The sequence below is a fragment of the Peromyscus leucopus genome, unplaced genomic scaffold (genome assembly GCF_004664715.2).
Source record: "Peromyscus leucopus breed LL Stock unplaced genomic scaffold, UCI_PerLeu_2.1 scaffold_150, whole genome shotgun sequence".
Lineage (NCBI taxonomy): Eukaryota > Metazoa > Chordata > Mammalia > Rodentia > Cricetidae > Peromyscus > Peromyscus leucopus.
The window spans coordinates 50,001-155,127 of record NW_023504666.1 but is presented as its reverse complement, the minus strand read 5'-3'; the positions used below and the strand labels follow the sequence as shown (position 1 = coordinate 155,127).

The 105,127-nt window shown below is 51.3% G+C and overlaps 4 protein-coding genes and 1 pseudogene across 5 annotated transcripts in view; 2 read left to right on the top strand and 3 right to left on the bottom strand.

Moving 5' to 3' along the window:
* The first annotated feature begins 742 nt into the window (after nt 1-742).
* LOC114690519 (metal transporter CNNM4-like) lies at nt 743-43,261 on the top strand. The gene is given in 11 exon segments (XM_037201816.1): nt 743-2,068; nt 2,070-2,139; nt 33,778-33,843; nt 33,846-33,920; nt 34,205-34,240; nt 34,243-34,338; nt 35,365-35,534; nt 35,821-35,842; nt 35,845-35,931; nt 41,543-41,724; nt 42,328-43,261. Coding segments are annotated over 11 exon segments (2,328 nt in total). The 3' UTR covers nt 42,526-43,261.
* A 2,387-nt stretch (nt 43,262-45,648) lies between these two features.
* Nucleotides 45,649-62,672, top strand: LOC114690573 (metal transporter CNNM3-like). Its single transcript, XM_028865411.1, is given in 15 exon segments — nt 45,649-45,723; nt 48,612-48,808; nt 48,847-49,310; nt 49,313-49,387; nt 49,390-49,464; nt 49,467-50,156; nt 56,021-56,168; nt 57,284-57,368; nt 57,370-57,430; nt 57,757-57,926; nt 58,081-58,099; nt 58,102-58,176; nt 58,519-58,652; nt 59,021-59,159; nt 62,472-62,672. Coding segments are annotated over 15 exon segments (2,472 nt in total). The 3' UTR covers nt 62,537-62,672.
* A 3,638-nt stretch (nt 62,673-66,310) lies between these two features.
* Nucleotides 66,311-80,111, bottom strand: LOC114690517 (ankyrin repeat domain-containing protein 23-like). Its single transcript, XM_037201815.1, is given in 11 exon segments — nt 66,311-67,805; nt 67,896-67,994; nt 68,102-68,200; nt 68,428-68,456; nt 68,459-68,525; nt 68,624-68,722; nt 68,898-69,026; nt 70,336-70,464; nt 70,647-70,793; nt 79,097-79,300; nt 80,005-80,111. Coding segments are annotated over 11 exon segments (1,182 nt in total). The 5' UTR covers nt 80,089-80,111; the 3' UTR covers nt 66,311-67,709.
* Nucleotides 80,112-86,760: 6,649 nt separating this feature from the next.
* On the bottom strand, nt 86,761-96,439 carry LOC114690515 (annotated as a pseudogene).
* Nucleotides 96,440-101,093: 4,654 nt separating this feature from the next.
* Nucleotides 101,094-105,127, bottom strand: part of LOC119086146 (protein FAM178B-like) — a 17,117-nt gene continuing 13,083 nt past the window's right edge. For both annotated transcript variants that reach the window (XM_037201817.1, XM_037201818.1), the window contains exons 2-4: nt 103,053-103,130; nt 102,543-102,695; nt 101,094-101,206 (exon numbers count right to left, since the gene is read on the bottom strand). In XM_037201817.1, coding sequence (XP_037057712.1) covers nt 101,174-101,206; nt 102,543-102,695; nt 103,053-103,130 — 264 coding nt within the window. In that variant the 3' untranslated portion in view covers nt 101,094-101,173. The remainder of the gene's footprint in view (nt 101,207-102,542; nt 102,696-103,052; nt 103,131-105,127) is intronic.

Sequence of the window (105,127 nt, the reverse complement as noted above, 5' to 3'; positions counted from 1 at the left end):
CGTTGCTGTATCTTCAGAGCCTGAAACAAGTGTCTGGCACACAATGAAAACCCATCCCTAAATAGAAATGACAGGTGGCAAACCCAAGTTAAAGCCTAGCCCCTCTAGGCGCTTTAGTGGTCCGATAGAGCCCCTAGGCAGAAGCGAGCAGCGGACTAGGGGGAGTTCGGGGGCAATGACAACCTACTTCTGGCCTCGGGTCAAGGTCAGCAAAAATCTCAGAAGTGAGGAGATTGTAATGCCAGCCTGAGTCCTCAGGTTCCCTTTTTTTTTTTTTTTTTTTTTTTTTCTAAATCAGGAAATGCATCTTTCTCCCTGTGCCCGCGGAGAAGCGCCGCCCGCCCCGGAGCCGAGCTACAGCGTGCAGAGGACCCGGAAGGAGCCGGGCGCGCGGGGCCTGGGAGCCGGGCTCCCCAAGGAGGAGCGCGGGGAGAAGCCGGGCGCCGCGCGGGGGCTCGACGTGGGCGCATCCCTCCCGCGCGGGCTCCCGCGTTCGCTTAGCGCCGTTCCACCTTAAGCGCGCAGACCTCCTTAAGCCGGGCGCGTGAGCGCGAGTAGGGGCGGGACCTCTCATGCAAATAAGGGCGTGGGGCGGCGGGGCGGGCGGGCGGGGCGCGGCCTGACGTCAGGCCCGCTGCTGGGGCAGTTGGCGCGGCGGCGGCGGAGCGGCAGGAGGGCAGGAGCGGCGGCGGCGCCGAGTGAGGCGCGCGGCGGGGCGCGGGCAGCGGCGGGCCGGAGCAACATGGCGCCGGGGGGCGGGGGCGGGCGGCGGGACGGCTGGCCGGCCCGAGGGCGCCTCCTCCTGGCCGCGCTGCTGCTGCTGCTATGGACGCGGGCGGCCAGCGGCCAGAGCAGCCCCCAGCAGAGCGTGATCCTGGGCATGAGGCTGGCGAGCTGCAACAAGTCGTGCGGGATGAACCCGGATGGCGTCATCTTCGTGTCCGAGGGCAGCACGGTGAACTTGAGGCTCTACGGCCACAGCCTGGGCGAGATCTCCAGCAACCTGATCTCCTTCACCGAGGTGGACGACGCCGAGACGGTCCACAACTCCACCAACTGCCTGGAGCTCACCAAGGACTTAGTGGTCCAGCGGCTGGTCAACGTGAGCCGCGGGAACACGTCGGGGATGCTAGTGGTGCTCACCAAGTTCCTGCGGAGGAGCGAGAACATGAAGCTGTACGCGCTGTGCACCCGGGCCGGGGCGGACGGGCCCTGGCTCAAATGGACGGACAAGGACTCCCTGCTCTTCATGGTGGAGGAGCATGGGAGGTTTCTGCCGCTCTGGCTGCACATCCTTCTCGTTTTGGTGCTGTTAGTGCTGTCGGGCATATTTTCTGGCCTCAACCTGGGGCTTATGGCCCTGGACCCGATGGAGCTGCGCATCGTGCAGAACTGTGGAACTGAAAAGGAGAGAAGGTACGCCCGCAAGATAGAGCCCATCCGGCGCAAGGGCAACTACTTGCTCTGTTCGCTGCTCCTGGGGAATGTGCTAGTCAACACCTCCCTCACCATCCTTCTAGACAACCTCATCGGGTCTGGCATCATGGCAGTGGCCTCCTCCACCATTGGCATTGTTATCTTTGGGGAGATCTTACCTCAAGCCCTGTGCTCCCGACACGGGCTGGCTGTGGGTGCCAACACTATTGTTCTCACCAAAATCTTTATGCTGCTCACCTTTCCTCTGAGTTTCCCCATTAGCAAACTCCTGGACTTCGCCTTGGGTCAGGAGATTCGCACTGTTTACAATCGGGAGAAGCTGATGGAGATGTTGAAGGTGACAGAACCCTACAATGACCTGGTGAAGGAGGAATTAAATATGATCCAGGGCGCCCTGGAACTAAGGACCAAAACTGTGGAGGATATCATGACCCAGCTCCACGACTGCTACATGATCCGCAGTGATGCCATCCTGGACTTCAACACCATGTCGGAGATAATGGACAGTGGCTATACGCGCATTCCCGTGTTTGAAGATGAGCAATCCAATATCGTAGATATCCTTTATATCAAAGACCTGGCTTTCGTGGACCCCGATGACTGCACTCCGCTCAAGACTATCACTCGTTTCTAACAACCACCCAGTTCATTTTGTTTTCCATGACACCAAGCTGGATGCCATGCTGGAGGAATTCAAGAAGGGTAAGGACTGGTGTAGTTGCTGGTTAAATTCCCTTTCGAATTTACACCCCCTCCCCCCCCAAGCATCCCCTGCATGTTTTTGTGCCTGCCGGTTTTACTCTTGCGTTTGTGTGATTGGGTCTGTGTCCGTCCCTCCCTCCCCCCCCCTCCCCGGACCATCTATTCCTATGCCCCTGAGGGGAATGTTATCAGGTGCAGCAGAAACCGTTTTCAAGCCTTTGCCTTCCGCCAGGTACTGTGCTTTGTGTTCAGTTGAATGGAAAAGAGACACACTTGTCTGGAGCTGGGGGAGGGATACAGAGTAAGGCTCGTGCCTGTGAAGAGGCAAACACCAGGCCTCCCCGAGATTTAGAGAGTGAGGAGAGCTGAGGATGTCCCAGGGGAGGGGACATTTGAGGGGAATCTTAAAAGATGTAGTGGCTTGGTCCTGGGTCAGACCCCTCTTGGGAGGAAGCCAAGGATGAGCTTGGGGCTCAGCAGGTGGTCCTGTCCAGTGGACCTCTCTTAGCTCTGCTGGTCAGTGACCACCAGGAGAGAGGCTGGAGTCATTTGCACACCTCCTCCCTCGAGTTTGTTCTGAGGTTGGAGCTCTGGAAGATTTGGGGCCAGGGGAGTACTGTCAGTGGCCCTCCGGCCCACAGAAGTGTAATTGGGAGGTCTCTCCTTGGCTCCCAGGCTCACAACAATGCCAAGTTGCAGTTTCCACTGTTTAGCAGAAGCCTGGAGACCAAGCTTTGGTCATTGTTACTCCTTTGCCCAACATAAACTTGCCCCACCCCACCCCCAATCTTAAGCTGGCCTTGCCCTGCCCCCCCCCCCAGTCTCTGTGTGTGTTTTCTAACGTGTGCTTGGCTAGCTCCCAGGTAGATGGTTTATTCCCCGTCTCAAAGCTCAAGGCGCACACCCCTTTCCTTATTCCCAACAAAGACTTCTTCCCTCTTCTATCCTGAAACCCTCAAAGTGGCTGTAAACAAGGTGATTATAGAGTAAAACCCTCCCAGGCTGAAGGAGGTGAGGACGCAGAAAGGGCCACTCTTTTGAGAAGAACCTGAGGCCATTTTGTAGGGACTTTTTCTTCATAATCTTGGTCCCAACCGTCTTCCCGTATGTGGAGCTGTTTCTGGCAAAGGCCCAAGCTAACCTAGGAACCCACTTTTGGACCCTACTTGTGGATAAGCCTGGGGTCATTTCTGAACTGGCAAGTGGTGGACAGTCTTGAAATGGGATCAGGAGAGAAGAGATCGTCTTGCCAGATTTGGCCTTAAAAGGTGTACTTGGGTCAAGTCAGGGTCAGGGTCAATGCCAAAGGGCAGATTGGTACCCTCTCTTTTTAAGTGTTCTAGACAGATGTCAGCATCAGAACTAAACCGAGACAGGAGATAGTCTGGGTGGCATGGAAGGAGATTTGAGGGTACAGACCCAGGAGCCTGTTTTTGCCCAGGGTCAGAGTCGGGGCACAGGGCCAGTGGGGAGTGTGTCCACCTCCGTCTTGCAGCTAGGGACCCTGACTGTTTCTCTCCGGTGATTTCACTAGGATCCTGCTAAAGACTCACATGGTGAAGACTTCCTTCTCACCTGCCTCTGTGGTCTTTGAGGTGGTTGCTGGTGACGTACATACCCACCAGTACCTCCCCATCAGTTTGCTCAGATCTGGATCCAACTAGTATGGATTGGCTCAATTTGGTGTCCAGCTCCTGATCAGCAGGGCTGAACTCTTCTGTGGGAGCATGCTGGGTCTGGGCAAGGCATCTTGGGACTCTACTCTGTCCTGTGAAGAAGTGTACTTTCATTGAGTTGGGAAAAAACAGAGCTGGCATCTCTTAGGCCGGAGCACTTCTGGGCTGAACCCTCTCCCAGAGTTTGGTCCACTAGAGGCCTGGGGCCTGAGTCCCGGCCTTGGAGTGTGGATCCCAAGCAGTTCACAGGGAGGCAGGTGCGGTCTACCCTCTGCATCAGGAGATGTCACTGTGTCACGGTGGCCACCCCTTATGAGCAGACCCTGGGCCTTGTGTGGTGCTTTCTTGATGTCTGGAGGGCTTAGGAGACCAGTCTTAGTTCATAAATTACCACAGAGGTATCCTGCCATGTCCATGCCTCCCACTGTGTGGCCTCTCCTGGGTTTTTCCATCTGGTGCCTGCTCCTATTCTGAGGCTGCCCGGGATGTGGCACACACACCTCATGTGCACTTACAACTTATAAGATTTTCTTTCCGAGTTTAGCATCTGGAAGGCTTCTTTGGTTTTGTTGGTATTAAGAAGGAACAAGCGATAAATTCAGCACTACCAGCATTATGCCAGATGGAGTGGCATATATTTTAGGGTCTTTGCTGGATCTTTCACCCCCAAATTGTGTGAAGGCATTTGACCCCGCTCTGTTGGAAGCCTTCTGCTTAGCTGTAACTTTCTGTCTGTCTGTTTGGGTTTCTGTTTTGAGTCGAGTCGGGGTCTCGCTTTGTAGCTGAGGCTGGGCATGCCTCCCAAGTGCTAGGATTGTAGGTGTGTGTCGCTCAGCCTGGGAGCTGTAAAAAAAAAAAAAAAAATTTTAAAACCAGGTTCTTCTATCCCCACTCCCCGGCTTTTTAAGTTCGTTGAGAATGGGACCCCCGCCTTGTTGGTTTTCCCCCACTGAAGGCCTGCCCAACAGATGGGGCCTCAGTGAACGTTCAGTCGGAGAAATGAATGGGTGATTGTCTGCCAGGCTCCTCAGGCTTTCCTGTTCCTTGATCACACCTCGACACTCCCACTCTGGGGCCTTTGCCCTAGCTGTTCTCCAAGAAAGTTAGAGTGGCTCCCTTCCCCTGTCCTGCCTCTTCAGCATCGCCTCCGAAAGGCCTTATGCTGTAGCCCCCACATCTCGCTTGACCTTCCCCATCCTCCACCCTGTGCTCCTCTTTCCTCTTCTCATAGCACATCTCACCGCCGGCTCTGGCGCTTCGTGGTTTGCTGTGTTGTCCATCTCCACCCAGTACCATATAAGATCCAAAGGGCAAGCTCTCTGCTCTGATTGTATCGATAGCTCTGGAATAGCCCTTGGCACATAGTAAGGCCTCAATAAAACATTCATTACCTAGTGAATGAATGACTTATCAGATTTGGGAGACAATTATTCCTAGTCTAGAAGTTTTAGAATTTTGAGAACGCTAAATGGAGGGCTGTGGCATCTCCATCTGCACCGGAAAAGCCAGGGGGTTCCTATAATAATGTCTTGATCCCAGGCATGAAGAGTTTGGGCTTGAGTTTCCATTGCTAGTTGTTTCCCTTTGCCTGCTGGTAAGCCATCTTTGGCCTTGGGAGGTTTTTTTTTTTTTTACCCAGCCTCCCTCATTAAGATGAGTCATGAAATGCCCCTGCATGGCCCAGGGTGTGGGGAGCTGAATTCCCCTAGGATTAAGGCAGAGAATCCTGCTTCCTACCTCAAGACAGTTACCATGAGATGCTTATCAGCCTTCCTGCCACGTTCAGGAGGCCACAGGTGCTTTAGGGACGGACCTCAGGAGTAAGACTTTGTGTGGCATGAAGATCTGCCAGTTAATCAAGGCCACCCAGATTCATGTCGTCTGAACCTTGGCCCTTCTCCTGGAACCTCGCCTGCCACTGTTTGCAGTACTGGGTGTTGGGAGTGGGTTTGTCCCAGCTTGGAATCCTGAAACAAGGGTGCCCAGTGACTCCTAGCCCAATTTACACTTCACTTCCCCTCAGATGCTTTTGCAAGCACTAACACAGAGTCATGAATGACGCCCCACGCATGCCTTGAGCTATCTCCCAGCTTTTGCTGTGCCCCCTCCTGGGGTAGTCCTGCCCCTCCCAAGCCCTTAGCTCATCTTTAACCATCTTATCTTTCCCCACCCACCTTATAACCCTCTGGACCACTGTAGCGCTAAGGACATAAACTCCACCCAGCCAAAGCTGGGGTTATGTTCTACCTTGGTCAGTGAACTATACGAGGTGACCTTGAACCTGTTAGTACTCCCCTCCGCAAGTCAGTGGGGTGTAATTTGGAGGCGAAAGCAAGAAGCTAGAAATATTTTCATTTTAAAAAAAAAAAAATCCCTCCCACATTTCCGTCTGTGCCACGTCAGATTTTCCCCGTCTACTTAACTTGATTCCCAGAATAACTGTAAAGCCAAGAAAAAGAACAAAAACAAACCACTGCATGAGTTTTGCGTTCCCTCTTGATTCCTGTCATCTGCCACACCTTCATAACTTCCCCCCCCTCCACCTCCCCTCCAACACCTCCTTGTTCATGCATTTGTTCAACAAACATTTAACTTTTTGCAGCCTGTGTGTCAGACACAGTGCTGGCTGTTGGGAGTCAGAGATGTGGGAAAAGCCGTCTATTCACAGAGTTCACAGTCGGCCAGGGAGACAGACAGACAGACAGACATGCCACCACGGTTTGGTCGTGCAGATGCACAGACAGGGCAGGGGGGGACCGAGCGAGTGGGGTGAATGTCCGAATGTTTGAGGTGTCCGGCTTGTGATCTGGAACGGCTAATGTGATTTACCTGTGGTAGGGAAAGGAGAAGGAGGAATCAGTTTGGCGAGAATGGAGCAGAAGGAAGTAAAAACAAGCCTCACCCTCTGCTGGCTCCTCGTTCAGCACTGTGCGCATCGGAGCTTCTCACACTTGCTCGCGTCCTTAGACCGTCCAGAGTTTGTACTGAAATTCTGCATTTCTTTTTTTTTTTTTTTTTCCTTTTTTAGGTTTTTCGAGACAGGGTTTCTCAGTGTAGCCCTGGCTGGCCTCGAACTCACAGAGATCCGCCTGCCTCTGCCTCCCAAGTGCTGGGACTAAAGGCGTGCGCCGCTGCCGCGCCCCCCCACCCTGCATTTCTTTTTTAAAGTTTGTGAGTATGTGTTGCTCTAACTTTTAAGAGTCAGTTCTTTCATTCTGCCAACGGGCTCCAGGAACCAAACGAGTGCTTTTGCCCTGGGAGTCATCTCACTGGACTGTTTTTTTTTTTTTTCCTTGAGATGGTGTCTCACATTGTAGCCGATGTTGGCCCCACTGACCTTGAACTCACAATAATCCTCCTGCCTCAGCTTTCTAGGTGCTGGGATTATAGGCATGAGTCACCCTGCCTAACAAGGAGGTCTCAGATGGTGCTTGGTCTCAGATGGTGCTTCCGTGGACAGACGTGGCCCACATACTGTGTGGACCATCTAGGCACCTGTGCAGGTGGATGTGCTCACATGGGGCTAGGGAAGAAGGTCAGGGCCGGGATGGACATTGTCATTGCCGAAAGCACGAAGAAGGTGAGAAGGTGTCAAGGATGGTTCTGGGAGCGGCAGCATGGAGAAACTTGGAACGCACAGACTGTTGGGTGGGACAGCTAAGCCCCAGAGGGCTCGGAGACACTGTGCACCCGGTGTCCATCAGCTCTTCATCAGTCAGTGACTTGATCTTGAGGAACTGTGTCTGAGAGTGACAGTTGCTGCCTGTGTGCGGATGGCACTCTGGCATGGGCATCGGTCCCGAGTGTGGCAGCTGACAGAGCCCTTCGCCAGCCAGGCTGCTGCCTCCTTTCTTTTTGGTCCTGTGCTGTGAGCAGGGAGCAGAGCTCTGTGGAGCAGGCTGGCACCATGCCACCTGCAGACCGCTTCCCTCCAAGGAGGCAGGGCTCAGAGATCTCAAAGATCTTCTATTGATAGACCTCTCTTAAAACACTTGATGGGTGTGCCGGAGGGCGCCTCCTGTGTCTCGGTCCTAATAAGCGCTTTTTTAGCGTACCAGCATTGACTTTGCAAAAGTCTCATGTTTTTTAATTAGGAGCGCCCAGCTCTGATGTTTTCCTGACAGCACAGGTCAGGATAAGGATCACCGAACAAAGTTGAACCTGCAAACAGATGAGTCCTGAGAGCACCAGATCACAGAACATCGTCCCACGGGGGCTGTGAATAAAAGGAGGGGGCCTCCGTGAGGAGGCTGGCTTGTTGCTAGAAGTCTGGAGACGCAATGAAGCGAGACGACCTTTCACTGGGTTCTTCACAGGTGCCGGGACTTAGACAATGGCTGTCAGATAGGAAGTGACCTCATTGACCTTTTGAGCCCACTTTGGGCAAAAGAACTTCTGTCTGTTGTAATTGCTTTCAGCTCTTCGGAGGAGCTTTGGAGTGCGGGTCACTGCTTTCTCCGGGTACTCCTGCCCATCCTAGTACCATCCTCTAGACAAGCTTGGCACCCTGAATACCAAGGGCAGCTTTGAGCAGAAGGAAGCATGTTGTGCCTTGGGAGTTACACTTGCCTGCCAGCTTGGGTCTCCTTAGAACGGACAGCGAGTGTGTTTAGCCTTCACTGAATGTCGGTCGCTAAAAGGCTGCACAGCCAGGGAAGTATGTATAGGAGGAGGGTGGACCAGGCTCCTCTGTCACTGTCTTTAACATGGCCTCCTGGTTCCTTTGCCTAGCCTATGAGAAGGGACAGGCTGTCCTTGCTTGTCCTCAGGCTGGCTCCCTCTTCACACTTCTTGTGGCTTAAGGACACTTTGAATTTCTGGAGGGAACTTACTCTGAGGATATAAGGGTTATCCAGGCTCCTCAAGTACCCACCATGACCCTGGGCTCTGCTGCCATTTCACCCGGCCTCGATCCAGGCACATCTGCATGGGTCACAGCTGCCGTCAAGGGCTGCCTCAATGGGCCAGTCTGCCTCACTTGTCCTGGACCATAGTTATCCTCACAGCTGAGCATGCCAAGATAGCCTGTTGCAAGAAGCTTAGAGGCTATGTAAGGGACTTCTGAAGTCTGGATTCCTTATTTCTATTCCTGTTTTATTATTTGGAATCTCCATTTATTTATTTATTTATTTATTTATTTATTTATTTATTATTTATTTATTTATATTTTTTAGAGACAGGGTTTCTCTGTGTAGCTTTGCGCCTTTCCTGGATCTCACTCTGTAGCCCAGGCTGGCCTCAAACTCACAAAGATCCGCCTGCCTCTGCCTCCCAAGTGCGGCCGCCGCCGCCGCCGCCGCCGCTGCCTCCGCTGCTTTTATTTTTATTTTTATTGCTGTTCAATGAGACACGCATCTCATTGCCAGAACTTTGTAAATGACAACAAAAATCTAAGCCAAACCAAACTGCCAGCATGTGACCAAGAGGGAACTACTTTGAATATTCTGATGTGTTGTACAACTTTTTGAGAAATTCACTTTCATGGTTGGGTGTAATGGTGCACACCTGAAATCCTAGCACTGCAGTCTGTAAGCTGAAGTAGGAAGATTGTGAGTTTCAGCCTAGGGCTGCCAGAGAGTCCGGGGAGGAGGTGGTGGGGGGGGATTGAGGAGGGAGATTGAGACTTACTTCCATCGCTTTACTTTTTAAAAATTCTTACAACAAATAGCAGTATCCAAACCGTGTTCGTGGTAACACAGGCCTGTAATCCTGACGACAAAGGAGACAGAGGTGGCAGATCTCTGAGTTTCAGACCAGCCAGGGCTGCATAATGAGACCCTGTCTGAAACAAAACAACAAAAACCATTTTTATTTCCCAGCCACGTGCTTGGCCTGGAGCCGCCCATAGTTACTTTGACATTAAAATCATTGTCTCCACAGTGTTATGTCCTGCTTTTTGGAACAGCTTAGATCAGTTCTCCTTAGGGAAGAAATGACTTACGTTACATTCCTGCACTCCCTTCTTGTCTTGTCCCAGGTGCTCTGTAGGAAGGTGAGCCGAGAGGCCAGGTGTGCGGTGCCAGCCCGTTTGGCTGAGGGTTAAACGTGGTGGCACTGGAGCATCCCCCAGAGCTTGCCCTCAGAGTGGCTTTCCTGCTGCAGGCCTGATCTACTGTGACCTGGGCAGGTTCTAGAAAGACTGGTTCCTTGGGCTCTCTGGAATGCCCACTCTTTGGCCAGTAGGCAGCCTGGAGTCTCCTTGGAAGGAGGATCCCTTCCTTATTCCAGGCAGGCGCGCACACACACACACACCACACACACACACACACACACACTCACGACCCCACATAGGCAGGGAGGCTCATTCACGTGACCACACGCATACCCCTACCCCAGATTTGTATTTGCCTAGATGTGAACACACACACACACACACACACACACACACACACACACTCCCACACCCCTCCCCACATGCACAGGCAGGGCCACACCCTGGTACTTGCAGGCTCTCATACACTTGTATACACATGCACTATAACCTACTCTCAGCTTGCCTTTCTCATCAAGCTTTCCCAAGAGTCAAAAGTAAGTCTGAAAAACAAGTAAACACGTATACACAGCCAGTTTATTTTGTGAAATGTTTAGAATGGTGACCTGACTCTTGAACTCAAAAACATTTCCTTAGTGGCCACGACTCTGCCCATCCATGCTGATGACTGTGTCCACCTCCAGGTTGATGGGAGGGCTGAAGGAGGTCAGGCATGCAAGGCATTTAGCTCTGTGCCCAGTCCTATGTCACTGGGTAGTAAACATTAGCTGTGTTAACTGTTCCTGTTCCTGTTGGCTAAAACGTGCCCCAGTTGCACTGACAGCAACTGATGACCACAGTAGCTCTTACGCACTGGCAGTCGGCCTCGCTGTTCAGCATGGTGCTTTTTTTTTTTTTTTTTAATAGTTATAAATGCACTGAGCTCAACAAAAAGCCCCCTATAGAGCTGTGGAGATGGCTCAGTGATTAAAGAGAAATTATTGTTCTTCTAGAGGACCCAAATAAGTGCCCAGCACTCATGTCTGGCGGTTCACAGTCACCTGTAATGCCAGTTCTAGGGTCTGATGCTCACTACACTCTTATGCACAGCTGCCTCCCCCTCCCCCAGTTAAAAATAAATAAAAAAAGATCTTAGTTTCTGTAAAAAGCCAGACACTCAGTTTTTAAAAGCCTATTATATAACCATATGGAAGAAGTCAGATAGTATCTTATTTGTAAGGATCACAAGCCGAGCTTAAAGAAATAGTACTGGATGAGAACTGAAAATTGGAGATAGTCTCTTTAAAAAAAAAAATTTGTACGCATGCATGCATGTGTGTTTGTGTGTGTACATACATCTGTGTGTGCTATGATGCTGGGGGAGGGTTGGTCAGTGGAAGGAAGGATGGGTCTAGGACTGTTAGCCTAGCATTAGGGAGCTGAGCAGGAGGATTACAAGTTCAAGCCTGCCTGGGCTCTAAGATGAGTGTGGAGGGTCAGAAGGCCAGTTTTCAGGGACAGGTTCTCACCTTCCACCCAGTTCTCCAGATTCGTGGTTTGTGTAATCCAGGCTGGATCCGCCTGCCTCTGCCTCCTGAGTGCTGGGTAAAGGCGTGTGCCACCATGCCCGGCGTTTTTCCCAATTCTTCTGTGGCAAAGTCTCACTAAGTACCCTTGGCTGGCCCTCAACTGATACTCCTACCTCAGTTTCTCCAAGTGCTAGGATTATAGGTGTGTGCCATCATGCCCATATTAATCTTTTGATATGTGTACACATTGTACATCAGTGACTACTACATCAAGCCAATTAATGTATGGATTCCCTCGTGTAATTAACATTTTTCTTGTGTGTGTGGTGAGAACACTTAGTCTCACGTTGTTAGTAAATGCACTCACCATGTGTACAATAGAGCTGTTCAGCTCATTTCCCAGAGCAATATCTGCCCATTCCCCAGGCAGTCCCTCTTTTGCTTTTTAAGACTTTGATGACTTGAGCATCTTGTATATGCATGCTTGTGCAAGTGTGTGTGTGTGTGTGTGTGTGTGTGTGTGTGTGTGTGTGTGTGTTTGAACCTGGAGCCCCATGCATGCTGGGCAGATGCTTTAACACTGAACTGCTTCCCAGCTGCTTGGCCCTTCTTTGTTCTGGTACAGTGGTTCAATTAGTCAGCCTTTTCCTTTGGTTAAGAAAGCTCCTGCTATTCTGTTTAAAATTCATTGCCTGTGCATGAGTCAGGAAGTTTGTCTATGCTGTCTTCTAGAATCTGGAGTTTGTCTTTCTCTTTTAGATCTGTAGCCCTGCTAGAATTTATCTTTGTTGTACTCTGGGCAGTTCAATCTTTATTATTATTTTTAAAATTTTAATTATCTATTCTTGGGGAATTATATACATACAGGTATACAAAGTAACTCTTTTTTCCTTTCTTCCTTCCTTCCTTTCTTTCTTTCTCTCTTTCTTTCTTTTTGAGACAGTGACTCTGTATGTAGCTCTGGAACTCACACTATGTAGAACAAGTTAGGTTTGAGCTGCTCCCAGTGCTAGGATTAAAGGTGTGCACCACTTTAAAAAAAAAAAAGACCGTTAAGAAAACTCCATATTACCCAAAACAACAACAACGACAAAAACATATAGTTGCCCACATGGTCTAGTATTAACTATTGAATAAAAAGACTCCTTTCTGTTGGCACACGCCTTTAATCCCAGCACCCGGGAAGCAGAGGGCAAATTGATCTCTGTGAGTTCAGGGCCAGCCTGGTCTACAGAGTGAGTTCCAGGCAGCCATAGCTGTTGCACAGAGAAATCTTGTTTCGAGTGGGGGAAAGAAAAGGTGCAGGTTTTCTCACTGACCTGTGGCATATGTGTGAGGCTATCTCTGGGCTCTGTAGTCCAGTGGTTTACTTATTATTCCTTATCCCAATACTACCTTGACATAGTGCAGTAGCTTTTCAAATAAATTGATATCTGGTAATAGTGAGTCCTTTGTTTTTAAGGGCATCTTGGCTGTCCTTAGCTTTTCACCTGTGGATTTTTATGAACTGTAGCATACCTATAGATAGCCGCAGGTGGGGGTCCTTATTCCCTCTGCACTTCCGAACAAGTTGTTATAAGTTTTGGGCTTCCCACAGGCCCCCTCGGGTTAACTCATTTTGTTTTATTTTTTGGTGTTAGGGATTGGAGGTTGAACCTAGAGTCTAATGTATGCAAGACAGATGCTCTAGTCATTCCCTAGAACAATTCAAAAGAGTTGGGGAAGCGCAGCATTCAGGATTGCAGTATCGTGTTGAAGGGCGCCTACTGACGCGTGCTGGGAGAGCTGGAGTTTCAGGGTCCATGCCTGTGGAGTCTAGGCACCTTCCCTCCTGGGACAGCAGTATCATCGCCAGCCAGGGAGCCCCGCCCAGCTTGTGCCAGGGCTTCATTATGTAGGCATGATTGATTAAAGTCATTGCCCTCAGAACTGAACGCAGACTCCCAGTGCCCCCCCTTCCCCTCCCCCCCGCCCCCATCCAGGAGCCCAGCAGTGCAAAAGCCCCACGCTTGTATTACAGTTACTGAGTTTGGTCTTCTGGTGACCAGCTCCTGGAGCTATCTGTAGCCTACCCTGAGTTGCCTCCCTACTGTAGCAAAGACATTTGGGCTCCTGAAGCCCTGGCTAAGAACCAGGGTTAAACACCAGGTCTGCTCTTTTGTCATGCATACACGTATAGAGAAATGGAATTAACTTGTATTGTCGACCTTGCTATAAACTCACTCCTCTAATAATGCTTATTCTATATTCTTTGGATTTTGTGCGACTATATCCTCTGTGAGTGATGGCAATTTTGATTTATTTGATTTATCCATTGCCAAGCCTTTCATGTTCTCCATCTTGTTTTTGCCTTATTTCAGTGGTTGGGACATTATAGGTCATAACATCCTCACCTCACTCTTGTTTAGGGGAAATTTTCAAAACCAATCATCAAGGGCTAGTATCTTAGTTAGGGTTTCTACTGCTGTGAAGAGACACCATGACCACGGCAGCTCTTATAAAGGAAAACATTGAATTGGGGTGCTTACAGTTTCAGAGTTTAGTCCATTATCATCATGGCGGGACATGGCAGCGTGCAGGCAGACATGGTGCTGGAGAAGGAGCTGAGAGTTCTACATCTGGATCTGCAGACAACAGGAAGTGAACTGTCTCACTAGGTGTGGCTTGAGCATATAAGAGATCTTGAAGCCTTCCTCCTCAGTGACACAGTTCATTCAACTAGACCACACCTCCTAATAGTGCCACTCCCTATGACCAGCATTAACACATGAGTCTCTGGGGGGCCATACCTATTCAGACCACCGCAGCTGGGGAGTACAATGTTCACCGGGCATGCTGGACACCAGTTCCCTTAGCATGAGGGTGGGAATGAGGATGAGTGAAATAATAAACATGATTCACATGTAATATTGTCTCCTTTAATTTTTATAGACCTCTTTTATCAGTGAAATTCTCCCCTTAGCAGTTAAGTGTACACACACACACACACACACACACACACACACACACACACACACACACACACATACAGAGGCACGCACGTTAGTGGACAGCTGTGGAGCCAGGCTGCTAGGTTTGCATGGCAATCCCCTTTACCTGATGATACGACTGAATGATTAACCCCCTCGGTTCTGAAACCTACTGATTTTCTTTCCCATGTTGAAACGTTTCACGACTGGAGCCAACCTGTCTTCCTCATGATTTATTACCCGCTTTAACATCACTAAATTTAATTTGCTAATATCTTTACTGGAATGTTGGCACCTGTATTCATGAGAGATGGAGCTATAATTGTTTTTCCTGCTATTATAAGATGCCATCAGCTTTTTTAATAGCAGGAAAAATAATTGTTTAATAATTAAGTCTTTCCCCTCTTGTAATTAATATCTCACTTTAGGTGAACAAGTTTAAGCGTATCAGAGAATCCTCTTGTCCTCTTCTCCCATCCCATCCATGGTCTAGTTCCGGCTTCTTACATCACCTCTGCCGTTGCTGTAGTTTTTCTCCCTCTTCAGGTTTGACTATCAAGATCAAGAATAATTTTAATAGTTTGTAAACAATTTGGAAATGGCATATGACGACCAGGAACCAACTGGGGTTCACCAAAGGGAAAAAAACACTTTCTTTTCATTAATGTGTAATGGGTAGAATTACTAGGTTCATTCATCGGAAAACCCGTCCCAGGCTAGGATGGGCTTGGATTTCAGCGAAGCCTTTAGCAGCATTTCCTATCAGATATTTATGGCTAACGTGCACATGTGTGCTGATTGGCTATGGTCTGACTTTTCGGCAGATATGGTAGTCAATTGTTGGCTAATTGCCCACAGGTTTGAAGAATAGGAACCTCCCAAGGCGGCGAGCTTCGAGCAAAGGCCTGGTGGAGAAAGGGTTCTTTCTGGCTGGGAACTCTGGAAGAGGAGGCCAGCACGCCCTGCTTCCGGCTCCGTGAGCCCACTAGACAAAGCCGAGGGGGCTCCTGAAACGAGAACTGGGTGGAAGGGGAGAAGTCCAGGAGGCTGGCAGTGCTGGTGTACTCCTGGGATCCCTGGGACCTCCAGGCTACGTGGCCCCTGCCCTCTCTTTGGAGGGACACCGGATTATCAGCCAGGTCAGCATCTGGGCTGGACATGCTCACACTCCTCTCTCATTTCCGTCCATTGCAGCCAGTGGAGCAAGCTCTGTGTTTTAGTCCTTGCTACCTTGCTTTGGATCCCTGGTATCTCGTGAGTCCTAACTGTCCCTAACCATCCCACCAGGATACCTGAGATCTGAGCTGAATCTATGTTAGATAATTTCAGAAACCTTTAAAGAAACCTATCCTCGACGCTATCTCAAATACGTGGAGATATCGTCACAAGAGTTTCCAGATGATACCAAAGGGGACAGCACAATTGAAGAGGCTAGCCTTAAATCCACATCTGGCTTAAAAAACCTTAATGACACAGGAAATAAAAAGAATGTGAAGTACTTTTTTGCAAAAAACAAGCCTCCACATGTGGCGATCTAATTCAGATAGTGGAAGTACTGTGTATTGTTACCTGTAGAGATAGAGGTTTTGTTTTTGAGGCAGTCATGTGATGCTCTTCAGTCCCATTTGTCCTGGACCTCATGATTCTCCTGCATCTGCCTCCCCAGTGCTGGGATTGTAGGTCCATGATACCATGCTAGGCATTCTGTATATTCATCATTCAATACCGCACTTCCCAAAGAATTACCGTTAGCTATAGTTGTCTTGGAAAGGTAGGCATATTTTTGAGTGCTGGGGATTAAGTCCAAGCTACTCAAGCACTCAGCACTGTGGCTCACTGTTAAACTACCCTGCCAGCAAGACGAGATTCTGAATGCTCTTCACTCCCTTACTTCCTCTTTTGTACAATGCCAGGCGGGAAATGGTAAACTTTTGTGGAGGTATAGATATCCAGGAGTGGGGGCACATGCCTTTAAGCCCAGCTTTCAGGAGGCAGAGGCAGGTGGATCTCTTGTGAGTTCAAGGTCAGTCTGGTCTACATAGTGAGTTCCAGGACAGCCAGGGCTATGTGGCGAGACTTTGTCTCAAAAAAAAGAATGTGTGTAATACACACACACACACACACACACACACACACACACACACACACACACACACACGCACGCACACGCGCACACGCGCACCTTTCCAAGATAACTGCAGCTAACTGTAATTTGGGGGAGGGGAGTGAGGTATTTTAAAATTAATATGTATGGTAATATTTTTACTCCTAACAGAACATTTGGGGGCTGGAAATGCAGTTTAGTTGGTAGAGTACTTGTTTACAGTTTAGTTGGTGGAGTGCTCTTTTGCAGTTTACTTGGTGGAGTACTTGTTTGCAGTTTTAGTTGGTGGAGTACTTGTTTTGCAGTTTAGTTGGTGGAGTGCTCTTTTGCAGTTTACTTGGTGGAGTACTTGTTTGCAGTTTAGTTGGTGGAGTACTTGTTTGCAGTTTAGTTGATGGAGTACTTGCTTGCAGTTTAGTTGGTGGAGTACTTGTTTGCAGTTTAGTTGATAGAGTACTTGCTTGCAGTTTAGTTGGTAGAGTACTTGCTTGCAGTTTAGTTGGTGGAGTACTCGTTTGCAAGTTTAGCTGGTGGAGTACTTTGCTTGCAGTTAGTTGTAGTAGTCTTGTTTGCAGTTTAGTTGTAGAGTACTTGTTTGCAGTTTAGTTGGTAGAGTACTTGCTTGCAGTTTAGTTGGTGGAGTACTTGTTTGCAGTTTAGTTGGTGGGGTACCTGAAGTCCCGGCAGGCCATCCGTTGAGTGTGGTGGTCCATGCCTGTAATCCCAGTGCTTGAGAGGGAGAGGCAGGAGGGTCAGAAATTTCAAGTTATCTTCAGCTACATAGTGAATTTGAGGTCAGCCTGGCTACATGAAACATGTCTCAGAAAAGAAAAAGTCCATTTATACAAGTATTTGTACAAATGCTGGCTGTGTTTTGTCAACTTGACTCCAGCTAGAGTCATCTGAGAAAGGGAACTTGAGGTGAGACAATGCCTCCATCTCATTTGGCCCATAGGCACGCCTGTGGGACATTTTCTTGATTAATGACTGATGAGGGAGGGCCTAGCCCTTTGTGGGTGGTGCCACCCCTGGGCAGGTGGTCCTGGGTATATAAGAAAGTTAACTGGCAAGCCATGAAGAGCAAGCCTGTCCTCAGCGTTTCCCATGGCCTCCACCACAGTTCCAGCTTCAGGTCTGCCCCGCATTCCTGTCTTTCCTCAGTGGACCAGTGCCTCAGGTTAGTTAATGTAAGCCAAGAATCCCTTTCCTTCCCAGTTCGCCTTTTTTGGGGGCTGGGGCAGGGCATAGTCTTCATCACAGTAATAGAAAACCCAAGTGTGAGGCCAGCTGAGCAAAACTCTGTCTCTGAAAAAGTCCTCTTGAGATACAAATTGAAATATTAGATATCTGTGGGTACAATTTTATAGATGTTTACAGATAAAACCTGGGCTTTACTTCAAAAAAAAAAGGCCAGTAAAATGAGTGGGGGTGAAGAGGAAGAGGAAGCAAGATTGGCCAGGAGTCGTTAAGTATTTAAAGTAGATGAGGCTGCAATTATGTTATTACCTCTACTTTTGTATGTGTTTAATATTTCCCATAATAAAGAGGTTTCAAACCTAGAGATTACTAATGGAATGAAAAATCAAAAGCATGAGCATGTCCCTGGGGTGGGAGACCAGTCTTAGGGTCCCTGTCTCTCTATCAGCAGCTCCACCCCAGGGTGCTGAGGTTAGCAGACTGTTTGGAGCAGGCCACAGCCAGTCACCCCCTTGCATAATGATGCTGGATGTGGCTTCTCTAGTGAAATTCAAGGTCGAGGTGTATAGTAGGAGTCTTAGTGGCACTTCCTGGGATCCTTCTCGGGTACATGACTGTGGGACACATAGACTTTCTGGAAAGAAGCTCACCCTAAGCTGTGATGGTGACATCATGTAGGCATTTACTATACAAAGAGGCAACTGCGGCATGGCCATCTTTATGGGGCTATTATTTCTTTTAATTAAATTTTATTTATTTAGATATATAGGTAGGTAGATAAGATAAGATAAGGTAAGATCTAGTGTGTGTACACATACTGCAGCATAGATTATTAAAGGGTCAGGGTACAGCTTGCTTAAGTGGGTCCTTTCTTCTCACCATGTGGATCCTGGGCTGGGGATTGAACTCGGGTCATCAGGCTTGGTGGCAAGTGCCCTTAATCCACTAAGCCATCCTACTGGCCCTGGTCTTGTTCCTTTTCTGGCAGTGGGGCCCCACTGTGTTGTTCGCCCTGATCTTATGTCAACTTCCCAAGCAGTCAGCCTCCTAAACGTCTGAGACTACAGGGCCGTCCTGACTTTTTATTGTACGCCCATTTGCAAGAGGTGTCTTTTTGTTTGTACCTCTGTTCTTCCAGATATTATGTATGTGTAGGTATTACCTTGATGGTATATTTCATAAAACAAACAACTAAAAGCAGTTTTCCGTTTGTTTGTTTGATTGATTGATTGATTGATTGTGTGTATATACACGTGCAAGATTGTGCCCTGGTGAGTGTGTGAGGTCAAGGGACAGCTTGCAGGAGTTGGGTCTCTCCTTCTGCCTGTGGACAAGAGATCAGACCCAGTGCAGGGACCTTTCCCCACTGACTGAGCCGTCTTGCCAACCCAACATAGTGTTTAAAGAAGTAACGATGAAGTCACCATGTTTGAATTTGCTTTCCTAGTAGTTATTACTGTATATTACTAGCTCTAGAACAACGTCTGATCTCTCTCAAGACACAGAATACACCCAGGGTGGGATCCATGGATAATGACGGTAGCTAGAAGGCTGCTTTTAAAATGGCGTTCTTAGTGAACAATTTTGAGTCGTTGTGGCCAGCTCCCATCAGCCCCAACCCAGTCACTGCACTTCCCCGTGCCGTGGTCAACAAAGGCTGGCCTTTCTAGCTCCTACCTTTCCTCTCTCCGTGTTCCCTCCAGCCTGCCATTGCTGCCAGGAGTCCCAGCACACCAAGCCTCTATCTGCTTGGTGGGGACTGATCTGGCTTAGAGTGCAAGGAACCCCTCATGTGTCCCCCATCTCAGCTGCTAGAGAGGGAGGAGAGTGCACAGCCCCTTCCCACGAACAGGCGGGTCTGGACAGGGCCCACGGTCAGTGTGTGTGCAAACAAAAGGGAAATTTACTTATTTTGGATTCGGACCTAAGTGTAAACAGAGCTGGCACTGACAGGTCCCAGGTCGGCCTGGCTCTGCAGTCTGTGTGGTGTCCGGTGTGTTGTGCTGTCTCCAGGGACCCCTCTCATCTCCTGGCTCTCCTCCTGGTTTTGGCCACAGTTGCTACATCACTTTCTTTCTTTTCCTTGAGGTTGTCATCTATGAACTTCTCTCTTTCTGCTTTACTCCATTGTTTTTCCCTCTGTCATTTCTTTTCTTAAAAAAAAAAAATTACTTGTAACTGAAGAGATGGACTGGAGAGATGAAATGGAGAGGGCAGTTACGAGCCCTTGCTCTTGCATAGGACCTGGGTTTGGATTCCAGCACCCAAAAAAAGCTCAACTTATCTGTAATTCCAGTTCAGAGGATCTGATGCCCTCTCTGGCATTCAAGGGCACTGCATGCACCCAGTCCATGGACATGCATACAGGTACATGCACAGATATACATGCAAACAAAACACCCACACACCTAGAATAAATATAAGTAAATAAATATTTTTTTTAAAGATTTATTTATTTATTATGTATACAGTGAGTGTTCTGTCTGCAGGCCAGAAGAGGGAGCCAGATCTCATTGTAGATGGTTGTGAGCCACCATGTGGTTGCTGGGAATTGAACTCAGGACCTCTGGAAGAACAGCCATCTTAACCCCTGAGCCATCTCTCCAGCCCCCCCTTTTCTTTTAAAGATTTATTTATTTATTATAAGTAAATAAATATTTTTAAAAGATTAAAAACAGGGCTGGAGGGATGGCTCAGAGGTTAAGAGCACTGGCTGTTCTTCCAGAGGTCCTCAGTTCAATTCCCAGCAAGCACATGGTGGCTCACAACCATCTACAATGAGATCTGGTGCCCTCTTCTGGCCTGCAGGAATACATGGAATACATGCAGGCAGAACACTGTATACATAATAAATATTAAACAAAATTAAAAACATATCTAAGCCAGACATAGTGGCACACACCTTTAATCCCATCACTTGGGGGTGGGGTAGAGGTAGGAGGATCTCTTGAGTTCCAGGCCAGCTAGGCCTACATAGTGAGACCCTGTCTCAAAAAAAAAAAAAAAAATTAAGTTTTAAAACAACAATGTACGGGGCTGGAGAGACGGCTCAGACGTTAAGAGCACTGACTGTTCTTCCAGAGGTCCTGAGTTCATGAGTTCAATTCCCAGCAACCACATGGTGGCTCACAACCATCTGTAATGAGATCTAGTGCCCTCTTCTGGCTTGCAGGAATATATGCAAGCAGAACACTGTAAACATAATAAAATAAATAAATATTAAAAACAACAACAACAATGTACTTAGCTATGATGCGGTATTCTCATCGGTGGTGTCTGCTGAGTTGCTGGTTTATTGAGCACCCGCTGTCTATTTACCCTTATGCAAGATGTGGAGGAATGAACAAGAACTACCAACTGTGACATCTGCTGGGGGGAGTACGAACCTGAACTCCTGCCGAGAAGGGAGTGTAGCAGTCACATTAAGTTTGCCTTTGCAGGAGCCCTTTGGCCTGGCAACTCTGTTTTTACAAATGTATGGACTCGTTCCTATGAGTCATGCAATAGATGTTTATGCAGAGGTTTTTTAACTATAGTATTCACACAAAAGAAAAAAGTGTATAGACAAAAGAGCTTGGCCATACTTTGTCTGTCTCTTGGGAGGAAGGAGGCTGGTATATCTGTAGCACACCTGGTGGCCCAAGTGGGTGCAATTCTGGGGTCCAGGTGAACTGGCTGAGGACAAAAGTCAAGGCTCAGGAAGGGCATGCTTTATTTCTGTCTTTTCTTTTTTTAGATTCTTTTTGTGTGTTTGAATGTTTTGCCTATCTACATTAATGTGCACCATGTGCATGCTTGTTGGAATCCTTGGAAATGGGGTTATGGATGGTCATGAGCCACCATGTGGGTGCTGGGAATTGAACTCAGATCCTCTACAAGAGCAACAAGTACTCTTAACCACTGAGCCAGCTCTCCAGTCCTTTTTTTTTTTTTTTTTTTTTTTTTTGAGACAGGGTCTCCCATGCCACCTTGGCTGGCCTAGAATTAGATATGTAGATGAGGCTGACCTTGAACTCACAGAAATCCTCTGCTTCTGCCTTTTAGTTTTGAGCTGGACTTTGTTATATGGCCTGAGTTAGTTGGAAAGAAACTGCCTGCCTTTCTCTCCGTGGCTGCTCATGAAGGTGGCATTCTCATCCTTTTTTACTGTAAAGGGAGAAGAGAAGTAGCAGTTAGTATCCAGTGCCATTTCTGCACGGTGAAGCGCGCTGAGCACTCTTCCTACGCTGGTCTTCATGGCTGCCTTGGTGTTTGCTGCCCTTGTTGGTTGTCTGAGCCGGTTTCACTGTGTGGTCCATCCTGACACCACGTTCACTCTGTAGTCCCAGCCGGTCTTGAACTAGTGATCCTCCTGCCCCAGCCTAAAGTGCTCAAATTACAGGCACGCACCACCACACCCAGCTCCTTTAGTGTTTATAACTTTTTTGTTTGTTTTGTGCATACATGAATCACTAACTCCTTCAATAAATTTAGGTCTGAGTTCATCCCTTTTAACTGCTACCATTCTGCATTGTAAATATTGGATGGACCTTCCTGCACACACCTTACACACTCTGGTATTTCCTTAGTAGTAAGTCACTTCCTAGGAGTGGAGGAAAGGACTGAGTCCACGTTGTGCCTTTTGACATATGCTGCCATGTTCCTGAAGGAAATATTTAAACTCCCGTCAGAAGTGACTAGTTCTTCTACTAATTCGGAATACCGATCTGAAAAATCAAAACACCTCAACATCACTGGGTTGGGTCCCTAGCCAACTACCAAAACACTGACAGGCCCTTTTTAAAGTTTTGCATCTCTTGGGTCAATTTGTAGTCATTGTATTTGTATTTAAAAGTAAGTGTGGGCAGGAAGATTGCAGTGAATTTCAGGTCAGCCTAGGCTACAACGTTTCAGGCCACCCTGAGGTACAAATGGAGACCCCTGTCAAAAAACAAACAAACAAACAAACAAACAAACAAACCACAAGAGACCAAAGAGATGGCTCAGTGGCTAAAAACACAGTATAAACTTGTGATTTTTCTTTCTTTTTTTTATTTTTATGTTATTAACTTTTTTTCATTTATTTTACATATAGACCACCTTCCATCCCAGTCCCCCCTCCCCACCTCCCATCTACTCCTCCTCTGTCTCCATTCAGAAAGGGGCAGGCTTCCCATGGGCTTGAACAAAGCCTGGCACATCAAAACTTGTGGTTTTTCTATTTGCCTTATTAAAAGGCTGGCAATGATAACTGGCCCAGTTAGTCCAGTACCTTTCAGTGAATAGTCTCTTTTTCTTTTGATTCAAAATATCAGATTTGTAATATGATCACACACACACACACACACACACACACACACACACACACACACACACACACACACACGCGCGGGATGGAGGGGGGGTGCCAACTGGAGGTTTTGTTTTGTTTGTTTTAAAAACTAGTTGGGCTTGGTTGGCCTGAAGCTCCCTATGTAGCCCAGGCTGGCTTTGAACTTGTAGCAATCTTCCTGCTTCTGCCTTCCAAGTGCTGGACTTTATTTCTGAACTCTTCCATTGCTTTGCCCAGCAGAGCACTGCTGTGGTCACTGTATCTTACTGCTAGGCACGGCGGCATGTGCCTCTAAGACAGGCCAAGGTCAGAGGGTTACCTGAACCCAAGAGTTGGAGAGAAGCACCGTGCTGAGACAATATTGAAAATATTGAGATTAAATAAAATCTGGACCTGTGAGCTGTCTCAGAGGGTGAAGGTTCTTATTTCACAATAAGCTGACCTACCTGAGGTAGAGCCCTAGACACACATAAATGTGGAAAAGAGAGAACCAACCCCACAGATTCTCCTCCGACCTCCGTACGCGCACTGTGGCATGACCTCCCCACACCACCACACACACAATTAATAATAATAATAATAATAATAATAATAATAATAATAATAAATGAAATTATTGAAGTATATAAGTAAAATGAACTTGAATTAAATTAAGGCCTTCCTTAGCATCCTTTCTGTTGTGACTGACCAGTCTGTCCAGGCAGCCCCCGCCCCAGCTGTGGATAAAGTGATCTCTAATGTTTGAAATGGTCCAAGTGGAGGGTTGTAGACAGAAGACCTTTCTGTGAGACCACTGCTTGCTCTGGCCCCTGTGGTCCTGTGGTCCAGCCTCTCTATGACACTCCTTGGCAGTTGGGCAGACTGGTTCTCTTGTCTGTTTTCAGGGGACAAGGGGGCCATGCCCCTCCCTAGCCTGTCCACTCACATGGTTCCAGTGGGTCAGTGGTATTGACCCTCCTCTCAGTGCTCAGGCGACCCCACTTTTTTTTTTTTTTATTATGTATTAGTATCAGTTATAATTATTTTACGTGGGGTCTGGGGATCAAACTTGGGTCCTTGTGTTTGCAAGGCAAGTCCTTGACCACCTGTGCCATCTCCTCAGCCTCCCACTGTTTTTTTGCAGCCTTGGAAACCCAGCATGACTGAGCACAGTGTGGGCAAGGACAGCCTGCTGGGCAACCACAGCCTCTTGGTCTCCTAGCGTCTGCCAGGTCACTGGCCCAGCCCGGGAGATGAGCCTCAGATGATGGATGAATATCCCAGTCTTCCCAGGCTGGAAGGCTAGGTGCTTTTCCCTCTCTGGCTGACTTCTCTCTCACCCCTTCGCGCTGGGAAGGGCAGCTGCTCCTCCTGCTGGCTGAGGTCAGCACTATTAATAGCCAGCTTAATCCTGCTCAAGCCTGGGCAAAGGGAGGCCAAAGGAGCTGGCTGCCAGGAAATCAGCGTCCAGCTGTCAGTAGGTGCAGACCTGTGCCTCGAGGCCATTGTATTCAGTCACCAAGTCCGCACCCAGGACCAGCTGTGGGAACTTGGGGATTGGACGTGTTGGGTGACCCAGTGAGGAAGCCACTGAGGACACCATCTCTGGTAGTAAGGTCCCTTGTGTGATTCAGGGCCTTGTTTCTTCCCCGGGAGAAAAGTAGCTGGAGTTGCTGGGGGCCCCTGTGGACTTTGAAACTCAGAACCCAGTTACATATTTCCTTATAGTCTTTGACGGATTGTAATTTTTTTTTTTAAATGGGAGGGAGGAGGACATGGCAGTTTGCTAAAGTAAGTGCCATGCAGGGTGGGGTTCTGGCCTGCTAGGGCTCCAGAGACCGCCTTTAAAATCTGAGTGAGGATTTGGAGCACCTGACCCTGCCGAGCTAAAAGCCCAGATGCCATGCAAGGAAACAACAAAGTCTGGGCTGGGGGTAAAGAAACCCTTCGGGGTTAGCTGGGGTGATGTGTGAGCTTTGGGCAGAGAAGACAGATGCACACATACAGCATCTGGGAAGTGAGACAAGAGGATCAGAAGTTCATCATAAGCCACATAGTGAATTCAAGGTTAGCCTGGGCTACGTGAGACTCTGGCCCAAAAAAAAAAAAACCAAACTAAACAAAACCAGATGTGACACAGGACGCTGGAAGCAAAAGGAGCCACTGAGGGACTCAAGTGGTAGACCCTTTCTCTCCCTGCCTCCAGGTTTTAACCTGTTCCACGTGAGACAGGGTCATGGCTTGGGGTTCGGTGGAGGCCTCGCCTATGGCTGTTGGGGGAGGGTAAGGTTCCTCCTGGCTAGTTCTGGGCAAAGGTCAGTAAAGGGTAGAGTGGGCAAGCTTGCTGCAAGGTAAGACCTGAGGATAGCCAGGATTCCAGGATGCCCTCTTCCCGGTTCCCACCCACTCGACTGTTCCCTTTCAAACAGTGCCCAGAGAAGCAGTGTTAGCATGTCTTTACAATAGTTCTCTGCATTTTGTCTTGTTTGTATGTGTGTGGGCATGTGTATGCTGTGATGCAGTGTACAGATGTCAGAGGACGACCGTGGAGTCTGTTCTCTCCTTCCACCAGGTGGGTTCTGGGTATCGAATTCAAGTCATCAGACTTGGGCATGCCTTTACCCACAGAGCTATCTCTAAAACCTTAGGATGGTTTGTTGTTGTTTTTGAGTGTGTGTTGTGTGTGTGTGTGTGGTGTGTGTGTGTGTGTGAGCATGCGCACATGCATATGCAGGCAGGTACCTGTGGAGCCCAGAAGAGGGTGGTAGATGACTTAGAGCTGTAGTTTCTTTTCTTTTTTCTTTTTTTTTGGTTTTTCGAGACAGGGTTTCTCTGTGTAGCTTTGTGCCTTTCCTGGAACTCACTCTGTAGCCCAGGCTGGCCTCGAACTCACAGAGATCCACCTGGCTCTGCCTCCCGAGTGCTGGGATTAAAGGTGTGCGCCACCACCACCTGGCGGGCTGTAGTTCCTTTATGGCAGTTGTCAGCCACTCCGCATGGGAACTGAACTCCAACCCTCTGAAAGAGCATCAGATGTGCTCAATGCTGAGCCATCTTTCTAGCTCCCCCACAGTGCCTTTTTTTAAAGTTACTTTGTGTGTTCCTTCTAATTATAAAATTAATATAATTAATTATGGGAAATGTAGAATGTCTGTATAGAAAAAGATAAAAATGAAGAAGCCCGTCCTCAGGTTGTACCCTATGAAATTGCTGTTTTGGGTCAAAAGTAGCCAAGTACCAGCAATTATATATGGCTCAACCAAATATTAACATTTTATTATATTTCTTCAGTTGTTTTTCTTTAAAGAACACTACTTTGAAAAAATGTGGAGGTTTCTGCTGTAGTTATACTATTTAAATGCTCTTCATTTCTTATCTCAGCCACAGCCCAAGTCTAATTATCTATTCAAATGATCATTAACAACAAAGTAAGGTAGCTCATTAAAATCAACTTTATATTAGAGTTACAAACTTATAATGAAAACTATAAATTCAAGTCTTAAATTGATATACCTAATTTAGTTTCATTTCATGGTGCTGGGGCTTAAAAGGTAAGCCCTCTAACACTGAGCTGCACCTCCAGCTCCTGATCTATTTATTTGATGATGATGATGATGATTATGATTTTGGTCTTTTGATACATGGTTTCTCTGAGTAGCCCTGGCTGTCCTGGAACTCACTCTGTAGACCAGTCTGGCCTAGAACTCAGAGATCTGTCTGCCTCTGCCTCCCAAATGCTGGGATTAAAGGCATGGAGCCACCACACCTGGCTCAAAATAATTTTTTTTTTTTCAAAACAGGGTTCCTCTGTGTAGCTCTAGCTAACCTGGAACTCGATCTGTAGACCAGAATGGCCTCAAACTAACAGATCCTCTTGTCTCTGTCTCCAGAATGCTGGGATTAAAGGTGTGGGCCACCATGTTTTATTATTTTTATAAAATATTTTTGTGTATTCTTTGAGAATGTCATGCATTGTAGATATGATCCACTTCTCACCCCTCTAACATGTATCCCTCCCAACTTTATAGCCTCCTTTTTTTCCTTTAAATAGTCCAGGGGCTAGAGAGATTGTTCAGTAGTTAAGAGTAAAGATGTGCAAAGAACCTGGGTTAGGTTCCCAGCACACACATAGAGATTCACAACCATCTGTAACTCCAGTTCCAGGAGATCATCTGCCCTCCTCGATCATAAGGCACATGCATGGCACACATATATATGTGCAGGCAAAACACTTATACATATAAAATAAAAAATAAAATAAATCTTAAAAAAAAAAGAAAGAAATCCACTAAAGTCCAATTGGTGCTGCCATATGCACATAGGTGTGGGGCCATCCTCTAGAGTATTAACAACTTACCAGTTTTGTTGGCTTGATCTTTTGTTTTTGTTTTGTTTTTTCAAGACAGGGTTTCTCTGTGTAGCTTTGCACCTTTCCTGGATCTCGCTCTGTAGACCAGGCTGGCCTCGAACTCACGAAGATCCACCTGCCTCTTGTTGGCTTAATCTTGTGCAAGTCTTGTGCAGGTAATCATGGCTGCTGTGAGGTCATGAATGTGTTGGCCATGTCATGTCCGTAAGAGCACATTGCACAGCTCTCCTCTCCATCCTCCAGCTCTTACGTTCTTCCCACGCATCTCTCGGATGCTCCCTGGGCCTTGGTTGTTGTTGGTGGTGTGGGCTTGTGGGGTTGTGTGGTTATGTATGCTACAGCTGTCCCACTTAGGGGCTCAGCGCCCGCCAGTCACTTGCAGCTCTTTGACTAATAATGAACCTCTGCATTAACTGCTGTCTACTGTAAAGAGTTCCTCTGACTGAGGTTAAGAGCAGCACAAATCTGTGGGTATAAACATAAGCAAACACATATTTGATAATAGCCAAACAACTCTAAGCTTCAACGTGGGGCCTATGACCTTCCAGCTGTGGGCTTTTGACGAAGTTTACTGTACCAGACATGAATTCTCCCCTTTGGAGCAGGCTCCAAATCAGTCGGAAAGTGGTTGGTTATCCCGTAACAGTCATACCACTGTTGCAGCTGTGGGCACGTCTTGGTGGGCAGGTTGCTTGCTAGTTCAGCATGCACTCGCCAGTGATGGTTAGGCCCATTGATGTCCTCTCTGCCCCAGTGATCTGTTTACTTTCAAATGGCAAGTCAGCCGTATGGGAACTTCAAAATTTCTGAAACCTAAAATGCTTCTTTCTCAAGTCTGCATCCCTTTCTCCTTCCCCTCACTTACTATCTTTCTTCTTGCAGCTGAGGAGATTGAAGGGGGATAGGGAAAGACAGGAGGCAAGGCTCACCACTGCCTCTGAATCTGACTGACTTCAGGGACAAATGAAGCTGTCTTGAGTAGAGCTGGAGAAAGACCAGGGGCACATGAGCTAGCCCTCAGCCTTTGGGTTGCAAGGTGTTGAAGGCTTTTAGCTTGCAGGTGAGTAGAAAAGTTGGGGGTGGTGCACAGGCGAGGGCTACGGAATTTTAGGGTCTGGAAATGTAGCACAATTGGTATAGTGCTTGACTAGCCTGCATGAAGCCTTGGGTTGGATCAGGAGCACTATGTAAACTGGGCAGGATGTGCAGGCCTATAACTCCACCCAGCATTTGGGAGGTAGTCACAGGAAGGTCAGGAGTTCCAGGTGATTCTCAGCTACATGAGACCCTGCCTCAACAAAACAAAAACTTTTTTATTTTTAATTTTATTTTATGGTTTTTTTTTTTTTTTTTTTTTTTTTTTTTTTTTTTTTTTTTTTTTTTTTGGTTTTTCGAGACAGGGTTTCTCTGTGTAGCTTTGCGCCTTTCCTGGAGCTCACTTGGTAGCCAGGCTGGCCTCGAACTCACAGAGATCCGCCTGGCTCTGCCTCCCGAGTGCTGGGATTAAAGGCGTGCGCCACCAACAGCCCGGCTATTTTATGGTTTTTTGAGACAAGATTTTTCTGTGTAGCTTTGCGCCTTTCCTGGAACTCGCTTTGTAGACCAGGTTGCCTTGAACTCACAGAATCCACCTGCCTCTGCCTCCCAAGTGCTGGGATTAAAGCGTGGGCCACCACGCCCAGCCAGCTTTTTTATTTTTAAGATATCTTGACATATGACTATTTAAGTCACTAGGCAAGGTACCAGCTGCAAGGACTCAGCCCTCCAGCACTAAGAGGTCTGAGAGAAACCAGGCATAGTGACATGCCTCTACACACATTGGTAATCCAAGCACTTAGAAAACTGAGTCAGGCTCAGTCTTGCAATGAGTGGCTGTTTGAAACCCTGGGGCTTATGCAGGGACGCTTGGCTCAGCCTGGAGGAGGGAGACTGGCCTGCCTGGACTGAGTCTACCAGGTTGATCTCAATCCTCAGGGGAGTCTTTGCCCTGGAGGACATAGGGAATGGGGGTGTCTGGGAAAGGGAAGGGGGGCGGCGAGGGAGAGAACAAAGGAATCCGCGGCTGATACGTAGAACTGAATGATATTGTAAAATAAAATAAAAAAAAAAAACTGAGTCAGGAGAACCAGGAGTTCAAGGTTAGCCTGAGCTACATGGTAATATACTATATCAAAAAACAAAACACAACTGCTATAACTCCAGTTCTGTTCTGGGGATCTGACGCCCTCCTGCCGGCCTCCAGGGGCACCAAGCATGCATGTGATGTACATCCGTCCATCCAGGTTAACACTTAAACACATAAGTTTGTTTTTTGTTGTTGATGTTTTAATAAAAAACAAACTAGAGGCTGGGTGGTGTGGCGCACGCCTTTAATCCCAGCACGTGGGAGGCAGAGCAGAGGCAGGTGATCTCTGTGAGTTCAAGGCCAGCCTGTCTACAGGACAGTCAGAGGGCTGCACAGAGAAACCCTGTCTAGGGGAAGGGGGGACAAAACAAACCAAGAACAGGAAGAAGCCTGGGGTCAGCCACAGCAGAGCAGTGTCTGTTGCCAGTGGAGACGGGGTTTCCAGGAGGAGGGAGGACCCCCTGCGCAGGTCTTCAGAATGAAACCTCACCAGTGAAGGTCCCTGGCGACCTTGACAGAAGGTTCTTCCACAGGGGAAGAAGGTTCTGCCGGACAAACAGGTGATCCATTTGACAACGCATATTAGAAAAAGGCACCTAGTCCGGGGGCTGAGCTGGCCCAGCAGAGGGTCCTGAATGGCTCTCAGCCAGGAACGTGTTTGTTTGTTTGTTTGTTTGTTTGTTTGTTTGTTTGTTTTGGTAGGGCCCAGTGGGCAAGCCATCTTTAGGGCCAGTGTCCAGAATTCTTGGCATAGATCAGGGCTGACTGTTCAGTGGTCCCCCAGGGTGACAAACCTACAAAGAGCCTGTCACGTGGGTGGCGGCCACCAGAAGGTGCCCGAGTGTGGCAATGGCTCCCACAAGAAGCCTCAGAGAGGAGGCAGGGTCGAGACAGCTCAGGTGACTGTTCGGGGCTCAGCTTGTTCTGTCTACAGCGGGTGTTCCGCCCTTTACAGACGCCACCAGCCTCTCCTGTGGTCCCAGTAAAACCATGACTGTGTGTTAAGATGCGCTCAGAGCCTGTGGCTCTCTCCAGGGAATTCACTGAAGGGTGGGTAGTCACTGAATTCCAGCCCTACCAGGATGCTGCTCCCCAGACCTTGTCAGAAGTTACAGGCTGGAGGTTTGGCTCTCTGGTTAAGAGCACTTACTGTTCCCTAGTTTGCTTCCCAACAACATAGCTCATAACCACCCATGACTCCAGCTTCAGGGAATCTGGTGCCTTCTCAGCTCTGCGGGCAGCTAAACACACACACGCACATCTCCTCCTCCCCATACACATAATTAAGAAATTAACAATCTAAAAAGAGAAGAAGGTGATGATGATGATGATGATACAGCCTGGACCAGAGACACAGAATTTTACTCACTCGAGAGACTCCCATTGGTTCCCTTTGTCCTTGTAGTGTTTCTCCAGGAGTTACTTGGCAGTGCCGAGGATGAGGACCGGGGCTCCAGCACACCCGACACACGTTCCACCCCTGAGCTGTCGCTCAGACCCTTACTTAGAACACACTCATCTACTAGAACAGCCTAGCAAGGGCCGGAGAGGGTTAGGAGGCCCCAAACTCCGCGCACTGTCAGAATAGGAACCCATCACCCCTCCTAGCTGCTCCTGGGCCAGTTCAAGCTCTGACGCCTCTTCCTTCCTAGCGCCGGATGACGTTGTTCTACTAGAAGAGCGTGTGGGGCTCCATTGTGGCATTCTGTCCGTCACAGCTCCATCTGGCTCTCAGAGCAGCCGGGGGCTGCTGTCCGAGGGTCGCTGGGTCTGCTGATCTAGGAGGTTCTGCTCTGGGCTGTGATGGGCACCCTGTCTTCTGTGAATTCGTGCTTTTGTGACAGTTGTCTCTGTAGGATAAATTCTCAGAAGTGGGATGTCAAGGTTACAGACCCCTCATTTTGAGACCATATTTCTGCTTAACTGGTACGTCCTGTTACCTGTCCACCCGCGACACTGAATGTGAGGGCCTCTTACTACACCCCCGCCCCCCCAGACACACAGACACACAGACACAGTGGCCCGTTATCAGTCAGGCGATAAGTGGCGCCAGTCTGGAAGATGCTGAGAGATGTTTCCTTTTCATTCCTGGCCCTGTTTAGTCAGCGTAGCTCAGCCCCTGGACATGTTGCTCGCTTGAGACACTTCCCAGCGAGAAGAGGCCCTGGGGTTGGAGACCAAGGTCTTGGCTCGGGCGGATAGCTTGCCTTTTTTGCTTCCTCTCTAGACAGGCGCTGGGAATTGATCATTGCGTGCAGTCGTGGTTCTGCCTACAGCCTGTGGGTGCACAGTAACTGGCATGTATGTAACCCCCCAGAAGAAGTGTCCCCCATCCTGTGGGTGGCGCAGTAACTGGCATGTATGTAACCCTCAGAAGCAGTGCTCCCATCCTGTGGGTGGAGCTTCAACAGTTCTCAGTTCTCCCCCCTCCCCAGGGGGCCCTTAGGAGTTCTGAAGAGTCAGTCCTCTTGGGACCCAGGCCACACTGTCTGTGGCCTGAAAACCCTGGCAAACGCCCCCTCACCGAGAGTGTTTTCAAATGAGTTCTAGCCTGAATATGAGGCTTGAACATTAGTTCGGAGGATGGGGCAAGCACGTGGAGTCCCAGACTTCACCTGCAGATACTCTCCAGAGCTTTCACCTCAGTTGGCTGTCGGCCTCGCATGTGTGTGGGTGTGTGTTGTGTGTGTGTGTGTGTGTGTGGTGTGGTGTGTGTGTGTGCTGTGTGCGCGCCCTAACAGGCAACCTTTTCATTCTTAGAGTGGGTTCAAGCCCTCTTGGCTGTTTCCGGTTTTTGTTCCCTGGGGTATGAGAGCTGCACCTCATAGACAGCCTGAGAAGCATTCCATCCACAGTGCCTGCAGAAGGTCCCGACTCACCAGCCTCTCCACTCTGTCTCAGGTTGAGGGGAGGTGTTGGGAGCCGTGGGGCCTAGTTTCTGACCAGAGTATCTGAGTGTTGTCCAACACGTCTCCCGATGAAGCAAAAGCCCATGGGGTCAGTCTCGCTCGGCAAGAGCGAGTGGCCATTGGGGACAGTGCAGAGACTGCTAGGACTCTCGCCTGCCTGCTCTCTTCTCTCTCGTAATATTGATGATTCCCTTGGCGGTTTTAGTGTCATTTTGCCAATCACGCATGGGACAAGCTGTGATCATTCCTGGAAACCACAAGAATTCCTGGATTCGGTTTTTTTCTCGAATATTTCTCTCCTAAAATTATTTGGGATGCTTCTCGGGTTTCTTGTCTGGGGATGCCAGCTGTCACTTCGGCCCCGGGAGCTGTTCTGATTCAGTGCTGACAGGTTGCAGGCAGATCACCCCTATTTCTGTAAAATTGTTTTGAACAGGATTGTAATTCTTGAAAACGTGTGCCTAAGTTGAATACCTTTTAGTTTTGTAGAGAAGGATGTACCTGGCTCAGTATTTGGCCAAGCAAGCAAAATGATAAGTGTTTTTGGTTTAAAGATGTTTTGGTGTAAATGTTAAAAGAAAACGTATTTGATATATTTGTTCTTCCCAGAGTTAACATTGGAGGATGGGGAGAATTTGTTAGTATGGAAAAACATGCTTGTTTTTGATACATAAATAAAGATGACTGGAGCTATTCAGGGGGCCGCTTGTGTGAAACTCATCTGGTAGTCGGACAGTTCATTTCTTTGTGCCCGTGCCGACACCCCTTCCCCGTCTCAGGACCTGAACCCAGGCTGCGACTGGACCTCGGCAGCAAAGTCTTTCCAATTGTGGGCCTGGCCTAATACAGTGAGTTCGTGGCTTAGAGACCCAGAGCCTTGGCTTTGGGCAGTTGGCAATCCTTGGTTCCCTGCAGGGAGTTTGCCAGGCAGAGCTGTGTGAGTGAACTGAGTGTGGTGGCCCATGAGGCCCTGGGCAGTGTTAGACCCTCTGTCCTGCTGTCATATGCACGCCCCTGACCAAGGGTCTCCCGTGGCCTTGTACTGTAGCCTCTCACTTTCCTGGGGCCCCGGAACCCTTGGCAGTCAATGCCGGGCAGAGCCTGTTATTTCTATCCTCCTTAGGTTTTTTTCCTTCTTTTTTTGTACGTGACGGGGGCTTATATATAGTCCAGACTGGCCTGGGATTGACTGTGTAGCCCAGGATGGCCTCAAACTTGCAGCAATCCTCCTGCCTCCACCTCCTGAGTACTGGGATGACAGATGTGAGTCACCGCACCCAGTTTCTATCCTCTTTAAACAAAGGGTCCAAGTGTAATGTCATGCATTTAAAAATCCTGTGGTCTTCCCGTCCACAAGAGCAGTATCTGCCTGTAGAAGCAGCATCAGGAACCGGGAAAGGAAAGAAAACCACAGTGACTCTGTGCCCGCAACTCAACCCGAAGTGTGTGGACCTTGTACTGAGGGAGTTCGTGCCCTGACTTAGTGTCCCCTCCTGCAGGGAAGTCGCACCTGGCCATTGTTCAGAAGGTGAACAACGAAGGTGATTGTGACCCCTTCTACGAGGTGCTGGCTTGGTCACGCTGGAGGACGTCATCGAGGAGATCATCAAGTCTGAGATCCTGGATGAGTCGGACATGTACAGTGAGTTCCGCCCTCTCCACGGGCCCAGAACCCCACTGTGTTCTGAAATCTGGTATCCCTAGGCAGAAAGACCTCAGTGCAGGGGTGTGGAGGCCCTGGCCCCCTGGGCAGGCCCAGTAGACAGCTAGCTGCCCTTCACTGGCTGTGGTGAGGAGGGGACACGATGCTGAACAGAGTGACAGGGGTCCTCCTCTGCCCTCCCTGTGGGGAGAGGCCAAGGAACTAGAGGGTCCGGTTCCAGTCCTCAGGGGTCAGGGTCTTAATTCCAGACCTTCCCTCTTCAGCTGACAATCGAACCCGGAAACGGGTATCTATGAAGAACAACGTGACTTCTCTGCCTTCAAGGATGCTGACAATGAACTCAAAGTGAAAATCTCACCTCAGCTTCTTCTGGCTGCTCATCGCTTCCTGGCTACAGGTGAGAGTGTGGCAAGCGCCTTCCCTGTGGATGGGAGTACAGTCACAAAGGGAGCAGCCTGGGCCTCTGGCCACGCCTCCCATGGAGAGAGGGCAGTGAGTGCGGGACATGTTCACTTTGAAGGGTCCGGGGATCAATCCCTCTTCCTTCTCTGGTCTGCTCTCCATGAGTGGCTATCAGGGACTTGGAGGAACAGTCTAGTTAGTTTACAAGCAATCACTGAGACATCCGGGGGGGGGGGGGGACGGGACCTGGGAGCCCCAGGCCCTTCAGGCTGTGATCCTGCGATATAGACTGCCCCCTGCTGGCCTGCTCACCTGCCCTGAAGAGCCTGTTCACAGCGCCATGCTTACCCCGCCGCCCCCCAGCTTCCTTCTGTATGCAGGGGAAGGCTTGTGCCCACAGATGAGCCTGCAGAGCTGACTTGTAGATCAGTGGCCTTTTTCTTTTATCATCTCTCATTCTAAGCACCCTTTGGGCCCTGGGTGACAGTTCAGAAAAGCACTGACCTCCTATGCTCTCATCCTTCCTCCAGCTTCCTTTCTGGCTCTCTTGCTAAAGGTGCAAGAATTCCTTTCCCTGTGTGTGTTTTCTTGCGGTCGTCGCTGGTACAGAGAGCAGTAATTGTGGGAACCCTTAATCAACATGCACAAGGGAGGAGTGTGTCTAAATGCTGTGCTATCTCACTCTAAACAGGAAACCACCCAGGGAAGTTTTGTCCCCATTTACTGATGAGAAAACTGAGCACATGAGTTCAGTTATCTGCCCAAGCAGCATGGACTCTGTCAGCCTACATGGCTCTGGCACTAACGATAACTAGTATTATTGTTGTTATTATTATTATACTAACTAGTATTAGTTAGTACTAGTATTGTTAGTACTAGAAGCCTGAAGCAATAGCCCAAGCCGGGAGGAAGCCATCTTAGTACAGAGCGGCCAGGACCGCTTAGATGTCGGCACAGCAGTGACCCGACTGCAGGGCCACCTGGTCCGGGCGCCCCGTGAACTCTCCTCTCTTTCCTGCAGAGGTGCCCCAGTTCAGCCCCACTCTGATATCAGAGAAGATCCTGCTCCGGCTGCTCAAATACCCGGATGTCATTCAGGAACTCAAGTTTGATGAGCATAACAAGCACTACTGCCGCCATTACCTGTACACCCGGAACAAGGCGGCCGACTACTTCATCCTCATCCTGCAGGTGAGCCAGCCTCCGCCGCTGCCCCCCCCCCCCCCGTGCACAGGCCGCACCCCTCCGCACGCCTGCCTGTCCCCCTTCCCGTGAGCCACTAGAGAGTGTGCGGCCTAGCCCTGAACCTGTGCTCCGGGTGGCCGAGTCCCCACCCCCCCCAGAGGCCATCTTGTGCCCAGAGGTCAAGGCCTTGAATGCTGCAGGCCCTGGGCCAGCGTTCTGTTTCGTAGAGATGCCTTCGGTTTAACGCCTCTCTCTAAGCCATGTTGCCGTCTTTAACCCCATGTTCTTTCAGGGGAAGGTAGAAGTAGAAGCAGGCAAGAGAACATGAAGTTCGAGACGGGCGCCTTCTCGTACTACCGGACCATGGCCCTATCCATGCCAGCTCGGGTGAGTTGTCGGCCAGGTCCTGGGACCCATGGACGCTTGTGACACTGGGGACCCAGCGCCCTGACCCTGACCTCTAGGCAGCCTTGATGGCTCGTACATAGCAGGAGGAGGCAGGTGAGGGCCAGAGCTGCCAGGCCTCGGGGAACAGAATGACTTTCCCCATTGGAAGGCTGAAGGCAAGAGAGGCAGAGAGGGTATCCTGAGGTAGTGAGGGGACCAGCCGCTGTGGAAGGAGTGTGCAGACAGGGATGGTCAGGGAGCCAGGCAGTTCCTGGGCTCTGGAAATGGAAATGATCAACCTTTGACTGCAGACAGCGTGATGAGGTTAAAATGGGTCAGAGGGAGACCCCTGTACCATCATTGACTAGAACATCGGGCAGGACAGGAGGCCCATGAAGGACTGGGGAGCTGGGGTACACAGAGTACTCGTGTCGGGAGGTAGCGTAGAGCCTGCTTGCCTGGGTAAGTTGTAGATGACTTTAGCTCTCCAGGGCCTCAGTTACTGCAGTTTGGTCAGGTTTGGTTCTGATAGTAGGGGCAGGGCATTGGGAGCTGGGTCCCCTCAAGGATGACCTCTGGTCCCGGGTGGCTCAGGTGTCCCCTGTTTAAGAGTCATGGGGAAGGGTGAAACCTCAGCACGCTAGCAAGTCTCACCCTCCTGGACCTGACCCTGTGTGAACACTCTGACCTTGGCAGAGGTGTGCCAGCTTACTGTAGCAGGGGGGAGAATAAAAGCCATCTGTGGTGCCAGACAGGGTTTGCCAAAAGGGTATTAGCTGTAACTCTTAGAGAATCCTGCTGCCTCATTTGTCATATCCTTTGACAGAAGCTCCCAATGCACAGGGCCAGGGCATCCAGGAATGCCAACACAGCGTAGCCACTGCTTTCCCTGCCCACGGGTTAGGATGAGCCGGGTACTGCAGGCTCCGGGGGCTAAGGTCAAGGGCAAACAAGTTGGGCTCCAGAGCAGGTGCACCTTGCCCGACGTATCAGGACTAAGGAAGACTGAGCTGCCCTGCTGAGAGCATCCTTGGTTTTTTGCTTAGGGGATTTTTGATATTTTGGAATGGTCTTGCTTTGTGACTGGCCCGGAATTTTCATCCTCCTGCCTTAGCCTCTTGACGCTGAGATTCTAGGTGTGTGCCCACCTCATGTTGGGGGAGCTCTTGTTCAGAAGGGCTGGAGGGTGGAAGGGACCCCTCAGTGCTGATGCCGAGAACTCTCTGGGTCTTGGGCGCAGTCACTTGACCCGAGGTCATGACATTCCGTGTGGAGTTGGCTGGAAGGCAGCGGTGCTGACTCTGGACACACTTTCTCTGCATAGGGCTCTTTGGTCTGTCCTGAGCACCTTCCCATCTAAGTGTGTCCCTGTGGCCCGCCCCCACCTTACCCTGCTTGAGGTAGCCCGGCCCGTCAGATCTGCCTCTCTCCATCCTGTTCCTGTGGCTTGTGACCCTCCCCAGGTCACTGACTTCCTCCTCTGTCGCTCCAGCGCCTCCTGTGCAGCCTGGGTGTTCCCGGCAAGCTGAACTCCCTGCTCTCTTGGTCTCAGGTACCATGGCATGCTAGAAAGTGCACAGTGCCACCTGTTGCTAGATCTCTGTACTGCAGCTGCACTAATGACTCCCATAGGGACCTGGGGGACTTCCTCCTAGGCACACTTAGGGTCCAGCCCGACTCTTAATGGGTATTATCTCTGCGTGGCCTAGGGCTCAGTTCTCTGGATGGGTCTGCCACGGTCTTGGAAGGGCCTTTGCAAGGGTCCTTAAGTCCTTTGAGAAAGCATCACCCAGCAGATACACAGACACATAGACGCTCAGATGATGGGCCGAGAGTGGGGGAGTGTTCCTGACCAAGCCAAGTGCGCACACTCAGCCTGTGGCTGCTGCTGGAGCCTGGAGGCAACGAAGCCCGGCTGGCCAGCACTCTGCTCCAGCCCACTCACAAGCCTCTGCGGGATGGCCTGTCATCCCATCAGCTTTCTTATTCTCCTCAGCCTTCTTCATAGCCTAATGCGCGAGACTACAAGCATGACAGGATGAGGCAGAGCCCAGAGTAAGGCCATCCCTTTGCCTCTCTATCTACTGTTCTTAGCTGAACTCCACCCGGGTCTTGTTCTTCCCACCTGAAAAATGGAACTAACACTCTACCCACTTCAGAAGCCTGGGGTGGGGGCAATAAATGAGATAGTTGATGTAGAATATGCTGAGAGTCCAACTTTCATTATTTTGTTTTCTCTGTAACAACTAAAATGTGAGATTCCCACCAGCAAGTACTTAGAAAAAAAACCAAACGCCAGGTGCTGCATCTGGACTTGGCCTCTCCTAGGAATCATGGGAACAGTTAGAGACATTTAGTTCCCTCATGTACAAAGGGTGTGGGAAGGACCCAGCCAGGCCCCAGATTCTGGCCAAGCTGGTGAGCCCTGCACTGGTCAGAACCAACCCAGGCCCTGACAGGTTGACAAGCCAGTGTGTTAGTTCTTGAGATGATATATATTTGTTTGTTTGGTTGGTTGGTTGGTCTGTTTTTTTGAGACAGGGTTTCTCCGTGTAGCTTTGGAGTCTGTTCTGGATGCTCTGTAAACCAGGCTGGCCTGGAACTCACAGAGATCTGCCTGGCTCTGCCTCTCGAGTGCTGGGATTAAAGGGCCACTACATCCAGCTTGTAATTAGTTTAACCCCACCCCACCCCATCCCTGTGTGTGTGTGTGTGTGTGTGTGTGTGTGTGTGTGTGTGTATGTATGTATGTGTCACACATACTAGACAAGAACTCTATCACTGAGCTAAATACCCAGCCCCTCAATTTTTACTTTTCTTGTGTGAATTTTCCTCTTAATGTTTCATAGTACGTGCTATTCTGACCCCCTGTTTTTAAAATGGTGACTTAGTTGTCACTCACTGCTTTATCTCCCCCCACCCCCATTCTTAGTCTTAGTTCATGGATGGCCAGGAGTTTATACATCTGTAGCTTGAACCCTGATGTTTGTGTCTGAAATGAATGCTTTTCCATAAATCCCCTCGTCAGGGCAGGCAGGAAGACTCAGAAGGTAAAAGCTGTGGCCTCACAGCCTGGCAACCTGAGTCCAGCCCCCAGAATCTGTAGTGGTATGAGACAGCCGACTCATGAAAGTTGTCCTCTTAGCTCTGTGAGTGCGCTGAAATGTTCACGTACCCACATGCCTGTTCATGCCTGCATGAGCACACACACACACACACACACACACACACACACACACACACACAAGTTAAAAGAAAAAATTCAAATAACGGGGCTGGAGAGATGGCTCAATGGTTAAGAGCACCGCATCCTCCTCCAGAGGTCCTGAGTTCAAGTCCCAGCTACCACATGGTGACTCACAAACATTTGGGATCTAATGCCCTCTTCTGGCATGCTGGTGTCCATTTAGACAGAGCACTCATAGATAAAATGCATAAATACTTGTTAAAATTGTTTTAAAAAATAAAAGTAGAGGCTGGAGAGATGGCTGGGTGGTTATGAGTGCAAACCGCTCCTGTGGAGTACTGAGGTCCAGTTGCCTGCACCCACGTGGCACCTTACAATGCTTGTCATTTTCTTTTCCTCTTTTTAAAACACTGGATCTTACTCTGTAGCCGAGAATGGCTTTGAACTTGCTATGTAGCCCAAGCCAGTTATGCATGCCAGGTAAGCCTGGGAACTTTAAATTCAGCTCTTGGGACTACCCAGTGATAGTAGTGGCTGCTGTGTTCCAGGCCCTGGGTTTGATCCCCAGTACTACAGGAAACAAAGTCAGCTCCTGTTGTTAGTAAACACTAACTAAAGAGCATCTTGCCATTCAAATAATTAAGATGAAATAGTTTTAATTTTTTATTTGTGTGTGTGTGTGTGTGTGTGTGTGTGTGTGTGTGTGTGTGTGTGTGTACAAGCAAGTATGCTCATGTGCACGTGGGAGTCAGTTCTCCCTTCCATGCTGTAGGTCCAGGGGATTGAACTCAGGTCGTTGAGGCATGGCGGCAAGTGCCTTTACCTGCTGAGCTATCTTGCTGGTCTTCCAGTGGCCCTGTTTTCTGGTTTTAGTAGTGGACCACTGCCAGTCATTGAGTCATCAGACTCTGTGTCCTAGTTTTTTCTACGTGACGATCACAGCGCATGTGCACCTTACGTAGTCTTCTTAAAGGCTGTCATGGAGTCACCGGGCCCAGCATTCTTTCTGGCTCTGCTGTGCGGCAGCTAACTCGCGATTAGGAACTTAATAGCTCCGTGCTCAGACCAAGCCCCTCGCTCTTCAGAGTCAACTTCTCTGTGCACCTCATTGTTCTTTAAGTGTTCTCATAACTAAGAGATGTGGTTGATAACTTAGTTTCTCTCGCTTCCTCTGGACTCGAGTTACTACCCTTGCTGGGGAGGGGTCTGTGTTGCCTTTGGAACCTCTGGCTTTCTGGACAAGGGCCATTCACCCCATTCCCCTGCCAGGGTTGGTTACACAGAGAGCACACCTTTGACCCTCTTAAGAGCACGACAGGTATCGTGTTGCCAGGGTAGAATTCACAGTGAGAATGCAAACTCTGTGTCTTTCCTTTTTCTTGAGGCAAGGTTTCCACTGTGTAGCCGAGGCTAATCTAAAATTCATGATCTTTCTCACCTTGGCCTCCTGGGTTCTGAGATTACAGGCAGGTGCCACTCAGGCTCAGCCTGTGTGTTCTTCCTTTTAATATATGTGTTTTGTCTTAAAATCTACAGTTCACAGCAGTTATGGTGCTGTGTGCTATAATCCCAATGCTTGGGAGGGAACGAGGACCGAATTGGAGGCCAGCTTATGCTGTACAATGAGACATTGCTTCAAAAAAGTTTTTAAAATATTTTACATTTTTTTATTTATTCGTGTCTGCATGAATATATATATGCATATGTTGGGTGTGTGCGCCTCTATGTGGAGCCAGCCAGAACTTATCAGATCCCTTGTCGATTGAGTTCAGTGTTGACTGGAAACCAGGCTTGATGCAGGGGTGCTGGGATCCCAGTGTCAAGAACCCTCATAATTATGCAACGAGCACTCTTCACTGAGCCCTCTCTCCAGACCCTCTCCCGATTTTTGTTTTGTTATGTTTTTTTTTCGAGACAGGGTTTCTCTGTGTGTAGTTTTGGTGCCTGTCCTGGATCTCGCTCTGTAGACCAGGCTGGCCTCGACTCACAGAGATCTGCCTGCGCTGCCTCCCAGTGCTGGGATTAAAGGTGTCACCACCACCACCCAGCTCCATTTTTTTTTTTTAAGTGTAGGTCACTTGATGTAAGTTGGCGTTAGAACAAGATAGTGGTTTGTCTATGTCACATGTGGGAAATCATGGTGCTATATTGACTAATGAGGGGTTTTGTAGCCATAAATGTCTTGGTTTTTATTTTCTGGTTGGTTTTGCTTGGGTGGCACTCTTAACACTTAACCATGTGACACTTTTAAGCACACTAACTCACTGACCCTGTGCAGCCGGGTTCTCTGTGTGTGTGCTTCTGTTTGCCCCTGAGGACTGTGACCTCTTCCTGTGGGGACACGGTTGGAGACCCTAGCATCCATGTCTGAGGTCAGACAAGGAGCCGGGGTGGGCGCCAGGGAGGCAGGCTCTGTGCTGATTATCTGCTGTCCCCACAGACCGGTCCCCAGCCCACCCAACTCCACTCAGCCGCTCGGCCTCCCTCAGTTACCCAGACCGCAACGTAGACATGACGCCCTCCTCATCCCTGGCAGGCAGCAACCAGTTTGGCAGCTGCATTCTGGGCCAGTATGTGTCCGACTTCAGTGTCCGCGCGCTCACGGACCTGCAGTACATCAAGGTAAGTGCCTCCCACAGTTTTCACTTCTCTAGATATCTCTATTCTGGAGCCCGCATGGCAGTCCAGACCTGAACACTTTTTTTTTTTTTGTCTTTAAAACAAAAAAACTTAGATGTCACTTACTGTATTTCTCCTCGTAGTCCTGGAGACATAGCCAGGCTCTCACCCATGCCAAGCCAACAGTGTACCACTGAGCAACATTCCTAGCACTTCTTGTGTTTTGTTTTCTTGAGACATGGTCTGACTGTAGTCCAGGCTGGCCTCAAGCTCTGAAAATCTCCTGCCTAGGACAGTTGATGATGATGATGGTGATGTGTGTATGTGTGTGTGTAGGTCAAAGGACAAAGAACAGAATTAGTTCTCTCCGTCCACTTTTCCATGGGTCCTGGGGATTGAACTCAGGTCCCCAAGCCTGTGTGGCAGGTGCCCTTCCCTACTGATCCTTCTTGCTGGCCCCCGGAACACTTTTCCTCCCAGCTCTTCCGGCCTTCCACCCTGGCCACCTCTCTCCTGGCCCCGCCTGGCTGGATCCTCAGCCCTGCACCTCACACCTGTTCTTCCCTCTCACTCTCTCTCTCTCCTCCTCCTCCTCCCTCTCTGCAGATCACCAGGCAGCAGTACCAGAACGGGCTGCTGGCCTCCCGCATGGACAACAGCCCTCAGCTCGCCTTGGACAGCTGTGCCACCTGCTCGGAGAACTTTACCGAGAAGTCGGAGCTGCCGGTGGTGGATGAGACCACGACGCTCCTCAACGAACGCAACTCCTTGCTGCACAGAGCCTCCCAGGACGGTGCCATCTGACAGGAGGGCCCGGGGACTCCTGCCTGCCCTGCGGGGGTCTCCCCAGTGGGCCCACATGACGTCGGGGAGCCTGTGAGGCTAGAAGGGGTGCAGGTGGATATCCTGCATGACTGAGCAACTGGACATCCCTCCCAGGGGATCGATCTGGCTGCAGATGGGGACCTCTTAACAGCTCTGACATGATGCCTGCCCAGCCCAGCTAGTGAGCAAAGGCTGTTTTTGTCATTTTTTTTTTTTTTTAAACACTGAGAGAATTTTTAAGCTAGGCTCATTGCTCCTCTTTTTAAATATCATTTGGGGAAGGGAAGACAGGGTTAAGGAACTTTATGTAAAAAAAAAAATTTTTTTTCAAGAAACCCAAAGGGGAGGAGGGTTCCTCACTCCAGGAAGCAACAGCCATAACCTTTTCCTGGCCAAGACCTTTCAGCCTGTGTCTGTCGCTCTAGGAACCACTTTTCTGCAGCAGTGGGGGCCTGGAGCCCACAGGAGGGGGCTCCGGGGAGGAGGACAGTTCTACCTAGGAAGCAGGGATCCAAATGATACTGACATCCACTGCTAGGACACACGCACTGAGGCCACTGAGGCCACTGAGGCCGAGAGGTGCTGGGGAGCTGTTCAGGGACACGATGACCCACCCCGGCAACAGAGAGGACTACATCTGCTCCAGGATCCGGTGATCTCCTAGGACTCCGTCCACAGGCTGGCTCTGCTGCTGAGTCAGGACTCAGCCGAGAACCACCCCTGGCTCTCCTCTATCCCTTTGGACAATTTCCTCCTGTTAGGGTCTGGCTCCAAGAGTTAGGCGTGGTCTTTGGCTCTACAGTTGCTTATCTGCTTCTTGACCATGCGCTCCGTTTTACCAAAGGTCCCCCCTCAGAAGGGGCAGCACCTACGTTAGAGGTGACTTGTCGGATACTCCTTCTGGTTCCAGGGCTGAATACGACCGTAGGTATCTGTGTCAACAGTGACTACTGTACCACCCACAGCAGCAAGAAGAGTCAGGGTCCGGAAGTTCACCCAGGAAGACTTCTTCCCCAGCTCCCCATTCTTATCTCCATACTCATCCCTCTAGGGACTGGGGACAGGACATGTTGGAAGCCACCCAAGCTGGGTCATCACACCCTTGCCTGTGTAGCTGGCTGAGGGTCACCTGACCTCTTTTGCCACTTACGGACCCAGGAAAGGAGGGTTTCACCTAATGCATTCACTCCTTTCCTCAGCCCGTGGAGTCCTGTCACCCAAGTACTCTGCTGTCTATGTACCCAGAGAATCCCACCTCCTAGGGGGTCTTGTACCCCTGGCCAGGCTGAGGTCTCCTCCACTCACAGAATTTACTCCTAGAAGCCCAGAGAAGACGGTGACTTTCAACTATAAGGGAAAAAGACAGCAGACCTCCAGGTCCTTAAGAAACCCTTAGTTTTCTGTAGGTGCAGCATGCTCCCGAGTGCTAGAGGAGCTGCCAGCTGTGTTCCTGAGAGACCCAAGTGCCAGGTAGAGCAAAACCACGTGGTGGGGTGTGAAGCAACAGTAGCAGGTGCACACACTTCCACAGCTACCTCTGCATACACAGTCACCACCAACAGACAGGCCCCTCCTCCCAGCCCCCCCCCATTTAGAATCACTTCTTGCAGAGGGTCATATTATATTTCCAAATATTACTGGTCTGATGACTTCCTCCTCCAGTGCAATTTTTTCACTTCCTCTTCCAACCTCTGGTTCCTGGGCTGAGCCATACCCTGGAACTGGCCTGGTCCGTATGTCTTCCCAGGTAAGGAAGACTTCGCAGGTGGCATCCAAGTGGGTAGGCAAGTCACAGTCGCCGTAGCAAATGACTCCTATTTATTTTGCATTAAGATTTTAATTTGTATATTTTTGTGATTTATTTTGGCATTGTTATGAGTTTGACTCTCGGGAGTTTTGTTGTTATGACTCTTGTGTCTTTTGTCACAAAACAATGATAATATTTGCTAAACAATATATGGAATTTATTTTTGATTGGTAATAAAAAAATGAAATGCATATAGTCTTGGTGAGCACATAACTCGGGTGTTTTGCTTCCGGACGTATTTACTGTACGCTGTAGAGACAGAAGTGACTGGCTATCACTTGTGACAGGACGAGGGCGGTCGAATGTTCTGGAACTGTTTGGAAGTGGAATGCAAGCAGAACCGTTAACTTACAAGATGGTATAGTCACGGCGTTGGTCATGGGAGTCGTGGAGTGGGAGCTGTTCACAGAAGCAGGGCAAATAAATCAGATGTCATAGGATTCGATCTGTGAATGCTGGGCTGGGGCAGCTGGGATGAGCGAATGGCCTTCTTCCCTCTGGGGGATGAGGGCTGTTTGGGATCATGTTGTTTCACAGCACGCAGAGACTGCTTTGTGTATATTGATGACCTGGTGTGCTTTCTGGATGGGGTGTCCATCTCCTGAGACCGCTGACTGAGGTTTTCCTCCTGTACCACTCAAAATCGCAGCTGTGGAACCCTTTTGTGGCATGCACACATACTGAAAACTACAATCCGTGCTCCAAGGCCAGAGAATCAAACAAGCAAAGATCAACATTAAACTGAAGGTTGTTTTGCTTGTGCTTGGAGTGTCAAGTTGGGTGATCCCCTTGCCTCCACCTCTTGAATGCTAGAATGCAGGTGTGCACCACCATGCCTATGTTTTTTTTTGGGGGGGGTTGGTTTTTGTTTTTGTTTTGTCTTTAGACAAGGTTTCTCAGATTATGTACCTCTAGCTATCCTAGAACTTGGTACGTAAACCAGGCTTGCCTCGAACTCAGAGATTCACCTACATCTGCCTCCTGAGAGCTGGGATTAAAGGCGTGTGCCACCATGCCTAGCTCTGGTTTTGAGACAAGACCTTGCTCTATAAAAGGTGGCTACTCTCCATTTGCCTCCCTTCCATTACCCTGGTGGAGCTGGACATGCTGGCATGTGGAATCCCAGCACACAGGAGGCTGAGGCAGTAAGATCACGAATTTGAGGTTAGCCTAGGCTGTATAGGAAGACTCTGTCCAAGAGAGGAGGGGGAGGGAGGAAGGCACCTCGGTAGTCAACAAAGAGAATATCCCAGATGGAAGGGTAACACAGATATGTGTATACAGGGGTGGGGAGAATGCCCTCCATCTGTCCATCCAAAGATGTGTTTGGTGTTGAGCTCCTGCACCACACGAGCTGCTACCAACCCTCGGTGAGTTTTGTGAGGAAGAGCCCCGGAAGGGATCATCACTCAAGGCCTTGCCCCGCTGTCCCTGACACCTAGGACATTTCATTTAAATCTCTGCTCCAAGGTCACTCCGTAGAGAAGCCTTCCTTGATCACCTTCATGTCACATAGCATCTCCTTAAAGTTTCCTTATTGTCTCTGTATAACACTTTCTGCTAGATCTTAAATTGTAGACTCGAGTGTTTTCTGTTGTCCCAGCACAATTCTGAGCACCATGAGGGTGAGCTTTTGTCCCTGGCAGAGCCCCAGCCTTTAGAAAGGTGCCTGCCCCGCATGCACTCAGGGTAGGAAATGCTTGTCAAATGAGCAAATGAAAATCTTGGCTGGATCCTTGACCCAGTCTAATCAATATAGTCAGGGAAGATCATACTGAGTGAGGGATGTTTGAGCTAAGAAATGCAGAAGCCAGCCAGGGAGGTCAGACCATAGCGTGAGGGTTTTGCTTTGTTGCATTTTCTATTTTAAAATTTCATATTTGTGTGTGTGTGTGTGTGTGTGTGTGTGTGTGTGTGTGTACATGTGCAGAGGTCAAAGGACAACTTTGTGGAGTTTGATTCTCTTTCCTTTACATGGGTTTCAGGGATTGAACTCAGGTGGGCAGCAGGTGCCTTTATCCACTGAGCCATCTCACCAGGCCATGTTTTGTTTAATACAGGGTCTCTTTGTAGCCCAGGCTGGCCATGAAATTTCATTTACCCCTGCCTCTGCCTCTGAGTGCTGGGATTATAGTAGTTATAAGTTTTAAATAATAATGAATACATGTTTTGCCAGGCAGTGGTGGCGCACACCTTTAGTCCCAGCACTTGGGAGGCAGAGGCAGGCTGATCTCTTGAGTTTGAGGCAGCCTGGTCTACAGAGCCAGGACAGCCAGAGCTACAGAGCTACACGAGAACAAACAAACAAACAAATACATGTTTTGATAAAAAGTAGAAATGGTCTGCCCTAAATGACCACTAAGGAAAATGTCCCAGGGAGCACCAGTAAGAAACCTAAATGAAAGTCAAGTGTCTCCGTGGAAGTTGTGATGGACCAGAGACGGGGCAAGGAAGGACAGAGAGAAAGAGTCCTCTACACTGAAACACCACACGAGCAGCCTGGATTCTTCATATGCTTGGATGCTGACAGTTTAAGGGACCATCTGTTGTTTTCCAAATCTTACTCAATCTTCTTTTACTCAAGGTTTGTTAGCCTCAAAAAAAAGTAGAGAGGGGGAAAAAAGTCACTTGAGTTCCTTCCTCTCCTGTAGGTTGTTCTTTGCTAGCTGATGGCTTCAGACACGTGACTCATTTCATGCACACCATCTGTTCTCTCTCTCGGTGTCAGCATTTTATCTTGACTCGGAGACACAGTGAAAACTGAAAGGTTGAATCCACTCTAAAGCTCTGGGACTTTTTTCCTTAAAGGCAGCAAGACAACTCTAATGTAAAAGAGCAGCCATGTCTTAATTGCTTCTGCTGGTAGCTTGTTCTGTCATCCGCAAGAGGCAAACTTCTTGTAGCATACAGTACTGCTCAGATAACAAAAACAGGGAAGCAGAGATGTGATTCGCACCACTATTCTAAGTTTACAATGTAGAAGAATCACTGCAATTTTGTAAAGACTTGGGGGGGGACTTTTAGTTTTTAGTGTGTGCGTGCAAGTGCTGGGAACCACCTTAGGGTCCTCTGCAAGAGCAGCATGTACTCTTAACCACAGAGCCATCTCTCCAGTCCCTTGTTCTGAGTTTGAGACAGGATCTCACTATATAGCCTAGCTGGCCTCTGCTAGGATTACAAATGTGCTGCCACATCTGGATCAGATTTTTTTTCACAAAACATCTTCCCTCTTGATCTTTCCTCATGGGCCTCTTTTTGCACCTTATCTTCTACACAACTTTAGACCATATTGCACATACTTTTTTAAGTTTGTATTTTCAGGGCAGTGAGTTACGTCTACAGAATCCTTTTTAAAAATCATTTAATGGGCTGGAGAGATGGCTCAGCAGTTAAGAGTACTTACTGCTCTACAGAAGACCTGGTTCCCAGAACCCACATGGTGGCTCACAAATGCCAGGAATTCCAGTTCCTGTGAATATGGATATGCAGTGCCCTCTTCTGGTATCCTTGGGAACCTACACACACAGTGCAATATATACACATTTGAGTCCACACATACACATAAAACTAATCTTTAAAAATATTATTTAAATTGACATGTATAACAAGTGTACTTGTACTAGGACTTGGCGGGGAGTATAGAGAAAAATACAAAGTATGTGGATACTATAGAGAAGTTAATCACATAAAGACCAAATGCAAAGGTGAAGAACACGCCACCCAATTGATGTATTGTCTTCTAAAATGAGGACATAAAGATCTCTACCCGAGGAATTCGCACATCAGAACCCAAAGGCGCACACAGTCTGTGCGCATTGCTTTCCCTTGTAAGACTGATTACATGAAGCAGCTGTGAGGATTCAAGGAAACTGATTTTTAAGGGTTTGAGTATTTACTATGAGTCTCCCTGTCAGGGCAACTCCTCAAAAGCAAGTGTGTGTCTTGATGTCTACAGAGTCTGACGCAAAGTAGGAACACCTTCAAGAAACCTTAGTTTTAAAACAAATCAATGGGCTGGAGGGCTGGCTCAGAGGTGAAGAATGCGTGCTGAGGCTGGTTCAATTCCCAACACCACACCTCACACCAGCTAGTAACTCCAGCTCCGGGAATCCGACGCCCTCTCTGCCTCCTAGAGCACAGCACTCGCATGCAAAACCCACACACATACGCAGAACTAGAAAATAAATCTTATAAACAAAGAACCTCTGGCTTCCGTGCACCCAGTCCCTGGTTCGTAATTCCAGCTCTAAACTTGCAGGCTAGGCCGGTTAACAATCTCTCACTTTTCTCCTACAACACGCGCGAGACCCTTAGGTCGTCCCAGACCGCGCTCGGGAATCCTCCCTCGCCGCCCGAGCCCCACGCCCCCCGGCCCCCGGCCCGCCCCGCGCCGCTTGTTTACTCCCCGGCGCAGCCTAGTTCTCCCCGGAGCCCGCCCCCGCCGGCCGCCTATTGGTCTAAGTGACACGAAGGCCTGCTCCGATTGGCCGCAGCGGCAGAGGCGCGGGTGAGTGGGGTAGGCTGCGCCTGAGGCCCAGAAGGGTAGCAGGCCATGGCGCGGCGGCGGCTGCGGCGGCAGCGGCGGCGGTGGCGGGTTGGCTGGGTTGGGTGCTTGCCGCGCTCTGTCTGGGCAGCACCGCGGGGGAGGCGGCGCCGGGAGCGGGACTGCTGGGCTTCTGCATGGAGGAGGACAGCGCGCCGGGCGCAGGCTCGCTGCGCGGAAGGGCAGCGCCGGAGGCCACTTTCTGCCTGCGACTCTTCTGCTCCGGCTTAGCCAACAACAGCTCCTGGACCTGGGTGGCCACGGAGGGCGCAGGCTGCCCCGAGGGCGGCCGGGCCACGGAGCCCGAGGAGGCGGCCGCCCCCACGGGCGAGTGGCGTGCCCTGCTGCGCCTGCGCACCGAGGCCGGGGCGCCGCGCTCCGCGCTGCTGGCGGTGCGCGTGGAGCCGGGCGGCGGGCCGCCGAGGAGGCGGCGCCGCCCTGGGCGCTGGGGCTGGGGGCGGCCGGCTTGCTGGCCCTGGCGGCCGTGGCGCGCGCCTGCAGCTGAGCGCGCTGGCGCTGGCGCCGGCCGAGGTGCAGGTGCTGCGCGAGAGCGGCTCGGAGGCGGAGCGCGCGCTGCGCGGCGCCTGGAACCTGCGCGGCGATGGGGCGGCTGCGCCCTGGGCGCGCTGCTGCTGCTGGCCAGCCTGGCGCAGGCGGCCCTGGCCGTGCTGCTGTACCGAGCGGTCGGCCAGCGCGCCGTGCCCGCGGTGCTGGGCTGCGCGGGGCTGGTGTTCCTGGTGGGCGAGGTGCTGCCGGTCGCCGTGAGCGGCCGCTGGGCGCTGGCGCTGGCGCCGCGCGCGCTGGGCCTCAGCCGCCTGGCGGTGCTGCTCACCTTGCCCGTGGCGCTGCCGGTGGGGCAGCTGCTGGAGCTGGCAGCGCGGCCGGGGCGTCTGCGTGAGCGCGTGCTGGAGCTGGCGCGCGGCGGCGGCGACCCCTACAGCGATCTGAGCAAGGGCGTCCTGCGCTACCGGACCGTGGAGGACGTGCTCACGCCCCTCGAAGACTGCTTTATGCTGGACTCCGGCGCTGTCCTGGACTTCGGCGTCCTAGCCAGTATCATGCAGAGCGGCCACACGCGCATCCCAGTGTACGAGGAGGAGCGCTCCAACATCGTGGACATACTGTACCTCAAAGACTTGACCTTCGTGGACCCTGAGGACTGCACGCCGCTCAGCACCATCACCCGCTTTTACAACCATCCACTCCACTTCGTCTTCAACGACACCAAATTGGACGCTGTCCTGGAAGAGTTCAAGCGAGGTAAGGTGCTGTCCCTGGTGGAGAGAGGGTCTCACCCCGCCAGAGAGGCACTAAGACTTGACCTTTCTCAGAAAGTGATGGCCTTGAATCTGGGAATGACCTTGGGAAATATTTAAAGACCGACTTTTAGACGCGGGAAGGAAGTGCTGTGTGTCTGATGCAGGAGGATCGGAAGGTGGTTCCAGGCCAGCCCGGGTTATGTAGTAAGACTATTCATTTAAAAAAAAAAAAAAAAGTGAAGATGTCTAACATCAGTGTCTGCCTAACATACACAAAGCTCTGAGTCACCACGTAAACCCAGGTAGGTAGTGGCCTACCTACTTAGAAAGATGGAAGCCAGTCTGGGCTAAAGATTCTGTCTCAAAGCTAAATGAATGAATAAAAGCCTCCCGGTCCCTCTCCCCGCATTTGGCAGCAAGCATGTCTACTTGGCTCTAACCCCAGAGGTTTTTGTCCTGAGCCGTCCGTCTCTGTGCACTTGGGTTTCCAAGCTCACCCAGATTCTTGGGTAGTAACTAAAAGGATGTCAAAAGGATAGGGTAACTGGAAATGGTTATCTTCGCCTCTTTAACATTAAATTAGCAGGACCTGTGATGTTTCCTGGCCTTCCAGGTTGCAGGACAAGGAAGGCACTCAAATACTTTTCTACAGGTACTGAGAAAACTTTCATTTAATGTCGTTGAAAGCAACATCATGAATAATTTAATTTCCCTTCCTGGCTTTTTTCCCCCCGTAAAGTTTTTTTTTTTCTTGAGATTTTTATTTTTATGTGTATTTTTATTTTTTGCATGTATTATATCTGTGTACCACGTGCATGCAGTTCCTCCGGAAGCCAGAAGAGGGGAGGGGTTCCTTGGGACTGGAGTTGCAGACAGTTGCTAGCCGTCCTGTAGGTGCTGGGAACTGAATCCTGGTCCTCCAATGCTCTTAAGAGCCCAGCCAGCTCTCCATCTTCCTCCCTTTTGTTTAAATTGTTTTTTCAGGGAATGCAAGTGCTCTTCCCCTAAACACACCCCATTTCTATTTCCATGCTCCCCCTTTTCACCTAAGGTCTCTGGGATTCTCCCTTAACTCTACATTTTCACCAACTCCTTTCACTGGTTTGTTGAAGCAGCTTTTTAATTTTTTTTTTTTTTTTTAAGATTTACTTATGTGTAGGTGAGTGTTTTGCGTGTCTGATGCCTGAGAAGGTTGGAAGAGGGCATTGGATCCCCTGGAACTGGAGTTATGGATGGTTGTGAGGCATTATATGAGTGCTGGAACTGAACCCATATGGTGCCTCACCATAGGTGACCTGAACCCAGGTCCCATCTATTAAGGTTGATAGTAAAAACCATGAGGCTCTCCAAATGTTAACATGTGGATTCCTAGCGGCATTGGTGGCTCACACCTTTAATCCCAGCACTTGGGGAAGGCAGAGGCCGATGGATCTCTGAGTTTGAGAACAGTTAGGGCTACACAGAGAAATCGGGGGGGGGGGGGCAGCAAAAACAACAATCAAAATAATGGGGGTTTCTCTATAGCGCTCTACCCTCACCCTTGGGGTGCTTTCCAGAGCCTGGGTGTTCCTTGCCCACCAGATACCCTTCCTTGGAGGGTAGGGGTGGATGTGCACCAGGGCTCTAGGTGGAGTAGGCTGCATGATGAGAAGTGGCGGATGGAGCAAAACCCCCTTGAACTGGCAAATCTCCTGGCCCCGGGTCCACTCAGCCCCTGGACCGTCAGTACGAGAGGCAGCTCTCGGCAATGAGCACACAACTTTTGTATTGAGTGCAGCGTGTGCCAGACTCTGACGGGCGCTCTGCATGCCAGTCTCCCTTTGTCTTTGCGGGAGACCTGTGTGTAGATCATGAATGGCTGAGTGGGAGGCTTGAACGAGCATCTCTGACTGGCCTGTTGGAGGACCTCGCAGATGTGTCCTGGCTTTTTCCTAGAACTCGGTCCTGCAGCCTCTTTATAGGGAGGGTAGGGTCCATCTGGGCTGCGGTCACCCAGAAGCAAGGCATTTCTCATGGTGTGGGAGGCAGCCATCAGGGTTCTGTCCTGTCCCCGCCTGCTTTGAGTTCCCAGGTTGTAGGAAGATTGCTGAGTCGATCTTGCTCTGTTCGTTTATCAAAGACGAGAGACTTCGGTCTGGCCTGCTTGTGAGTCTCGTGACTGTCATTCCTGAGATAGTGTTTGTCAGCTCCAGGTGAATTAGCCTTTCGGGCGAACCTGGAAGTATAAGGCCCCATTTCTTCCAGAGTAGTCACAAGCCCTCCTTTTAGGAGGGTCATATAGAGGCCACCATTGTCCCTCCGATGTCCCAAACTCTCGTTGCTAAGGTCTTTACATTGTTCACACACATCAAGGACAGTGGCATATGCCTTGCCAGAGCAAGTAAGTTCTGGTTGACCTGTCAGTGGGAAAGTAACGTCCCAGCTGAGGACAGAGGCAGGAGGATTGTGAATTTGAAGCCATGTGGGATGGGGGGAGAGAGGTGGGCAAGGAAGTGTTCACTGTAGTGTCCCATTCCGGCTGGACCTGTGCTTTGATGTTCACATGCTGTCAGTGTCACAGATTTGGACAGTGGAGGTGTAAGGGTTGTCCCTGTCTGGATAGAACTGAATTTAAGCTTTAGGAATTGGTAATGATGTTAAGGATGAGGTTGATGAGAGCTGTTTTTCATTTAGTTAAAATGTTCACAGAGGTGGGGCTGGAGAGATGGCTCAGCAGTTAAGAGCATTGACTGCCCTTCCAAAGGACCTGGGTTCACTTCCCAGCACCCACATGACAGCTCACAACTGTCTGTAACTCCAGTTCCAAGGGATCTGACCCTCACACAGACATATACGTGCAGGTAAAACACCAACGCTCATAAAATAGAAATAAATATATTTTAAGAAAATGTTCACAGAAGCAAGATGAGTAGAGTGCTTGTTTGTGTATTGCATTATGGACATGGCTTTGATCAACAGGGCTATGAGCAGGAGCAGCACTGTGTGGGTGGTTTTGTTTTTTGAGGCAGGGTCTCACTATGTAGCTTTGGCTGGCCTTGAACTCAGATCCGCCTGCTTCTGCCACCCCAGTGCTCAGACTAAAGAGCAGGGTGTGTCCTACACCCAGATTGTCTTGAGTGTTTTTACTGATCAGTGGCTGATGTGGACAACAATGGTGGGGGACCCAGGTAATGTGCCACATTTGCCTGAGGAGGTGACCAGGGAGGCATTAGGAGGTAGACATTTGCTGCTTGGCTAGGGCTGGGGAGCCAGAAGTCGTTCGTATTGGAGCCTAGGTGTCTTCCTGTATGATACAGTATTGGCTTCCTTAAGGGCTGGAGCCGGGAGCAGGTGAGTGTTTCCTTACATTGGAATTTGTGTTCCAAGGAGCAGATTCCTAGCAGGCCGCTGATAGGAACCGCAAACAAAAGACTGAAGAGGAGGTGAAGATCTGAATATCAGTGTAGAAGTAATCTATCTCCTGAGCTACAGGAGTGGTACAGAGAGCCTGAGCCCTGGGGAGCACAAAGCATGCAGGAGGAGGGGCCTGGAAAAGATGCCAAAAACAGGCTGGACCACAGAAGTAAGAGGAACCAGAAGTTTAGAGAGTCCTGAGAGCTAAGAGAACAGACCACCTTCTAAGAGAGGTCAGCAGTCAGGATGACTTAGGCTTTTTTCCTCCCAAGTGCTAGGGAAGGAACCCAGAGCCATGTACATATTAGTCAAGCACTCTGCCACTGAGTTTTTGCCCTTGGTCTGTGGGTCTGGGGCTGAGGAGTAACTGGGAGAATGAATGGGGATGGCCTTCATTCGCCATGTCCTGTCCAGTGGGGACAAACAGTCCCTCCAAGCTCTCTGTCTTACGTATTCCTATGGCCAAGGACTTCTCCCATTATTGAACCATCCTGATGCAACAGGTTCCAGAATCGTGAGTCTTTTTCAGAGAACTTTGAGAGCACAAGAGAAGTTAATTCTTTCTGTTAGGGGCATGTCAGAGGGACTCACTCTTGGGAGGAGGGAGCCGCATTGAGGCTTCCCTGCTCTGAGTGGCCTTTTAGAGCCCAGGCTTGGGGTTTGAGGACCCCAAACTTGCCTGTTGCACTCTTGACCCTCCCCGCTTGGCCTCACAGGTTTGTGTTCCACAGCAGAGCAGCCCTGTGGAAATGGCACCTGCCTGCTAGCTTGAGCCGGTTCCAGCGCTATCGCCAAGGATCGGAAGGAGTTTAGAAATGTGGCACTTTGACCCAGTGTCTCTGACTCAGTAGACTGAGCAGTTGTTGGGGGTACCTGGCCTTTTCCTCCTGGGAGGCTTTAATCTTTTTCCTGGGGCATTTAGAGCCTCCTGAAGAAAGAGGCCTTATTTGGTAAATATTTCATGATTCGTGAAAAGGCCTGGGCATTTTCTCCAAAATATCCTGGGAGCACATAGCCCTCATGTAGGTCTGGACCATTCTTCTCACTAGTAATAGGCATGTGTGTTCTCATTGCCTTGCCTCAGACCTGCCTGTCTCCATCCTGTAACCTGTAGCCCACCTATGACTCTAGAGCCTTTGAGTGGACCCTCTTCGGGGTTGTGGTATGCTGCAAGTGTTAAGCACATATACACCAGGTTTCAGGGTGTGTTGTAAAATGTAAAAAGAGGTGTAAAGTAATATATTGTGTTTTTGTGTTGGTTACACGTTGAAATGATACTTTAGCTATATTGGATATCATATAGTGTTAAATGTTAACTAAAAGATTTTAAATTATATACATAGCTTGTACTCTGTCTTTCAAATAGATATAATGTTTTATGGGTGGAAAATACTTATATAACCCCAAGTAAATATCTGAAGTCTCCCCAACATTTGCCAACCCTGTAAGAGTTGGTTTTTTTTTTCAAGCTTTTCTGTCCTTACTAAATCAGCAAATAGGAAATTGAATGAGAAAGGCACAGGAGCAAGGTGGCATGTGCCAGCTCTGGCTCTTCCTCTTGACATACTACGGATTCTAAATGCCCACCCTTACTTAGCCCCATCCTCTGGAAGACCCCTGAAGGGCAGCTCTCAGAAGTGGGAGAACCTGCTGAGGATGCATGTCTGTCCTCTTCGCAATAGAGAGGCAAGAGGGTCACAAAGCCCAGGCCAACCTGGATTGTTAGTGAGACCTTTCTCAAGAAACAAAAAGAGAACTAAGTACAGTGTTGTACACTTGATCTTGATACTCCTGAGACTGAGGCAGGAGCATTGTGATTGCCAGGCCAACATAGGCTACAGTAATGAAACCCTGTCTCTCTCTCTCTCTCTCTCTCTCTCTCTCTCTCTCTCTCTCTCTCTCTTTTTTTTTTTTTTCCCCGAGACAGTGTTTTCTCTGTGTAGCTTTGTGTCTTTCCTGGAACTCACTTTGTAGCCCAGGCTGGCCTCAAACTCACAGAGATCCACCTGCCTCTGCCTCCCTAGTGCTGGACTAAATGCGTGCGCCGCCGCCACCACCACCACCCGACTTGAAAACTCTGTTTAACAAATAAAATCAGGTAGATGAATAGAAAAATAAAATAAAATCAGCCCAGGTGGTAGTGGCGCACTCCTTTAATCCCAGTACTCGGGAGGCAGACAGACAGGCGGATCTCTATGAGTTTGAGGATCGCCTGGTCACCAGGATAGCTAGGGCTACACAGAGAAACCCTGTCTCAAAAAACCCAAGTGGAGGGGCAGTAAAAAGAGGTCTGAGGATAAGTTCAGGAGGGCGGTAGCATGCTTGTGTAGCAGGTGTGAGGAGCCCTTGTGTGCCTTGCTAGTGTGCCGAGGAAAGGGAGTGGTGTGGCCAGTATACAAGCATCTTCTGTCCTTTGGTGCGAGGAAACCTGGGAGGTCCCTACAGACCGCAAATAAGTGTCCCCTTCTACAGGGAAGTCGCACCTGGCCATTGTTCAGAAGGTGAACAACGAAGGTGAAGGTGACCCCTTCTACGAGGTGCTGGGCTTGGTCACGCTGGAGGACGTCATCGAGGAGATCATCAGGTCTGAGATCTTGGATGAGTCTGAAGACTACCGTGAGTCTGACTGTTGTTCTCTAACTCACAGCCCTTCCTGCAGCCTCTGGAGCATCTGCGTCAGAGGCCAGTGGGCCTTCATGCTGCTGAATGGTGTCTAGGGCTCCAGCCAGACCTCATCTTCCCTGCTGTGGTGTGGGCCAGTGTTGCCCTCCACACAAGCCATGCAGACCATCCATCCCATTGTTGACTTTCGGGGCCCCTGTGTGAGCTGAGGGCTTTGTAAGAGCCCTCCATCACTGGAAGGAAGTGTCTGCCCTTGACGGGCCCGGGTCTTTCTGCTGCTTTTGCTGGCCCACATTCTTTTGTGCACAGCTCCTCGATGTATTCTTTGAATTGGATGCGAGGCTCCGGAGCAGAGTATTTGTCCGGCTCGAATGGAGCTGAGTTTGGTCACCTGCACCACCACAGGTTAAAAAAAAAAAAAAAAATCCACATGCCTTTAATCCCAGCCAGGCAGAGGCAGGTAGACCTCTGAGTTTCTTGGCCAACAGAGGATATGTAGTAGGTAGACCCTGTCTCCAAAAAAAAAGGAAAAGAAAGAAAAAAAAAAAAAAAACAACAACAACAAAAAAACATTCTTGACCAGCTACTGAGCAGGTCTTCTGTAGCAGACAGCCGTGAGACCTTTGATTGTGTCTTCCTCTTCCTTCGATGGCCACCTCCGTGGGCAGACACAGAGCCCACACTTGATGGCTGGGGCCTCACGTGCTTATGGGACCCGCACTGCCGTGTCTGTGTCCTCACTTCTGTTCCTGGGCCAGTGGAGGGAGGGTCACCAGGGTAGCTGCTGCCATCTGCCGTGGGTGATCTTCAGGCACTTGTACCTGAAGGGGGTCTCTACAGCGGTGTTCTCTTCTGCAGGAGAGCCAGACTCCCTCTGGGCATGGCTGGAAATGCATGTGGGCTGTTGCCTCCTCCATCCTAGGCACTGGATTATCGTGCGCGGGCGTGGCAGCCGAGTGTCTCGTAGGAGCAGTGCCAAGGACGCTTCCTTGGGGATCCCCTAAGATCCCCGGACCTTGGGGGGAAGGAGTGGGTGACAGGGCCGTTTGCTCTGTTTGTGGTCGTAATTGGGTACTGATAGCCACCCATGCCATCTTTTCGCTGCCTCTACAGACACCAAGTGAGGAAAAAGACTGTTGCCCTGAGCACCCCTCTCAAGCGGAAGGAGGAATTCTCCTTATTCAAGGTGCCTGATGATGGACAATAAAGTAAAAATCTCGCCTCAGCTGCTCCTGGCCACCCAGCGCTTCCTTTCCCGAGGTGAGGGTGAAGGGTGGTCCTTGCCCCTGGTCTCACCACCCAGAGGGTCAAGAAACCACCCAGGCCAGACACCAGCTTGGCTCCTAGTGAGCCGGAGGCTCCCGAAGAGCATCTGCTGCCCTCTGCAGAGCTAGTGGGTGTCTCCTGCTAAGACGTGTTCTGGGCACTTCACCTGGCCCGTGTGGTGTGCCCTGCTTGGCTCTCTTGTGTGGATTGCCGCAGCCCAGGGACCACTGGGAGAGCCCAGGCGGCAGCAGGAGGCAGGTGTGATGACAGGCCACTTGGGCCCCCAGTGGACACTGTCCCTTTCTCCCACCGCGGGCCAGAGGTGGATGTGTTCAGCCCCTTGCGAATCTCCGAGAAAGTCTTGCTGTATCTGCTGAAGCATCCCCAGTGTCAACCAGAGGTGAAGTTTGATGAGAACAACCGCCTGGCCGCACACCATTACTTGTACCAGCGCAGCCAGCCGGTGGACTACTTCATTCTCATCCTGCAGGTAACCACGGCTGCCCAGACCCGAAGCCTCCACGTCCTCAGACCTGGAGAGCGAGCTGTCCACACAGCCACCCTCCATAAACACCTGGGGCTGAGGTTCCTCCTGTCCTCTCGTGATGGGAGAGATGACTTGTCCGCTTCTGTCCCCTCCCCAGGGCAGGGTCGAGGTGGAGATTGAAAAGAGGGCCTGAGGTTCGAGAATGGGGCCTTCACATACTATGGAGTGTCCGCCCTGGCAGCTCCGTCTTCAGGTAAGCCAGGGCCCCTCTGGGGTTGTGGTCACGGTGGGCAGAGCTGCCCCTGACGCTCGGATGCTGCGGAAGGTCTAAGTGCCCGGGACGCTGGCGTCCCTGGAGCCCGTGTCTCTGTCCCCCGAGGGGCTTCCTGTCTAGGCAGTGTAGGGGGCGGAGCGGCACTTCGGCCTTGTCGACCTTGGTAGCCACTGGATCCCCGCAAACGTTCCAGGGTGGCTCCGTCGTGGTCTTCCACGTTCCCACCCACCCCTCCCTCCCCAAGGCCACTTGGAGGGCAGGCGCTAGGGGCTGTGTGCTCGTCCCACTGCCTCCCGCCATCTCTGGTTATTTCCTCCATAGCTCGCCAGTCCCCCGTGTCTTCACGCCAGCTCATCCGCCACGACCCGCAGCCTGAGCCACCCGAGGGTGCCCGCCCCTCCGCATACTGTCCTGACTACACCGTGAGGGCCCTCTCTGACCTGCAGCTCATTAAGGTGACTTTGGGCTGCGCGTTGGCGCTGCTTTAACTGGCTTTGTGCTCCCGAGGGGCCTAGTCCAGCTGGTCACTGTGAAAAGATGGAGAGTGAGCCCAGCCCAGGAAGACAGGCTCACCTCCTGAATGGTGGGACCTCGCCTTCTTCCTGGACTGCTGGAGTCTGCACCTCTCTGGAGGCCTTGTGCCTGATCTCCATTGTAGATCTTAAAATCACTTGGCCATAAAAGAAAAGCATGTGGCTCGAAGGCTTTCTGCCCTCGGCTTTTGAAGTCCCGCCTGTCTCGTGCAGGTCAGAGGGTGGGAGCTCTGCTGTCCGTGTCTCGGGGTTGCCCTGCTGGGTAATTTCTCCATTCTCTTGTCCTCTAGATCACACGGTTGCAGTACCTTAATGCACTCCTGGCCTCCCGAGCCCAGAGCTTGCCTCCATCCCCAGAGAATGCTGAGCTCCAGGCCATCCCAGGCAGCCAGACCAGGCTGCTTGGTGACAAGTCCACTGAGACAGCAGGTAAGCCCCCCCCCATGGTACAGCCTGCAGTGCTGGGGCCCAGGGCCACAGGAAACCCTGCCACTGCGTGCTGCGTGTGCGCTCTCCTCCCCGTCTGTACCCTCCTGTTTCTCTGCCATCTTCCCACTGTTTGCAGTAGCTTGGATCACACGGCCAGCTGGTACTCAGAGTAGAGCAGACGGCCTTTTCTGTCCGTGGCCTCTTAGAGATGGCTTAGTTAGTTCTCGATAAGTGGGGGATGTTCAGGGTAGAAACTCTCAGGCCACTTAAGATCAGGGTTAGGTCACTTAAAGAGTCAAGATTGGGCTTTTCCTTGGCGCTGGCTCAGAGGAGCACTTGGTGTGGAGCTGGGTCAGCACACGTTGATAGTGAGGTTGTACGGAACCGGAAGCAGAAACACGCTTGGGTGGGGGCAGTCTGCGTTATGGGTAGGCTCTGGGCTGCCTCACAGAGTCTGCGGTTTGGGCGGTGAAGACCAGGGGGTTTCTGTGGTTTCTTGGGTTGATTGGTCCTTGGATAAGGCTCAGGAATGCCAAGCTGAGCTTCAGAAGCAGCTCTGGATGGCATGCCGGCTGCTGCCTTGCTCCACTCGGCCGCCCCAGGGAGCCAAGTTCCTCCTGGGCATTTACTTTGCAGGCATGCTTAGAGCTGACCCCGTCTTCCCTGGCGAAGCTGCCCACCATCCTGAGAGGTGGGAATTGCTGGGCTTGTCCGATAGATGAGGAATGGAGTTTGAGGGCCCGTAGCTAGACAGCCTCTCGGGAACACAGGGCCGTGGTCACTGAGACCCACACTTGATACCACAAACATGTTTTTACAGTAGAAATGGCTTTTTTAAATCAAGAGGTGACAGAAAGTACTAAGGACAGAAACCCTTGACCCTGAGCCGTGGTGATGGCTCAGCTCCTGTGGTCTCTGCTCTGGCTCCAGGCATTACTAGGGGACAGCTGAGGCATGCCTTGTAGGAACGTCAGTTTCAGAAAGGTGTTTTTTCACCGTGTTCACATGGGGGTGACAGTGTTCACCGTGGCCTTTTGTGGAATACCCCAGAACAGAAGTTCACCAGGCCACATCAGCCTTACCAAGACTCGTTTTTAAAGCCTGAGTGTCTTCTGGCTCCAGCCACTGCTCAGACTGCAGGGGCTGTATTCAAGGTACAGACGTGAGCCAAGAATGGCAGTTCTCCTTGGAGCGAGTCTTCCGTCAGGGATTTTCCCCTCCTTCCTCCCTCTGCCTCCCCCCTCTGTCCCCGCCCCTTTGCGCCCTCCTCCTTTCCTTTCCTTCTTCTTTCCAAGTGCTGGGGGCGGGGGGGGGGGGTATTGAACTTACAGGCTTGCACACACTAGGCAAGCATTCTTCCATTTGAGCTATACCTCTGGTCCCTGGAGAAGCTGGAGAAGTTTTCATCCTCTTGACTTGGCCCGCTCTCTGGGCTGCCTTATAAAAAGAGTGAGTCGCAGTGGCTTGTGGGTCATTTCTTCCTTACAATGCTTTATCCGCCCTGTTTGCCAGTTTTTTACCTAGGTGACCTGATGTGTGCCCCAATGAGGTTTGCCTGACTCTGGGTCTCCCTGGGTTTGTCCCTGTCCCCGAAGAGTTTAGTGTTACTACACAGTGCGGTTTTGGTGGGCCACTGTTTAAACGGTTCAGGAAGACTCCGTCCCTGGGGATTTGGGCGCTGAATCCCTGGCAGGAGAGTGCTCTTGTTGAAATGTTTGGAATGTACAAGAATTTTAAATGGCCTGCGTCAGGGATTGGGTCGGGTGGTGGCAGTGTTGGCGCACACCTTTTATCCCAGCACTCAGGAGCCAGGCAGGTGGATCTCTGAGTTCAACAGCCTGGTCTATGTAGAGTTCTAGGACAGCCAGGGATACACAGAGAAACCCTGTCTCAAAACAAACAATCAGGGACCAGCCACCTATGGTGTGGGAACCTGATTCAGCCAGGTTCCAGAGTTTATATAAAGGTGGTTTATTAGAGTCTGGCTGCTGAGTGCAGCGGGGACAGGGCAGGTGACTTGGCCGTTCCTGAAAAGTCTGATCCTGGACTCGTGACCCATGCACCCTGTGGTGTGTCCCCCGGTCGTCCAGCCCCTGTGTAGCCCTCCTCCCCAGCCTTCCGCGTGTGCTGGGGAGCGTGAGGGCCACGGCCACTCAACGGCTTTCTCTCTCTCTTCTCTCCGCTCGCTCTTCTTCAGCCTCCCAGTAACCTTTCCTCTTTGGCACATTTGGAAACTGCAGTTGATAAATGACTGTGGACTAGTGAGCGTTTTTTTGTTTTAAGAAAACACCAAGGTAAATATCTGTTTCCTTTTTTCTTGGATTTACTTTTCCCATCCTTTAGCTGTTGGCCGGCACCGCAGACCGCTTCCCCAGGCTGGGGTGCATTTCCCTTGGTGGGGGAGTTGGGAGGGGTGCTGTATTTTCTTTTTCTAGTACCCACTTTCTCTAGAACACAAGGGGTCATGGCACACGTGGTTAGTCCTGGAACATACGGCTGCTTCCTTGTAGCACAGGGGCGCTTTATCATCTATGGAAGTTTCTTTTTGCCCAGCATAGCAGCCTGAGCCCCTGGAGTCAGAAATCCATAGCACCCCTAGGTACCATGGCTCACACCTAGAATCTCAGCCCTCCAGGGACGAGGCAGAAGATCTAAACTGCCTTGAGTTTGAGGTCACTCCACACTGCATGGTGAACTCTGAGCCAGCCAGCAAGACTTTGTCTCAAAACCAAATAGGGGCTGGCGGTATGCTCTGTGGGTAAAGGCGCTTGCCGCCAAGCCGGTGACCCACGTTCAGTCCCCAGAACCTGTGTGGTGGAAGGTAAGAACCGAGTCCCACAGGTTGTCCCTGACCTCCATACACGTCATGACACGTGCATCCCCTCACACGTTTATACGTACACACCAAGGTAAATGTCAGAAGAGCTGACTGACTGACTGTGAAGAATGAAAGAAAGACAATTAAGTTTCAAAGCCAGCTGTGGCGGTACACACCTGTAATTCTAGTTCGGAGGTGTAGGTAGGAGGAGCTGACATTCAAGGTCACCCTGTCTCAACCCCTGCTGCCCCAAAGAAGTGGGGGAAGGGGCAGACCCACAAATCAATAACAAAAAAAAAGTCATCTTTGTCCCTCATGGGTCATCCTTGGAGTGGGTTTCTCTCTTGACCATGTTCTTGACTGCTTTGATGGTTCCTGAGATGTCCCAGGGCCCATCTGTCCAGGCTGTCTTTGTCCTAAAGGTTCAGTATTTGGATTGCTAGAGCCTGCCCCTTGGCTACTGGGAATGCCATTCTCTTTTCCCCTCTCCTTAGGGTCCAACCACAGCAGACCTGACGTCCCAGTGGAGAAGAGCCCTGGGCAGAACCCAGGAGTGTAACTGCTTGCCAGGCAGCCCCGAGCTGGAAATGGACAAGCGTGTGGGGAGCTGGGGAGAGCCAAGCAGGAGCTTCATGCCGCCAGCCCGTCCCCCACTGATTCTGGCCACGTTTTAGATGGCCATTATAAGATGTGGGTCCCGGCCTCCTGAATGCCAGAGCCTTCAGCTGGCCCCGCCTTCCCTTAGGAGATAGGACTGGCAGGGCAGTCCTCCAGAAGAAGCCTGTTTCTGGGGGGATGAAAGGAACAGCATCATCTCTAGTCCACAGGGCCTCGCCTCTCCCCCGATACCGTAATGGCACAGTGTCTGTACCTCCCTGAGCCAGGTGCCCTGTGGGTACTCTTACATGGTCTTGGCCTGTCGCACTTTGCTTTTGATTGGCCAACCCTCTGCTCTTGGCATCACTTTATGAGCAAACCAAGAGTGCTGGCTTTGGATGGAGAGTCAAGTCTGTGGCCCTGTCTGTACCTTTTTATTTCCCTTACAATGCCATATTTTGATTCATGTACCCCAGTTTTTTCCACGTGCCAAATCTAAAAGCACGATTCCCCAATAAGTCTGTGCCCTAGCTCTGCTCCCTCCTGTGGAGGGAGGTAGCTTTCTCTGGCTCCTGAAGTCGTGAGCAGGCTGGCCCAGTGACACAGGGCCTGCCCAGCATGGCTGAAAAGTCAGTGTTGAGGACCTGCCTTGTACTTTTGTCTTAAGCCTCCGGGACATGTGTGGCTATAATGGTAGAGAACAGCGATCAGGGAGATTGTTTATAAACCTGGTACCTCCTTGTCACCTACTGAGAAGTCAAGGTTTTCTTGTATCTGAAGTATTTCAAATTGTGTGCCCTTTTCCGTCTCCAGGGCCTTGTCTTCGAGATGCGGGGGTGGAAAGCACAGGTTTCCTCGTCCAGTGTACCTACATTTCCTTCACAGTTTCAGCTCTGGGACCATAGACTGGGGTGGGGAGGGAGGATTTCTGGAACCTTCCTCAAAAGAATGTGGGTCCTGGTAAGTAAGACTTGCAGGCCAAGAGAACAGTGGTGTGCTTGCCAAGAAAGTATTCTCAAGGAATATGTGCTAAGAACAAACTCAGGTTGGAAGCAAATACTTTAAAAATCATCTCTCTCCAGAAAAGAATTCTGAATTTTGGCTGCAGAATCACCTGGCACATTAGAACCTTGGCTACCTGGGCCCTTCTGGGGCTTCTGATTTTAGTCACCTTGAACACCAAGGGTTAGGGTCTTGAAATGGTTTTAGATTCATAGAAGAGTTCCATATGCCCTTTACTCCACATCCCCTGGTGTTAACATGTTAAATAACCTTGTTACAGTTATCCAAATTAAAATGTTAACATTGGTGTCATATATATTTAACTGGAGGCTTGGTTTGGATGTTACTTTTGTTTTTTTCTAGTAATGTCCTTTCTGTTGCAGAATTCCAAGGCAGGATGCCAAAATGCACTTAGAGCTATTGTTTTCCTTTTTACCTAACTTTGTATTTTATAGTAATTGCAGATTCATAGAAAGTTGGAAAGATGCAGAGTCCGTACATCCTTTATCGGGCTTTCCTCGGTGGTCCTGTCTCACAAACTGTAATGTAGTCTCAAAGCCTGGACTGGTGCAGTGGTACCTGGCGCCTGTGTAGACCTGAGTAACTGCTACCAAGTCTAACCCACTGTCCTGTCACTACCAGGGTTCCCCCTGGACTGTCACTCAGAGCCACCTGCCCCGTCCTAGCCCTGGCAACCACTAGACTGTTCCTCATCTCTTTTATTTGTCATTTCAAGAATGTCGTTTGAGGGGTTGTGTGGTGTGTGGCCGTTAGGGACTGACTCCTTCACTCAGCACAGTTCTCTGGGGACTGACCCGGCTCATCGTGCCAGCAGCTTGTCCCCTTTTCTTGCCAAGTGGTATTCCATGGTGTATTCACTGTCCTGTCAGAGGACGTCTGGGTCGTTTCCAGTTTTTGGCCTTTTCCAAATAAAGCTGCTATGAACATTCATGTGGCCGATGTCGGTGTGAATATTGGTGTTGACTCTGGGGGAAGTGCAGGAGTACAGTCGCTAGGTTGTTTATCTTTGAACCAGGCCTTTTGGAGTAGCTGTGTGCAAGCCTCAGTTCCTACATGAAGTGTAGGAATGATCCAGTTTCTCAGTCCTCCAAACGGTCATTGTTTTTACTTGAGCTATTTAGACAGGTGACCAACAGAACCACTGTGGTTCTCATCTGTTTTTCCTGGTGGAATCCAGCACTATAAGTAAGAATCTGTTCAGGTCTTCACTTGGTGACGTGTCTATGTTCTCCGTCCATTCATTTGTCCCCCTCCCTTTTTTGTCTGAGAACTCCTCATTTGTTCAGATTCTAAAATCCTTTGTTGGATTTTGGGTTTGCAGAAATTTTGGTCTGTAGTGCTGTAGTCTAGTTCTGAAATGTGCCCTAAGGCCTGTGTACTAAAGACTTCATCCCCTTGAAGTGAGTCCTGCGGTCATTGGGGCATGCCCTCACAGGGGCTGTTGGGCCTCGGCGTCTTCCTGTCCTTTGCTCCCTGATGGCCCTGAGGTGAAGGCCTCTGCATGTGCTCCCTCCTTGTACTGTGCATGGCCGGAAGGACCAAGCACCCACAGACCCCTGTGAGCTCCCCGGCTCACTTGTGTGCTCACAGTCTCAGGGAACAAAGGTTTTTCATTTTGATTAAAGTCATTTTACCAAACTTTGTTTTGTGCTTTTAGTATATCTGACTGTTCTAGATCTCAGAAGTTGTCTAACTTTTCCCCTAGTAGTTTGAGTTTGTTCTACATGTAGCTTGTTTTCCACTTTGAATTAATATTTCTATAAATAAGGCTTGGTTCACAGCTTTTTTTTTAATTTATTCATGTGAGTGTTTTTGTCTGCATGTATGTCTGTACATCACATACATGCTTAGTGCCTGCAGAGGCCACAAGGCATTGGCTCCTCCCTGGAACTGGAGTTATGGTTGTGATTCACCATGTGGGTGCTGAGAATCGAACTTGGGTCCTTTGGAAGAGCAGTTGGTGCTGGTGCTCTTCACTGCCCAGCCTTCTCTCCAGTCCCCACAGCTGGTCTTGGTGGCTTTGTAGGCCCAGGCTCAGGCTGGCCTCAAACTCAAAAACCGCTTTCTCTGGCTTTTTTCCCCCTCCTTCCTTCCATGTTTAACCTAAGGGTGTCTGTCCATTTGTTTAAAGGCATCTGTCCCTCCGTTGGGTGTATTTGTGTGTGGGGGGACTTCCTGGGTTGTCTACTATGTCACATTAGTCTGTATCTATCCACTACACTCTGGATCACTGAAGTTGAATGAACCCATCCCCCCATAATCATCCCCCCCCCCCACTTAATTTTCTCTTAGGGTCCCAGACTGGGTGAGGTGGCACACGCCTTTAATCCTAGCATTCAGAGGCAGGTGGGTCTTTGACTTCAAGGCCAGCCTGGTCTACAGTGAGTTCCAGGACAAAAACTATTTCAAAAAAAAAAAAGGGAGTCTCAGTCAGTGGGCCAAGCTGACCTCACAGTCCCCCTGCCTCAGCCTACCAAGTGCTGGATTTACAAGCATGGGACATCGTGCTTGGTGCTTGCCTTCTGTTATTTCTCAAAATGTGGGTGTTTTTCCGCATGTAATCTCTATATAGCCTGTGCTACACCACTGTCTCGCACTGTGTTTGGCCTAACCTGCAATGCAGAGCAGTCCTCCTGAGGCCTCCCAGGTGCTGGGATTACCGGCAGGCTGAGGATGACAAGGCCACCTCCCAGTCCCCATAAGACAACCAGGCTGTGGTGGATAATCAGTTTAATGAGAAAACAGTGATCTGTGTGTATAAAAAGGTGGCTGTGTGTCCATTAAGTGTCCTCATTCCTGAGGAGTCGTCATATTGGGTAGTCTTGAATGTCTGTCTTGCTCACGGCACCGTCTGTCTAGGTGCACGCTGGCTGTCAGAACAGGCAGGGCCTGCCCATAAAAAGGTTCATGCCCCTAGGAGGAGCACTGGTCAGGATTTTCACATAGTAACAAGGGCCGGAGAGGCTGCCAAAACCAGACCAAAAATAACTGGTGCTAAATGGGTGTCAGCTCAGGGCTGTCTGAGGGAGGCAAAGCCTTCTTCACCTTTTAACCCTTTGTTCAGCCTGTGGCCTCAGTGGAGGGCCCAGTGCTTTATCATCAACTTCCTGGCATCTAAGGAGCCAGCCTTGCCAGTAGTCCAGGTCTACACCAGGGAAGCAGGGGACCAAGCTGGAAGGGAGGGGTCGTGCGCCTGTGTGAAGGTCTCGTCACCACCAGTTGGCACGGGCCTGGAGAGGTGTGTATACTGCTGTTGCCGCACCCCATAGCAAGGTGCTGAACTCAGAGCGTGCAGAGCCTAGTCCAGGCGCTTTCTCCAGTACCAGGGGGCATTAGAGCCCTAGGGTAAGCTAGGGTTGCGGGCCGCCGCCCCAAAAGTTGAGTGGGCCACAAGCGATCCCCAGCCCCTGACGCTCTACCCTCACGTAAGACAGGCAGGGTTGCCTGAAGCCTTTAGGTGGGACTTCCCCAGAGTACACACTAGTTCCGGCTCATCGGTCTCCAGCTTCTGGGGCAACCTGGTAGGTACTGACTTCTGTGGGGCCTCAATCATGTTGACGTGCCCCTCAGCCTGCCAGAACCCCCCTCCAGTTCTGGAGACGAGAGATGGCTAGAACTACTCCAGACACACTCAGGGTTGCTACTGATAAGAATGGAGTCGCTGGAGAAATTCCACCCAAAGGACAGCAGTGAGGTGCCCCAATGCCTGGCACTTAGCCTGTTTCTTCTCTTATACCCTGGATGCAGCTGCTGGTCACATCTGAGTCTCTACTTACAGAACAGGCCAAGGCCAGTCTCCTGACGGAAGGATGGGTGGACAGGCCTAGACCCGGCTGTGGGTAGTGCTGGTCTGTTTACATCCTGCTCTGGCCTTGGCCCTCACCTGGACCCACTTCGCTTCTTCCTACCCTATGGTCCTCTGCTCCAGCCCTGGCAGGGAACACAGTCTCCCTCACTGAAACCCGGGGGACCTGCTCTACCTGCTGCTGCTCCTGGCCCAAGGAAGCAAAGCCAGAGAAGAATTGGGGCTGGGGCAGAGAACCACTTCGAGGTGGATGGGTGGGAGAGTGGGTGTGGAATGGCGGCTGTGAGTGACCCGCAGGTTTCAGTCATCAGCACCGGGTCCGGGGGTGCCCCACATGGGCCTGAAGTGCTTCCCGGATACCCCGCTGCCAGTCTCGGGCCAGCTGCACTGGTGTCAGAGAGGCCTGTGAACAGGGATACCGAGTCAGCCTTCCTCTCCTAGGTACTCCCCTGACCCCGGCACGGGTATCAGACACGGCCTGGCTGGCACTCACCACATTCTTCACGCCCAGCTTGGCTCCATAGAGCAGCAGCAGCTTCGTAGCTTTGTGGTGCCCGTAGCGCACAGCCTCGTGGAGTGCTGTGTCCCCTTCCTGTGGAGAGACCAGTCGGTCACTGCGACAGGCCCAGTACAGGAAGGCGCTGCTGACGCACAGATGGCCTCCGGTCTGCCTCAGGCTGCTGGGTCACCAACACCCACCTTGTCCTGCGCATTGATGTGGGCGCCACACTCGATGAGATGCTCCAGGCAGTCAGAGTGGCCCGTGCGCACTGCTACATGGAGAGGGGTGCTCCAGATCTAGGGAGAAGTGAGGTGCAATGCTGGATCTGGGTGGCCATGCCACCCAACCCAAAAGGGCTGTGCCTCTGTGTAGCCTTGCCGTCCTGGAACTCATCAGTAGATAAGGCTGGCCTGGAACACCACCACGCCCAGCTGGGCTATGCCTCCTTATAAGGTGAACGTCTGTTCTCCATGCTGCGTGCGCCCCAACAGGTTACCACCCAAAGCAGGCACCGGTCCTTTACCTTGTCCTGTGCATTGACCTGAGCTCCCGGTTAAGCAGCAGTTTGAGGATGTCCAGGTGTCCTCCACGGCAGGCCCAGAACACAGGTGTCCTGTCCAGCTGCAACACAAAGCATCACGGTGCTCTGACCCACGAGGTCGAAAGACCTGACTAGATGAGCCACCACAGCCCCTGTGAGGGCGAGCCTTGCCTCTCACCAAGTCCCGAGCTTCGATAGCAGCGCCTGCGGCCAGCAGCTTGTTCACCAGCTGTCCGTGGCCCTTCAGACAGGCCCAGTGCAAGGCTGTGCGGTGGAGCTGGGAGCAGAGACAAAATGAGGCCAAGGGAGCAGAGCTACTCCCTAGAGGCACCCACCCCATCCCTTCCGTTCCTAGAACAGGTCACCAGAGTCACCCAGTGTCCCAGGTGAGGACTCGGGTGTCCAAGATGGCATATACAGGTGTTATAAGTGCATTCGCCCAACCTTCCTACCTTGTCATGGGCATTAGGGTCCCCTCCGTCTGTCAGGTACTTGTCAATCAGGGCCTCCTGGTTCTCCGCAGCTGCCTTCAGGAACATTTCCAGGTCCACAGGCTCCAGTGGGACCTGGGGCTGCTGCTGCTGGGTGAGCAGAACAGGACAGAACTAAGCCCCTGAGTCCGTGGGCACCCGTCACTGCCGCTTTACCAGTCTGGCCCAGCACGCTTGGCCTGTTCGATTATAGTTGTTCTTCGATCTCATTCTCAGGAGATAAAGAACGGGAAGTGTGTGTTATGCACCAATTGACCCCATACTCTAGTTCATATGCTGAATCTTTTTTTTTTTTTTAAAGATTGATTTATTTATTATGTATACAGAAGAGGGTGCCAGATCTCATTACAGATGGTTGGGAGCCACCATGTGGTTGCTGGGAATTGAACTCAGGACCTCTGGAAGAATAGTCAGTGCTCTTAACCTCTGAGCCATCTCTCCAGCCCCATATGCTGAATCTTAATTGTAGTATCTCAGAATATGACCGTTCTGAAAATAAGGTCATTGCATTTGTAATTATGTCAGAGTGGGGTAGACCCCTTTCCTGTATGACTGATGTCCTTATGTCAAGGACTTGGGATACAGGCAGGCACGCAGAACGTGAGTAAAAGGTAGAGATGGGTCACGTGTCTACAGACCAGCGGGCACTAGTTCCAGCAGCCCCAGGAAGCCGCGCAGGGGAGTGGACGCTCAAGGACAGGACAGCACATCTAGCTTCTGAACAAACTGGAATGACCTGTTGGTGTGGCTGAGTCCCCCACGGCCAGCACTTGGTTACGGCTAGCTGCCTGTGATACTGGTTAATTTCACAAGCCCTTGGGCACATCAGTGAGAGATTACAGATAAGGCTAGCCGATAGGAACCACTGTAAATGTGGGGGAGACCATTTGATGGGCTGGGGTCCTAGGCTGAAGGAAAAGAGAACAAGCTTAAGGAAGTGAGCATTGGGACTGGGGTGTGTGTGTGGGCGGGGGGTGGCTCGGCAGTTAAGAGCGCTTGTTGCTCTTGCAGAAGATCCAGGTTCGGTCCCTAGCACCTACCTGTTGCTTCAAAACCATTTGTACAGGGTATATGATGCTCTCTTCTGACCTCTGACCACCAGGCATGTACATGGTGCACATACATACATACATACGTACAGGCAAACACTAGTACACAAATAAAGCATCTCCTCCCTCCTCTCATTTCCAAATAACCCTTAAGTTGCCGGGTGCTTGGTCACAAGAAGCTAAGCAGCTAATGCATGGCCCTATGGAAGGAACAGAAGGCTCTGGGATGCGTCCCATGCAGCTCCCATGCGCTGCCTAAGCAGCTGTGGGCCCTAGCTCCATTCTTCCCAGGCCCCCAAGACTGGAGGCCATCTGTGCCTCTGGAACACCAGCCTTAACCTCTCACTCACCTCAACCACGGGCTCAGCTTCCCTGGGGGGGACTTTGTGTCTCAGTCGCTTTTTTCTTCGTCTTTGAATCAAGTTTTCCAAGTCTCTCATGTTGTCCAGAGTCAGTCTGGAGCTGTTAAATCTTTCCAGCTAGGGCAGAAGACATGCCCAAGCCAGACATCAGTCACCAGGTAGGGTCTCAGGGCAGACTCCTGGCTTGACTAATTATGCCTTGAAGAAGCACGCAGTCACTGGCTGGACAATAGTGGCCATGGGCTCTAGTTACTACTCATAGATACCCACATTGCCCAACCCCTTTCCAAGACACTTACTTTCTTCTTCTTCTCTTCCTCCAACTTCAATTTCTCCCGGGCCACGGCCTCTTGGGGTCCCAGCCTCCAGTCACTAGGCCAGCCTCCAGGATCAGGCACTCCATGTCCAAACTCCAACACTTTCCTATTAGCTCTTTCTCCACTTACCTGCAGGACAGGTAGAGTAGATTAAGGAATGGGACAGATTGGAGGAAGGCTTAGGAATCAGTTGTGTGGCACAGCAGGATGGCCGAGATCTGATGTGCAAAGGTCAGTTGTGAACCTGGGTGTCAGCATGACTCATCCTGCTGAATGTTTCCTGGTGGGCTACAATGCACACACACACACACACACACACCCATCTGCAGTGGCAATGGCCAAGGCCCAGGGGAATGACTGCCTATCGGCTATCAGCAGATCACAGAGTTGAGGGAGGGCGGTGTTTGTCTATACCACTGGGTTCATGTCTGGGAACTCAGGCAGACGACACCTTAGCTTCCATCCTGGGCTTCTTTCCCTGGATTCCTATGACATCATGCCACACTGCCATCTGACCCAAGCTTCGAGAAGAGAAGCTTCTGGGCCGAATTCCAAATCCCTGCTTTCAGCCCTTGGGTCTTAGAGAAACTATGTTTCTGCCTCTGTAAAATGAGCTCAAACCATCCCTATAGCCGGTCACAGCTGACACCCACCCAGCTCCTTAACAGCCACCCAGGAAGCTGGAGCGGACCAGGGAAGGTGCAGAGTGTGGGAGAGGGGAACAGAAGGCTGAGGCTTCTGGCCCAAAGGCCAGGTCTTCCCTCGAAATCAGCAGCTTCAACAACCTAATAGTTCCTGGTCTGGGCTTTGTCATCCACCTCCCCGGAGCCAGCTGGGGCCACTGCACCACAGTGACACATAGGTGCCTCATACCCTCCATGCCCTATGTCACCCAAATTGATACTACACAGCTGCACCGGCGTCACTCTGTGTCTCTTACTGCTTGGGGAACCCAAGAACACCACCCCTGAAGTGGCCAGACCCTCCAGAAGTTCCAACCAGACTGTCCTGTGTGTCCTTGACCTTAAAGGAACTATACAGCTCTACCCATGGCTTCCAGATAACTCTCCACTTCCCATTTCTTTTGGACCATCCAGACAGGCATACCTGCAGGCTTGGGGGTGCAGCTCTGTGGGAGAATGCTAACCTAGCATGTATGAAGCCCCAAGATGATCCCCAGTACCACACTCACCAAAAACAAACAAAGACTCAATAATTCAAGGATTTTCCCATCTGCTGACACCCAGCTTCATGCCCAATTATCTTCCTTCTCTTGACACCCCCTAACATGAGGAAGGGGCAGGAAAGAACCATGCTGTCTTGCCCCTCAATCTGACCCTCCGATCCCCAGAAAGCCGCTGTCTGCTGTCAGCGAGACTTCGTGCCTCTGGCCATAAAGTCCGGGTACCTGCCCCTTGTGTTGAGTCCTTACCAGTCACCTGCCTCGCATCCTTACCAACTGCTGAATGCTGATGAAGTCCATGGTCCCCCCCTTGCTCTCCACACGCCCAGCGAAGCTAGCAGAGCGCTCAGCCCTTTTATGGGAGAGCTCTCTCTTGGGGGTGGGGAAGGACAGAGTTTGTGCCCAGGCCAGATGACTCTGGGGCTCTGTCACACTAACCAAAATACAGGTCTGGGAATGTGGCCCACTGAGGGCAGGAAGAGAAGCTGTCTGAAGCTGAGTCTGCAGCCTCCTCAGACACCCACCACCCTGCACCTGCTGTGTCCCGCATCTCGCAGGGAGTCGTTTTACCAACACATGGGGCTGAGGTGCTTGGGCCAGACCCAAGGGAAACATTTCTTACTCTTGGGAGTTCAGAGCCCACTGGTGGAATCCAGACTTAAGATGGAGATCTGGCTGCCTGCGATATTGCAAAGACTAGCGGCGCAAGGCAGGCGCCCTACAGAGGACCTCAGGAGGGACACAACGGAAGAGGCTGACCTAATGCCTTGGGAATTCTCCTGGGCCTACATGATGAAACTAGGCTCCATAAGATTTCCCAACTGGCTAGTTTCAAGGCTGCCCTTCCCTCCTCGATTTGTCCCTCAGCAGGCCGCCATCAGCCAACATGGTGTTCCACCTCAGCCCTCATAGGGTCCACACCAGATAACTCTCTGGGCACGAAACATGTCCTTCAACAGGGCAAGGGGACTGAGACCCGCTCCGGGTCCCCGGTCTGTAGCAATAATCATGACAGCCAGCCACGAAACAGGCTGTCTTTAGCCAACAAAATCAAATTCCTAATTCTTCAGAAGCCAGGAATGCCTTTCCCTCTGCTGTGCCCTAAATTCCAACTTGACCTTTGAAAGGAAACCAGATACCCAGTAAACAAGACTCCAGCATGAAAGCAACATGAACAGGGAGAACCAAATAAGCACAAGGGGAAATGTGGCTGAAGGGGACCGGAGACCACAGAGGGTTACCAGAGCGCCTGTGGTCCATGCTGACCTCATGGACATGCAGAGTTTTCCGAGAATTTAAGGAAACACAGCTTTTTAAAGCAGCCCGGGTCTTCTGCATTAGGATGCTTTCTTTGAAACACCCTCCTTGGTGATGCGGAGGGAAGCAGTTTCTCTGTGAGAAAGGCGGCAGACAAAGTCAGACTAGCCCTGCTCTCCCCTGTCCTGCATTTGATGAAGCTGGGCATGGTTGTACGTGATTGTTATTCTAGTACTCAGGTGGGTGTGGGGTGCACACACCTTTAATCCAAGCACTTGAGAGGCCGAGACAGGAGGATCTCTGTGTGTTCAAGACCAACCTGGTCTACAGAGTTCCAGGAAGCCAGGACTACATAGAGAGACCCTGTCACAAATAAACAAAGAAAACCCCTAGTACTCAGACAGGTGAAGAAAAAGGACCCCAGGCTGAAAGTTCATCTGGGCTACCGTGAAACCCTGTATCCAAACAAAAAAATAATTTTTTTTTTAAAATGCTAGTTTGTGCCCCACAAAGGTAAATGGTATTATCTCTAAGTTAAAAACAATAATTAGTCTTTATTTTTAAAAATAAAACTGAAGACCTATTTGATTAGTCCTGCCTCCGTGGCCCAGGGGAAACCATATCTTCTCAACTTCTCCTCTGGTGTCTGCACGGCACGGGCCATTTGGAGAGTGTCAGGCTGTGGGCACCACGTGGCACCTTGCCACACTGCTAACCTACGTTCAAGTGATGTGCCGGACCTGACCCCTTCCTGCCAGGGAGCTGCTCAGTGTGTGTGTGTCACACATACACACACACACACACAGTCTCACACTGTAGCTCAGGCTGGCCTCAAGTTTATAATTCTGCCTAAGCTCCTGAGTGCTAGGACTGAAGACACGTTAGCCACCATGCCTGGCGCTCTCTTTTTAAATATACGCTATATTTCAATGCATCTCTTGTCTCTCAGTGCTGGGGAACAGGGCCTTGTTCCCTAATGCAGAGTTTGTGAGTGAGTCTGTAAATGGACACCTTTGTTATCAAGGATGAATCTTCCTAGGTTGCTACAGAGAAGTCAAAATTATTGGCTCTGCTCACTGAAATAGCTATTGCTAAATACCATAAACTGCCATCTATGGTGTGTGTGGCAGTTTCCATGACCGGAAGCCAACCAACTTACGGCAAGTGATAGCGCCAAAGAAAATTTTAATACACATACATGAGGCATATATTATACATGTTTCTCTCTATATATGCATACACCCAAAGCAAAGGCTCAATATTCTAACATAAAGTTCCTGTGAATCAATAAAAACATGGCAAGCTGGATGTGCTGTCGCATACCTATAATCCCAACACTCAGGAGGCTGAGGCCAGAGGACGGCTCCAAGTTGGAGGCTAGCCTAGACTACGTAGCAAGAACAAAAACATTTTAAATAGGCGTAAATAGGAAGGTCAAAGACAGGTGTGTAGTCTCACGAGTAAGCAGTGCAAAACAAACAAAAAAGCAGTTATAATTACGTGGTTTTTGGAGACCAGGTCTCTGTAGCTCTGGTTGACCTGGAGCTCCAAGAGATCCTCCTGCCTTGGGCGCCATGACTAAAGGTGTACGTAACTACACCTGGCACAGTTACACTTTGTACAGACCGGACTTCTAGAACTGAAATTCTGGAATAAAAGCCAGTATCAGTTAGATTTTGGGACTGGGCACTGTTTCTCCCCATTGTATTAGGGATTGAACACACGGCTTTTGCATGTCAGGCAAGCACTCCACCATTGAACTATTGAGACGGGGTCTATGTTGCCCAGGCTGGCCATGAATTCCTCTGTAGCCTCAGCCTCCTGAGCAGCTGGTATTTCAGGCCTGCACTGCCAGGCCAGGCCTGGTAGTGGGTACTCTCCCATGCTGCCTGTAATGTAGTGCACTCACTAGAGTGCCCTCCATGTACTTCCTCAGACCCAGAGTAACCCTAAGGCAGGCCTAGTCTAATCATTCTAGGTGTATGTGTGTGTGTGTGGGGGGGGGGGGGGCTGAGGGACAAGCAGGTTAAAAAGGAACATTGCACCAAGCTGATTCAGCTAGGAAACAGCTTTTGTTAGACACTCTATATTTTCTTCTAATACTTCAAAGTTTTGCATTTTTATATTTAGGTCTCTGTCTCTTGAAATTTATCTTTGTCTGTGGGATGTTGTCAAGACGTAAGCTTTATTTCCTTCCAAATGGATAGCCGTTTCTACAAGGACTAACTTATATGGTCACCTGTCCAGGCTCACAGTCTTCAGCCCTCCCAAGCCTCCCTTCTGGCTCCCACACTGGCCAGGCGGGGGCTTTTCTGGGCATTCTGGCCCCGGCCCCACCCGGCAGCATGATGCTGAGCAAGGCAGGGTGTGGAGAGCTAGTCTGGGTACTCTTCAAGGGCAGCCAGAGACAGGAGGAGGAGCCTCAGCTGGCCAACAGGTCCCGCAGGCCACTGTTGCAGGGCAGCAGGTCACATGCTAGGCGTGCTTTGCGATCCCGGACAGCCTTCAGGGCTGGGCTGTGTTGTAACAGGAGGGAGCAAATGTCCTCGTGACCCTTTTCTGCAGCCTGTGGAGAGAGAGGCCCGAATCAAAAGACATACCCGAGCTGGGCCCTGCACGTGCTCACTTCCCTTTCCCTTAGAAAGGTCTCCTGGAAACGGGCACCTCAGATGTGTGAGCAGAAACCTTACCAAAGCCCCAGGCCTTAGACACAGGTTTGTGAAGCACCTGGGACTGTTTGGGCAGCTAGTCAGCGTAAGGAACTGTTCTGGAACTCTCCATGTAGACCAGACTGACCTTGAACTTTTGGCAATCCTCCTGCCTCTGACTTCTAAGTGCTGGAATTATAGGTATGAGCAGCCATGTTTGGGCCTCTGTGCATGTCAGGCAAGCACTCCACCCCTGAGCTACACCCCCTCTTTTCATCTTTTGAGACGGGGTCTCACTATGTTGTTTGCTCATGTTTATGGTTTTGTGTTTTTGTTTTGTGGTAGAGTTTCACTATGTAGCCCTGGCTGGCCTGAAGTTCACTATGTAGCCCTGGCTGGCCTTTAGTTCACTCATACCTGCCTGCCTCTGCCTCCGGAATGCTGGGATTAAAGGCATGTGCCGCCACTCCTGATCTATTTTATTGTTGTTGGTTTATTTTGGCTTTTTGAGAGACTGCCTCACTACGTAGTTCAAGTCAGCCTCACACCCATAATTCTCCTGTCTTGGCCTCCTAAGGTCTAGGATTGCAGTTATGTGCTCCTCTACCATCTCTACCACCCAGCTTAGCCGGAATTCTTTTTTTTTAATACCCTTTGCCCAGTCATCATGCTGGTCTTTATTTAGCCATCCCACAATCACCCATGAAGCACCTGGGACCGTTTAAGATGTATTTATTATGTATACAGTGTTCTGCCTGTATACATAGCCCCAGCACTGAAGGGAGTGAAGACAGGAAGGAGGATCTCGGGGACTTGCTGGCTTCCAGCCTAGCTGAGAAAACTGAGTTCAGGAAGAGACGCTTATCTCCAAGGAAAAGGCAGAGATGGAGGAGAATTCCCAGTGCCTATTTCTGGCCTCTGTGTACAGGCACACAAATGTGCATCTGCACACAAGTGTGTGCATACACTCACAGATATACAGACATAAATAAATCATATTTTTGTAATTATATGTATGTGAGGGGGATGTGTAGATGTGTAGAGATGCCTGCAAAGGTCAAAAGAGGGCAGCAGATTCTCTAGAGCTGGAGTTACAAGTGGTTGAGAGCTGGGAACTGAACTGACTTCTGTCCTCAGCAAGAATAGTACACACTCTTGGGCTGGAGATGGCTCAGAGGTTAAGAGCACTGCTGCTCTTCCAGAGGACCTGAGTTCAATTCCCAGCACCCACATGGTGGCTCACAACCATCTGTAATGAGATCTGATGCCCTCTTCTGTCATGCAGGCAGAACACTGTATACATAAATAAATACATCTTAAAAAAAAATAGTACACTCTTAACCACTGAGACACCTCTTTAGCTCTGGCTGTCTTGGAACTTGCTCTATAGACCAAGCTGGCCTCGAACTCACAGAAATTTGCCTGCCTCTGCCTCCTGAGTGCTGGGATTAAAATGTCCACCACTGCCACCGCGACCGCCACCGCCAGGCTATTAGTGAGTCTTTTTAAAAAAGAGAAGGCTCAAGCTTCCACAGCTGTCAAGGCTTTAACAAAACCCAGCCTGCAGCTAGCTGCTCACTGAGCACCTGTCCAGTGCGCTAAGGCTGCCGCACACTCGACAGCCGCAGGCCCCAGCTGCTGCCTCTGAGACAGACTTCAGATAGAATCCCGAGATGAACAGGTAGCTTAGTAAGACTTCTGTTGCTGGGATAGAACACCACAACCAAATGTAACTTGGGGAGAAAAGGCTTTATTTCAGCACTGGTTGTTGCTCATCATGAAGGGATGTCTGGGCCAGAACCTGGAGGCAAACTAAAGCTGAAACCATGGAGGGATGCTGCTTACTGACTTGCTCCTCATGGCTTGCTCAGCCTGCTTGTCTTTTTTTTTTTCTCCTCCTCCTCCTCCTCCTCCTCCTCCTCCTCCAAGACAGGGTTTCTTTGTGTAGTCTTAACTATCCTGGAACTCACTGTAGATAAGGAAGGGTTTGATGGGAACTCTTTTATTTGTTTGTTTGTTTGTTTTTCAAGACAGGGTTTCTCTGTGTAGCTTTGCACCTTTCCTGGATCTCGCTCTGTAGACCAGGCTGACCTTGAACTCACAAAGATCCGCCTGGCTCTGCCTCCTGAGTGCTGGGATTAAAGGCCTGTGCTGCCACCACTGTCTGGCTTGATGGGAACTCTTTTAAAGCCACGGTACTGGAGGAAAATCAGAGTTGGGGCAAGGAAGGACTCTATCTATAAACGTATGCATGAATCACATCTCTAAGATGCTTATGTGGGTTGGGCATATAGTTCAGTGGTAAAACGCTTGTCTGGCAACCCCCAGCACTTGATAGACAGACAGACAGATAGATAAGTGAAAGAGGAAGGAAAGGGGGGAGGTAGGGAACAATTCGTAAAGTGGATGCCTGGAGGAAAGAGCCTAGAATACTGAGCCCCAAAAAATGACCTAGAAAGTGGGTAGTAGAGGGGTCAAGCTGTACTGGTTTCAAAAAGCAGATTCCACGGGAAAGCCTTCACATGGCCGCTGAGGGAGAAAGAACTAATTCACACACTTTCCTGAAGTGGTGGCAGGTGAGCCCCGGGTGTCCAGGTGGCTTTTCTTTTCCACATTTTTCTGTTTTCTACAACGAGTGCTGTGATGGTTAATCTTGGTTGTCAGCTCCTAGGGTTGAGTCCCCTCGGAGACACACTGAGGGGTGTGAGGGCATTTCTAGAGAGAGTTCGCCTCGTGAGCTGAGGTCCCAGCTCAAGGTCGAGGACCCGCATTCACTGGTCTCTGCTTCCTGACTACAGACAAGAACGTGGGTGCAAGATGGCTCAGAAGGTCAAGGCACTGCCACCAACCCTGTCCACATCAGTCCGATGCCCCTGGCCCCAGGTAGTGGAAGGAGAGAACTGACTTCTGAAAGCTGTCCTCGGATTGCTCTCTCCCCACCCCCCAACAAATACAGATATCCTCTGGCCAGCCGCCTCATGTTGCTAGCCTCCTACCACCATTGCCTGCTTGCCAAGATGGACTGCGTCCCCTACCTTGAGCTGTGGGCAAGCGTACACCCTTGCTTCTTGAAGCTGCTTCTGTTAACTTTATCACATGGGCGTGGTGGCGCACTGCCTTTAATCCCAGCAGCTGGGAGGCAGAGGCAGGTGGATGTCTGTGAGTTCAAGGCCAGTCTGCTCTACAGAGTGAGTTCTAGGCCAGCCAGGGCTACACAGAGAGACCCTGTCTCGGGAAAATAAAAAAAGAAAAATAGAATTTTGTCACCGCAAAGCAACATGAAAAGTAACTAATACACGAGTAAGATTAAGGAACAGGAGGTATGATGGAGGCAGGGGACACACCTTGTGTAGACTGGTCATGCCATCGTCATCGACCAGGCGGGGGTTGGACCCGTGGGAGAGCAGCAGTCGGGCGATTTCCGTGTGGCCACAGTAGCTGGCCCTGTGCAGAGCTGTGGCCCCCCCGTGGGTCTGGGCATCACACTTGGCTCCGCTTTCCAGCAGGAATTGGCAAACAGCATAGTGTCCATTGCGGCTCGCATAATGCTGCAGGGGGCAGAGGCGCAAGTCAGAGAGCAAGGGGCGGGGCTGGAGTCGGCTCGGGGACACTGTGCTCTTCCATTAATTAAAATACCCAGCTGCTCACGAGGCTGCCACAATCAAAAGGGGAGGTGACTAAGGGTACAGTGTAGGTGTGAGAGGCTTATCAGCCATGGTGGCGCAGACCTGTGTCCGTAATCCCAGCACTTGGGAGGAGGCAGGAGGATCAGGGTCATCCTCCACATGCAGCAAGTTTGAGGCTAACCTGGGTTATGTGAGAGCCTATTTCAAAAGGCAAAACAACCAACTTCAAAGCCAGGCAAGGTGGCACATGTCTGTAACCTCAGTGCTCGGGAGGTAGAGGCAAGAATGACTCCAAGGACAGCCTGCGCCACCGAGTGAACCCTTCCAAAGACAAAAAAAACAAGAGCCAGTGAGATGACTCATTGACTAAAAGTACTTACTACCAAGTCTGGTGACCTAAGTTCTACCCCCAGAACTTACACAGTGGAAAGAATGAAACAACTCCTAAAAGTTGTCCTCTGATCTCTACACATGCGCTGTGGCAAGCTTGTGCACACACGCACCCCTGCACGCGAGTGCACACACTCACAAAACAAGAACCAACAAAACAAACACTAAAGGGCTTTTCTGGAAGTAAAGGGGAGGGAGGAGGCAGTCCAGAGTTAAAGCCTCTCCCTGTAACTCACCAGTGCAGTGTAGCCAGCAGAGTCAGGCTGGCTAGGGTCCGTGGCCTTCTGGATGAAATACTTCACTCGGCCCCAGGTCTCCATTCAGGGCTGCTGACCAGATTCCTGCAGAAAGCCAATCAAAGCGCTAAGCAGTGCTGTGTGGTGGGATTCTTTCTTTCTTTCTTTCTTTCTTTCTTTCTTTCTTTCTTTCTTTCTTTCTTTCTTTCTCTCTCTCTCTCTCTTTCTTTCTTTCTCTCTCTCTTCCTTCCTTTCTTCCTTTTTTTTAAGAATTTCTTCTTCTTTTTTTTAAAGATTTATTATTATTATTATTATTATTATTATTATTATTATTATTATTATGTATACAGTGTTCTGTTTGTATGTCTGCAGACCAGAAGAGGTTATAACCAGATCTCATTATAGATGGTTGTAAGCCACCATGTGGTTGCTGGGAATTGAACTCGGGACCTCTGAAAGAGCAGTCAGTGCTCTTAACCTCTGAGCCATCTCTCCAGCCCCTTCTACTTTTTGACTGACGCTTTCACATCTGTAAGTTAGAGCTTAGGACCCTCTATCTACATTACCCCAGGAAGCAGGCAATAATCCATGCTAAGAATCGTTATAACCTGAATCTGTCATAAAAGCTGATACAGGGCGGTGTTGGTGGTATTGGTGTTGGTGTTGGTGGTGGTGGTGGTGGTGGTGGTGCACGCCTTTAATCCAGCGGTCAGGAGGCAGAGGCAGAGGCAGGTGGATTTATGAGTTAGATGTTGACCTGGTCTACAGATCGAGTTCCAGGAGAGCCATGACTGTTACATGGAGACCCTGTCTCAAAACAAACAGCTGATCCGCGGGAACCGTGAGATGGCGTAGCAGGTCAAGTGCCTGATACCAGGCCTGACTACCTGAGTTCAATCCCTGCAGCTACACGAGAGAAGGAGAAAACTGACTCCAGCAAGTGTTGTCCTCTGACCTCCCAACTCATACCCTGACACTTCACACACCCTAAGTTTAAAAATAAGTAAAATTATTGAAATAAAATGACCATGAATAGGCTGACCAATATTATAAACCCAGTTGATGAGAGAATTAATTAGTGGCTTGGAATTCACTCACAATGCAGCATAAAATGATGAGAAAAAAAAGAGGTACGGGAACATGGAAGAGAACATGTGCCAACATACTTCTAAAAGGAATCACAGAGAGATGTGCTAGGTGTAACCGGTGCCATGTCATTGCCGGGCTCCAGGAACCTGACCTTACTGGTATAGAAAGGGAGCCCAGACTCATGGACGCACAGAGAAGTTAGGAAGCTGGGACTGGTGGACTGGGCTCTCTGATGGAGAACGCAGCAACCCAGAAGCTCAGCTGTGGTGGTATTGTGTTCCCCCAAATATTGTGTACCTTAATAAATTTATCTGGGGTCAGAGAACAGACAGCCACTAAATACAAAGGCTAGAAAATGGTGGCACTCCACACCTTTAATCCTAGCATTCCAGAGATAGAAATCCCTCTGTATCTCTGTGAGTTCAAGGCCACATTGGAAATAGCCAAGCATGGTGACATACGCCTTTAATCCCAGAAAGCCAGCCTTTAATCCCAGGGAGTGGTGGTAGAAAAGCAAAAAGATATATAAGGCGTGAGGACCAGAAACTAGAGGCATTTTGGCTGGTTAAGCATTCAGGCTTTTGAGCAGTAATTCAGCTGAGACCCATTCCGGATGAGGACTCAGAGGCCTCCAGTCTGAGGAGACAGGACCTGCTGAGGAATTGGCAAGGTGAGATAGCTGTGGTTTGTTCTGTCTCTCTGATCTACCAGCCTGGACCCCAATAACTGACCTCAGGTTTGATTTTATTAATAAGAACTTTTAAGATTCCTGCTACACTCAGCATTTATTTTATTATTTATTACATACAGTTTAATAATATATATATTATTATATAATAACCGGGGTTACTGTATCAAACAAAAGGGTGAGGTTATTACATACAGCTGAACAAGGAGGCGGGGTTATTATACACAGCTGAACAAGGAGGTGGGTTATTATATACAGCTGAACAAGGAGGCGGGGTTATTATATACAGCTGAACAAGGAGGTGGGTTATATACAGCTGAACAAGGAGGCGGGGTTATTATACACAGCTGAACAAGGAGGTGGGTTTATTATACACAGCTGAACAAGGAGGCAGGTTTAGCTAACATCAGTAGGAACAATCTCTGTAGAGGAGCATGTTCAGGCCATAAATATCCAGAGGGAGAAATGGTAGACATTTCTGTCAACATTTGCACATGGACCAGAGGAAGGATTTGCTATCCCTCTGAGCCTCGCCCTGATGTGTGTGTGTGTGTGTGTGCGCGCGCGCGCGCCACCAGCCATTTCCCCATAGGTCTGAGGCTAGGTCTTACCAGGACCAGCTCAAACCACACACATTCACTCAGGGCTTCCTCTGCTCCCCACAATGGGAAAGATACTGGGTGAAGAGATAAGAATTGTTCAGAAATAAAGATAATCATAAGCTGGGCATGGTAGCACACACCTTTAATCTCAGCATTTGGGAGACAGAGGCAGGTAGATTATAGACGACTTTCTAAACAGTCTTATTAAATAAGAAACACAGAGCCAAATACAGGGGTGAAAGCCGAGAGATCATAGAAATAGTGAGGGCCACCAACTAACCTTAGCTCACCACGCCGCTGTAGCTTCCCAAGAGAACCGAACCAGCTTCTTCCTGTCTAACCTGGGCCTTTATTGCCTTGCTGTTCTGCCCTCTCATTGGCTCTTAGCCAGCCACCTCACTTCCTTGTCACTACCTGTCTGGACAGACCTCCAGGTCTCTATGGTTGGCTATGACCTCTGATCGCCAGGCAAACTTTATTTATTAACATACAAATAAAATATCACCACAGTAGATCTCTGTGCATTCAAGGTCAGCCTGATCTACATAGTTTCAGGACAGCCGGAGCTACATAGTGAGATCTTGTCTCAAAAAAAAAAACAAACAAACAACCCCCCAAAAAAAAATCAAACAAACAAAAAACCAAAAAAAAACAACAACAAAAACCGGAGCTAGAAGAAGCCAGTTCAGCACTTGTTGCTCTTCTAGAGGACCTGGGTTTGATTCCTAGCACATAAGGTGGCTCACAACCATCTGTAACTCCCGTTTCAGGAGATCCAATCCCCTCTTCTGTCAGGCACATACATGACAAATACATACACACAGGCAAAACATACACCATGCTTTAAGTAAATATATATATATTTAATTAAGCCCATGATCAGGAGAGATGGCTCAGCAGTTAAGACACTTGCTAGGGCTGGACAGTGGTGATGCACGCCTCTATTCCAGCACTAAGGAGGCAGAGGCAGGTGGATCTCTGAGTTCGAGACCAGCCTGGTCTACATAATGAGTTCCAGGACAGCCGGAGCTAATAATGAGACCCTATCTAGGGGTGGGGATGGAGAGACAGATATACTGACAAAACAGAATACACCACCACACACACAATAACTGAATTAAAAATTAAATAAAAAATTAGTAATAAATGAATTTTAAAACTAAAAAATGTGATTTACAGAAAACATTCACACACTAGGTGAGCATCTGTATCATATGTGGGAATAATAAAAGAATAAGCAAACGAAAGAGCAGCAGGTGATACACAAATTATTTCTTTTTCATTTTTATCTTTTCAAGACCAAGTGTCTCACTGTGTATACTGCTTTGTCTGGCTTTGAACTTGTAACCTTCCTGCCTCAGCCTTGGAGTCAGTCCAAACTGCTATGAGAGCAAAGTGCTAATATAACAGAATAACCTGGAAGGTCCCTACTTTGAACATGAACAAGGTTTCTTTCTCAACAGAGACAACAGGGCTGACATTTGTGAGCCAGGTTATGGGGAGCCGGCCTGTGCATGTCAGGATGGCTGTGACACACAAAAATGTCTCTAGACCTTTACTGGGCATAACTGTCCCCAGGGGAGGACTCTATAAGGCATAAGAAGGTTTCTCTGAAGGGTGTCTTGGAACGGAGAGCTGAAGGAAAAGCTTCAGTTAGCCGGGAGTTTGCAGGAGGACCTTCGAGCAAAACAAAACGAATGATGTCAACCAGGCAAAGGTCTTGCATATTTGAGAAACCCAAGAGGACCACGGCAAGATGAGAACTATAATGAGGGTACAGAAACAGAGCTTTGTAGGTCACAACAGAGAACTAAGAGCAGCTGGAGGGGCTGGAGAGAGAGTTAAGAGCAACTGGCTGCTCAGGAAGAAGACCTGGGTCAGTTCCAGCACCCAGCTCATCACCATCTGTAACTGCAATTCCAGGGAATCCGATGCCCTTTTCTGGCCTCCATGGGCACCAGGCACGTGTGGTATACAGACATAATTCTGACAAACACATAACACACAATAATCTTTACATTAAAAAAAAAAAAGTAAATGTAATCATCTCCCTTGCTATTGTCCATGGTAGAGAGAGAAAACACCACAGAGGGGCGAGAGGAAGTCGGAGGTCTATTATATCCCTACCCAAAAGGATGGCAGTAGCGAGATAAATGGCTAAGAAACCATTCCTATGGCAACGATCAGGTGTGACTGCACATACATCAGCAGCATCTACACTACCTTGCTATAGTTGCAGAAGCTAACCTGTGCCTGCGGATAACACAGTCCATAACAAAGCGGTTCCAGGCACAGAGAACAGGGACCATTGCTGGCAGCAAGATCTCTGTATAATCTGGGACAAAACAGATACATCCCTACGCCTGTTTCGAGATTACTGTCATAGCTAAAACACGGACACTTCACACTCGAGATCAGCAAGGGTCAGCTCCCCTGACTCCCAGGCGGATACAATCAACAGCTGCAGATTCTGTCCCTAGCTCCTCTGTCACCTGAGCAGACTGTTCTCCCAGCTGGGTTGGTCTCCGGAACCCAGTCCGGAAACCAATGCCTCAGTTTACCCGTCCGCACTCGAGACGAATGTGGCCGAAGGGCTTCCCGCCACGCTTTGCGGCCAGCCTTCTGCACCAGGCCCGAAGCTCAAATCGGTTTCGCAGCTCTTTGGTTCACGCCCGGGGCTGGGGCTGGAATTGCCCGCCGCCGGGCACGCGGCCACCTCAACCCTCCTCACCCATCTCGAAGTCATCTCCTCCAGCGTCTGCTGTAACCCCGGGCACGCACGGGGTGTGAACAGCAGGAGCTGTCCGAGCACGGTTGCGGAGCCGCCATCTCGGCTGCCGGGCCTGCCGCGGGGCGTTCCTACGATGCGCCCACCCCTCCGTCCCAGGCGGACCACTCGGCGTCCGTAGCTGACCTTCGAGTCCCGCCCTCTCTCCCGAGTCGACCAATCCGACGTTTAGATCTTAGTTTAGCAACCAATGACAGTAGCGAGGCGGGGCTGGATAGGCTGAGCCTTGCTGCTCTGTCACCACGGGAGGGCGCCCGAGGCTAAGCAAGCACCGGAGGAGCAGAGGCGTGGGGTTCTGCTGCGCGCCCCGGAGGAGGCGGGACGGTTCCTGCAGCCGCGCCTTGTAGGGTGTGGGGATCAAGCAGCTTGGCCGCCTGGCAGTGTTTATGTCGCTTTCGCCAGAACCGAAGAAGCCTCGCGGGTTCCCAGGGCACAAGGACTCTGGACGCCGCCCACAGTCCCTTATCCCTGGACACCGCCCACAGTCCCTCATCCCATCTTCCGGGCATCACCCGAGCCACTGGCTGTCCATGGGCAGCGCAGTGACCGCCAGAAATCCACTAACATCCCGACCCTCGTTCCGTAACTATCCAGTGGGAAGCAGGTGGCCTGAGGGCGAGGACCAGGCCCACCTTTGTGCTTAACCCTTCCGCCCCCTCAATGGACACACTGGTTGCCAACATCCGCTGGGCTGACATCTGAGCTAAAGGGAACACACTCAAGCATGATCCAGCCTTCTGACCCACACTGAGGGAAACCAGGACAGCAGCCTGCTCAAACTGCAACCGAGTGTGTGTGTGTGTGTGTGTGTGTGTGTGTGTGTGTGTGTGTGTGTGTGTGTGTGTGTGTATGGGGGGCCGAGGGGGAGGTGCTCACTGTCGTGGTCTCTATCCCGATGCACGGGTTAGATTTATCTAAACCAGTCGTCCAAATTGCAGCCAACAATAGCATCAAATTCAGCACAAAAACATCTTAAAACGTCCTTTTTTTTTCCTTCCTATTTTCCCTTTTGAAACTCGACTGCCGGGCAACTCCCATTAAGGGCACTCAAAAATGAATCCAGGCTGGGCCTGTTGTTTTTCCTGGAACATCTGGGCCTATACTACTTCTTCACTAGAACCAGGGCTTGGAACTCACTGGGTGGCAGTAGGGGACTATCTTTCCCTGCATTGATGGGACAGAAAGCTACAAGACGTCTCTTCTTCCACTGAGCCTGTCCTGAGCGCCATATTTATAAAAAACACTGTCCACACAACCTTGAGAAGTTTCTAGGAGATCCTCTCCTTCCGACCCCTCATCCCCTGCTCACCCTCCCTGGAGTTCTGGGAAGACAAACCCCCTTCTCCTCCTCTTCCCCCAATGCTGACTTTTCCCTGTGGCACCAGGCCAAGCCTGGCTCCCAAGAGGATGTAGCCCTGGTCTGGTTCCCAGTCCCATAGGCACCACTGTGGGAAAACACTTGAGTCTCAGCTGGCCCCTCCAGAGAGGGGGCACAGACAGGCATTAAGACCATGATGGGCCCAGCCCAAAGGATGGTTCCCTCTTGGTTCAACAGACAGGTTTTTAGTCAAAATTTCTGCACACCAGAGTTAAGTTTCATTTTCTCCATTTTATTTGTCAATATAAAAATACTCAAATATTTACAACAAATAAATATGTGGGGACACAATAAGTTACACTGTTAGGAGCCCTTTTCCTAGAGCTGGGAGAGGATATGCCAGTATCCACAGCATGCCCACCTTCTCCCTCCCCTCCCCCTCCCCAACAACCTTTCCCAGCCCTTTCGGAAGAGCACAAGTATAAAATACCACTGAACCCAGAGGCCAAGTGGGAGGCCCTGCCCACCCTTCCCCCTGAAACAGGAGGCTCCATCTCCCTCCCCCCCCCGCCCTGAAAACATTCACAGCCCTAGGAGCAGGACCAGGCCCACCCCTGAGTCCTGCACTCCCCCAAAGGGGTACAACACCCTGTCCATCCCATCCCCATATGTACATCACTGTCCCAAGCTCAGGCAGGACAGGTGGGGGTAGGAGAGGCAAAGTGGTATGACCCCCTTCCCCTTCATAGCTCCAAAGACTCACCAGGAGGACCCCAGGCCAAGGGAAGACTTGACAGAGACACACCTACACACACATGCACACGCACACGCACACGCACGCGCGCACCCTACACACACACACACACACACACAACACACACACACACACCAACACATCTATGCACAAACACCCACATCTTGAAACTTCCGCCTTGCAAATTTTTGGCTGCTGGGGTCCCACATGTCTGAAATTCACAGAGGAGGGCGAGCCGCCTGTGAGGCTGATGCCCTGGTGAGCCACACCAAGTGGCAGTGCCCACGCTGAGCAGGTCCTCGTGGCTGGGCAAATGCTGGGCAATGTCTGTCCCAGGCCAAGCAAGTGCTCCCGCCATGTCCCTGAGGTAGCTGGTGCCTGTGCAAAAAGGTTGAGTGTACCTCCCACGAAACCCCCCGCCAATGAGGTGGGTGGGGGGTTCCTCTCATACTGAGGACTCCTCTGGGTTGGAGTCAGGCAGTGGCTGGCGCTGTTGTAGCTTGCGTCGCAGTTCATCGGCGAGCTCCGGCAGTGGGTGCCCAAGTCCTCCTCGGTCCTCCCCTCCCAGCTGTAAGCGCACGTAACCATTGGCGTTTGAGTTCCGGCCACCCCCTAGGTGAAGCCGAGTCGGAGAAGGCAGGGGCTGGCCAGGTATGCCAGGCGGTGGAGAAGGGGGCCCACCCCCAGGCTGGCACCGGGCATGACCAGGCACGATCTTGAGAGAGCCATCTGAATAGTAGTAGCCGACGGGATCCCAAAGTTTCTCATCTGTTTCGGGGCCGGGACGAAACGGGGGCTGGTTGGTTCCTTGGGCATTCTAGGGGTACACCAATGTCCTCTCGGCTGCCTTGGCACCTTTTTCGAGCTCTTCTCGAAGTCGCCGACGAAGGGACAGAACCAGCAGCAGCAACACCAGGCACACAGCCCCCAGAGCCACCACAGCGAGCCATACGAGTCCCAGGTTTTCCAAGGGAGCCCGGGCCTCCAGGGTCACTGACGGGCCAGCCACGACAGAGACAAGGTAGCTTCTGCAGCCAGCCTTGTCCCCTGCTCCTCCGAATAGCAGTGATAGGGCCCGGTATGGCGGGGCTGGGCAGCCATCACTACCAGGGCCTGGAGTCCTCTGTCATAGAGGAAGGAGCCAGGTTGCTCTGCAGTCAGGTCCCGGCCTCTGAAGGTCCAGCGAGCGTGGGCCAAATTGGATGAGAGGTGGCAGGGCAGAACCAGGTCTGTGCCTGTGACTACTGTGATGTTCTTGGGGGTAGGTCTGACTGCAGAGGCAAAAATGGGAGGAACGGAGTGTTAACATAGGAAACCCAGAGCAGCGGCGGCGGGAGAGAGATGTACCAACTCTGGCTGGGATTGGGTAGGGGGTGGCGTGGGACGGGGGGCGGAGATCCCTAAAATGAAAGAACGAAGGAAAATCAGCTCACCTTTTTTAATGCCATACTGGTTACAGATCTTTGAGGTGTCCAAGTTTATCACATGTTGGACCAGAAGGGATCTGATAGGGGGGTGAGAAAACATCAACAGTCTGACTCCAACCCCTCCTGGCCCTAGCCCTCACAGGCCCGGGCCCTCACAGATCCCCAGACTCACCCTGAGTGAGCACTGGTGGTGGCCACACAGCGGCTGGTGTTGACATTCCAGGCACAGTAGGGGTCCCGGCGAGGACGCAGTCTGCACAGAAGCGGTACTTTGTGCAGTCAGTCAGGGGTAACTGAACCAGCTGAGAGCGGGAGCCAGCGAAAAGCATCTTCTGCAGAAAGATCAGGCAAAGGGTGAGCCTTTGCCGGGGGCCAGGCCCAGAGACAGCTAGGGTTTGTGTAGAGAGCCTGAGCACACTGGGTACCCAAGGAGGAAGAAGGCAGAAGAAAAATCCAGGCCGGAGGAACTAACTTGATGAGGGCTTAGCCAGCACAATCCTAATCACTTTATAGACATGACCTCATTAGCCAAGGACGGCAGCGCACCTGTGAGGCTGAAGAATCAGTGCACTCGCTCACACACAGTTCAGGAAACTTGCCTTCCTCCAGCCCTAAGAGCCAGCACACTAACAATGGTGCCCCTCTAAGGAGTGTTCCTGTTGGAGTGGCGACCGCCAATCTGTATGTTTGCTCAGCCCCACATTCTCCTTGCTCTGCCATTTCATTATTCCGTGATGGGGGAGCAATTTGGAGTCCCACTAGTTGGCAAAAGGCAAACAAAGCAAAGTCCAGAGGGTGCCGCGAATATGCCAGTTCTGTACGATGGTTTAAAAAAAAAAAAAAAGCAACGTTTCAAGGAAATGACCCAGGAATTTGAGGGCCTGGCTCAGAGACCCACCGGGGACTGGAGGAAAACCCGATGTCCCTGTTGCGTGGGTACCAAAACCATCGTGGAACCTGGGAGGTCTGGTCAACCAGGGCATGACTGAGAAGAGGTTATAGGCAAAGCCCCGGCCCCACGCGGAAGTGCCTGAAGAAAACATGAGGACATTTGCCAAGGCTGGATTCTGGGAATGGGGACCCCACGGAGACTGGCTCTCTATAAGAACCCTCGGAGGGCAGGTTCCGATGCGTTAGGGCTCTTACTTCCTGGGACTCCCGAGAGCTAAGTGAGGAGTTCTGAGCTGGCCAATCTCATGAGCCCAACTAAGGCAGGCAAAAAGACTGGGTATGAGACAGATGTGTGTGTGTGTGTGTGTGTGTGTGTGTGGTGTGTGTGTGTGTGTGTTGTGTGTCTCCCATTTATTACCCTGCTCCGAGACAGCACCAGACTCTCCACTGGCTCCTGGTCAAACACCTGCAGTTCCTCTACCATGTGGACCCAGGCCCCAGGCTCACAGCCTTCAGCAGCCAGCCATCTCCTGGAGAGGTGACAGAGTAAACAGGGTATGTAAATTGATGCGGTCTCAAGCCTCGGGGCATCCCCAGGTTCCCAGCCTTGGGCACCCTGCAAGTGCCTACCTGTACCAATGAACAGCACTGTATAGGTGGCGCCATCAAGTCCCGTGACCCTGTCGGCCACCACGTGCGTGAAGTTAGTGTTCTTCTTCACGAGTAAGGGCGGTCCACCGAGGCCTCACCTGCTCCTCCATCAGCGGGTGCTTCTTGATGAAGTTGAGGATATTGTCGGGCAGCTCCAGAGAACTGGTGTAGCCATTGTGGCGATGCCAATTGTTGATACACTGTGTGTGGGGGGCGGGGGGTATGGGAGGGAGAGCTGTCAGCAGGGGGAGTGAGTGGGCCCTGGAGCTGACGTTGGGAGCACACCCCCATGCCAAAACTCACCGAACCAGGGCGAGGACTGGGACCGGGTCAGTATAGCGGGCCCACTTCTGGGCTTGCTCACTGTACTCTTTGTAGGGACCCTCGAACACCTGCTGGATCTGTTCCAACTGGTACTCACAGATTGCGGACAGGTCCATATCACCCCTGTTATAGCAAAGGAAGGTCTGGTGCCTACTTGCCCGCACCATACCCCAGCTCCAGAGAAAGCACTATGAAGACAGGGCTCGGAGCAGTCATGGCCATAATGTGGCTCTGAGGTATCACCCGAGGCAGTTTCTGCCCCCTCCCTCCGCGGAGCTTTAAAAAGAGCAGATCTTGGCTGCCAGGCACTGACCCGCTGGACTTCCTCCAGAGGCCTGTGCGGGCCCTCACACCCACACACTATCCCCATCCTGACCACCTGCTCCTCCCTCCCCGCAGCTACCCCAGAGCGGGGACTTACCATCGCGCTTGAAAGACCCCGAAGAAGGTGGTGTTGTGCCAAGAGGTACCCAGCAGGGTGTGCACTGCCCGAAGCTGGTTGAAGTAGACCTTCCACTCCGGGGCTGAGCACACCAACTGCGCTTTTAGGAACGTTGTCCACTTCTTCTGCAGGGTCCGTGCGCCCCCCATGTCTCCCTGGCAGATGGCAAGGAGACACGGCTGGTCAGCCCCTGCCAAGCCTTCAGGAGCTCCCCCTGCCCACCACTGCGGAACTCGGTACCTTACAGACTCGAGCCACACGGGCCACCACCTGCTCGGCATAGCAGTCATACTCCACTGCCCGCTCGCTGAAGAAGAAGTAGACCTTGTCATCGTCCCCCGTGAAGCTCCCCACACTCTCGGGACGTAGGCAGAGCCTACAAAGTGGGGTTCTGGGGCAGAGCAAAGAGGGTCAGTGGCAGGGTGCCAGGGCCTTGGAAGGCCCTTCCACTCTTGGCTTCCCCAATCCCACTCCGGGACTCACCATTCAGCCAAAACGCCAGGTACTCGGTCTTGATGGAGTGGTGGGGCCCCATGTTTCTCAGGATGACAGGTTCTGTACCCAGGAAGTTGTTGAGTGTGGCTGAGAACAACTCACCATCTACGTACGGGAGACAAACGGCGGTTAACCAAGCTAGAAAAGTAAGGTACAGAAGTACTCTGGCGACAAGCGTCCAGAATGTAACTGACCAAGTCCCAGAAGATTTGTCCTGTCTGTACTAGAGGCAGGCACTCACCCACAAGCAGTCCAGTGTGGCCCTTAGCTGGGTCATAGGGACATTTACCCTTCCCATCCTCAAATTCTCCCCGCTCCAAGGTGAAAGTAATCATGTCCTAGGGGGCAGGAAGACATGGAAGACAGGCATGAACACGGAGGCCTGCAAAGCCTGAAAAACCATGGTCTGGGCATCTACAGGAGGAAGTCACAGAAGTTAGGGACAGGTGGGTAGGGGAACACCCAAAGAGGGCAACACTCACGATGTAGGTGCACTTGGGCTGGAAGGCATAGGTACCACAGACGTACAGGTGGGAGGCATTGTACGGCTGAAGGAAGCGGATGAAGTTGAAGCATTCGGTCTTCCGAGAGAAAGGTATACAAGTCAGTGAGAACTGAGAGTCAAAGATCCGGGACCACCAGGGTCCGGCCTGGAGACAGGGGAAGCTATCGTGCCACAAAGGCCTGGCAGGGGAAGTGCCCTGGGTACCCACCTGGTTGCTCTTCCCTTTCTGGGTACACTCCATCTTCTTCTCAACCGGGCCTCCCAGGAGATCTGAGGATCGGAAAGGACGCATCAGCGACGTCACAGACAGGCCTGTGCTAAGTGTGTGCCACAGCTTGAGCTGCGCCATGGGCGACCCCCTGGTCCCCATTCTGACGCAAGCCCCCAACCCTCCCACCTGGCGGAACCCAGAAGGGAAGAGCAATCGCCAATCCTGACCCCAAGAGAGACCTCTGGGCTGAGGGACAGCCTACACAGGCCACACCCCCTGAGCCCTCCCCTCGGTGTGCCTCCCCCTGCCCCACCTCTCACCACTCCTCGCAGCTCCAGAGCCTCTACGCTGAAGGCAAACAGCGCCTCTCGGGCCCCCACATATAAAAGCCCAGAGTGCTCTCTCAGGGTCAAGGTCAGGAAGTCCTGGATGCCCGTCTGGGAGAACCGCCTCACTACTGTGGCCAGCTCTGTAGAGACAGGAGGGGGGGCGGGAACAAGGTGGGAATGAAGAAGTGGTGACTAGCAGCCTCCCTAGGGTTCCAGGAGTCCCCTCCATCCATCTTCCTTTGTCCAACGATCCCCTGGGCCTCATCCTCACTGTTCTCCACAAAAGCTAACACCACACACACACACACACACACACACACACACACACACACACACACACACACACACAGAGATGACAGCCAAACCCCTGCTGGCCATAAAGGACTTTTTTCTGAATAGACTTTGGCTCACCAGCTCCACCCGACCCAGGCTTCCGAAGCCCCTCTTTAGCCTGGGAGGAGGCAATCTGGGCTGGTAAAGTGGAAGGAAGGATATCTCAGCCAAAGCTTCCGGCCAGAGGAAGCCATCATCTGACTGATGGCTCTCATTCAGGGTCAGCGGTACCTCAGGCGCTGAGCCGGGCACTTCCCCCACCCCACCCCTCTGAGCTGCCATTTCCTCCATGGCTCAGCTACTTGCTGACCACATCAGGGTCCGGCCAGACCCTGGGGCAGATCCAGGGGGGCAGGAGGCACAGAACAGTTGTGAGCATCCCTTGTCTCAGGAGCCATTCACTCCAGCAGGTGCCAATCCAGGCTTCCAGAGAGGCAAGCACAGATGGGTATGGGATTGTCAAGTGGCATGTGGGGAAGGAAGAAGTTAGGCCTGGGGGGGGGGGGCGGGGAGTGGGGGGGTGGGGGACAAAGGAACCAGAGGCTCAGAGATCAGAGACGGTGTGGAGTCCTGAGAAGCCGTGCTGTGGTCCAGCACATGTAGGACACGGTCATACATATCGTCACGTCATCTGTCAGAGGCCCACATTCCTGCCCACCTGTCCACAGGGGCTGCACTTAAGCCAGCCTCACTCAGCCTTTGGAGGCAATGACCAGCCAGAGCTGGGTCGGCCCGGGAGGGGCTTCATTAGCAGCTGAGTGTGGCCTGTGGGAGGTGAGCTCATCCCCTGTCCCAAGAGCCCCTAGATGATACAAACACCTGACATCATACAGGTGTGTGTGTGTGCAAAGGAGCCCTGTCTGCTCTGCCTCCTCCCGCACTGAGCACAAGCGCTTGCTCGCATCCGGCCACCCAGAGCCACCAGAAGGCTCCGGTGTTGGGGCAGCAGGCGAGGGCCATTAGGTGAATCAAGGGCTCCTAGGACAGACAGCTACAAAGACTGGAGATGGGGCTAGGCTTACACTTGCCCCTGGGTTCAGGTTTCTCTCCCTAGGCGTCCAAGCACTAGCGACAATTCAAGTGAGGAACAGGGTGGGGGTGACTCAGAAACTACCTTCCCTTGCACACGAGGACAGCCAGGTCTGGGTTGGGGGTGGTGGAGGTAAGAGATCTCGAAGTTATCCCCGTGTCAGATGGGGGCAAATCCCAGGTCCCGACCTGCACTACCAGTTCTGGGTCCCTGGGGCCACACACATTTCTTAGAAAGCCACAACCACACGTATCGGTATAAAGATACACGCTTGGGGGGGGGGGGGTAACTCCTCCGCAGCCGCTCCTTCCTTCAAGCAAGCATCCCCTTCTTCCCCCAGCAGTCCATTCCTGCCTCCCTCTGGCCCTGCCTCCCCGCTTCGGGCACACTCACCCCCAGAAGATACTGTCTTCCGGGGCACAAGGTTCCACCACACCTCAGCCCCAATGCCCAGGCCCCACAGCCCTGCTGCCAGCAGCCAGACAGCCCAGTGTGGGGCCATGGCAAACACCCAGGCTCTAAACTTCAGTCCGGCAGCCCTGCTGAAGGAAAAGAAACTGGTCAGCGTCACAGACCGGAAGGGGGCCCGCACCAAGAGCCAGGCAGCACGGGGCGCACACTTGGACACAACTCCCCCGGAGCTCCTGGATCTTCCCCCTGCTCCCTTTCTTGGAGCAGACCTAGCTCCTGCAACTGGCCTCTGACCCCAGGGGCCCTGGGGGGGTGGGGTCTCCCAGAGGAGCAAAGAGAGGAGCTGAGTCAGCAAGAATTAGGGCGTGGGCAGTCATCAAAAAGCCTTCCATGGCCTCCAGGCCATCCCTACTCCCTCTCTTCAACAGGGAGTTTGTAGGAAAAAAATAAAAAGGGGACTCCCCTCCTTTCCTCCTCCAGGTCTAAAAGGTTTTAGAATAATCTTAAGAAAACAGGACTTGCTACCTGGACTCCGGTCAGCCCCAAGACCTAATTCGGGGAGGTGTACCCCTTACTCCGCAGAGGCAAGCAGGCAGGCAGTTAGGCAGAGACCCCCAGTGGGGGGGACCGGTGCAGCAGGCTGCGTGCGGAGTTCCCGGCCCCAGCCTGTCCCCCCCCCAGCGCAGACAATAGCCGGGCAGAGCCCAAACCCCGGTTCCACATCAGCAGGGCTGGAGTAGGAGTCGGGAACCAAACGGGCCCAGCTTCCCGAGGCCCCTTTGTTGCCCAAGAGGGAGGCAGGAAGTGGGTGGGATGGGCGTGGAAATGACCAGGGCCAGTCCTGTTCTTCCAACTGCCTTCTACGAGACACTGACCCTCCGTCAGAGAGGCGGCCGGGAAACGAGTCGGCTCCGGGCTTACGGGGAGCTCCTCACCGCGGCGGGGGAGGGTCGTAGAAGGAAGTGAAATGGATCTGGGAGGCCAAAGAGGGTTTCTCCTGGAGCCTAGGGGATGCCCACGAATGGCCCTTGAGGGCTGCGTTTCCCCTCCGGCTCTGACGGACGTTCTTAACTCGGGGATTGCACCCCGGGGACCCTGGCCTAGGCATTAGGCCAACGGGACCGATTTCCACTAATCCAGACACTCGGGGCCGGGAACAGAGATGCAGAATCTGGGGATTTCACCCAAAACAAAGGTTCCAAGCCAAGACCGGGTCCAGGTCTCTCTACTGTGGGCTCTCCCCTCCCCCAGCTCCGGGGGATTTGAATGCAAACAAAGCGGCGCTGGGAGCGTGGCAAAACCCGGCTTGCGGACGCCCCCTGTCGGCCCAGAACCCCTGCGCGGGAAGGCGAGGTGGGGGGGGCTGCCTTCCCCCGGGCAGTCCCCCTGACACTCAGCCTCCCCTCTACCAATTACCCTACGCTGGGGTCAGAACTCGGTGGCGTGCTCCGAGAATCCGCCCGCGTACGGTGACCCAACCCCCAGCTCTTTCCAAGGCAAGGGAGGCGGACAGCCAGGTGGATGGAGGGTGCAGGACCAGAATTTGTGCCACACTTGCACACCGGAGCAGCCGATCGTGGATCGCGGCGCTTCAGCGCGAGACCCGCGGCCGAGCTCCGAAGAGAGAGGGCTGGTTCTCAGTGTCAGCCTGCCTCCCCAGCAGAACGGGAGGGCGGGGGGCCACGCTAGGGAAATCTGATCCCACAACATCGGCCGCGGTCCAAGCCCGCCCCAAACTTTTCCGTCGTGGGGGAACCGTAGCAGTTCGCGAACCTGGCAGATATCCGGACCGCGCGCCGGACAGCCCGAGGGTCTCCCACTGCCCCTAGTTCCGCACCCTAAGGCGCCCGCCGCTCCGGCCGCTGGAGCTGCAGGCACTGCTCGCCTTGCTCCTGATCGTCTGCTGAGCAGTCCGCGGAGGGCTCGAGAGGGACCCGGATCGGACAGCTGTCTGCGCTGCCGCCCCGCCCTGCACCCCCAGACGCTGTCCTCTCGCGTGCGCGCCAGCCCCGAGCCAAGGGGACAAAGCGGCAGCTCCGGGGCCCCAGGGCTCCGGCCTCACTCACCTTTTCGGTGCAGCTCGAATCCCTGGGCGCCGCCCTCGCGTTCGGCTCCGGCCGCGGTCCTCCCCTCTCCCCACGCCGCTCTGGCCCGCGTGCGCCCGCCAGCACGCCTAGGCTGTCCCGCGCCACCGCCCCGCGGTCCAGCACCGCTCTCGGCGCCCCTGAGCTCGGGGTCCGTGCTCCACCGCGCCGGGCGCCGGTCCTTTCTCCGCTGCCGCCGCTGCTCTCCGCCCCCAACCCCCTGACGTCAGGCGAGGAGGGTGTCGAGTGGTGGCCGGGGGCGGGACACGAAGGCCCGCCTAGGAGGGGGCTGTGACTCGCTGCCTTGCTTGCCCAGCCCTGAGGCTTTGGGACCCTGGTGACTCCGGCGGCGGCCGGGGAGTCAAGGTCTACGCCATGGCGCCAGGAGGGAAGAGGTTCGGGGAGGGACTCCAGGCGTTGCCATCGGGAACCGCACTCACCTGGTCTCCCCGCAGTGTGCCTTCAAGCCTTGCAGCGGGCTGGGCTCAGGAAGGGCTGAGGGGTTCCCCCACGTTTCAGTTACAGGAATGAAAGCTGGCGAGCCATTTTGGGATGAGTATCCGAAGGGAGGGGAGCAGCGGAGGAAACCGGAGGTTCTCTCAGGAGCTAACCACAGTGGTCAGTCTTTTCCTCCGAAGTCATCCTTCTTTCTGGCCCTACCCCTTGGGCTGGAAGGAGCGGCTCACAGGCAGAGAAGACCCCCCCAAGTCTCCAGGCAGCTCCTCGTTTCTAGGCTCCTGTAGAGTGACCCCTGGGGCCACTTGGAAGGTTGATGAACAAGTGGCCTGAGCCCTACTGTTCAGATGAAGGGGCTGAAGGGACCCATGCCGCCGAGAACCACTACCACCTTCAGAACTGCCAGCCTCCGCCCACAGCCGCTCCTAGATAACTTGTAGGTTTGGCCTCCCAGGCCCTGCTGGATGGCAAGTCCTCCTTCCAGCCAGCTGGCCCTCAAGCTAGGCAGGTGGAATAAAAGAACCTCGGGAAGCTGCTCCACGGGTACCTGGAGACCACCCTTAGCCACAGTCAAAGGACAGGGATGAAGGGATGTTATGGCCTGGAGATTTCTGTGGTAACTTGAAGCCCCAGGGGCAGTCCCAGAGAGGAGAAACACTTTGGACCCCATCAGCAGATCTGGAGTATAAATCAGCCGGACAGCAGCTTTTGTTCTTGGTTAAAAACTTGGCATCTCAAAAGTGGAGACCAGAAGAGCAGTGGGATAGTTGAGAAAGCCAGCCCAGTTTGGTTTCAGTAACAATTGGGTCTTTGCTAGGACACAGAAGGGCCCCTTCTCCCTCCCTGGCCAGAGCCACATTTCCCAGCTCTTTTCCATCAGGAAACAAAGCTGCTGTGGCCTTGGAGATGCTGGAGATAGGAAGCAAAGCAGTACTACCAGGGGTGGGCAGGGAAAGCGCCCTGTTTGGAGCTGGCCAGTGAGGGAGCCATGCAGGACCATCCTCTTAATAAGGGTAAGCTGCTACACAGGCGGGCAGGTGTTTGTTCTGTGCACTGGGTTTTATGAATGAGGTCTTGGAGTGATGGCAGGAGTCTATGGATGGCCCCAGCTGCTTGGAAGGCTGAGGTAGGAAATTGTGAGCCCTTGAGTTCACGTCCATCCTGGGCACCCTAGTGAGACTGTCTCAAAAAAAAAAAAAAAAAAGTCACTTGAGTGTGGTGATTCCCATTTCTACCTTTTGGTCACCATGCACCAAGCTGATGCTCCATTTCCCGTTTTCTTTCTCCTGCCCCAGGAATGAGGACTACTCTGTAGTGATCTGAGCTCCCGGCTCTACCTCCAAGGCGGCCCAGTGGAAAGTTTCAGAAGGTTTTGGTTTCACCGGCAGGGACAGTATTCTGTACCTTCATGGCAGGCAGGGTTCTTCTGAAGGAGATGAAAATAAGGCTGCTCCAGTAACAGAGCCTGTAAGGCCTCCCACCAGGTCCCCCTCCCCCCCCCCACCCCCATGCTCTGCCTCTGCACATCCCCTGCCACACTGTGGTTGCTGCCTCCGGTCTTCTCCACAGGTGGGTGGGCAAAAGATAAAGTTTCCTCGCATTACTACTTGTTCGTGATTCATGCTTTTTAATAAAAGGACAGCTGGCAGAAAATAAGGATCCTGGATCTTCCATCAAGAAAAAAAAAAAGAAAGGAAAGGAAAAAGTAAGGATATATATCTGTGTAATCTCCCTAGGCCTACCTAGCATAGTCTATGGAAGACATCACACACCCTAATCCGTATTCAAGCCTGATAGATCAGAAACCCCCCCCCCCTTTCTGGTGCCCCTTTTACTATAGCTTAAGTGCTTGAGAAGACATGTTAAACATAGAAGACATGTTAACACACCCAACAGGACCCTGAGTTCAAGACAACCTTCTAAGAACCCTAATATTGGTCATAAGACATATACCCTCTTTACTAACTTACCCTTCCAAGCTAAGTGGCGAGAGGAAGGCCTAGAGTGTGTACTGGGGTCTCTAGTCAAGGCCTCCTTGACCTGGACCATTTCCAAGGTAGTGAGCAGTCTCCCCCCCAGGTGGGAGGGAGAGAAGACTGATTGGCCATCTTTCAAGGCACTCTCTGACTCCTGCGACCAGGGAACTAGGACATAGAGGAAAAGGACTTCCTGGTCTACTTCCTCCAAAAGGAGAGTTATCAAAGCTGTCCACCTGGGACGCTTTTCCCTTCCAGCCCCTCCCTTCCAGCAGCACCAAAAGGAAGCAGGAAAACATCCGTCATCACAGCCCAGGATACTACTTTTCCACTCGGCTTCTATCAGGATATCCCTGCCTTTTCCCAGGGGCTTAGGGTCAAAAACCTGGAGGGCAGATGGTGAAACTGCCAGCTTCATTCCAGAATTCTTGGCCTTGATGAGGCTCCGTTTCTAATTGACTCCAAACCCAGTTTTAGGCCTGGTCAGCTCCCAGTCAGTCTCCCGAGCAGGACAATTACATGACCCAGGGGATCCTGTCCACCCCTGACCTCACATCGCGTACCTCTGGTCAGGTTACAGCCAGGCTTCTGAAGGGACAGGGTTGTGACCAAACACCTCTTCTCCCCTGTATCTATTTCTCTCAGGGATGAGTAGGTCTGGGGAGTAAGGAGCCAGGAGGATTCCAGATGTCTGCCTTGATGGACAGCTTGATCCCTTTTCTTAAAGCCAGGTAAGGGCAGCTTCGAGAACTGGAAACTCCCCAGTTTAGCCTCTCAGGCCTTCCTACAGTCCCCCCCACCCCCTGCCCTTGGCAATGAGAACAAAAGAGGGGAATTTCAAGGTGATTTCCAGGTTTTCAGAGCAAACCCAGTTACTGAGGATTAACTGAGGATGTACAGTGTCAAAACGGGTACCAGGGGCAGGGTGCAGAGGGCGCCTCTCCAGAGTCCCTGCCCTCCTGTCAGAGACCTGAAGCTGACCTGCTTGCTGCTGTGGGGTGTAAGAGTATGCCAAAGGGGCATGTGATGCAGCCAGGAAGAGAAGCCAGAACTATCAGTCAAATCACTGGACATCCAAGTCACCTGGCTCTGGAAGGGTTTCTTCCACTTCTCATTTGGCAAAGGCTTTGAGACACAGAAAAGACGTCCTCTGTGGTACCCAGTACCCGTGCAGAGTCTGACTAAATAATAGATGCTCTAGCTCTGTCCTTCTGGGGACCCAGAGAGGGAGGTGCCTGTGTCTGAAACAGGCCTAGGAAGGTATGGGTTTTAGGCATGCTCTTTCTTGTGTGTCTGTCTTCTAGTCCAGTCCCTGGGACACACAAACAGAGAGAACTGTATGCAACAGCCATGGGCAAGCTCCAAGGGCATCACACACCTGAGACGTGGGCACAAGTCAGGTTGGCAGGAGTCATCCTCTGCCACCCCCCGGCTCCCTCTTATATCTGTTGCAAAGTTCACTCCAACCCTGAAAAGTGTCAGAAGGGGCCAGGGATGAGCATGGATTTTGTCAGAGGAGTAGATGGATAAGAAAGTAAACAGGGCTAGGGGGCTGCGCCTGGAGGTGCAAAAGGGCCCACTCACTACTCCAGGGGTACAGATCAAAGACATCCAGTTACACAAGCAGAGATCAGGACCCAGTGAAACTGATCTGGAGGCAAGGCCAGAGAAAGGAATGGGATCCAGAACTGACTTTGGACCCTACCGCACACATAATTCTAAGGAGTTGATTTCAGAGATCAACAATAAACTGAATTAAGCATAATTACAGCCCTCGTCCACCATCCTCTCTGTATAGCGCCCCTAGAAGGGACGGGGTAGTCCCAGACAGAATCCAGACAAATGTTCTTCATCCAAGAGTGCCCAGGCTCTAGCAACTCCAGTTACAGGGTGACTGCTCCTATATATACGAGTCCTCAGTGCAGGAGGGGGGTCCTGGTCCCCAGTCAGTCACATGATTGTCAGAGGTGAGACCAGCAGAGGCGAGGCGTCAGGCCAGGTGCTGGGCATGAGCCCTCGGCATAGGGATTTAAGGAAGGAAACCACTGAGGCTGAAAATAAAACTTTAATGTGCACAAGGAACCCCATTTTAATGATGGACAGAGAGAGCAAGGTGCAGGGCAATGGGGAGGGTGGACAGTGGCCAAGAAGGAGGCCCAGGAAGCCAGAACGGTAGAGACGAGAGCCCAGGAGAGAAGAGGTCGCTGAGCAGGCAGGGAGTTCAAGGGTGGGGACTGTCGGGGAGACAAGGACCCCAGTGGCACCAGTCTGGCTTCACTGGCTGGCCGCCTCCAGCCTCCATTCTTTACCGCCTACAGTTCTTTCTTGCTGGAGTCCGGAGCTGGGCAAATTTGCCCTTATCCCTTTAAATGTCTTTCCAAGGGCTGAAGTACTGGCCCTGTGAAGAGGAGAAAAGCAGCCTGTAATGGTCTGGCCCCAGTACTGCCCTCTGTCCACGGGTCCCTGCACTGGTGGTATCCATTCAACATCTCCCGGAGAGGCCTCCTTCCTACCAGTGTTGTGACACTAAGACCAAGGCCCAGGAGACAGTAGACAGTAGGTCAACAGGCCACCTGACTGCAGTGCCCAGAGGGCTCAGCCAGGGTCCCATCTCCTGCTACTACCAGCCCAGGGGGGTGGGACGAAGATGGTATCTGTGTACACTCAGCCAGGCTCCAATCACTTCACTTCCTCCTTATGACAAACGATGCTTCCACCAGAGGCCAGTGGATCTGGTGAGGTCTGAGTTCCAGATTGCTTTTTCTCAGGGACTTGCGAAATTTGAGCACTAAGCCACAGCCTGTGGCCAGTGTGTCAGCCTCAAGTCAGGGGTTAGAGGGAATTGTAAGGGAGGAGTCAGCGAGAGGCAAGATGGGAACAGGGAGTCCAGCTGTCTCCAGTAAGGGCTTGGGGGCTCAGGGCCAGCCCAGCAGGGCACGCTTATTGGAGAAGTGGGGGGTGGAAGGAGTGTACAGATGGGGATCGCTTTGTGCCAAGGAGCGATGCTGGCTGTGAGCCCTGATTTTCACATTCACTCAAGCTGCTTGCATGATGGGGCAAGCTACTGACCCTCTGGAGCCTTCAGAGAGTCTGCTCATCTGTAAAACGGGCGGGCTTCTAACAGTCCCTGCCTCCTAAGGGTTCTTCAGGTTCCTGTAGAAAAGGATCTTCACTCAGGAAACTTTTGCTAAAATAGTACTACCTAGATGAGCTGAGCCAATCCGAGAACAGAGCTTGCTCCTACAGAAGGGAGAGTGGATGCTGCAGATGTGAGGAGTGAGTGACGGGCACTTGCTCAGCTTGCACGAGGTCCTAGGTTTGAGTACTACCACCACCAAACCAAACCAAACAGAGCAGCCTGGGAAATGCTCTTCACAGAGAAGGCCAGCTGAGGTCTACAGGACAAGTGGACAGGAGGGGGACAGCTGTCGCCTCTGGTGTCCCTTCCTGGCTGTTCATGACAAACCGGTTGCTCAGCTCTCCAAGGCTGAGTTTCTCTTTGTATTTGTTCATAAACAGGCCTCCCTATGTTCCCTTCTGCATCCCCTCCCTGGGTCCTGGATTAAGAACGAAGGTCCCCCGAGACATCCCCACCCTCCACCACACTGCCCACTCCACCCTCTCCCTCTGGAGTCAGCAGCTGCAGTGGGGGTGGATGTACTGCTGGATCTGGCAAGCCCCACTGACTGACCACTTCCCTTCCCTCCCAGGTCTAGGGGATTATGGGACACCACCTGGGGCTGACAGTGAGCCAGCAGGTCCTGCCAGCGGATGTAGGTCTGGGTGGCGAGGTCCTTGAGTTTGGTCCGGTGCATGGCCTGGGGGCTCTCCCGGATATGGGTGCTGATGTGACGGTCCAACTGCATGCACAACAGCTGCAGCTCACCCTGAAGAGGAGACGGAGGAGGCGTGACATAAGCCAGGCATATTCTGGAGGCCGTGCAAGAAGGCGAACTAAGTCAGAAAGGGAGTGTTATCTCTGAGTGACTGCTGGGAAGCTGGGTAGGAAAGGGAGGAGAGGCGAAGGGCAGCTTCAAGGGGCAGGTCAGCATCTTTTGGAATGGCTTTTGAGACATGGTGGGAGGAAGGGGCTCTGGCAGCCCTCACCACTTTTTTCTTGGCCTCTCACTCTGTGGTTCCTGATGGAAGGCTGGTTCCACCCTGGCTGTTACGGGCCCGCATTCCTTGATGCGGTAGATACGGGCACCCAACCCTACCCTGCTCCAGCATCTTGGGAGACTCACCCACTGATCTGGAGTGATATCCTGGCTACTGACCACCACCCCAGCCAGTGTCAGGAGGCTGTGGCACAGATAGCAGACCTAAGAGAGAGAGAGCACAAAGATGTTCATCTGAGCCTGGGAAGGTTCCTTTTCTCAGCACACAGCAACAGCTCTCACGAAAGCATCTTCAAGGAAGGCCTGCATGAACAGAACTTGGCCTCAATGTCTCAGAGCTGCGACTGTCCAGTAGGATGTACCCACATTCCTTGTCACTAAACGACTGATCCCCAAATGCCTGCCACCCAGAAAGCCATACCACCCCCAGCCTCACTCTGGAACGCCTGAAGTGAAAGTCCAGAGGGTCTGTGTACTCCGCCCTCTGCAAGGCCTGTTTGCTGAGACAGTGGTCAGTGACTGAGGTGAAACTATGCCCTGTGCAAGCTCTAAGCCCCGACCTTGGAAATGTGCCCACAGCGGATAAGCACCTCACAAACCCAGGCACAGCAGGATGCTGGGGGAGGGAAGGGGAGGCCAGTGGGAATTACCTGCATACCTTCCCCACCAAGTCCACCCTCACTCTTTTTTTTTTTTTCTGTTTTTTTGAGACAGGATTTCTCTGTGTAGCATTGGAGCCTGGGAACTCACTCTGTAGACCAGGCTGACCTCGAACTCACAGAGCTCTGCCTGCTTCTGCCTCCCAAGTGCTGGGATTAAAGGCATGTGCCACCACCGCCTGGTCCACATTCACTCCTGCCACTAGAAACTTCAGAGGTAAAAACAGAACAAAGGCCAGGTATGATGGAGCATACCTACAATCCCTAACTTGGAAGCTAAAGCAAGAAGATCACAAGTTCAAGGCCAGCCAAGGCTACAAAGGAAGAAGAGCCTGTCTCAAAAACAAAAGAAAATATACAACAATGAACACAAGAAAGAGACAAAAAGAAAAAGAAGAAAATTAGGACAAAGGCCAGTTCTACTGAATGAGAGAAGGGATTAGGTCCAAGACACCCCGGGTCCTCTACTGGAGGTGTTCGTTTAGGGGGCATCTGCCTGCTATGCAAAGAAAACGGACTCTGTCGTTCTGGCAGAGGGTGGGTCGCTGACAGCAAGCAGCCTGCTCTTGGCACTGTGGACTTCTGTCAGCAGCCACACCACCTCTACACAGAGGTCTTTCATCCCTGTCCTCTGGCTCCTTTTCCATCTAAGATAAGGAGAACAGCGGCACACTGAGGCCTGGGGAAGAGAAGGGATGAAGAGGAAAGCCGGGGATGGCCAGGAGGGCTCTCAACCGGCCCCAGGGCCCTCTGTGGATGCTTCCTTGCCTTTATAGTCCTGCCCTTCTGGATCGCCAGATAGTAGCCAAGAAACAAGGGCATCATTTTTGCATGGACCCAGGAGCCTTCCCGAGAACTACCTCTATAGGTACTCAACTTGGCACCATCTACAGACTTCTTGAGACCAGTGTATCCTGTGGAGAAACGCCACCTGGGCTCCCAGGGCAGCACCTGCCTCCTGAAGACAACTGCAGAATAGCCAAAGCCTCCAGGGGACCTGACTCACAGGTTGACCAGGTGAGGTGTCAGTGGGGGCCTACACACACGGCAACAAAGAAACAAAGTGGAAAGGGCAGGCCTCCAGGAGGGCCGCCATGGGGAGGGCAATATCCAAGCTTTCTAAACTGGACTCCACCTGCCATCCCTGCCCCCTCCTCCTTGGGCTGCCTGGTGCTGGCCACCCCAGCATTAAATCAGAGTCCAGGGTACTCAGTCGACCCCTCTGTTGTATAGGCTCAGGCCTGCCCACCTCAACTGTCCCTTGACTAAGAGCTTCTACTCAGCACCAGGAGGAGCTTTGAGAGGCAATGGATGATTTGCTTAACAAATACCAAATCTCAGCTGCGCAGGAGACCAACGGGAAAGAGTTCTTCTGCTTCTGGAGAGACCGTGGTGGGGCTGCAGGGGGAAGTGACTAAACCAGAGTGGGCCTTGAAAGGACAGGAGGATTGGAGGAGAGAACGGCCCTGTGGGCAGAGGCAGCAGATTACAACACCAGATCCTGGGGCTGATGCAAGAGACAGGTGGAGCATTGGGAGGAGG